The 122349-nt window shown below is 39.2% G+C and overlaps 11 protein-coding genes across 12 annotated transcripts; 4 read left to right on the forward strand and 7 right to left on the reverse strand.

The window, feature by feature from the left end:
* The first annotated feature begins 1399 nt into the window (after positions 1-1399).
* Positions 1400-2408, forward strand: LOC145500000 (uncharacterized). Its single transcript, XM_081479513.1, has one exon. It carries the CDS (start codon positions 1403-1405, stop codon positions 2183-2185), a length of 783 nt encoding a protein of 260 aa, XP_081335639.1. The 5' UTR covers positions 1400-1402; the 3' UTR covers positions 2186-2408.
* A 3297-nt stretch (positions 2409-5705) lies between these two features.
* On the reverse strand, positions 5706-8342 carry LOC145501200 (uncharacterized). Its single transcript, XM_081480718.1, has 4 exons — positions 7811-8342; positions 7323-7515; positions 6983-7110; positions 5706-6054 (listed from the first exon to the last, which is right to left on the reverse strand). Exons 1-4 carry the CDS (start codon positions 7832-7834, stop codon positions 5854-5856), a joined length of 546 nt encoding a protein of 181 aa, XP_081336844.1. The 5' UTR covers positions 7835-8342; the 3' UTR covers positions 5706-5853.
* A 5938-nt stretch (positions 8343-14280) lies between these two features.
* On the reverse strand, positions 14281-16286 carry LOC145499859 (uncharacterized). Its single transcript, XM_081479387.1, has 4 exons — positions 16263-16286; positions 15775-15967; positions 15422-15549; positions 14281-14487 (listed from the first exon to the last, which is right to left on the reverse strand). The coding sequence occupies exons 1-4, from the start codon at positions 16284-16286 to the stop codon at positions 14281-14283; spliced, it is 552 nt and encodes a 183-aa protein (XP_081335513.1).
* Positions 16287-23303: 7017 nt separating this feature from the next.
* On the reverse strand, positions 23304-30607 carry LOC145499906 (uncharacterized). The gene is made up of 6 exons (XM_081479424.1): positions 30521-30607; positions 29435-29557; positions 27791-27892; positions 26641-26713; positions 25904-26018; positions 23304-25025 (listed from the first exon to the last, which is right to left on the reverse strand). Exons 1-6 carry the CDS (start codon positions 30591-30593, stop codon positions 24192-24194), a joined length of 1320 nt encoding a protein of 439 aa, XP_081335550.1. The 5' UTR covers positions 30594-30607; the 3' UTR covers positions 23304-24191.
* Positions 30608-30696: 89 nt separating this feature from the next.
* On the forward strand, positions 30697-33484 carry LOC145500626 (U1 small nuclear ribonucleoprotein C-like). The gene is made up of 4 exons (XM_081480144.1): positions 30697-30728; positions 30868-30910; positions 31561-31669; positions 32751-33484. The coding sequence occupies exons 1-4, from the start codon at positions 30721-30723 to the stop codon at positions 33026-33028; spliced, it is 438 nt and encodes a 145-aa protein (XP_081336270.1). The 5' UTR covers positions 30697-30720; the 3' UTR covers positions 33029-33484.
* A 2583-nt stretch (positions 33485-36067) lies between these two features.
* LOC145499568 (serine/threonine-protein kinase PLK1-like) lies at positions 36068-47695 on the reverse strand. Its single transcript, XM_081479090.1, has 11 exons — positions 47377-47695; positions 47127-47234; positions 46882-47013; positions 43087-43304; positions 42563-42658; positions 41372-41850; positions 41127-41219; positions 40549-40702; positions 39755-39884; positions 39058-39174; positions 36068-38466 (listed from the first exon to the last, which is right to left on the reverse strand). The coding sequence occupies exons 1-11, from the start codon at positions 47494-47496 to the stop codon at positions 38257-38259; spliced, it is 1857 nt and encodes a 618-aa protein (XP_081335216.1). The 5' UTR covers positions 47497-47695; the 3' UTR covers positions 36068-38256.
* Positions 47696-53877: 6182 nt separating this feature from the next.
* On the reverse strand, positions 53878-55110 carry LOC145501765 (uncharacterized). The gene has a single exon (XM_081481160.1). The coding sequence runs from the start codon at positions 55108-55110 to the stop codon at positions 53878-53880; it is 1233 nt and encodes a 410-aa protein (XP_081337286.1).
* Positions 55111-62621: 7511 nt separating this feature from the next.
* LOC145499340 (serine/threonine-protein kinase PLK1-like) lies at positions 62622-73651 on the reverse strand. 2 transcript variants are annotated; one of them, XM_081478848.1, is made up of 11 exons: positions 73614-73651; positions 70858-70965; positions 70613-70744; positions 68411-68628; positions 67878-67973; positions 66557-67035; positions 66318-66410; positions 65761-65914; positions 64923-65052; positions 64243-64359; positions 62622-63669 (listed from the first exon to the last, which is right to left on the reverse strand). In XM_081478848.1, exons 2-11 carry the CDS (start codon positions 70930-70932, stop codon positions 63460-63462), a joined length of 1704 nt encoding a protein of 567 aa, XP_081334974.1. In that variant the 5' UTR covers positions 70933-70965; positions 73614-73651; the 3' UTR covers positions 62622-63459. The 2 variants fall into 2 exon arrangements, with proteins under 2 accessions (XP_081334974.1, XP_081334973.1); XM_081478847.1 differs by lacking the exon at positions 73614-73651 and adding an exon at positions 71108-71759.
* A 16-nt stretch (positions 73652-73667) lies between these two features.
* Positions 73668-87693, forward strand: LOC145499339 (DNA-binding protein SMUBP-2-like). Its single transcript, XM_081478846.1, has 11 exons — positions 73668-74017; positions 77346-77541; positions 77996-78284; positions 79107-79178; positions 80166-80294; positions 80736-81004; positions 81726-81872; positions 82492-82795; positions 83369-83492; positions 84323-85051; positions 85763-87693. The coding sequence occupies exons 1-11, from the start codon at positions 73765-73767 to the stop codon at positions 86308-86310; spliced, it is 3060 nt and encodes a 1019-aa protein (XP_081334972.1). The 5' UTR covers positions 73668-73764; the 3' UTR covers positions 86311-87693.
* Positions 87694-92226: 4533 nt separating this feature from the next.
* LOC145499552 (mucosa-associated lymphoid tissue lymphoma translocation protein 1-like) lies at positions 92227-109723 on the forward strand. Its single transcript, XM_081479074.1, has 15 exons — positions 92227-93081; positions 94079-94189; positions 95816-95911; positions 96897-96992; positions 97613-97642; positions 99824-99910; positions 100654-100781; positions 101487-101556; positions 102215-102407; positions 102844-102918; positions 103872-103993; positions 105132-105284; positions 106027-106184; positions 106998-107099; positions 107553-109723. The coding sequence occupies exons 1-15, from the start codon at positions 92763-92765 to the stop codon at positions 107718-107720; spliced, it is 1908 nt and encodes a 635-aa protein (XP_081335200.1). The 5' UTR covers positions 92227-92762; the 3' UTR covers positions 107721-109723.
* Positions 109724-109856: 133 nt separating this feature from the next.
* Positions 109857-118180, reverse strand: LOC145499558 (serine protease 23-like). The gene is made up of 5 exons (XM_081479079.1): positions 117776-118180; positions 114953-115156; positions 113501-113644; positions 112100-112512; positions 109857-110886 (listed from the first exon to the last, which is right to left on the reverse strand). The coding sequence occupies exons 1-5, from the start codon at positions 117871-117873 to the stop codon at positions 110603-110605; spliced, it is 1143 nt and encodes a 380-aa protein (XP_081335205.1). The 5' UTR covers positions 117874-118180; the 3' UTR covers positions 109857-110602.
* Positions 118181-122349: the final 4169 nt, after the last annotated feature.

The raw sequence follows: 122349 nt of genomic DNA on the forward strand, positions 1-122349 counted from the left end.
GCAAGGCCGATTAAACAGTAATCAGACTTGCTTATCTTCCTCTGTTATTCATTCAACTTATAGCTGATAAGATCTTCTACAGCTAGAGGATCCGGTACTTCTATTTCGCCACGGTGGTCCTTACAAAAATTTAAGTTCGTCTTATATAAACAATAGCTTCCATTTGGCGCGGCAATGTGCTAGGATATTTGTCAGCGGACATTATATGTTCCGAGAAGCGAACAGTTTTCCGAGAACGTAGCTCGAGGAAAACTGTGAGCTTCGAGGAACAGATAATGCAACCTTGTGCCCGGGCTCTCACTTCTCTGCCTCCCTTGGTCGTTGGAAGAAAGACCCTGGTTGCGGCTGGTCACTTGACCACCTGTGTGGGTAGACTCAAGAATAATTTTTTTCGATCTCAAATGAAGCGAAAGAAAGGCGATCACTGGTCATCGCTATGTTAAACGACACACGGGCAAATACACCTTTAAAATTCTCCAGTCTTATCCTAAGGTTCACACAGGTCAAACGAAATATATCTACATATATCCAGCGTATTGGCTCCAAGAGGTAACACTGTTTTGCTGTTTCATGTTTCCTGAATTAACCTCACGGCACGTTGGTCGCTATATAAAACGGTGTTTTATTTACCATTTTGCAAAATATAATTCTTGACTAAGGAACCGCGTTTAGGCATGTGTCTAAATATAAACTTACATAAACCTGATGCAAATGAAATATAAGTGCAGGCCTACTCAACAAAACTGTAAATCATTTTACATTGCTGTAAATCAAATGCAAGTCTGAACTACAAGCTGAGAAATTTCTAAAATGTGATTGGCTAAGACCAGTAGTATTTAAGCCAAATTTGAAATACTTACATGTAAAAAATTACAGCCAGTTTCCATGGTAACTGAAAAATTATTGTTTCTAATTTTAAAACAATGGCGGATAGATTTCCCGATTGTGACGCGAAAGAACTACAACAATTTAAGGAAAATGCAGAAAATTCGAACACAAAGAAAAGCACTAAGACCTGGCTTACTGTTTGGACCACATGGGCTGAAGAAAAAGGATACAGTCCAGATATTGTAAGCCACGAAGCCAAGGAACTTGACGAGATGCTTCAGAAGTTTTTCGCCGAGGTGAGAAAGAAGGATGGTTCAGACTACGAGCCAGACAGTTTGCGGGTAATGATAGCGTCCCCGGACCGTCATTTAAAGGATGCAGGCAGCAGCCCATTGCCAAGGACAGAGAGTTTGTCAACAGTCGCAAAGTACTCGAAGGGAAAGCTCGCTTCCTCCGTGAACAGGGCTACGGCAAACGTCCCTGTGCATCAAAAGCACTAACCACTGAAGATGAAGAGCTGTTGTGGTCCAAAGGGCTCCTTGGCAGCCAGTCTCCGAAGTCCCTAATAACCACAATGTGGTTTCTTTTGACGCAGCATTCCGGATTACGAGGCTGTCAGGAACACCATGACATGTATGTCGAAGATTTTTCATTCACCAAAGACGACAATGGCGTCGAGTACATCACGTACGAAGAAAATCCCGCAAAAACGCGTCAGGGCGGCCTTCGCAAAAAAAGAAGAGTGGTTCAGCCGAAAATGTTTGCAACTGGTGGGCCAAGATGTCCAGTCAAGCTTCTAAAGACGTTCCTGTCACACAGACCCGAGGAAATGAAAAACAGTGGGCCATTTTACCTCGCGGTGATTGAGCGCCCTAAGTCTCAAGTGTGGTATAAGCGACAGAGAATGGGGATCCACAGCATTAATTCCTTCATGAAATCTATGGCTCTTCAGGGCGAGATTGAAGGTAAACGGCTCACAAACCACAGTGCACGCAAAACGCTGGTGAAGAAACTCAAAGCTGCCAACCAACCTCGCTCCGCAATTATTGGCGTCACTGGCCATACAAACGAGCGCTCTTTAGCCGCCTACGAGGAAGGCGATGAGAATGAACAACGGCTGATTTCCTCAATCATAAGCTCTGACGGTCAGGCAAGCACGTCCAACCAACGCCGTCCTCTTCAGAATGTTGGCCTTTCCTCTGATGTGGAAAACACGCTAATGATGAATGAAGAGCGGTTGACTACAATCAACAATTTCCACGGCTGTCAAGTGACCATCAACTACCAGCTTAGCAAGAAGTTTCCCGAGCCGAGGTGCAGTGTTCCACAGGCAGAATCGATTGCAGATGATTGTTAAACTTTGATTGATGAGCCTATTAAAAACTTTCACTCTTTAGAACTGAGATTTACAGACATTCGAGTACAGTTTCATCACAGTTGTGTGATGTGTGACCATATGTGATGTTTAAGCGATCACATGTTTAACCACATGTCATTGTAAAGCCATTCAACTGCGCGTGACTAAACAAAAATATGTGTGTTATATGAAATGCAAAATTTCTTTGCCTTGTAGTATAAACAAAAACTAGCTGGGTTTCTTCGGGGTATTTGGGATAAATACCGGCTCGTGATATTTCAAAACTCCCCAAATATCACTCGCCCCGGCGGCTCGTGATATTTTGGTGAATTTTGAAATATCACTCGCGGTATTTATCCCAAATACCCCTAGAAACCGTGCTATTTCCTATACTAATTGGCCGTGTAACAGAAACACTTTTTAACATCCAAACAGTACCGCATAAAGAAGAAAATAAATTACCTCCAAATACAAAGATTCAAGAGACTGATCGACTGGTTTCACTTCGATTCGGTACGAGACGTTTTAAATGTGCGAACCGTCGAAAAGTTAGAGCTCCATTCGGCTGCTGAATTTCTTTGTGAACGAAAGTCAGTCAGCTCGAGGTTTTCAAACCCACAGAGTTTGCGGCAATCAAACACTCTGCCACCCTCCCGCCCAACAGATTTTTTTACCACCCAGATTCTGGGTGGTCACATGACCAGCCGCAACCAAGGGTCTTTCTTGCAACGACCAAGGGAGGAAGAAGAGCGAGAGAGCCTGGGAACGAGGTTGCATATAATGTCCAAGGACAAATATCCGAGCATATTTTCGCGCCAAATCTGATTGCACTCTTATTAGTAGAATTTTACTTGTAGGTAAATATTCTGTATATGGTGATAATTTTATAGTTTTGGCAGAAAACATGTTCGCATGTTCGTTCACATGGACGTTGAACTGTGTAACAAGTTCACGGAAATAAATCAACAGTGCTAAACAACCACGAGGGAAGTTTACCCCGCTTCCTCTTTTGATAGAGTAATTTTACTTCTTACCCACCCTCCTTAATAAGTAATTTTTCACTATGTATCCTCCCACCCGGCCAAATTATTGTAGTACTGGCAAGAATTATAAATTAAAAAATCATAAACACTACTAAATAATACGCATGTTGATTTTATTAAACAATTTTGTTCCAAACAAAAACTAAGGAGTTAACGGAGAAGTAAACTCGTCAAAATCTATGCTCATAAAGACCGGGTATCCAAACCTCCCCAAGGGCTGTGATTTTCTTTGTTTTAACTTGATGAATTATCAATAAGTTTGATGACCTATTTTCTCAAAACGATATTATGAATCTGATTACTATGAACTTTTGCTTCAAGCTTATATTAATTTATTTATCTTTAACAATTATTCGCCGAAGGTTTAATACAATTACTCAGGTGACTATAGAAATACCTAAGTAAAGGATCGATCGAAAAATGTTAAATTTTATTTCTTATTGTCATCCGTCAACTAACAACTACAGGTACAGATCCCATAGTTTAATACATCATATTGGTCAAAACGGTTTTTTTTTCGCCCATTTTAAAACGTCCGGCCTCTAAGAAAAAGCAAAAGGGAGGCTAAAATTGTCTCAAAGTCAGTGGTAAATTCGGTTTGTTGTTGAAACCATCCTGTCAGATAAATAGAGTAAATAACTAAAGAGTTGCGAAAATTTAATAGTTGCTTTGATTTACTCGTGTATATCGACATAAGCGACATTTTCAAGTAAATTTAAAAAGGTTTCTTTGTTATATTTAGCACTATTTTCACATCTTACCTTTGAAAAGTGTCAGTCCAAACTTTCAGCTGTATTTTTGGTGTTTCTCGGAATAGCATTTTCTTTCCTTATCTTACCGTAGTTTCTCGGTCATAAGGCGCACTCGGCTATAAGACGCACCCCAAACTTGGCAACTTAATCATGCAAAGTTCCCAAACTGAAAATTATGTGAAAATACTCGGTTATAAGACGCACCAAGAAATGAAGAGATCATAAAGATAAAATTTTATTCTCTTGGCACAATTAGCACGCGAACTCTCTATAAACGTGAACAAATTTCAACAAAAGTGAAAAAGTCACACATTTAATGATATACACGAAGACAAAAGCTAAAAGTTCGCACCTCTAATGATAAACTTGAGTGTAAACAAACAACGCATACACGTTAATTTCAGCTTTCCTGCTCAGGAAACATATTTCGTTTTTTATAAAGATTCTAATAAATATTCAACGATCCGAGTTGGTATTATAAAAACATCAACAAGCCGAACTTAAACACAGTTGCAAAACTTACTGATACGTTCTCATCGTAAACAGTCAAATCTCAATCGTAAATATGCCAAGCTCTCGCCGTCATTCGTATGACCTCAACTTCAAGTTGAAAATCGTTGCAGAGGCCGAGGCGGTAAACAACAACCGTGAAATCGCTCGTGAATACGGCATTTCAGAATCCATGGTTAGGAAATGGCGTAACCAACAACACGTTTTGTTTTCCGGCGAGCTGCGGATGACAGCAAAGCGTGCATCTATGGGACGCTTCCGACCGAAGTATGCTGAGATGGATCAGCAATTAGCCGACTGGTTCAGCGATCAGTGAAGTCAAGGTAAGCATTGTTGAGTTTATTTTTCCATTTCCAGTAATCTGGAGTAATGTGCTTGTCACTGATGATCCATAAATCTGTTTATGTTCATTGTATTTGATCAAGGAACAGACCAAAGAGCTCTCCTCGTGTGGGATTCATTCCGTGGGCATGGCAAACGCCGTGAAAGATCTTCTGGCGAGGCGAAACGTAGAAGTCGCAGTTATTCCTGGTGGACTTACGCCCGTGTTGCAGCCCCTGGACAAGTGTATCAACAAACCTTTTAAGACCAAGGTGCGATCCCAATACCAGACTTGGATGGGGAACGGTCCGTTCACTTACACTCCGTCGGGGAAGAAGCGTGCGCCGAGCAAAGAACTGGTTTTGCAGTGGATCCAAAAGGCATGGCAAGAGATACCCGCTGATTTGATCGCGAACTCATTCAAGTGCTGTGGAATATCAAATGCTCTGGACGGCACCGAGGACGAAGCTGTGTGGGACGAAGAAGAAGCTGGAGACGAGGAAGCAGATGATGAACTGGAGAACGAGTTTGACACGGATAGCGAGGAGGAAGATTAGACATCAATAAATTTCAAAACAACAACAACGGCTCTTTTCAGAGCCACCCGGTTCTTTTCAGAACCACCAAATCTTAAAAAAGTCAATGACCAATGTTTAGTGTCTTTTGTCTAGTTTTAACTGTAAGTTCCGGTAAAATTGCTGTCGTTAGATTTTTTTGCGCGAAAATATTCGGCTATAAGGCGCACCCCAATTTTGGCAAAAACTTCCCAAGAAAAAACAGATTTTCCTCGAAAAAACCGTGCGCCTTATAACCGAGAAACTACGGTAATTTCTTTTTCAGAGACATTGAGAAAGCGCGAGGCGACCATTTTGAAAATTAGAGGGGGGGGTGAAAGTATAGCAGAATATAACGCCATTCTCGACCAATGAGAGCGCGAGAATTTCTATAATCATCTGAGTAATTATACTTATTATATTTATTTATTCTCTGATTCATTGATTCAATGAGCGATCGGTCGCGACCGATCGTTTGATTAATTGATTCATGATCTCCATCTAAATTTACAGCGCCTATCACCGATGTTGGCGCAGATTAGAGACAATCCATCATCAGTGCACTTTTTACTTACTCCAAGGTACAAATTAGTGTTCTTAGCTAGCGTTTGTTTATAATATCTATAAGGTGGTTGCCTTTCTTCATCAAACAGGAACGCATCAGCAGTTGAAGAGTTACATCGTTCATTCTGTGAAAGAAAACAAAAACTCAATAAACATTTCCCTCAGAGAAAACTCTCATTTTACTTAGCTAAACATACGTTTACTTGTTGCCAACAAGAGCCTATGGTGGTCTTTTGTTGTTGCCAACGAATATTGTCATTTATTATATAGACACGGGTGTTTTACTGGAAAGAGCACCACTCATAAAATTCATACGCACTACACCCGGAACCCGAGTGACTTATTTTCCACGTTCTCACTATATTTTACCGCTCGAAAATAAAATTGTTATCTTCCCGCCGCTGTGGAATTATTCCAAAAGCGCGCGTTGGATATGAGATAATAGAAAGCCAACGAGGCTCGTCGCCGAGTTGACTATAATCCTCTTATATCCAACAAGCGCGAGTGCAATAATTGTTTCATTAAAAGCGCCCCTAAAATATAGAAAACTAAACTAAAATGAATATAAAAACGCCCCAAAATTAAAAATACTTATGCGTAGGCTTATCACACTGATATTTGTACCGTATGGTATAATTACTCATATTCCATGATGGCTAAGTCAATGAAAACGCTTCAGTTGCATTATCCAATGATCCAGTTTTAAATAATATCACATATAGACTTCTGATATTTCACAGCTGATATTTGTGCAATGTTTCAGCCAAATTGACTTTTCTTGAACACTGTTGTTTAGTTGCATAGATCGCTCGCACCAAAATAACGGCAAAATCGAAACGGTTTCGTTTGAGCGAAGAACGTTCACAAACTCAGGGATTTCAGATTAGTTGGAAAGAAAGACACTGTTCAAACTTCAACTTTGTAATGTATGTCCAATAAATTTAGCCGTGTTACCTGACGGTCCGCTACGGCACTCAGTAGAGCTATAATATCAGAAAAAAATGTTTATAAAATACACTTGCCAATAGACGCTAAGAAATAGTTTTAACTCACCATAAAAGTGACCGTCGGCGTGACCGTCGCCCGGTCAATGACCTTCAGCGCATAGTACCGTGTGTTACCGCCTTGTTTATCAGTGTATTGAATACATTTCTTTCCTCTGGTATCCTCAATCGTAAATTCTTTGAAATACAAAGTACACTATTAGGGAACACTTCTGAAAACAATTTCAGTTAAAATTATAACAAAACAAGACTCAATAGTATGCAATCAAAACAAGGCAGCTCAGCTGCATGAGAAAGCAACAATCTCCGTACGTAAATTTTGGACCTTAAGCAATAACACGACACACTGGGGGCGGGGGGGAGGTGATGTAGTTTTGACTGAGACTTACTAGTTGTTAAGCTCTTTGTAGATGTACCATCGCATTTTGCCTGGGTTCTACCTCCATCAAAGTGAATCTGTAAAAGATTACCGGCTTGACAGTCGTCTACTTTTCTTAAAAATGACTGAAGGCTGATGGCTGTTGCAGTTCTCCGTCTGTTTGGCCTGGCTTCCACAGGGACCAGTAAGCACATAACTGCAGCCTACATGCGGATGAGGAAGTGATATCTTCAATTTTAACCTGGTCATTGACTATTAATAAGTCGTGACACCGTGTTGTCGTTAAAATTTCAGAAGAATTAAAAATCTTTGATGTCACGTCTCCATGATATTTTTTCTAAAACAACGTAACATGCCCTAATGGATAATAAACAGGACTTTTAGCAAAAAAGAAAGAAACTTAACGAGGGTGAAATACAAAAGATTAGACATTTTAAAGTTAAACTTTTATGAGTTATAAAATCTAAGATTGGAAGAACCTTAGCCATTATTCCTTACTAGAAAAGTATATGTGAAATCCATTTAGCCTGCTCTCTGTCCAATTATTACTTTCAGATGAATAACTATGAAATGTTTCAGAGCTGGGGCTTTCTTTTATATCACGGTTCATTTAATTTTATTTGCACTGCATAATTCATAAAAACTGAAAGGAATTTGTTCCATCGAGCCCCTGATTCGAAAAAGCATTACATACTGATATCAAGTATTTTTGTACGAGAGGAACGGCACAGTGAGTGGGGGCTTTTTAAGAAAAGAAAAAAACGTAGCTAAAAAGTAAAGCAATATGGCACTTCAGTTGTCAGAAACCCCTCCCCCCTCCCACATACCCCTTGTTGTAAATTTTTAAACCCTCTTTCTGACTCAGTTAAGATATAAACCATTGTGACATAACCACTGCTCACTGATCTTTTGGTCTCTTAGTCAAAGAAATTGAACTTAACTAGTCCTGATACTGATAAATAAGTTATCAGTGGAACAATTAGATCAGCACGAATCAAGTGGAACAAACGCTATCAAATACTGACCTAAACGTGAAGGTGACGACTCCCGTCTAGACATGCGGAAGATTTTAGGCGTGGAAATTATGCGGAAAATTACTTAGTCTTAATTGAAAGTTTCCTACTAAATACTTGCTTTGTGAACAGTGCCATGTAAGTGTGGGTGCATGTCACTGCAAAGTGTGTCTGTTGCGTTGTCTGTAACAGTTAAAAATATCTTTTTCTACCTCCGAAATATAACAACTCCTTTAAACGGTATTTCAATAGGAGCAGGTGAACATCCAGTAACTTGTAGTTGGCTCGGCCACGATCGACTAAAAGCAAGACTCTGAACTGGTCTCGTAGTTTGAAAATTTAAGTTTAAGTTACGATGGAAGTTCTAAGAACAAACAAACTTCCGCTGAAGTAGATCGTATTAAGAAGCAATATAGGATTACTTTCCAATTAGCTAAACACCCAACAATTATCCGGGGGAGGAACTTTCGGAGGGTATATCCCACCCTTTAGGGCCAAAATTGAGGTCTAAAGGACCAGAAAAATGTTTAATTCGACTGATTCTCTTTCAGCCTCAGCTCCCGCCATCCGCTTCTACCACGGATGGTTTGATACTGTATCGCTCAACGAAGTCGGAACATCTGATTTACATTTCCTTGACACTGACTTGTTTACTATTTCATCATTCCGTTTTATTGCATATTCACCAGATTTGTTAGCAATAACTGGATCTCGACCATCAAAAGGAATTAATCGTTAACACCTTTGATACCAAGGGAACATATCAATTGCGATCAAGAGAATATCTCTTGTTGAGTTTTATTGATTAAGATTGAAGTATTCAATTAAAAGAATAATAACTTAAGTCGCTGTGAGTCTACATCATTTTAACACACGTGTGTAAACCCTCAGTTACTTTTTATACTACTATCATTTGTTTGCCAAATTAAATGGGGACGTTTGGCGGGAACCATGAGTAATTGTCCGTATAAATGGAGAGACTTTAGGACCCTTTAGGTTACATCGACGGCATAAGATGATACGCAGAGAATTTTTTTGCCGGCACCAAGTTTCAGTTGCATATATGTTACTATATATCTTTGTTCAAGAGGTCATTCGCTTGAATATCCATCATGAAAACATTGACATGTTGTCTTGAAATGTCACCCCAACAGCAATCTACGACTGAGGAACGCTATTGACTGTATTGATAACCAACGACTGAGATTCTTAGCACAAGAGGTGTGACTGCTTCGCAATTGTGACACATCGGACAGTTTATTTGCCGAAAACAGATACCTTGACTGTGTTTTGTTTCCCTTGGCCATGTTTTGTTTTTCTCAAACATTCAAATTCAATATTCTATTCCAGTGCATTTTAAAAGAACCGAGCACCTATTTAACCTTGAAATAGCGACTATTTGAAAAGGGTTAAAATGTGTTGAAATTGAAGAGGGTCTGAATGGGGGAGTCCACGTGTTGGTTGTCGGTTAAAATTTCCTTACTTTGCTGGTTGTCGGTTAACATTTTCGACCTTTCTCGGTTGTCGGAAAGAACTCAGTTAATTTTTTCTCGCTATTCGGTAATTTTTTTCCCTCGTTTGTCAGTAGGCAGTAATATTTTTCGCCCTTTGTCGCCAGTCGGTTAACTCCATTCAGACCCTCATTGATCGAGTACGGCCCGTTCCATGCAAAAGGTCGCATCGGACAGGACGATTAGTTCACTCCCTATGACGTATGTTGCTTTACAATAACCTGTTTACTCTTTAAGGTGGAAAGACTGACCACCACCCCCCCCCGCCCCCTCCTTCCCCGTTTGACGTTGAACCCTTCTTAGATAAGGACTACTCGTGCAGTATGCTTGAGAGCACATCGTTGCCGGAAATTGAGCGAAATCGATGTACGGAAGATATTTGGCAAGTGTGCCAACACTTTCGGCAACTTTTCCAGTAGAAATGTCCTTCGTTACGTGTCACGCCAGATACGTTTAAACGTGACCATACAAAAGGTCGCACCCCTTAAGCATATTGATCATACCAAATTATCTACGGGCTCATTAAAAAACGCGTTTTTTCCACTTCATGCGCTGCGTGAATATGATTCGGTAAATTAATTTATGTCAAATTGTGGTCAACGAAGTGTCAAGTTTGCAAGTTCCTATCATAGCTGTGCTCTTAATCATCCGTAAGCAGAAGTTGTTCCTAATTCTATTAATGCTGGAGGGGGGGGGGTATACAACGGCGTTAATTAATCGTTGGGTTTTAACAGGAAATTGTTATCAAGTACACTTGCAAAATGATGATCAGTATGATGTTTCTCAAGTTGCAATCAACAAGAACATTTATTACATTCTCAGCCGGTTTCTATACAAACAAATATAAATTCAATCATGTTTTTACCCCGGCAATTATGACAGGAAGGTAGGGTGTAATACCGTTCAATATACAAGGTTTTCCTGTATTTTTCAAAACAGCGTCTAAAAATTAAAACTGAGAGGAACGGTTAGTAGCGGCTGCTCACAACGCTTTCTGAACATTTTAGGCTCTACGTCCTGTCGAATCCTCTGCCGTTCGCCGGTAATCGATGAGTTTACAGTGGAGCTTTTCAAAACAATTTGTCAAGTATCCTTCATTATTTTGAAGAGTTATTCTTCCATAAGAGTTTGAATTTGATAGAACTGATACTGAGTACCATTTGAGTTACCCGGCCCTTGCTGCTTTTCAGGAAACAGTGGTGTAGTCGCCTGCGCACACATTTTATTTCTAATTTGACAATGATGTCAAAATGACACCGAAACGTGCTTTCTTTAGCGTTGATGTTCATTGAAAAACTTCATCACTAATCGCTGCAAATAGTTTTATTTAATTTATTTTTCATTCTGTTGTTTCAATAATAACCGTAAACCTTCTAAGTCAGGGCGGCTGCATTTGGTCGGGGTACTTTTTCTTGGGTTTGCGTGTCCGGCTTTGGCTGACGCCAGATTTCAAAGCTAAATAGAAAACGGTTCTCAAACAATAGAGAAAACGGGCTGAAAATATCCAGAAGGGCTTGTGTTCTATTACCCTGCAAGCAGAGTCTCCTTCGATCTTCCTAGACAAATCTATTCGTTTGCGGATTAACTATTTTTCAAAAGCTATACTCAGTTTACCATCAGAAAGAAGAGAGGTCAATTAAACAGTATTTTATCTTCTTGCCATTGATTTGTTGTTCATTGTTTTTATTATATGGATATTTTCGATATGACATCCTAAAAAGCATGAAATAAATTTTCAAGGTCTAAGGTCAAAGTCTACGGTCTCGTCCACATTACAAAGAACAAATTTAAAAACGGTGTTTTCACTCTCAAAACGCCGGAGAAAATGAAAAACGAAACAATCACTGGTCATTTTGGATTTGTGCTCGAGGAAAACTCATCATCGTTTTCGAAAAGCTCCCTGTTCAAAATGTTTTCTGTCCCCAGTAAAATGAAAAGCCGGCATTTTCACCGGGCCTTTAAAATTCCTCCGGTTCAAAGAATGTTTTCGAAAAGCTCCGTTTCCGTGCCGAATTAATGTGGACAGTAGACTTAACTGTAGAAATAAAGCTGCATTTCTTCGCGAAGGTGTGGACAAAAGTATCTTTTCAAAGTGTGGCCCGCCACACTACATTCTCGTCCCAAGATGCCGCGCCGCTTTTGGTCAGCACCAAGAAAGGCGACCTCTGGCTTAGTCCAACACCGGGAGTTCGCGATTCACGGACTTCCCGTCACTCTGTGCATGCTCAGAGTCAAGTCTGATAAATCTGATTGGCTGAGAATACGAAACAATTATTCTGCGCATGCTCAGAAAATTGGACCTTCTCCGACAGAGGTCGCAATTCTAGATACTCGCTAAAAAGGAGCGCGGCCTCTGGGTAAGAGAATGAGAGAACTATTGTTAACTTAATCACAACTTAGGAGTTACGTTCACCGCCAACCGTTTGATTGGCAGCAGCTCAAAACAGCGCACGCGTCGAAAAACCTGCTGTCGTGGAAGATAATAGCAACCTTGAATGGGTGATTGCGTAACATATCAAACACGACATACCATGTTTGATTAGATTATTCATTTATTCACTCTCGATTTCTATATTACTAAAACAATTAGATTATTCACTCTCGATAGTAGATTCGGCCTTCGGCCTCATCAACTATTAACTCTAGCTCATAATCTAATTGTTAAATAGAACCCCTGCGAGATCGTACCACTGGATCAGTTTTGGCCAATGACGATGCAGGAAGAACTATTGGCTGATAGTATACGATAGCTCAGCCAATCAGATTGCATTCTTATTAGTAGAATTTTACTTGTACGTAAATATCTCGTATATAATGGTAATTTTGTATTTTATAATTGTCCTTGCAATTTTGTTAAAGCGTGGGAAGTGGAAACCGTTGGAAACCGTTTTCTGCGTTTAATTCAGTTAGAATTCTACTAAAACAATTAGATTATTCACTCTTGATTTCTATAAGGTAATAGTTGATTCGGCCTTCGGCCTCATCGACTATCACCTCAGAGAAATCTCCAGCTCATAATCTAATTGTTAAATAGTGCCCGTGCGAGATCGTACCACTTGATCGGTTTTGGCTAATGACGATGCAGGAAAATTTAGCAGTGAACTATTGGCTGATAGTGTACGATAGCTCAGCCAATCAGATTACATTCTTATTAGTAGAAGTTTACTTGCACGTAAATATTTTGTATATAATGGTAATTTCATAGTTTTGGCAGGGCAGTTCAAACAGACCAACTCATTTTACGTTCTCTGATCAACGTTCACATGCACGTTGAATGGTGTAACAAGTTCACGGAAATGAATCAACCGTGGTAAACAATGTTTTACCAAGAGGGAGGATTACCGCTAACTCTTTTGACTGAGTAATTTTACTTCCTACCCACCCCTTCTAAGTAAGTAATTTTTCATCATGTATCCCCCTCCCTACCAGCTAATTATTGTAGCACTGGCAAGAATTATAAATTAAAAGAACATAAACACTACCAAATAATACGCATGTTGATTTTATTAAGCAATTTGGTCCCAAACAAAATCTAAGGAGTAAACGGAGAAGTAAACTCTTCAAAATCTATGCTTATTAAGACCGGATATGCAAACCTAATTCACGGTTGTGATTTTCTTTGTTTTAACTTGATGAATCATTAATGATCATGACTTTGATAACCTACTTTTTCAAAACGATATCATGAATCTGATTACAATATTATGAATCTGTTTGTTTCAAGCCTATGTTAATTTATTTATCTTTAACAATTATTCGCCGAAGTTTTAATATAATTACTCAGGTGATTATGGAAATGCCTAAACAAAAGATCGATCGAAAAATGTTAAATTTTATTTCTTATTGTCACGCGTCAGCGACCAATCACACGCACAGATCACATAGTTTAATACATCACATCGTCAAAACGGCAAGTGTTTTTCGCGCATTTTAAAACGTTCGGCCTCTACGAAAAAGCAAAAAGGAGGCTAAAATTGTCTCAAAGTCAGTAGTACATTCGGTTTGTTGTTGAAACCATTCTGTTAGATAAATAAAGTAAATAACTAAAGTGTTGCGAAAATTTAATAGTTGTTTTGATTTGCTCGCGCATATCGACATAAGCGACATTTTCAAGTGAATTTAAAAAGGTTTCTTTGTTATATTTAGCACAATTTTCACATCTTATCTTTAAAAAGTGTCAGTCCAAACTTTCAGCTGTATTTTTGGTGTTTCTCGGAATAGCATTTTCTTTCCTTATCTTAATTTCATTTTCAGAGACTGAGAAAGCGTGAGGCGGCCATTTTGAAAATTAGAGGGTGGTGATTATAGCGGAATATGCCGCCATTCTCGAGCAACGAGAGCACGAGAATTTCTATAATCATCTGAGTAAATATACTAATTTTATTTATTTATTCTCTGATTCATTGATTCAATGAGCGATCGACCGATCGATTGATCAATTGATTCATGATCTCCATCTAAATTTACAGCGCCTATCACCGATGTTGGTGCAGATTAGAGACAATCTATCATCAGTGCAGGTGTTACTTACTCCTAGGTACAAATTAGTGTTCTTAGCAAGCGTTTTTTTATAATATCTATATCTATAGGGTGGTTGCCTTTCTTCATCAAACAGGAAAGCATCAGCAGTTGAAGAGTTACATCGCTCATTCTGTGAAAGAAAACAAAAACTCAATAAACATTTCGCTCAGAGAAAACTCTCATTTTACTTAGCTAAACATACGTTTACTTATTGGCAACAAGAGCCTATGGTGGTCTCGCGTTGTTGCCAACGAATATTATCATTTATTATAAAGACACAGGTGTTTTACTGGAAAAAGCACCACTCATAAAATTCATACGCACTCAGTGACATCCGGAATCCGAGCCACGTATTTTCCATTTTCTCACTATATTTTACCGCTCGAAAAAAAAATTGTTATCTTCCCGCCGCTGTGGAATTATTCCACAAACCCGCGTTGGAAATGAGATGATAAAAAGCCAACGAGGTTCGTTGCCGAGTTGACTATAGTCATCTGATATCCAATAAGCGCCAGTGGAATAATTGTTTTATTAAAAGCGCCCCTAAAATATAGAAAACTAAACTAAAATGAAAATAAAAACGCCCCAAAATTAAAAAATTCTTATGCGTACGCTTATCACACTGATATTTGTACCGTATAGTATAATTACTCATATTCCATGATGGCTAAGCCAATGAAAACGCTTGAGTTGCATTATCCAATGATGCAGTTTTAAATAATATCACATATAGACTTCCGATAATTTACAGCTGATATTGTGCAATGTTTCAGCCAAATTGACTTTTCTTGAACACTGTTGTTTAGTTTCATAGATCGCTCGCAGCAAAATAACGGCAAAATCGAAACGGTTTCGTTTGAGCGAAGAACGTCCACAAACTCAGGGATTTCAGATTAGTTGGAAAGAAAGACACTGTTCAAACTTCAACTTTGTAGTGGATGTCCAATAAATTTAGCCGTGTTACCTGACGGTCCGCTACGGCACTCAGTAGAACTATAATATCGGAAAAAATATGTAAACAAAATACACTTGCCAATAGACGCTTAGAAATAGTTTTAACTCACCATAAAAGTGACCGTCGGCGTGACCGCCGCCCTGTCAATGACCTTCAGCGCATAGTACCGTGTGTTACCGCCTTGTTTATCAGTGTATTGAATACATTTCTTTCCTCTGGTATCCTCAATCGTAAATTCTTTGAAATACAAAGTACACTATTAGGGAACACTTCTGAAAACAATTTCAGCTAAAATTATAACTAAACAAGACTCAATAGTATGCAATCAAAACAAGGCAGCTCAGCTGCATCAGAAAGCAACAATCTCCGTACGTAAATTTTGGACCTTAAGCAATAACACGACACACTGGGCGCGTGGGGGGAGGGGGGGGGGGAGGTGATGTAGTTTTGACTGAGACTTACTAGTTGTTAAGCTTTTTGTAGATGTACCATCGCATTTTGCCTGGGTTATACCTCCATCAAAGTGAATCTGTAAAAGATTACCGGCTTGACAGTCGTCTACTTTTCTTAAAAATGACTGAAGGCTGATAGCTGTTGCAGTTCTCCGTCTGTTTGGCCTGGCTTCCACAGGGACCAGTAAGCACATAACTGCAGCCTACATGCGGATGAGGAAGTGATATCTTCAATTGTAACCTGGTCATTGACTATTAATAAATCGTGACACCGTGTTGTCGTTAAAATTTCAGAAGAATTAAAAATCTTTGATGTCACGTCTCCATGATATTTTTTCTGAAACAACGTAACATGCCCTAATGGATAATAAAGAGGACATTTAGCAAAAAAGAAAGAAACTTAACGAGGGTAAAATATAAAAGACTAGACATTTTAAAGTTAAACTGCTATGAGTCATAAAATCTAAGATTGGAAGAACCTTAGCCAATATTCCTTACTAGAAAAGTATGCGTGAAATCCATTTAGCCTGCTCTCTCTCCAATTATTACTTTCAGATGAATAACTATGAAATGTTTCAGAGCTGGGGCTTTCTTTTATATCATGGTTCATTTGATTTTATTTGCACTGCATAATTCATAAAAAATGAAAGGAATTTGTTCCACCGAGCCCCTGATTCGAAAAAGCATTACATACTGATATCAAGTATTTTTGCACGAGAGGAACGGCACAATGGGTGGGGGCTTTTTAAGAAAAGAAAAAAACGGAGTTAAAAAGTAAAGCAATATGGCACTTCAGTTGTCTGAAACCTCTCCCCCCTCCCCCATACCCCTTGTTGTAAATTTTTAAACCCTCTTTCTGACTCAGTTAAGATATAAATCATTGTGACATAACCACTGCTCACTGATCTTTTCGTCTCTGAGTCAAAGAAATTGAACTTAACTAGTCCTGATACTGATAAATAAGTTATCAGTGGAACAATTAGATCAGCACGAATCAAGTGGAACAAATGCTATCAAATACTGACCTGAACGTGAACGTGACGATCCCCCGTCTAGACATGTGACAGATTTTAGGCGTGGAAATAATGCGGAAAATTACTTAGTCGTAACTGAAGGTTTACTAAACCCTTGTTTTGTGAACAGCGCCATGTAAGCGTGGGTGCATGTCACTGCAAAGTGTGTCTGTTGCGTTGTCTGTAACAGTTAAAAATATCTTTCTCTACCTCCGAAATATAACAACTCCTTTAAACGGTATTTCATTAGGAGCAGGTGAACATCCAGTAACTTGTAGTTGGCTCGGCCACGATCGACTAAAAGCAAGACTCTGAACTGGTCTCGTAGTTTGAAAATTTAAGTTAAAGTTACGATGGAAGTTCTAAGAACAAACTTCCGCTGAAGTAGATCGTATTAAGAAGCAATATAGGATTACTTTCCAATTAGCTAAATACCCAACAATTATCCGGGGGAGGAACTTTCGGAGGGTATATCCCACCCTTTAGGGCCAAAATTGAGGTCTAAAGGACCAGAAAAATGTTTAATTCGACTGATTCTCTTTCAGCGTCAGCTCCCGCCATCCGCTTCTACCACGGATGGTTTGATACTGTATCGCTCAAGGAAGTCGGAACATCTGATTTATATTTGCTTGACACTGACTTGTTTACTATTTCATCATTCCGTTTTATTGCCTATTCACCAGATTTGTTAGCAATAACTGGATCTCGACCATAAAAAGGAACTAACCGTTTACACCTTTGATACCAAGGGAACATATCAATTGCGATCAAGAGAATATCTCTTGTTGAGTTTTATTGATTAAGATTGAAGTATTCAATTAAAAGAATAATAACTTAAGTCGCTGTGAGTCTACATCATTTTAACGCACGTGTGTAAACCCTCAGTTATTTTTTATACTACTATCATTTGTTTGCCAAATTAAATGGGGACGTTTGGCGGGGACCATGAGTAATTGTCCGTATAAATGGAGAGACTTTAGGACCCTTTAGGTTACATCGACGGCATAAGATGATACGCAGAGAATTGTATGCCAGCACTAAGTTTTTATTGCATATGTTACTTTATATCTCGGTTCAAGAGGTCATTGGCTCGAATATCGATCATGAAAACATTGACATGTTGTCTTGAAATGTCACCCCAACAGCAATCTACGACTGAAGAACGCTACCGACACCCAACGACTGAGATTCTTAGCACGACAATCACTGAAACTCTTCGAGTCTTCTGGGGCTCCCCGACTGACGTCAGTAGAGGTCTATAGACTCAATGGTGTAGACTACAGCCGCTTCGCTTGCTCAGGCAAATCAAGACGCAAACTACAATCTACTGTGAAATTTACAGACACTATGATACCGACTGACGACTACAAACTTGTGTCTTTTGATGTAAAATAACTACTCACTAGTGTCATGTTCCACTTCAACTTAGCCTGTGTAGCGGGCGTTTCCAAAAGCACGCGCAGAGAACGAAATTGCGAACGAATGCGAAAAATAAGGACAGGCGCGCTGGTTTGCTCGCTCGCTTGCTCCCGCGTTTGTTCGACGTCTCCGCCTGGACAAGGAGAGGACACGTCTGCTATGCAGACTACTTCAACTGAAATCACAGCGCAACGTACTGTGACTACCATCTGAAGTAGAGCCTACTGTGAAACTATCGTTTCAAAACTATATTATTCCGACAGAAGACATCACGGACTTAGTGACCTTCTTTCAGTATAATGGTAAAATCAGTTTACACGGTACAGCCTTGGGGTCGCCGGTTTCCGTTGATGTTATTGTTGCTGTTGTTGTTGTTGTTGTTGTTATTGTTGTTGCAGGAATTGTGATTACAAAAACATCAGGGAACGCGCTACTCAGTTCCCTTGTTCCACCCGAAGATTATGATAATCAGTACAATAACGTATACGATAATAGGTCTATCTAACTTAAATATCAGCTGACTGTTTATTGTAATAAAGTACTTGGGACAACTTATTTGCCGAAAACAGACGCTTTAATTATTGACCATAAAAACAAGTTGTTGCTGTGAGGCACTTTGAACTGAATTACTTTAGTTTAATTTAACAAAAAGTGCTAAATGGTATTTTTTTTTTGTTTTGTTTTTGTTTTTGTTTTTTTTGAGACGTTTCGGGAAAAACCCCTTCACAAATGATCACGCGGCTAATGCCTATAAAAGTCTGATGGAGGTGTTACAATGGTATAAAGCTTACGTACGTATCTTAAAGGACAAGGAGACAAGTGGTTTCTTAATGAAGGCCTTAAAAAACTTGACGTGCAGGCTGGCATGCAAGAGCCGTTTAGTGCAGATGATCGCTTCATTTGCGACTGATGGGTTTTTTTCCGAAACGTCTAAAAAAACACCATTTAGCACTCCTTGTTACCTTGATTCCACAGTCTATGATTGTGTTTTTATCTTGAACGTGTTTACCTTGAACATTTAAATTCGACATTTATTTCCTGCGCTTTTTAAAAGTATTGAGTATCTATTTAACATTGAAATAGCAACTTTTTGAAAAAGAATTGTTTCTATTTAAAAAAAAATAAGATCTGCTAATACTGTGTTGAAATTGAATACAAAAAAAAACCATGCAAAAGGTCTCATCGGACAGCGTTACTTCACCCCCTGTAAAGTATGTTGATTTAGCATGCAAAAGCATTCTTTACAATAATATAATGCACACTCTCTCCTTTTTATAAGAACTGTTTTATAATTACATTGAGACTGAAATTTGTGAAGTTTTAAGAATATTTTAAGAATAACCCAAGGGTGAGAGTTTGAAAAGAATATAATTTGCATGTTGAAAATATGTAAATATAATATAATTATGTGTTTTATAAAATTCTTCCTTTCTCTAAGAGGCAAAACTACTCAAAAAGCAACAAAAACAGATGCTTATATATAACATTTGTGCGTCACATCAGGCTTTAATGCTTGCAGGCAGGCTCCAAAATCACTTAAACACCATCCATGCCAACCACCAAAAAAAAATATACATTCGAAAACAGAAATGTCACACGCTGTAATCTAAGAACATTTACAAGAATATTTTCAGCCTAAAGTCGGCAGAAAAATAAGAATATTCAGCCTCGGGGGGCGGAAAAACAATATTCTTATATTATAAAGAGTGTGATGGTTACCATCAACAACAGCCTGTGCATGATTACAAATTTCGTCGGCAAGGTCCCAGCAGACTTTGACGAACACACTGATTTATTGGTCGAAGAAATGTTTTTAAGAAGTACTGAGTCGGTGATCGGGAGCCCTGGTCAGTAGCCATGATCAATTGACTAGGCCAAGGGTATACCCCGAACAGGAATTAAAAAGCACTAACCACTAAGCTTTTTAGAACTTCAGAAATGGCGAATATTCCGGCAATAATCACAACGCATTATGAAGCAATTTTACACTAACTTTCCCCATGAAGATAGTCAGGGGGAGCGTGTAAATATTCTCAAAACCACACAATTATGGACAAAAGTGGTTGGAACGGCTCGAATACAGTTTTTTACACATAAACTTTATCAATACGTGTATGCATGTGAGCGTTCTGTAAGACCCACCCCTCCCCCACGTTCAACGTTAAACCCTTTTAGTTAAGGACTACTCGTGCAGTATGTTTGAGAGCTCATTATTGCCTGGAATTGAGGGAAATCGAAATACGGCAGATATTTTGGCAAATGTGCCAATAATTTCGGCAAGAATTACATAGATTGTACTTATGTCCTTCATTGCGTGTCACGCATTTAAACGTGGTCACACTCCCTCACGCATATTGATCATACCAAATTATCTACGTGCGTGAATATGATTCGGTAAATTAATTAATGCGAAAATGTGGTCAACGAAGTGTCAAGTTTGCAAGTTCCTATCATAGTTTTGCTCTTAATCATCCGTGAGCAGAAGTTGTTTCTAATCCTATTAATGCCGGGGGGTTACACTGGCGTTAATTAACAGGAACTTGTTATCACGTAAACTGGGGAAAAGACGATCAGCATGATGTTTCTCAATTTATTTGTTTGCATTTTAGACTCATACATAGTCTGCAAAAGGTTTCAGACTCTACGTCCTGTCGACTCCTCTACCGTTCGCCGGCGATTGATCACTTTATAGCAGAACAGTGGAGCTTTTTAAAACAATTTATCAAGTATCCTTCATTACTTTGAAGAACTATTCTTTCATAAGAGTTTGAATTTGATAGAACTGATACTGAGTACCATTTGAGTTACCCTTGTTTCTTTTCAGGAAAAAGTGGTGTAGTCGCCTGCACACATTTTATTTCTAACTTGATGATGATGTCAAGATGACAGCGAAACGTGCTTTTTTAGCGTTGATGTTCATTGAAAAACTTTGTAAGTTAGTAGGCGGTAATCGGTGTAAATAGTTTTATTTAAATTTATCTTTCATTCTGTGTTGCTTGTATAATAAACTTAAACAGCGGCTGCATTTGGTCGGGGGTTCTTTTCCTAAATTACAGGTTTGGGGGTTTGCGTGTCCGGCTTTGGTGCACGTAGGATATCGATGCACTGTTTATGTATTTTGCTGTAATCTTATTAGCGTCAATTAAAACATATCTTGGGCCTGGCTGATCCATGGCCACGTGCTCATGCCTGATAACCTTTGTGTGCGTTCGGTTGTGTAGTGAAGGCAAAATAGTGTGTTAATATTATTTAACAAATAAAGAAGCCTAAGCCGTGTATTACACCGTGATAAATCACGACGGGTATTTGAGAACACGAGGGAAACGCAGAAAACACTCGCCTGCGGCTCGTGTTTTCTACATTTCTCGAGTGATCATGCATGAAAAAAAACAGACGAAAATCCACTTAAGGTTACAGTATACCTTTGGGTCGGCAATTTTCTTCAAATTTGGATTTTTGGGTCAAAGTAGTGGTCGAAGAATAATTTCTAATTTCTGAAAAATTTTTTGAAAAAGGCTAAATATTGGCGGAGAAATGGCGTTCTTACGTTTTCACCGGAAATAAAAGTTTACCTCTTGATTGACAGCCCTGTGCGCGTGTACAATCAACCGAGACGATTTTCGCGGGAATTACCGGTATGGATGTCACAAATTGACTACTCAGTTGATCAGCATTGTTGTTCTGACTACCCAGCATTTTTGGTATTAGGTGTGTCTCTAATAAGTTATAAGTAAACATAGACCACGTTTAAACCATGGACCAGTTCGAAAAAGCGAAAACAGCGAAGAACGAATGAAAATACATCAATGAGTGAAGGAGCGAAAGTTCGCCACGCGGATGAAGCTATAGTTATCGTATAAGGCGGGCAAATATTCGTAGTAAGAGAAAAGAAAGGTTCTGTAAAAATTTCGGAACTTGACAGCAATAACAGGGATGCTGACAGAGACTCTTCTGATGAGTCCGATATCGACGAATCGTCGGACTCATTGAGACCATTTGAAATATTATCCACGCACAGTTGCCCACACACAGTTGCTCCCCGCGCTTTCTTTTGTTTGTTTCCTTCGCTCAGCCACTCAAGCGTTCGTATCCTTTTTAGTCTTCCTCATTTTGCCAGACCAGCTTCAAGAAAAACGGAGCTACAGAAAAATTCTCTCTCCGCCTTCGGTTCCTTGAACGCATTGCGAAACACAAGAGTTTTTTAGAGATTCGCGCGTAAATTTCACCAGGACGTTAACGGTAGTAAACTTTCCCTGCACTGATTGGCTTAGTTATTTGTGAACCCAGTTGAAGTCGTTTGTGGGCGGAGTTTGTTTGCGAAGCAGAAAATTTTCCTTAGCGCTGTTTTCTCGAATAAATTTTTTCACTTGAAGCAGACACTTTAAAGAGTTATAACTCAAAGGGAATTTGTTCGATTTCTCTTAAACTTGGACAGTGGCTAGTTTAACATATAAACTACAAACGTGTGTCTAGGAATTGTTAATTTCGAAATACTTTTCCTTCGAGAGCGATTTTTGTACAATCACTCCACGTTTTTTTAATCCTATTTCGGAAATTTTCTGTAACTTTTTACTGCAATTGAATATGCCAAAACGCAGACAGGTTTTTTAAGCGCTTTGGGCCCTGAAATCGAAGAAAAAATTAAATTGGCGAAAAACGAAATTCGCTTTGACTTGTAGCTTTCGAAAGGTGATTCGGGCGCTCGCATTTAGTGGTCGTGAAAAATTCGACAATTCATTTTCTTTCAAAATTCTTGGTATAGTTTGATAGCCAGCTCCATAAGCTTTAATTAATTTGATATAGGGGTTTAGGTATCCACAGCTTAAACTGCACGTGCTACATCGCTTGCGCGCGAGACACCCCTGAAGGTATACTGTAACCTTAATACAATTTTAATTGTATATTTTCTATAAGCCCGCTTGTTCACAGAAACATTTTCACAAACGAGTACTAACCATCCGGGTGTTTTCCTCGGATAGCCTCCATTTAGCGTAGAAATATGCTCGGAATTTATCCGCGGACATTATCTGTTCCGAGAAGAAAATGACAGTTTCTGAACAGTTTTCCGCGAGCGTAGCTCAAGGAAAACTGTGAGCTTTGAGGAATAGATGTCCAAGGACAAATTTCACAGCATATTTTCGGGCGAAATGAGGGCTGTGTTTATTATCCTTCAAATATTTTTCGCAACAGTGCGGTTTTGAAAATTGGGGAATATCACTCGGATATTCTCCAGTTTTAGCTGGGCATATTCAGTCACGTGACGCGTTTACAACAATCGCCTGCGAGCGAAAATATTTGGATTATAAGGGCTGATAGTGTCTCTCCGTGGATGAACACTATCGCGTCTCACGTGATTAATTTAAACCAATAAGAGTCCGAGAAAATTTAGTGCTGAACTGCAACGCCTGACAGTGCCCGCGCGAGATTGTATCACGTGGTCAGTTTTGGCCAATGACGACGCAGGAAAATTTAGTAGTGAACTATTGGTCGATAGTGTAAGATAGCTCAGCCAATCAGATTGCAGCATCTGCATTATTATACCAGAATTCCACTAAATTCTTATTAGTAGAATTTTACTTGTACGTAAATATTTTGTATATACTGATAATTTTATAGTTCTGGCAGGGCAGCCCAAACAGACCAGCTCATTTTACGTTCTCTGCTCAACGTTCCCATGTACGTAAAATTGTGTACACGTACCAGTCCACGGAAATAAATCAACAGTGCTAAACAATGTTTTACCACGAGAGAAAATTACCGCTTCCCCTTTTGATTGAGTAATTTTACTTCTTACCCACCCCTTCTTAGTAAGTAATTTTTCACTATGTATCCCCCTCCCTGCTAGCTAATTATCGTAGCAATGGCAAGAATTATAAATTAAAATACCATAAACACTACCAAACAATACGCATATGGATTTTATTATTATTGTTATCAATTTTGTTCCATCATTCCCGTCCTTGGTTTATAGGCGTTTACTGTTTCCGACTTCTTTTTATTTCACCTTTTTCTTCTTTTTCTTTTTCTCCTTTTTAATTTCGATGATTTCAACAGCTTCCACATCAAGAGAGAGCGTATCTTTGTCCTTTCTGCTTGTCTTCTTTCTTTTGTCTCCTGTTTCCTCGGCTTCAGGGAGCGGTTCTTTACAAGTTTTTTCCATGTTGGAATTCCTAGCCTTTTTGAGTGTATCTTTGTGATCGTTTCGTTCTTCAATCTTGCACGACATTTCCAAATCTTCAGCAATACTAGCTTTGTCCTTTTTCCTCTTTTTCTTATCTTTTTTCTTCCCACCTTTCACCGACTCTTCAGTTTCCAAACTCTCTATCATCTCACCCTGCACTTCCTTAATTTCGCAAGCTTGTGAAGCAATAAACTCCTGTTCCTTTCCTTTGTTTTTCTTTCGTTTTTCTCGCTTTGTTTCCTTCAAGACTTTACATTCCTTGCCTTCGCCAGATTCCCATCCCTCCACTTCCGCGTTCTTTTTCTTTTCCTTTACTGCGTATTCATCCTCATCGAAATTCGAGCTAGTTTCGTCGTTTTTCAATTCACAAGCCTTCCTTTTTCTTCGCTTTTCCTTCTTCTTTTTCTTTGACTTTAATTCTTCGTCAGCGAACTCTGCATTTTCTGAGCCATCTTTTCTAGCTTCGCCTGTAACCATTTCTTCTTGAGCTGCCGTCTCTCCTCGCATTTCTTTTCCCTCTCTTGCGACCTTCATCTCCCTCATTTTCATCTCAAAGTATTCCTGAATGTTCTGCCCGGAGTTTACAGTCTGCACACCGTGAAACGATGGTGGCGGACAAGATGCTGTGCTGCCGTCTGATTCTTCACCCTGACAAGAATGAAAGACGATTGTTTAGACCATCAGTCCAAAATTCAAAACACCGCACACGCGAAAAAGAGTGCAACAGACTCTTTAAGTCTTTAAGTAACGTGGAGCGGCCTCGTGGCGTCATTCTTACCTGACATTTCTTCAATATCAGACCCATTCTTTTCTTTTTTCCAATAAAATATTTTTGTAAATGGCTAAACAATCCTTCCTAAATTTTCTACTCCTACCAGAAATAAACGAAGAAAAGCTGTTTGCTAACTCATTCGTCACAGTCCATTTAGGCTCCAGACCTGTGTTATTTAAAATTATGTTCAACTGCTTCTTACATCGCACTAAACGATTTTATTTGCTATATCATTTTAAGAATATTGTTGTTGTCACAACTAGGGATAGTCAGGAGTATGGTGTTCTTTTAGAGCTCCATAGGCTTTCTAAATCGTTCACTATCTATAGCTAGGTATGTGAGCAGACAAGATTAATCAAATCCTACACAGGCTGTCATTGGTTAACCATACAGGCAAGGTGGGGCTGTCTTCTCCACTTAGATTTCCCTTTTCCCGTGACCAAATGGCATCTTAATGTCATATGATATAATGAATCCTCTACTGCCAAAGCTTATTAGGTTAAGATGGAGGGATAATGGCCTTGATCTTTTTTCTCATGTCCATGGACCTTGACTGGGTCTCAGTCCATCAACGCACAGTAAAGATCTTTGTCAATATCCAGCCACCTTGACCTTACGCTTGGCCAATAACTCATTAAAATATAGCATCTGATTACCCCAGGAAAATTATCTTCATCAAAATTCAAATTCTTGTAAGGAGGATTACAGAAAACCCATGATAAATATTAAGGAGAGTTTTGAACATGATGCTAACCTCAGACTGTTCTCGAGGAGTTCCAGGAACTGACTTACTTCGCTGACCAAAGATGCAAGCCATGTCTTCAGCGGATTTGGAAGACAAGTCCTTGCTCTGGATGAAGCGATTGTAACTGGAAGTAGAGAATCAGACAGTCAGTTTGAAGTATACTGTACACTTGTGGGCTGCACAATAATCAAATAATGGAACCTATCATAATTATTTCATAAACTGAAGCTCTACCACTATAAGATAGTGTGAAATCTGTGTCAGGGTTAAGTGTCCCATCTTGCCAGATTTTCTGAACTCCAAATAGAGCAACTCAAGTTCATTAGTAGCTGAGTCCACGTTGTTGTGTTCTTCGGCAATACTTCTCTTGCAGTAATTCTCACTGGATGCATTTACAAATGGGTACCAGCAAATATGTTGCTGAGAGTTACCCTGTAGTGGACTAAAATCAAATTCAGGGGGAGGGGTAGAAATACACTTCTAGGCGCTTCTTGGTACATAAACCAGAGTAAGTTCTGGCATGGCGAGTCAAAAACACTTCCCCTTATCTTTATATCAACCTTCAACTTCATCATCAAACAAAATCAATGGTCATTGCTCAATCCCCAATATAATTACATTATCACACAGGCAGGTGATGAAAATAATAGAAGAAATTCATCAACTGCATGTTAATGATATTGCCTTGATGCAGTATTAAAAATATATATGTATTTCACAAAGCTATTCTAAAGGGAAATACTCACAACACTCTCTTTCGGGATTGTCGGGCTGTCTTCTCCATTTCATGCTTCTTTCTTTTCTTTGTTGGCTTCTCTCCTTTTGCAATCAACAAAATAAGCCAATTAATTTTTCCATTAAAAAGAGAAATGTGGTGCAGTTGGACCCTACTAAAACCTGGTTCTCATACCCGCCGTCCTACCTGTGACATAGTCACCGGTTGCAACTGACAACATTCGGCGATCTGTTCCAGTGGGTCCCTGGCACATCTGTTATGGATCGCCAACATACTCAAATTTGTGCGAAATGCAAATCAAATTGGTGCAATTTTCAACCATCCCACCTGTAAATATGGATCGAATTGTCTTACTGAAGTACTTTGCATCTGCAGATGATGTTCAAATAAAATACTCTCATCGCCGACAGTCGCCGACAACTGCCAGCTTGCCTGCAAAGTTGAACTCAGCTCAACTTCACAGGCAAGCTGGCAGTCAATGCCTGGGACAGATTATAATTTGGTGATAAATGTTCACATATGCTGTAACGGTCTCCCAGGTATTTCAGTGGCATATGAGAACCAGGCTTAATTCAAACTCAAAAATTTTGAACTCAAACCATTTCCCTTAGATTTGCCCTTCTTTCAGTCACTTGCTATGATTAACAAACTGATTTTTGTTGCTGCATTCATTTCAAAATCCTTTGGTAGAGTAAATTAACTAGTATTGAGAGTTATTTTCACAACTCCCATTAAGTTTTGAGCCACCTGCACCCTTGTTCTCCACACCCAGAGCAAACTTGTTACTTTGTGGGTGAATTCTTTCAGCAACAGGCAATTTCCCCTGTAGCATCTAGGGAAAATCAAGCATACTCAATTGTAACAGGTGTTACAGGTTACGGCCTTTAATAACAGCCCTGATTTTCATATTAAATGCTGATCAGACCTGGTTAATTTGAACCCCCACTATTTAGAACTATTTTGTTTCCCCCTCAGAGTTTGAAATAGCACAGTTTGACCACATTAACAGCTTGCCAGCAAAAGAATGTCAAAAGCTGTTGAATAGAAACGTGCATACATAACTGTGCTTTGCGGGACAAAAAAGTCTATTATCGCACAATTCCTTTTAGGGCCCAGTTGATAATTGAGAAGTCATCGGACTCCAGGACTGGGAAACTCACCATCACCATTTTCTGAATGATCATTAAGGCGTGACAGCAGATCATCAAATTCCAGTTGGTGTGATAACCAGTTATCTTCATTAGACTTATCAGCTCCCAAACCTGAATGGAGAGATTATGATAATAATATGATCAGCTTTTCATTGTTGTCCTCATTTGTCAGAGAAACTTTGTCTAACAGCTTTGGTGCACTCTAACTTTGTACATGCACATCCTAATTGTAAACAGTGTTGTTTCGATAGTACATTTAGTAGCCGTTTACCAACCTGAAGTTGAAAAAAGGTAGATATTAATTAACTTCAGTAGTGAGTTTGCGAAGCTGATGTTTCAAGTGTCAGGCAAAGTTACTTTGTCACCAAGCTCTGATAGTGCTAGCACTCAAAACGTTAGCCTCACAAACTCACTACAGCGGTTCATTTACCATGTTAAATAATGTTTAATGAGGGTCACTTGTGATCAATTACTGAACAGATGCATGGCATCATGGTTGTTAATCTAACTACAACTGCTATGGCCACAAGAATTCTCAAACCGAAGTGAAACATGTCAATTGTCTCTTAGACTGCCATTCACTTCTTTTGAAGCTAGCTGTTAGAATTTGATTCACAGATCAAGACATTATACTTCTGAGTTCAAAAAATCATTCAAGAATTAAAAATATAACTCAGGTTAACTTTGTCCTTATGGTTGTTTGTGCATTCTTTCAAGGAAATGAAGCATTCAGTAACTAGCTACATCTTCAGTGTGGTATCAGGACAAACATGGCTGTCTGCAGTAATAAGCATTTTATTCTTAAATCTGTTGGTGAGAATAAAGACAGTTGTTGTCACCTATGATAAATGTACTCTTCCAGGGCGCTTTCCATTTGACCAAAAATTCCAGCTAAGGGAGCGAATGAAAGAGACATTTTCTGGAAGTTCATTCCAAAATTTTGGGTGTACCTTATGAGGTTGGTCTAAAATTCTATAAAATCAAAATAACCACAAAATGTCATTCTATTTGACCATTCCTGCTTGGGCCCAGTTTCTCCAAGCCCAGAAATTGAACTCAACACAGCTGTTCCTCAAGCTTCTCAGTATCAGTACTTGTCATGTTTTCTATCTGATGGACAACTTAAATCTCTTACTTCAACACTATTGCAGTGGATTGGCCACAACATTGCTTTAGTGAGAGGTGCAAAAATACATGTAAGCTACGTGAAATGTAGGCATGACCATGCAAGTGAACAGCTTGCCTCATCATTCCAAAGTGACTCTTGAACTCATCAGGAAAATAAAGAGGTATTGCACCCTTAATGCAGTTGTGGGCTTCATTTTAAATTCCTAGGCACGTAAGAGCTTGCCACACTGATAAAAGTTACATCATCGTCCTCACCAAAATTATACATCATTTGTTTCAACTTCAGAGTCATTGAGCAACTCACAAGCAAGTAAAAAAGGTCAAAAGGGCAAACAGTCTGCTGTTTGTTTTCTTTTTGTTTATTTTGTATTTTCGCGTGAAGATTGGAAAGTGATGACCTGGGATGGGTTAGTCCAACGTACTGGAAAACATTGTTCCATTCGTCACATAGAATACAAAGAATTTCAAATCAGAATGTTTGGTCGAATGGAAAGCACCCCTTGCCGTCTATTGGTTTGCTTTTACCTAAGTTGTCACGTCTCTTTACAGACTTCACATGAGTTGTAGATCCATCTTCCTTGGCGCCCAGTCCTTTACCACTCTGCCATCCCATTTTAGTTAACATCTGGTAGCCAAATCTGCTAGTATCTGAAGACAAATTATTTACACAATTTTACTCAAACACCCCTTGGTTGTTTTTCAGGTAGTTGAAAATTCTCTGTCATATCATGTTGTATTGTTCCCTCTCGTCTCTCACCCAGCAGAAACAGAAGGGAATCTCTGTCTCGCAAGGCATTACCAGCACAATTCGGAATATTTTAATCCTGGTATAGTAAATCAGACCCAGTCGAACTGTATTTCAATTGAACTCAATGGAATTAAATCAAACTCAATCCATGGACTGAGTTCTGCGATCAAACCAAATCGAACTCACACAAAAATAATTGGACAATCAAACTAAATTGAACTTTTGATTTCTGAAGTCTTGATTTTTTGTACAACCGGTGTTGAAAATTAATAACATTTTTTTCAAGGCTCCAGTTACTTCAGTATAACTCGTGTTTTCATGTTTTGAAGACCACAAACAATAATCTTTGTTCAAGCGAATTTACCCACCGAACACTATCAAACGCAATCCACTGGATTGCGTTTGATTGAGTTCAGCTGCTGAACCCTATCGAACACAATCTAATGGATTGAGTTTGGCTCAGTTCGATTTGTTCGATTGAGCATGATTGGTTTGGAAATCGAACTCACACAAAATTCGGTGTTTCACTTGGTTTCATTGCCGAACTCAATCGACCTCAAATCACGGATTGAGTTCGATTTCCGAACGTTCGATTGACTATGCCGGGGATTTAACCCACTTCTAAACTTGGTATCACTTTTCCACTGGCTTTAATTAAAGGACTTCAAAGTCAATTTCTATCAATTGATTTCGGACTCCACAGCCCAACAAAACCGGAAATGCTGTGTTCAAAGATCTCAGTAAGATATTAAAAAGACATGAAAAACTCCAAAGCTAGAAAAATAAAAATTTATACTCGTGACGCAGTTTTTGATACGTTTACCAGCAAGAAATGGTCCTTGGGTATATAAATAGTTCCTTACCATTAGTCCAAGTTGTATTACGCGGATCACTGCTCCATTTTTGCTTCGATTTTGGCTCTGCAAGCATCGCCATGTTGAATTTCTTTACCCACGTGTGACGCAATGCTAAACGAGCCTTCAATTCAAATATCCAGCGTCAATTCCGCCAAGTTGATGCGCCTGCTTTTACCACGCAAACGTGGCGGAATCGCTTTGCTAAGATGCCCAAGTGAGTATTGTCTTATTTGTTCCCTTGAAAATAAGCGTTTTTGCTTCTTTTTTAGTTCTTTCCTTAAAGCGGATCTGTTAAATCAATCTACCGTTTATGTTTATGTGAAGTTTTTTTTGTAATTGTCTTTTTATTCTAGGTATTACTGCGATTACTGTGACACCTACCTAACACACGACTCGGTGAGTTTGATGCCATGTGTCTCGACAAGTTTTAATTTGGTTAAGAAAATGAGTCCATGCCCAGTTAGAAGATATTCTTCGCTTAGAAGGACAATGTACCTGCCTTCAGTAGCTACCCAAGCCCCCCATAAACCATGTTGTTGAAAGGAATGATCGACGAGTCATTAGTTTTTTTCTTCAGTTGTGATAATGTTGTAACTTGTATTACATAGAGTAGGTCCCCAGTAGTTCTCAGTGGTGATCAATAGCAGCCTATATTCGTTGTAGAATGCTTAAAGATGCTAATAGATTCTGAATACTCAACGATAAAGGTAGAAAAAAAATGGTGACTTTCACTCCTCATACACTGTATACCATATGACTTGAATAAGTTTACCAGTCAATCAATCAACCAATCAACAACCAACAGCTCTGATTCAAGTAATGATCAAGCTAGAGTATTCACTCAAAAAAGCGTATCCTACAATAAATTTTATTAAGCGTCTTGGTATGACTGTTTATAGTCATGCACTAAAATCCACCACCAGTGGTTTCTGTAGAGCCATGTTGTCAGTATGGATTGGTTACAGAAAAGATTTTAACTGCGCTATGGAAACCTTTAAATATACTGTGGAATGCTCACTTTGACTAATCATTTCTTGTCATCCCAGCCATCTGTCCGGAAAACACACAATGGTGGCCGAAAACACAAAGAAAATGTGCGGTTTTACTACACAAAGTGGATGGAGGAGCAGGCACAAAGTTTAATTGATCAAACAAGTATGTAGCTTTTTTTTTTCATTTTTGTTTTTTCTTTTCTGTGTAGATTGTTGAAATCTAGAACAGTTTTAAACTTAACACTTCTTTGCACCCAGTCATTCACAAGACAACAGTCAATATCAGATGAAGTCAAACCCCAGAAATACAGATGTAGTAGGCAGGGCTGTTATAAGTTTTGAGTCGCCTGTACCCTTGCTCTCCACACCCGTAGCAAACTTGTTACTTTGTCTGTGAATTCTTTCAACAACAGGCAATTTCACTGATATCATCAAAGGAAAATCAGGCATACTCAGCCGTAACAGGTGTTACAGGTTACAGCCCTTAATGACAGCCCTGGTAGGGGCGACAGAAAGAGAACTTCTTGAGAATTTCTTGAGAACGTCTTTTGAGCAAAAACGTCTGTAGTACTTTTCATAAGTTTTGAAAACTGTAGGAAACATTGTGAAAGAAGCTGTTAAAGTGCACGTAATTGACATGTGAATCACGTGGGTATCCAATTACAGTTATCCAATTACAAAAAGTTCGAATTGAATACCTGCAATGGGACACCCATGTGATCACACGCCAATTACCTGACAAATAAGCCATGGAGAACCAATAGATTGAGAATTTTCAACTACAAGGTTCAAACTAGGAGCCGGATGCTGGCAACAGCCAGCAATTTCCTGACCTGCCAGTGATTTTTTTACTGACTGTTTTTCTTCAAAGAAAAAAATTAAAATGCTATCCAGGAAAGAAGTAGGTCACATCCATGTATGGGCTAGTGGCCAAAAGTACCATCCATAACAAGTTGTCTGTATAGTGGGGCTTTGACCGACCAAATTACTCTTTTAAGGTAGACCAAACCTACCCTTGCATTTTGCACATTGTTTGAACTCTTTAGTTGTGCTTTTTGAAAAGAAATGTTGAAAATCGCTATGGAATATAAATAATGTGCTGCCCATAATTTTGAAATCCAGTGGCAAGTGTTTTTATTTTCCTTCATCAAACTTTTAAGCCTGAAACCCCTCACGTTTGGTATCTCGTCATCTGAAACAAGTTTTAATTAAAACCAATCAATGTGTTCTTTCTTTTACTTTAGCTGCCGCGTATCAAGCTGGCTCCACGCCAGCACCAGTTGCCCACATACCTCCCCCTGGAATGTTACCACCCCCACCCCCTGGAATGATGCCACCACCTCCAGGAGCTCTGCCTCCCCCTGGAGCTTTACCTTTTCACCTTCCACCTCCTGGAGCAATGCCACCACCAGGTGGGATACGACCACCTCCTGGAGCACCACCCCATGGGGGCCCACCAGGAAGGATGCCAGGTCCCCCAGGGGGAGGAAATCAACCACGACCAATCGCTGGAAAATCTTGATGAAGCAAGTTACCTAGAAGAGAAATTGTATAATTTTGCCCTAGTCTTGTTATGCCAAGAACTATTATTTTGTTGATTACAAGATGACTTGACAGAAAAGATGAAGAGCAGCAGTGAACTTTATGTTCACTGTAAACTTGTTTTTGAATAGGTAGAGACAGACATGTCTAAGGCAACGATGCTATTGTTGCAAAAAGAGCCCTGTTTCCATACTATTTTCCACACAACCACATAGCAAGACCATGTACGGATATTGGGTTTTAACTTCATTTTTTCCATACACTTTCCCGTATTATGTTGTAAATAACCTGTAGTCTGTCCGATATTAAACTGTGGCTTTCATTCGTAGACTCAAGTTTCCAGTTTTTTTTTTTTTCTCTTTCAAACAGCAGAATGTATTGGGTCGGCCAGAGGCCAACACCATGACTAAGTCATAATAAAGAGTTAACCAAAACCGGAAACTGCGCACAAAAAGTGTCTGGTACCCAGGATAACCTTTGGGTTATTCATAGCATGATTATGCAAATCATGCCTATTCATATATTTTGAAGTCCTCCAGTTTTGACAAGAGATATCAGTGACTCTTAGGCTGTGTTCACACTTGCTGCCCAAGCACCAGCACAAATTAGTGTCAGGTGCAGACATTAGGTACTCCAAGTACCCAAGTACCAGGGCACGGGCACTGTACTTGAATTCTGGTGTGAGCACTTGTAAAAAGGGCGTGTTCACGTTAGTGCCAAGTAAGAATCATGCTTAGGCACCACGCTCAGACACTAAGTGTAAACATATCCATATTTGTCATTAAGGTGATTCTCTAGTAAAAGGACCCGCCATAGATTTCCGATGAAACTTGGTATGGGAGTCACCGTGCTTGTTTTCACGCCACAATGCTGACAACTACGGTTATTTAGGTGACTTTTGCACGCGCATGCGCTCATGTGCCCGTGCTAATGACGCAAAAACCGTGCGCAGTAGGGATGCGCAATGCGATACTAAGGAATCACCTTATAAGAAGAAACCAATCTAGACTACGAGCGGTCGATCGGTTTTGTTCCTGTATCCTTTGCGCGATTGGAAACGAGAGGGGAAGAAACGTTTCCTTTTTCCTTCTTTCTGCACCTACTCTTCTCGCACTCGTCTTGTATTCTTGTATTCTTTTGTATTCTTGTATTCGCGTCGGACACTAGGAAAAGGAAGAGACTGCTCACAGTCTGTACTGAATACTCGGGAATACCTGCGATCATTAGGCGTTCTTTTTTTCAAAAAAAGAATGCCTGATCGCGAGTGAACTCAGGGAGACTCTGCCAAATTCGGCCTCGTATTGTACCTTTTCTAATCGGATGCAAGTCATCTCTTGGGCGGGGGAAGAACTGAGATGTCTTTTTTCCAAATTTTGTCCTAGTACAGATCAGTGATGGATGACACTGACTAGGCACAAGCGTGTAGCCCAAAAAGCTTCAAGAAGCTTTTTTTTTTTTTGTAAGAGCACCATGAACAGCATTACTTTGCACTGCATTAACTTGATGACATGCACCTGCACTAGCACTCCGTGGAGGGATAGGCAACCTTTGCCATGTAAAATGTAGATGTAGAATACGTCTCTCTTGAAAGCACTGATCGATGTGAACCCAGTGACTAAGAGATAATCATAGTAAGATTCTGCTCATGAAATTAATACCGCACTCTAACTAACAAGACTAACAAGGCAATGTATATTGTAGGGCAGCACGTTTCGTTAAAGGAGACTGTCACAACTAGAGAACTCGGTTTAACACAAGTGATGACCATAGATGGCAGAGTCTTCAAGTGAGGGAAGCTATGTTTAAACTCGTCCACGGTCTTGCGCATGGATGTTGATCAAAAAGGTCTTGATCGAACGTGGTCGCGCAACCAGACAATCGGACAATACTCAGTATAGAAACGCTCAGACAAACAAAAACGTCAAGAACTGTTATACATCATCTTTCTTCTCCCGTACCATTCCAGAGAGTAACCGACCGTAACCATCTACTCCAGCATAATTATTCAGAATGCTACCTCTACTGAATGCTTTAAAGCCTCTCCTAGCTCAGCTACTATACGGCACCTAGACATTAATGACCTAATATCTAAAACGGTCACTTTTACATGTGCGATTCACAAACCGCTGACCGTATCCCTGCGCACATACCAGCTCTCTCTGAGGGTTTCTCGCACAGCAAAGATTTAGATTTAGGCAACACTGATCAAATGACCGTTAACTTTTATCCGAACGTATGAAGACCCTTGGGACGTGTGACAATAAGAATTCTGTGTAAGTAGCAGGGAACCAACGAAAGCAACGGTTTCGAAAGTAGCTACACCAACCAAAACCTGCAGTTAGGCAACTGGATTTGAAATGTTTTACCTTGGGACGATTTAAGGCTCAATTACCAGTCCCTATTCGGAAAAGGAATTCGCAGAGCGTTGAAAATATATAACACCAAAGCGAACTAGAACTCAGTTTAAGATCAACCACTTGGTTAAATTCCAAGGGCATTTGTATTTTGAAGTAAATATAAGTTATTTTCAACAAAGTGTTGTTTCAGGTCAAGGATCTACTGAAAGTAGCGATAGGCAGTAAATGTTCATTGGTCCTCGCTACTACGGTCACCTCGTTATTACGGCCACTCTTTTTCGGGTCCCGGCGAAACGTCTATACATCTTCTTATAAGAAAAGCCCGTTGAGGTGGCCACCCGTTGATACGGCCAACGGCCACTGCACATTCCGAAATCCCAGCCTGTATCAGTAATCCTTTACAATTTTACCCCGTTTATAAATACGGCCACTCGAACCAGTTTTGTTCATCTTTCCATTGTTAATATTTTACACACTGATTCAAGTTTCAATTTTTTAAAAATAATTATTATATATCTTTAGAAGTGCAATTTTGACATGACTTGCTCCATCTTCAATCCATAGCGAGATTTATGTCACGATTTTTTGGTAATTACAGTATTTCCGTAAAAACACATTCCAATTATAGCAAACCACAAAATCTCTAAATCTTTACTCTGCGAGAGACTCCATCGATAGATATATGCACACAGGGACACGGTTCAGCTTTGTTGAAACTGCTTCTCTACCTAAGCCATGAAAAAGCACATTTGACCCAATGAAAATGGTAACATATTTTCACTGGGATCCCCGACAAACAATGCCCAGGCTTTGATAAGTTATTATCGTTTTTAAAGCATGGTACTGGCCATGCGTTGAATGTTTAAATGTTTAGGCTGGCAACGTGATGTGGCAACGTTTGTTTCGGGGCGCAAGTGAGTTTGATATGGTGAACTGGTCATTTTGCAATTTATGTGTGTTGGCTGTTGGGCTGGCGTTACATATCTTCGTTACACAGTGCTGACGAGCCCCAAGAAGGGCGAAACAGCTGTCCACTGTTGCGATCCTACTTTATCAGTTCTTGTCAGGTTGGTGTCTCGAAACGTTTTTCACGTGGTATCAGCCTTGCATTCTACCCTCATCCCGATGAAACACTCTTCTCCCTTGGAGCCACCTGCTGCCAGTCACCTCAGGCTGATTCTCTCATGAGAAACCAGAAACTGCAAAGGACCGCATACGATAAACGCCGCCAACGTAGGATCTACAAGAGATCTGATCAGCCAAAACAAAATGTATGAAGACAAACAATATGGGGCGAAGCAATACGACGATCATCGCTTTTAGACAAGACTGAGCGAGGAGTGGCGTGTAGTTGTTGTTGTTAATGTTTATAGTGGTCGATGTACTTAGCTACAACTAGCTAGTTTTCAGGCATGCCACTTAAACTGAAAGAAACAAATGTTGCAAATAAACCTAATAAGTTTAAAAATTCCAACTGGCGGGAGGCAGACTAGTTGGCTATTTACAAGCATAACAAAGGAATTGAACTAGGGTCTACCGAGAAACAACTCCAGCTTAGTGGTCAGAGCGAGACTTGAACCCGCGACCTCTGGATTTCAAGTCCGGCGCCCTAACCACTCGGCCAAGCTGCCTCCTACGAACTTTTATGCTAAACAAGAGGTGTTTGATTACGAAGGCATACTCGCTCACTCACTCACTCATCCTCTTCGCTTCTGTGACTGGACTGATATGATAAGGTACACTACATACTACACGCCGCATAGTTAAAATCAGGAATGAAGAGGACATAGCATGCGGGTGATTGTTCTCGTTTTTAACAGTTTACCCTTACATCTACATTTTTTTTCACGACTTGACAAGCTCAGAACTTCTTGTCGACCTCCTGTTACAAAAATAACCTGGTAAAGCTGGTTTACATAATAACGTGCTTGCATGAGAGTAACGCGATTTTATGGTAGAAATTCTTCATACGAGCCAAGTGGCTCATCAGGCCGGGCCGAGCTTATCCCGGTTTCAGTAGCATGAAGCGACTTGGAGTATTTCTACTCCCCCTGTCCATCACGGGGTTACCCCCAGCATTAAATTCGCTGTTACCCATTTATACACCTGGGTGGAGAGAGGCACTGAGAGTAAAGTGTCTCGCCCAAGAACACAACACAATGTCCCCGGTCAGGGCTCGAACCCGGACCGCTAGATCCGGAGTTGAGCGCACTAACCATGAGGCCACCGCGCCTCCCACAGCGGTACATGGTTTTAATTGCAGCCCCTTAAGCCAGATTAAGTAAAAAACATTACACTGAAGGATGTTGTCAAGGCAATTCTTTAATTAGAGATAAAATAGCTATTTACATTCAACAGATGATAAAGGATAAACTATTGAAATATTCGTTTCCACTATTGTGAACGAATAATTTCACATTTTCATAACTGAGATTTTGCAATCTCATCTCAAAATCTCTAACATATATAATAAAAAGACACGAAAATATCTAGAAAGACTGAGAAAACAGAATTATAGAATGGATTCTCCAGAATGAACAATCTTATCAACTTGAAACGTGAAAAACTTGAAATTCTGGCCAAAATTGATCGAAGTGCATCAGAAGCAATCTTAAGCAAGGAATTGAATTTTGAAACAGAAAGTTGAATAATTCCCAGTTGAAAATATTGTACGTATTGTAACTCCGCAAATAAATACTTTAACAATGGACAGAATCCGTCATTTCAAGGTAAAAACTTCACCCATAGGGCTAATTGACTAAAATAGGAGTAATCTTGATTTCCGTCAGGAATTGAAACGAGATGTGTTGAAGGAAATGTTTTTACAAGTCTCGTCTATAAGAAATGCTGCTCATTCTTTCTTGCCCTTTTTTTCCGTCTCCTGAATCTGATCGATCACCTTACGAGCATAATGAAGTCGACTGGCTAAACTCCTGCAGCATCCATGTTTCTCAATGTTCTTTAGAGGGAATGTACGGAATTTCTCGCTCTCATCAATATACGTCGCGGCACCCATGAGAGGGCAAACGATAATCTTGGTGTGGTCTTCGAAAAAGTTTATCTGCAACAAAAAAAAGAGAAAAATTTCGTTTAGAAAAACCGACTCACAGTTCAGTCACCCAGGATATAGAAGTAACATAGCGAGGGTAAATTAATTTCCACTTCAAAGCATCTTTTAGCTGTTCAATACAACTCTTTCACGTATTCCAAAATGCTTTAAACAGTTTGCCTTACTATATTTGGTACGTTTTTATTTATTTATTTATTTATTTATTTATTTATTTATTTATTTATTTATTTATTTCAATTTTCATCTCATATAGAATTTGTTCAATATAGGCATTTTACAAGAATTTTCAACTCCGTAAAGTTTCAAGCTGTTGTAAGTTAATTTCGTTTTTAAACATCTTTGTGAGAAAACGTTAAAAATTTCTTGCTAGCTCCTCAACCAATCAGATGACGAATCGAACGACTCGGCCACATGCGTTTTCCCGCACTTGGCGTCGCGGTTTTTCTGCAGATGCTTGGGTTTTACGCAGCCTCACAAAACGCAAAAATTCTCTAGAGAATTTGTGACGAGCCGAAGCAAGGTCTCCAAATCGTTTGAAAAGTCATTTACCAACAACAGAGGCTTAGCGATTTGTTTTCTTACCTGTAGAGTGCCATTTGTAAGATGAAGTACAATAGCGTCCTTTGTACGGAACCACTGCTTCAAGAAAGGTAACCTTCCTGATTCATCTTCTTTAGCACCCTTAGAACCCGCTCCAGCCTACAAATTGATTCACAAATAAGACATTAGTCACACATAATATATAAATAGTTTAATCAAGGCAATCAATCTAAAGGACAGGCCCAGCTGTCCAAATGTTCAGGGAATGTGGAGTGTGTGGAGATTTTGGGCTAGCACGGTTAGTCAAGTGGCTGAGCACACAAGATAAAGGTAGGTGAAGTCTGTATACGAGCCAAGTGGCCCATCAGGCCGGAGCTTATCCCGGTTTCTGTAGCATGAAGCGACTAGGAGTAATTATACTCCCCCCTGGATGGAATGCTAGTCCATCGCAGGGTTATCCCCAGCATTAAATTCGCCAGTACCCATTTATACACCTGGACAAACAGACACAAAAATCTTGCATGAGGATATGCAATGCACATGCAAGGATTGCTTTTGCGCTTGCAAACTTGCACGGTTGCCCACTCCGCAAAGTCTAAACTGACTAATGAAGTTAAGTTCTGAAGACATGATTGATCAACTTAAAGTTCTGTAAAATGTATAGTTGCAAGGCCTTTAGACAGTTGTATCATTCTGTTAGTATTGCTGAGTATAGTAAAATAATATTGGTCAGAAATACCTTTAGCAGGTGCTCATTCATGTAGCTAAGGAAGTACTTCAGGAGTGTAACTTTCTTTTCAAGGTATTCAGGATAGCCCTTTAAGGTGTGGTAATGTTCACTTCCTTCCTCGTCAATATACTGGAGATTACTGCAGGAAAAAAACATCAATGCCATATTGTTTTAGAGCAATAATGTATAACCACTGCAAGGCGTAATAAGGTGGCCTACAGGTCTAGCCAACTGGTTTTATTTCCCCTGTGTTACAGCACGTGGTACAGCCATGTCTTTCTTTTTACACCCACTCAGGTGTAATATAAATTATTGATTCAAGGCAATGTGGTTTGAAAAAATTGATATAAATTGCACTGTATTGCTTCGACAATAAGGTAAACCATAAAGGAAAAGTCTGCATGTGAGCAGAGTGGCCCATCGGGCCAGCGCTTATCATCAGTTTCTGTAGCATGAAGTGACTAAGAGTACGATGTATTTCTACTCCCCCCAGGATGGGATGCTAGTCCATTGCAGGGCTACTCCCAGCATTAAAGTGCCTGGTACCCATTTATACTATTGTGTGGAGAGAGGCACTGTGAGAGTAAAGTGTCTTGCCCAAGAACACAACACAATTCCCCCAGCCAGGGCTCGAACTCGGACCACTTGATCCAGAGTCCAGCGCACCAACCATGAGGCCACAATCGTACATGGTTTTAATTGCAGCCCCTTACCACCCAGACCACTTGAATCAAAGTCAAGGGTGCTGAACATGAGGCTCCTGCTTGTTTTCTTTTGGGCTAAATAAAGAATTTGCTACTCACTCTCCATCCTGGTAAAGGATGAGCCTTGTTAGGTCATTGAAAAGAACACCAACACTGTTGTCACTTAGCTGATAACCAAAGCCATACTTGTCTGAACAATCCAGCCATTTACCAACCCAGTACACTGGTGCATAAGCTGGGTCTTCTGCCTCATCTATTTAAAAATCACAATCACATTCAGTTCACTGTAAGTTGAAAATTCTCTGAGTTACTGATTACTGTTCAAAATGATCTACATATAACTGTCAGTATTATGTCACACCTGACATCTTAGAATTCCTAGGCCAACTGCTAAATTCAGTAGTTCAGGGCATATGAGACAAGGAAGGAGATCAAATGTTGCTTGTGGAAATACAATTGATCCCCCCTATTTTGAACTCTCAGGGGAAGCGAAACATGGTTCGAAATAAGCAGAAGTTTGAAATAGTCATTAAGTAAATGACTGAAGGGCAAATCCGAGGGAAACAGTTTTTAAGGTTCAAAATAATGGGGAATTCGGAATCACCGAGTTTGAATTAGCAGGATCCAGCTGCAATTAATGAACTTGTAAGTTTTGCTAATGATCAAATGGAAATTACCTTCATTGATACATGTTCTGTGACATGGTTTAGTGTCCAGACATGCTGTGATGTGACTGTGGAGCTGCCCAAGGTAGCAATCTTTAGGAATCACTGTGACAAAAAAAGGTACAAAATTAATCATAAACTGTATTGAAGAGTTCAAAGAATGCTGAAACGGACAGGAAAAAGGTAATTAAAGGAAAAACTGTTGTAACTGTTAAATAGGATTAGAGTTAGAACTGCTTGATTTAGTCTCAAAGTACCTTCTTGATTTTCATCTTTCAATTCCTCAGCAACAGCTTCACCAGGCATAATCAGTTTACTTTCTGCACCACAAACTCTGATACCAAGTGATCTTCTATTGCTAACTTTCTCTAAAAAGGCAGCCTTGTCTCTTCTTCCCACTGTGGTAACGGGACGGGTTTCTTGTGAGTTCAACTCATTGAGTGGCCTTCTAGACATACCAAGAAGATTTGAAGATGACCCTGTTGCAAACCTGGGCACCATAGTTAAGCTACTGACTGGCATGCGGCTTGGTGTAAATCCCTTAAAGAAGTCATCGTCAAGAACCTCTTGTAGACCTGGTCTTGTTGCGGGGTCTGGTCGCAATAGTTTTATGATTAAAAGTTGGGCTGTGTGTGAGACTTTTGAAGGAATGTAGTATTCATTTCTCTTGATTCGCTGGTATATGTCTTCCAAGCTTGAGGCTTCAAAAGGTGGCTTGCCAACAAGAAGAGTGTACCTGTGGATAGATAATAGCCATACTTATAAATTCCTGTAAACTGTTGGTCAGTTTTTGTTTTGTTTTGTTTTTTTTTTTCCCGTTCTGATTCTCACCAATAAAAATCACTATTTACTATATTTTACCAATTGTTTCCTACAAACACTTGACACAGAACTGAAAAAGTGTTACCCAATGGATGAAGTTTCAAATCCTAGTGTTTGATACATACTTCTTACTAGTAGTGTTTGGAAATGTGGTCAATCTCAGTCTTTAATTTTGTGTTTGATATATTAATTTTTACATGTGTGATATGCTGGTGTTGTGAACTTCACAAACATGTTTTTTATTATGTTAACATTTAACAACTAAATAATTAATTAACATATTGTTTTACAGTTATTGTAAAACAGGGATAGTAATAATTATAATAATAATAACTATAATTATAATATTTATTAACTTCTATTGCACCAATATTGAATGTAAAAATTTTCATCAGGGCAAGTATACAACCTCATTCCCAGGGTTTCTCATGTGCTTCTTTGGCAATTGAGAACACCAGGGAAGGGTCCTATGTAATGAGGCGATTTTTTGCATTGAGCTTTGTCAAATTCAAAGCAACGTATTGTGCTTGCAAACAGTTCTAATCAAATAGCTGGGCCCTGGCCAGTTTGATGTCATATTTTTAATCAGAAAGAAACAAATTAATAAACAATTATTATTAACTTACAGAATACATCCCAATGACCAGACATCCACCTCAAAGCTATGTCCCTTCTTGTTGAGTACTTCAGGTGCAATGTAGTTAGGAGTGCCACACAGAGTTCTGAAAAAATTAATAATATCAGACCCTACATTTAAAATGAAAGGGTAAAAGTTGTAGTCCATGTCCTAGGAGTTGTAATGAATCATTTGACAATACTTTTTAAAAAGATGGCTTCAAAAGAGCATGTTCACCCTTTTTTATTTTCCAACTTTGAGATACAAACTTCCAAAGACACCATGTTTGTGTTTGCATCTTTCCACCTAGATGTGTATATCAGCACATTGAAATGTTTATAAATGTCTGCTATTCTGGGAGACTTGACAAATCTTGGTCTGAACTTTCATTCACTTTTCGTTTGATATCAATCCCATTTTCCTTTGCTACACTGCTGTAATAAGTTGTTAATAGAACATGTACATACCTAGCTAAGATAACAAGCCTGAAACATTTACAATTTTTATACCCTTCACCATATTTAATTTTCTTACTTTTTTCTTTCCCCATCAATCATCACTCTAGTCGCAAGACCAAAGTCCCCAATCTTGACATCCATTTCATCGTTTAGGAATAAGTTTCCAAGTTTAAGATCACGATGAATGATCTTGTTGTCATGTAGATATTTACAGCCTTCAACTATCTGCTTCATGAAGTAACGCACTTCGGGTTCAGTTAAGGCTTTTCGACGTTTATGAAGTTCCATCATGGACTGAAATGTGAAAACAAGAAAAAGAGGATGCTTAATTGAAGAAGCTAGTCATAAAAGGGGATAAGTGACGATTTTGGTTGCTTTTCTTTTTTCTTGCTCCAAATTAGCTGAATTTTTACATGTGGTCTTCAATGTAATAGAAAAACGTGTTCCTGTATTTTTGCCGCTGGTTTTTGCTTCGCTTTATAACGACGCCGCTAAGAAAACCGAGTGGTTTTTTGCATACGCAATATCCTGATAACGAAGCAAAGTTTAGCGGAAAAACTACGGGACATTGCTAAACACACCTAAACAAAACTCTATGCGAAATTTGGAGCGTTTTCGACAAAGTTCACTTTTGATTAAAATACCTAACGCCCTTTTCCCGCCGAGGCTGCAAATAAACGAAGCCGGGCCTTTGTTATGATAAACAGAGCCGATCCTTTGTTATAATAACCAAGCCAAGCCTTTGTTATAAGTCGAAGTCTCGCCTTGGTTTATCATAACAAAGGATCGGCCCGCCGCGACCGCAGGGACTTTGATCTCACTTAGAAAGCAGCAAAATGTCAATTTCACGCAACGTATAAGCTCAAAAATGTTAATTTTAGGTCAAAAAAGGTTTAAATGTTGATTTCACGTTAACGCGCGACGGCAAGGAGGTTGATTTCACTTAGAAACCAGCAAAATGCCAATTTCACGCAACGCATAAGCTTAATGATGTTGATTTCAGGTCTAAATAGGTTAAAATGTTGATTTTACGTTAACGCGTGACGGCAAGGATGTTGGTTTCACTTAGAAACCAGCAAAATGTCAATTTCACGCAGCGCATAATCACCAGTTCGAGAAATGTCCGCAGAACGTAATCGCAATGCATGCCGGGAAGGATCTTTACACCTCGTGCGCGGGAAAACATGGCGGTCGATACAAGACAAATTTTATCACTCTAAAACCAGTTCTCGCTTTCCAAACTTTGACGCTAGCAACGCTTGGGAAATGGGCCACAACTCACCAGAGGGTATTTTTCTTGGGCAAGAACTGCTCTTGGACTTTGCTACCTGGCTCGATCTGACTTCGAACGTCGATAACATGATTACGGTATATCAGCTGCCTTCGAAGTTTCAGAACACGTTTTGATTCTTTAGAACGTGCTGATGACTTACGGGTTTATCGAGGCTTTATGATGCCTCTCAACCACCAGGCAGGCATACAAGGTACTTTAAAACAATGCTTAAGATATTAGTTGACAGAGCTCTAATGCGGCACATCTCTTTTTTGTTTGATGGCATTTCGTTTGACGCTCGATCGATTCACGTGTTGTGTTCACGTCACAATAACCGGTGTAAACAATCCGTTCCCAGATTTCGCTCTATATGCTGTGGGATTTGGTTTTGACTTCATACACTATAAACAGTCTGCCTGTTTGCTGTTCAACAAATAAACTCCTAAAGACATGGCTAGGAAAAGCCAAGTTTTTTGCCTACGTTTTAACTCGAAAACAAAGCAAAAACCAGCCACAAAAATACAGAACCACGTTTTTCTATTACATCGAAGACCACGTGCAAAACTTCAGCTAATTTGGAGCAAGAAAAAAGAAAAGCAACCAAAATCGTCACTTATCCCCTTTCATGACTAGCTTCTTCAATTACACATGTATTAGGTAAAGTCTGCATACAAGCCAAATGGCCCGTCAGGCTGGAGCTTTTGTCAGTAGCAATTGAAGCAACCACGAGGTATTTCTACTCCCTCCTGGATGGGATGCTAGTCCATCGCAGGGTTACCCCTCAGCATTAAATTTGCTGGTTCACTCATTTATACACCTAGGTGGAGTGGGACGATGTGAGAGGAAAGTGTCTCGCCCAAGAACACAACACAATGTATCCGGCCAGGGATCGAACCCGGACCGCTCGATCCGTAGTTGAGCACACTAACCATGAGGCCACCACATGCACCTACGTAGTTATGGTGATCAATGCAATGCAGAATTGGTACATCTCCCTTTTAAAACATTTTATAAACCTGCCAAGCGACTAGGCTTGATTTCCAGCCGCTGTTCGGGAAACGAGCCCACGCCGCTCCCACGAACTTCTCGGGGAGGAACAAAGACCAGATGCGATAGAGCGGCGGAAATCAAAGCCAACCAAGCAACGTGACTAGATACATACGTGGAGAATTTAAAGGTACCAAAGACAAATGACCAACCACAAAGAAAACTTAATGTGGGAGAGTTAAGTGTCTTGCCCATCAGAACATTCTTATTTAGGGCAGCCTACAACTGTTTTGGCCTGACAATACCAACATGGGCTCAAGACATGCAACAGGTTCAACAAATCCAACAACAGACTTCGTTGTTGTAAAGGTGGCTTGAAAAAAATAAAACAAATAATTCATCACCCCTTGTGCCAAAACATAAAATATTCATTTCAAAATGATAATATTAGATGGTCACAAATATAAATGTGACATCTAATTTGACAACTTTGCCTAATAAAAATGTACATTTACATTTACTAGCATAAAATAAATATTAAACTCTAATCAAATGTGTTAAATTTTCTTAGTGAAACATGGTAAATGATAAAAAAACAGGGTAGAGCAAAATAATTTTAAAAATTTATAGACTGACACCGCTTCTATGTAGGTTAACAGTGAACTAGTAAGGATTCTTTTTCCGACTCTTACGTGGTAAGAATTCTTTTATCAGAATGGGATTTAATTCTCATGCTTTAATTTGAATGTCATATAAACCCAAGTTAATGTTTTCTTTCTAAACTTGCTGTTTACACCAGGTGAACATGCAAATTTTTCCTTTAATATCAGCTGAGCCTCATTCTGCATAAATAACACCTTAAATAATCACAAGTCTTGCTTTTGAGGGTGGAAATTTTCTACATAGCCAGTTCATGTATATCAATTTGTTTCAATTCAGACATTCAAAAACGGTGTATTTTTCCAATATATCTTAACTACAAATGTAGAAAAGAAATCTCCAGCCTTAGATGAAAAAGAAGCCTTTTTTGTCTTAGGCCATTAGGATCCTATTTCCGCCATTCTGCATTGTTCATGCAATATTCATCTTCTAGCTCTATGTGGAGAAGCAACAGGTGTCCGTAAAAAAAAAGTGTTAGTTCCTGTAAAACTTCATCTAAAGCAACACGCCTATGACCGAGTAATTTAGCTTTCCTAGTGAGCAAGTGAAAAAAACTTAAAACAAACAAGGAATATTTTATAATAAGAGCTAAAACGTAAACTGGAGAACAAAAGCAAAACTTAATCGTCAGCTTACGTGGATGTTTCAAAGTTTATGAATATTAAAAAAAAAAAAAATAGTACATTAACACTAAATCTTCTACTTGTTGATCCTTTGTGGCATCTAAAATCAGTATTTGCGGCTAAAACACTCCCTTTTCGAACTCTTTTCGGGGTAACAAACGGCTTTTTCTTTTTTTTCCTTCAGCGTCCCACTTCGACAAAAGCAATGGAGATGGTTTAATTAAATATCCGATGAAAATACATGTACACGAAGCTTTTAAATTAAACGTAATAGAACAAGTAGTCGATGCAAAAATCGGAAGCAGTGTTAAAAATCATAAAAGCTTACCCTCCGTCTGCATAACTCCAACAGGATGTAAATATAGTCTGCATCCTCAAAGAACCCACGAAACCCAACGATGTGCTTGTGTGTTTCTGATTTGAAACCCACTGAACGATGGATGGCTATCTCCATAGACATCTACACAAATCGGATAATGATTCAACGATCAGAGAAATATCAAAACATTTAGGAGTCAAAAGCAAGCTCTACAACGCGTCTGATCGAGTTTTTAGGCGATTTTCCTTGCTTACCTTTTCTTTTTGATGTGGCTTCGTCAACATGGTCTTCGAGATGATCTTGCCGGCCAAGATTTCCTTGGTCTCCATATCTGTGAGTTCGTAGCATTTTGCAAACCCACCCTGTAAAATCGTGTAAAACAAGAACATTTACGACAAATTTAGATACCTCACTAGGAGTCTAAAATGAACTTGCGATCAAAGGTTCGTTTGCTCGTGTTGATTCAGGATTTTTAAATGACCGTTGGTGGCGATTGTAACACACCTTGCCGAGAAAACGGCCCCGTAGATAACGTTTTTTTGTCGTAGGATCCACAATATATTGGTCCAAATCCTTTGCAACTCTTGCAGAGCTGTATTTATCTCTTGTAGCCGCTTTATGCATCTTCAATCTAGTCGCTCAACGAGGCCGTCCAAAGTCTGCCAAAATCTCAACAATTCAGTGTATAGATAAACCAGAAGCAAAGTTCTACGATACAAAATTACGTGTTCAACTTTCCACCTTGATAAAAAAATTTTGAATATGGCGAAAATTCTGAGCAAACTTCTCAGTAAAGATTTCACGAACGAGCGCCGTGTTCTCGTGGAAGAAATGGTCGCTGCGAACGAAGAGATCGACAGTTTAGAAACCATTCAAACAAACTGCGTTTGAATCATAAGCCAATCAGATCCTTAGACGGCACTGAAGATGCGACTTTTTGACCAATGAAATTGTCGCGTCACGCAACAAAGAAATTTCCATGACTATTGTGCCAAATCATGCGTTACACGGCAACGGGAATTTAAATTAAATTTAAATAAATTGACCAGAACAAAAAATAAGACCGATATTTTTGGGCATTGAACGTTGCCTCCTCCAGTGATGAAAAAAAAAAGGATATGCATAATGTTGTGGACATTCTTTCTCCATCTGCATAGAATAATGTCTACTGTTCACAATGACAAAGTCCTCCTTTGTTTTAAGATTTTAAAACATCTACACCTGCAAAGTGTAAAGAAACTATTTTTAATTAATTAAAGAAACATTTGAGATTTGTGTATAAACGTAATCTATTCTCATTTCTCTCACTGCAAAATTCTATGAACTATTTATAAACACTGATTTTATTTTGATGTGAGAAGAGATTGATTTTATCTTTTATCAACCAAACTAATTAGATTACAGTAAAACCTGATCTCTGCATTTTTATTTTTCCAAACTCCAGCAATATTTTACAACATTTGCACATATTTGTTCAATCTACCCCGGGGCAATCTTTTTGTTTTGTAAAACAAAATAATATTAAGAAGTCACATGGAGAAAGACACTGACTACAATATCCTTTTTGATAAGTTAATAAAGATGGTGAATTTTAAGCTCGGTAATGAAATGTGAAGGTGAATTAATCAACATGACACGAGCGTGGGACAAAGAAAAATTCTGAGTCCCCGACAGGAATTGAACCCATGACCTCCCGAACACCGGGCGGGCGCTCTATCCACTGAGCTACGAGAACTCATGGAGAGCGAGGTCATTTAACTGAGTTCATATATGATAGGTGTCCTGCATACTGCTAGGATCAACGCTATCGAAGTCATCGTGAGTAGTGATAAGTTAATAAAGATGGTGAATTTTAAGCTCGGTAATGAAATGTGAAGGTGAATTAATCAACATGACACGAGCGTGGGACAAAGAAAAATTCTGAGTCCCCGACAGGAATCGAACCCATGACCTCCCGAACACCGGGCGGGCGCTCTATCCACTGAGCTACGAGAACTCATGGAGAGCGAGGTCATTTAACTGAGTTCATATATGATAGGTGTCCTGCATACTGCTAGGATCAACGCTATCGAAGTCATCGTGAGTAGTGATAAGTTAATAAAGATGGTGAATTTTAAGCTCGGTAATGAAATGTGAAGGTGAATTAATCAACATGACACGAGCGTGGGACAAAGAAAAATTCTGAGTCCCCGACAGGAATCGAACCCATGACCTCCCGAACACCGGACGGGCACTCTATCCACTGAGCTACGAGAACTCATGGAGAGCGAGGTCATTTAACTGAGTTCATATATGATAGGTGTCCTGCATACTGCTAGGATCAACGCTATCGAAGTCATCGTGAGTAGTGATAAGTTAATAAAGATGGTGAATTTTTTAAATGACCTCGCTCTCCATGAGTTCTCGTAGCTCAGTGGATAGAGCGCCCGCCCGGTGTTCGGGAGGTCATGGGTTCGATTCCTGTCGGGGACTCAGAATTTTTCTTTGTCCCACGCTCGTGTCATGTTGATTAATTCACCTTCATAATATCCTTTTTATCTATGTAAAAAATTCATATTATTTTAATCTGCAGGTTGAAGCACAAGTCTCCAGGTTTTCATTTTTCCTGCTCTTATCTTTGAGAACTATTTTCTTGGTATTTGAGTATGGAGCACCAGCTGTGACTTGAAAGCTACTACCATGAAAATATACTACAAGTATATCTTCTATGGTGTGGTGGGGGGGACAGAGGGGCAGGAGCCTGGGAGAATAGGAGAGAGGAGGCGGGAGAGAAAAGGGCAGGAAGTGGGAGTTTCAAGAGGGCAGGAAACCTGAAGAGAAATGAAAAAAAAAATGCTAATTTTTGTCATATTTCATTAAGTATTTAAATTCTTTCAGAAACAAGAACTCAAAATAGTATTTGACTCGCATTTAGCTTATTTTGGGACTTCTGGGGCGACAAGGAAACAAAAATTCACCCTTGGGCTAAAAAAATTGAGGCTTACTTCTGGTAAAATTGGAAACCCTTTGGTAGTGGTTACATCATAAGTAATAAAGTGTGAGTGAGAGAAGTAACGCTGAAAACGAAGGAAAAAAGGAAAAGGAAGTGCCTAAGAATAAATTTCTGCAGCTAAATGACTAGGATGTGTTTTGAGTCTCCGAATTTATGGGAGACCAGAGCAGGACAGACAAGGGCGGGAATTGGGAGATCAAGGTACGGGAAGCAGGAGAGCAGGATACAGAAAGTGGGAGGTTCTGATCCCCCTGTCCTCCCTATAATTATCTCAAAAAGTACTTACTTTATTAGACCAATTTCGATATATTAAAATTCAGCCTAACACAATAGACCTCAGCACAAGGCTCAGGGGAATAAACCCCACAGACTCTGTAGTTATTCCCCAGAGCCCCATACTGAGGTCTATTGTTTAAGGCTGAATTTTAATATATCAAAATTGGTCTATTGAAACTTGGAAAAGCTAAAAAACTGTGTTGACATAATTTTTACACAGTTAATAAGTTTCTTGTATACTTGCAACTGACAGGCTTTGTCATTGTTATTGTTGCCATTGTTTATTGCTTTTGTTGTTCTATGTCATTTTTTGGTTTATTTTGTTTGGTTGGTTTTGGTTTTCATAATTATTGTACCCCCCAGCCTCTTTCTGAAAGTTGAACTTTCCATTCAACCATCTTGGACTTCTTTTGAATACCACCCCATTAATGATAACCAAGTCACTAGGTTCTAAAGACCATTTTCAATGTCTATGGCAATCTGACAGCTGTCGTGTCCTCTTAGTACATAAATTAGAGGAGGTTTAACTAGTTGGAGAAGTGAAACTAGTTCGGAAAGAAGCACACAACAAGTCGACCATGTGCTCTCTTTATTCTTCTCTCCCATACTGCTCCTTGTCTACTTCATGACATAAACGCACGAAATATGACATACACGACATCTCTCCTTTTCTCTGAGGAAAGAAAGTCTAACAATCCTTTGAACATGAACGTAAACATAGCGAAAACAAATTCAACTCTAAAGGTAGACGCCTTCATGCGATAAACATGTCAACAAAGTTAAAAGTTTAAATTGTCTCCGAATGAGCGTCCTCAACAACACTTTTAAAAACAAAATCACAAAGTTCTTTGATTTGTCCATCAGTAAACATCTCACAGGAGATCAGTTCATAATTTCAAAACATAGTCTTTGTATCTCTCTGGTGGTCTCCTCTGCCTCTGAGGTCTCTGAGTCAACCTTTGTGTTGGTGACGTGGTAGGTACTGTTGCTTGGTCAATTGCCATATCACTATGGGCGGTAACTGACTCGTTTCCATTCTCTGCACTTGTTTGTGCTGACAGTGTACTCCTGGTTGGAGGTTCACTCTGTGGTGTGGTAGGTGCTGCCGGTGTCAATTCACTTAACACTTGGCTTGGAATTGTAGAAGGTATGACGAATTCGTCTGGGCTAGCAGATGGTGCCCCAGGTGTCGATACAGGATCGTCCGCTATAAACCTTTTCACATGTGAGGTGTTTCTCGAGTATTGGATCCAACCTGGAGCCTCCACAATGACACTGTTGCCAGTCTTGCTTACCACACGGTATGGCGTTGGATTGAATGGTGTCGAGAATTTGTCTTTTCTCTCTTGTCTTACAAGTACTTGATCACCCACTGTAATGTCTGATGGTTTCGCATTTGCTGCTTTGTCGGCAAATGCTTTGGTCTTTACCTTCACTTTTGTGTCTCTATCCCGAGTTTCTAGGTCTAGACGGCAATCAGCATGCAGCTCTGGCAGCTTCCCTCTCATCTTTCTATTGAACAACAATTCGGCAGGGCTTTTACCTGTGGTGGTGTGATCAATACTACGGTATTTCGTCACATATCTTCTTAACTCCTTCTTCCAGTCGACCCCTTCAGCTTGGGCAATGCGAATTCTCCTCATCAGGGAGGCGTTCTGCCGTTCAACTTCCCCATTGGCCTGGGGCCATTTCGGTGTTGTCTTGAGATGGACGATTCCATTCTGCACACAGTATTCCTGGAATTCTCCAGAGATGAATTGAGGTCCATTGTCTGACTTGATAGTTATGGGAAGACCATGGCGGCTAAAAATCTCTTCTAGATTGTCAATTACTTTCACAGTGGTGGTTGATGTCATGATGGCATACTCATAGTAGCGACTATAATAGTCAACAACAACTAGTATGGAGTGTCCGGATGGAAGTGGTCCTAGTAGGTCTACAGCCAGGTCTTGCCAAGGACCCTCCGGCAATGTCGTTGACGTCAACGGCTCAGGTGGATTTGGACGTGCAACCAGTTGACATCCATAACAAGATTTGCAGAACTTCTCTGTTGCCTTATCAATACCAGGCCACCATACCTTGCTTCTCAAATTCTGCTTTGTTCCAACAATTCCCAAGTGTCCCTCATGTGCTAAGGATATTGCCTGGGGCCTTAGCTGGCTTGGCAGTACGATACGAGTACCTCTTAGGACTAGCTGCCCGATCACACACAGTTCCCCTGCAGCTGGTGCATAAACCTTACATTTCTCAAATTGACCGGTTTTAATTGCCTCTCTCAGGGCTTTCAACTCTTCATCCACTGCTGATGCTTCTTCAACTTCTCTCGTGGTTAGGGCTGCGGGTGTGGCACTGATGGCTGCAAATCGAACATACTCTTCAGCACCATGTTGATGATTTGTTGGTTTGTTCTGACTGAGCAAGCGTGAGAGGGGATCAGCTACATTGCTCTGTCCTGGAGCATACACGACTCTGAAATCATAGGGCTGTAGGCGGATTACCCAGCGTTCGATGCGGGCACAAGGTTTGGAACGAGGTCCATAGATCACTTCCAACGGCTTGTGATCGGTCACTAGAGCAAATCGCATTCCATAAACGTATGCGTGGTACCTCTCGCAAGCCCAAACGAGGGCAAGGGCCTCTTTCTCCGTCTGGGAGTATTTCCGTTCACACTCTGTGAGGCTGCGGCTTGCATAGCAAATTGGTACCCATGCCCCATTCTGGTTTTGCATTAGTACAGCTCCAAGGCCAACAGGGCTTGCATCTGCAACGACTTTGGTTGATGCTCTCTTGTCAAAATATGCCAATGTGCCTGCTTCAGCCATGCTTTGCTTAAGTGACTCAAAGGAAGCTTTTTGCTCGGGACCAAAGTGGAACGGAACATCTTTCCTGGTTAGTTTCCTCAATGGCTCTGTGATGGTTGCAAAATGGGGAATAAATCTGCTGCTGTAATTAGCCAATCCTAAGAAGCTTCGAACTTCACTGACGGTTTCAGGCTCTCTTGTTTCTTGCAGGGCTCTAACTCTTTCCTCTGTCGGGCCGATTCCTTTTTCAGACAGAAGAATTCCCATGAAAACCAGTCTGTCCACATTGAACAAGCATTTGTCAGCATTGAGAGTCAAACCATGTTGTCTGAGGCGTTCCGTGGTTTTGAGAAGGCGTTGGTCATGAGTTTTCTGGTCTGGGCCGTGTACAATGATGTCATCAGAGATATTGTCAACGCCCTCTATTCCAGCCAGAGCGGTGGATATCTCATGTTGGTACAGTTCGCTTGCTGAGCTCACACCAAACAATAGGCGCTTATATCTGTATAAGCCCTTGTGTGTCACGAAGGTGGTGATTTGGCGTGACTCTTGACTAAGCTCCAGCTGGTGGTATCCCCACTTTAAATCTAGCTTGCTGAAAACCCTTGAGCCGTCATCGACAGTTGGTATGGGGTGTCGACCACGTAGAATGGCCTCGTTTGCTCGCCTCATATCGATGCAGAGACGAATGTCACCATCCGCTTTCGGGATAATTACTACTGGGTTCACCCATGGTGTAGGCCCATCGACTTCTTCTATGATGTCACAGTCCAATAGTTCTTGAATCTTCTTTTCTACTTTTTCTTGTAAATTGAAGGGGGTTCGCCTTAACGGCTGAGCAACTGGTTTCACTTTTGGGTCTACGTGTAATGTCACTTGCTTAGACTTCAACTTTCCAATCCCGCTAAATACTTCTGGGAATTGTTGCTGCAGTGTCTACCTGGTTCCAGCAACTGCTGCGATGTCGACACCTATTCTCAGCACCCCTAACTTCATTGCAGTATCTTTGCACAGGAGTGGCACTCCTTTGCCTTTGATGACTAGGAATTCGGCCTGAATTTTCCCTTTACCAATCAACACTTCACAAATAAAACGACCTTTTACTGGGAGGGGTTTGCTGGATGCATAGGCGTATAGCTTCCTGTCAATAGGAGCAGCTTCTGATTTACATTTGATCTTCTTAACTTTCAAATCTTCCCAGGTTTCTTCATCAACAATGTTATTGGTGGCTCCAGAATCCACCAATATTTCTAGTTTTACCCCACCAACAGACAACTTGAGCAGATTTGAGTGAGCTTCATTAGTAACTCCGAAGGCATAATCAACTTGGTCCCCATCAGCTTTTAGCTCTTCTTGCACTTGATTAACTCCTGGTTTCTTTGGTTTGGTTTTGCAAACGCTAGCAAAATGATCTTTCTTTTTACATTTCCTACAGGTCTGACCCCTAGCAGGACATTTTGGATCTCTACCCAGGTGCCCACTCGACCCACAACGATAGCACTGAATTCCATCTTTCTTTCGGTTTTGGTTACCATCGGGTCGCTTGGGTCTTTCGTAAACCCCGTTTGCATCTTCTTTACTTGGCTCACTCACACTGAGATGAGACATTTGGTGGGCTACACTTTCACACTGTTCTGCGATTTCTAATGTGCGAGCGAGCGTTAGTTCCACTCTTTCCTCAAGCAGTTTGCGCTTTACATAGTCTGACCTACATTTACAAAGGACAGCGTCTCTTATCTGGTTGTCAAAGTCTGCACCAAAATTGCAATCCTTTCCTTCTTTTCTTAATCGAGTAACAAACTGCAAAACAGTCTCACCTTCCTTTTGTTGGAGTCGGTGAAATTTCTGGCGGGCGAAAGCTGTATTGACTTTGGGAAGAAAATATCCATTCAATGCTGTTACAGCCGCGGCGTAATCGGTTGCTTCTCCGGTATCCGCGAGAGTGGAGAAGATTTCTTGTACATCTGGGCCTGCTAAATGGAGTAGCATCGCTCTTCTTCGCTGCCTCGTGTTTGCATTTGTAGTCTCAGTGATAATGAGACCTTTGCCATCCGCAAATAACTCAAAAGATGTCAACCAACGCGTCCAGCGCGGTCCCAACGTGGCGGGATCCGAGTGACAATCGAACTTAGGAATCGCATTTGAAGCGCCATTTTCGCTGAAAGACATCTTGTGCCGTGCTTGTCCTCGTCGCCAATGTCGTGTCCTCTTAGTACATAAATTAGAGGAGGTTTAACTAGTTGGAGAAGTGAAACTAGTTCGGAAAGAAGCACACAACAAGTCGACCATGTGCTCTCTTTATTCTTCTCTCCCATACTGCTCCTTGTCTACTTCATGACATAAATGCACGAAATATGACATACACGACAACAGCAATCTGAGCGTAATTGAAAACTGAATAAATGTTACATGTGACTTGTGCTGTGCTAGCCTATGTTATGTTGTTTCCATTGGAAACAAGCAAAGACACTTACCTACCTGCAAGAAATAAAAGAAATACATAGAATGGGAAACAGAATACTTACAGTACCTGTCTGTCTGCGATGTTACTGCAGAGTGGGAAATCCCTTCACGGTATGGAGCCTGGGAACTGATTGAGCCTGCATTTGAAACGATCTGCGTTTACGCCCATTCTGAATTTGTGGTTCATTTGCCTTGCACTGTAGTGAGTCATCATGGCGGCCGACGTTTCTCGGTTTGTGTTGAAAACAATTTCTCTTCTAAATTTAGAAAGAAAAGCAGAAATCGAGGAAACAAGAACTCTGCAAGAAAACATAAGTCCAAAGGAACTTCAAAAAAGGGGTGTTTGTCTACTGAAACTTTGTATTGGAGCGCGGAGAACCGGGGTGCTTACCATTTACAAAAACCATCCGGTTGGAAATTTCAGGCATAAACATGAAACAATGAAATTTGACGTTGCGGGAGAGGGAATTGTTATTAAGTATATCCACATCAGCCACATCACATCCCATATTTTCTGAAGCTTCCCAAATGGAATGGCGCGAACCATTTGATTTTCCAACTGGAATTTCCGGTTTTCCCATGTAAATGGTAAGTACCCCAGGTTTATATGGAAGGTCGCTTTTGACTTTTGAAATAAACAAACCGGGTACAGATGGAAAACTACCTTCGCATTCTCTTACTCCAGGTAAACAGTAGACCACAATGGTGTTCCCAAATAATAAAATTTCTCTTCTCAGGGAAAGGAGTTTTTTTCTTACGCAAAAGTTTCCCTTGGTTCCAGAGCCACGGAGTTTGTAAAACCTTATGTTACCATATATGATTTTACTGTAGATGAACTGTATTTATCATGTATTCTCTATTTTCCAATTGCCCATAATTCACTCTGTTTGTCCCCCAAATTTTGCATAAACTATTGTTGTGAAATGCTCTTGGGAATATGCAGACCTCCCAAGAGTATTTCACAACAACAGTTCATGCAAAATTTGGGGGGCAAACAGAGTTAATTATGGGCAATTGGAAAATAGAGAATATACTTTGTACGAAGTTTAATTTAAATTAAATATTCATTATGCATGACCCCATAAGCTACTGAACTTTAATAATTTTTATAGCCTGCATATCAAACATTCCCATACAAGCCCAACAACTTAGGCTGCACAAAGGGGTCTTTTTGCATTTGGCCGTGCAAAAAATGGGGCGTTATCGTGCTTTAATTAAGGTTGTTTGTCTGTCTCTCTGTCTGTCTACACACAAAAAATGCAGGATATTGTATATTTGAGAAGGCTAATATTACAAGTGAATATTAAGCTTATATGGAATATCAAATATTTGAACTATAGAGAAAGATATAAAGACATGATTGATCATTATACGCGCAACTAGTATTTTTTTTAAATAAATTTATTTATTTCATGCACAACAAATTACTTCACAATAAGGTACTAAAAATGAGTCAAAGAAAAATGAAACTACTTGCAATGCGATAACAGTAACAAAACAATACTTGTGCTACTAAGAACAATACTAATACTACAATACAATACAATTACTTAACAAATTGATAAATTTAATTAAGTTACTTACAAATGGATAGTAACAGTGTTTGCATTTGCACAGCTAGCCTCCAATAATTTCTTGTTCAAAAAGTTGGACCATTTTTTGTTAAAAGAAAGTAGTTTATTTGTCGTAATCGCGATGTATTTTTCTAATTCAATTTTTTCGTTAACAAAGGTTACAAAATCTGTGAACTGGGGTTTTTTTCATCATGTACTGCAGTAATGTAAAGAAAATGTTTTCCAATCATGATCAAGTGATTTAAGGTTAAACTGGATGATGTGTATCTTAAAACAACATGTATAATTTCGTTTTGCTCCAAAGCAATGTTTCCTCCACATGTAGCATTATACCACTTTGTAAATTTATTCCAAAAGGATTCAGCAATTGGACATTTCACAAATAAATGGAATGGTGTTTGATCAATGTCATGGCAATAAGGACAATCTGGTTGTTGTTTCGTTTTCATCTTGTACAGAATTTTATTTGTATACAGAATATTATGAACTATTTTATATTGAAACACAGATAATTTTACCTCACTTGTGACACGAAAAGGAAGTGAGTAGATTTTTTGTTTTTCTTGAAAGATAAAGCCACATTCAATGAGTCTTCTCTCTGCAGTTGGAGGAGGGAAGTGCTTGTGATTGAGTAAAGTATTGTAAATCGTTTTGCATGTGAGCTTTTCGATTGCAAGTGTTACGTATTCAGTTGACGGTAGAAGACATTCCTGTTTTAGCATAGTTTTCCATTCCTGTGGTATTGTAGATAGAAGACTGTAATACTGTAGAAAATTACTCTTAACCTATTTCTGCATGAAGGTTGTAAAAGTCATCAAGGTGTTGCTTTCGTTGTCAAAAAGGCATGAGAGATTTTCAATGCCCACTTTTTTCCAGCCAGGGAAAAAAACAGATGACTTGTTTACTCAAATAAACTGATTGTTCCATATTATTCAATTTAACACGTCTCCTTTTGTTCTCGGGTTCGTGCTATTAATTTTCTGCCAGTGGGAAATTATATCTCGATAGAATTTTGGTAAGTTTTCATTCAGGGGTAAATATTGAATGTTATAGTTACACCGGAAAAGAAGGTTGCTGCCTACATGGGAAAGTAAGGATAGTGGGATAAATTTGCATGGTCTTTTATCGTTAGCGCATAAGCGTTTTACCCAGACTATCTTTAACGATATATCAAATAATATTTTCCACACAACCACATAGCAAGACCACGTACGGATATTGGGTTTTAACTTCATTCTTTCCATACACTTTCCCGTATTATGTTGTAAATAACCTGTAGTCTGTCCGATATTAAACTGTGGCTTTCATTCGTAGACTCAAGTTTCCAGTTTTTTTTTTTTCTCTCTCAAACAGCGGAATGTATTGGGTCGGCCAGAGGCCAACACCATGACTAAGTCATAATAAAGAGTTAACCAAAACCGGAAACTGCGCACAAAAAGTGTCTGGTACCCAGGATAACCTTTGGGTTATTCATAGCATGATTATGCAAATCATGCCTATTCATATATTTTGAAGTCCTCCAGTTTTGACAAGAGATATCAGTGAATCTTAGGCTGTGTTCACACTTGCTGCCCAAGCACCAGCACAAATTAGTGTCAGGTGCAGACACCAGGTCCTCCAAGTACCCAAGTATCAGGGCACGGGCACTGTACTTGAATTCTGGTGCGAGCACTTGTAAAAAGGGCGTGTTCACGTCAGTGCCAAGTCAGAATCATGCTTAGGCACCATGCTCAGACACTAAGTGTAAACATATCCATATTTGTCATTAAGGTGATTCTCTAGTAAAAGGACCCGCCATAGATTTCCGATGAAACTTGATATGGGAGTCACCGTGCTTGTTTTCACGCCACAATGCTGACAAATACGGTTATTTAGGTGACTTTTGTACGCGCATGCGCTCATGTGCCCGTGCTAATGACGCAAAAACCGTGCGCAGTAGGGATGCGCAATGCGATACTAAGGAATCACCTTATAAGAAGAAACCAATCTAGACTACGAGCAGTCGATCGGTTTTGTTCCTGAATCCTTTGCGCGATTGGAAACGAGAGGGGAAGAATCGTTTCCTTTTTCCTTCTTTCTGCACCTACTCTTCTCGCACTCTTCTTGTATTCTTGTATTCTTTTGTATTCTTGTATTCGCGTCGGACACTAGGAAAAGAAAGAGACAGCTCACAGTCTGTACTGAATACTCGGGAATACCTGCGATCATTAGGCGTTCTTTTTTTCAAAAAAAGAACGCCTGATCGCGAGTGAACTCAGGGAGACTCTGCCAAATTCGGCCTCGTATTGTACCTTTTCTAATCGGATGCAAGTCATCTCTTGGGCGGGGGAAGAACTGAGATGTCTTTTTTCCAAATTTTGTCCTAGTACAGATCAGTGATGGATGACACTGACTAGGCACAAGCGTGTAGCCCAAAAAGCTTCAAGAAGCTTTTTTTTTTTTGTAAGAGCACCATGAACAGCATTACTTTGCACTGCATTAACTTGATGACATGCACCTGCACTAGCACTCCGTGGAGGGATAGGCAACCTTTGCCATGTAAAATGTAGATGTAGAATACGTCTCTCTTGAAAGCACTGATCGATTTGAACCCAGTGACTAAGAGATAATCATAGTAAGATTCTGCTCATGAAATTAATACCGCGCTCTAACTAACAAGACTAACAAGGCAATGTATATTGTAGGGCAGCACGTTTCGTTAAAGGAGACTGTCACAACTAGAGAACTCGGTTTAACACAAGTGATGACCATAGATGGCAGAGTCTTCAAGTGAGGGAAGCTATGTTTAAACTCGTCCACGGTCTTGCGCATGGATGTTGATAAAAAAGGTCTTGATCGAACGTGGTCGCGCAACCAGACAATCGGACAATACTCAGTATAGAAACGCTCAGACAAACAAAAACGTCAAGAACTGTTATACATCATCTTTCTTCTCCCGTACCATTCCAGAGAGTAACCGACCGTAACCATCTACTCCAGCATAATTATTCAGAATGCTACCTCTACTGAATGCTTTAAAGCCTCTCCTAGCTCAGCTACTATACGGCACCTAGACATTAATGACCTAATATCTAAAACGGTCACTTTTACATGTGCGATTCACAAACCGCTGACCGTATCCCTGCGCACATACCAGCCCTCTCTGAGGGTTTCTCGCACAGCAAAGATTTAGATTTAGGCAACACTGATCAAATGACCGTTAACGTTTATCCGAACTTATGAAGACCCTTGGGACGTGTGACAATAAGAATTCTGTGTAAGTAGCAGGGAACCAACGAAAGCAACGGTTTCGAAAGTAGCTACACCAACCAAAACCTGCAGTTAGGCAACTGGATTTGAAATGTTTTACCTTGGGACGATTTAAGGCTCAATTACCAGTCCCTATTCGGAAAAGGAATTCGCAGAGCGTTGAAAATATATAACACCAAAGCGAACTAGAACTCAGTTTAAGATCAACCACTTGGTTAAATTCCAAGGGCATTTGTATTTTGAAGTAAATATAAGTTATTTTCAACAAAGTGTTGTTTCAGGTCAAGGATCTACTGAAAGTAGCGATAGGCAGTAAATGTTCATTGGTCCTCGCTACTACGGTCACCTCGTTATTACGGCCACTCTTTTTCGGGTCCCGGCGAAACGTCTATACATCTTATAAGAAAAGCCCGTTGAGGTGGCCACCCGTTGATACGGCCAACGGCCACTGCACATTCCGAAATCCCAGCCTGTATCAGTAATCCTTTACAATTTTACCCCGTTTATAAATACGGCCACTCGAACCAGTTTTGTTCATCTTTCCATTGTTAATATTTTACACACTGATTCAAGTTTCAATTTTTTAAAAATAATTATTATATATCTTTAGAAGTGCAATTTTGACATGACTTGCTCCATCTTCAATCCATAGCGAGATTTATGTCACGATTTTTTGGTAATTACAGTATTTCCGTAAAAACACATTCCAATTATAGCAAACCACAAAATCTCTAAATCTTTACTCTGCGTGAGACTCCACCGATAGATATATGCACACAGGGACACGGTTCAGCCTTGTTGAAACTGCTTCTCTACCTAAGCCATGAAAAAGCACATTTGACCCAATGAAAATGGTAACATATTTTCACTGGGATCCCCGACAAACAATGCCCAGGCTTTGATAAGTTATTATCGTTTTTAAAGCATGGTACTGGCCATGCGTTGAATGTTTAAATGTTTAGGCTGGCAACGTGATGTGGCAACGTTTGTTTCGGGGCGCAAGTGAGTTTGATATGGTGAACTGGTCATTTTGCAATTTATGTGTGTTGGCTGTTGGGCTGGCGTTACATATCTTCGTTACACAGTGCTGACGAGCCCCAAGAAGGGCGAAACAGCTGTCCACTGTTGCGATCCTACTTTATCAGTTCTTGTCAGGTTGGTGTCTCGAAACGTTTTTCACGTGGTATCAGCCTTGCATTCTACCCTCATCCCGATGAAACACTCTTCTCCCTTGGAGCCAACTGTTGCCAGTCACCTCAGGCTGATTCTCTCATGAGAAACCAGAAACTGCAAAGGACCGCATACGATAAACGCCGCCAACGTAGGATTTACAAGAGATCTGATCAGCCAAAACAAAATGTATGAAGACAAACAACGTGGGGCGAAGCAATACGACGATCATCGCTTTTAGACAAGACTGAGCGAGGAGTGGCGTGTAGTTGTTGTTGTTAATGTTTATAGTGGTCGATGCACTTAGCTACAACTAGCTAGTTTTGAGGCATGCCACTTAAAGTGAAAGAAACAAATGTTGCAAATAAACCTAATAAGTTTAAAAATTCCAACTGGCGGGAGGCAGACTAGTTGGCTATTTACAAGCATAACAAAGGAATTGAACTAGGGTCTACCGAGAAACAACTCCAGCTTAGTGGTCAGAGCGGGACTTGAACCCGCGACCTCTGGATTTCAAGTCCGGCGCCCTAACCACTCGGCCAAGCTGCCTCCTACGAACTTTTATGCTAAACAAGAGGTGTTTGATTACGAAGGCATACTCGCACACTCTCTCACTCATCCTCTTCGCTCCTGTGACTGGACTGATATGGTAAGGCTACACTACATACTACACGCCGAATAGTTAAAATCAGGAATGAAGAGGACATAGCATGCGGGTGATTGTTCTCCTCGTTTTTAACAGTTTATCCTTATATCTAAATTTTTTTTTCACGACTTGACAAGCTCAGAACTCCTTCTCGACCTCCTGTTACAAAAATAACCTGGTAAAACTGGTTTACATAGTAACGTGCTTGCAGGAGAGTAAGGGATTTTACGGTAAAAGAATTCTTCATACGAGCCAAGTGGCTCATCAAGCCGCGCCGAGCTTATCCCGGTTTCAGTAGCATGAAGTGACTAGGAGTATCCCCCTCTCCATCACGGGGTTAGCCCCAGCATTAAATTCGCCGGTACCCATTTATACACCTGGGTGGAGAGAGGCACTGTGAGAGTAAAGTGTTTTGTCCAAGAACACAACACAATGTCCCCGGCCAGGGCTCGAAGCCGGACCACTCGATCCGGAGTCGAGCGCACCAATCATGAGGCCACCGCCCCTCCCACAACGGTACATGGTTTTAATTGCAGCTCCTTAAGCCACATTAAATGAAAACATATTACACTGAAGGATATTGTCGAGGCAGTTCTTTAATTAGAGATAAAATAGCTATTTACATACAACAGGTGATAAAGGATAAACTATTGAAATATTCGTTTCCACTATTGTGAACGTATAATTTCACATTTTCAAAGTTGTTAGAACAAATCTCTTCAAATTTGATTATTTTCATTTGGAATGATGTTCGAATTAAGAAAAACTATAATTGCAAATACATGTATCTACACACTAAACTTTGAGTGATTTAACGTCATTGTACAATGGTGCAAAACTCATAAACGTTAGGCAATAAGCCCTATTCGTATTCGCGATAGTGGCCTGGAACTAGCTTGCAATAGAGGCTCATACGGAGGATGTCATTTGGATTTGAAATTAGCCTAAACTGCAAGCTAGTCCAATACGAGTCTTTAAACAAAAAGATTTAATAACTGGGATTTTGCAATCTCATCTCAAAATCTCTAACATATATAATAAAAAGGCACGAAAATATCTAGAAAGACTGAGAAAACAGAATTATAGAATGGATTCTCCAGAATGAACAATCTTATCAACTTGAAACGTGAAAAACTTGAAATTCTGGCCAAAATTGATGGAAGTGCATCAGAAGCAATCTTAAGCAAGGAATTGAATTTTGAAACAGAAAGTTGAATTCCCAGTTGAAAATATTGTACCTATTATAACTCCGCAAATAAATACTTTAACAATGGACAGAATCCGTCATTTCAAGGTAAAAACTTCACCCATAGGGCTAATTGACTAAAATAGGAGAAATCTTAATTTCCGTCAGGAATTGAAACGAGATGTGTTAAAGGAAATGTTTTCACAAGTCTCGTCTATAAGAAATGCTGCTCATTCTTTCTTGCCCTTTTTTTCCGTCTCCTGAATCTGATCGATCATCTTACGAGCATAATGAAGTCGACTGGCTAAACTCCTGCAGCATCCATGTTTCTCAATGTTCTTTAGAGGGAATGTACGGAATTTCTTGCTCTCATCAATATACGTCGCGGCACCCATGAGAGGGCAAACGATAATCTTGGTGTGGTCTTTGAAAAAGTTTATCTGCAACAAAAAAAAAAAGAAAAATTTCCTTTAGAAAAACCGAGTCACAGTTCAATCAGCCAGGATATAGAAGTAACATAGCGAGGGTAAATTAAGTTTCACTTCAAAGCATTTTTTAGCTGCTCAATACAACTCTTTCACGTATTCCAAAATGCTTTAAACAGCTTGCCTTACTATATTTAGTACGCTTTTATTTTTATTTTTACTTTTTTTCAATTTTCATCTGATATAGAATTTGTTCAATAGAGGCATTTTACAAGAATTTTCAACTCCGTAAAGTTTCAAGCTGTTGTAAGTTAATTCCGTTTCAAAACATCTCTATGAGAAAACGTTAACAATTTCTTACCAGCTTTCTCAACCAATCAAATGACGAATCGAACGACTCGGCCACGTGCGTTTTCCCGCGCCTGGCGCCGCGATTTTTCTGCAGTTGTCTGTTGGGTGTTAGCTTTTACGTAGCCTCACAAAACGCAAAAATTCTCTAGAGAATTTGTGACGAGCCGAGGCAAGGTCTCCAAATCGTTTGACAAATCAATTACCAACAATAGACACTTAAGTGATTTGTTCTCTTACCTGTAGAGTGCCATTTGTAAGATGAAGTACAATGGCGTCCTTGGTACGAAACCACTGCTTCAAGAAAGGTAACCTTCCTGATTCATCTTCTTTAGCACCCTTAGAACCCGCTCCAGCCTACAAATATATAAATAATAGTTTAATCAAGGCAATCAATCTAAAGGACAGACCCAAATGTCCAAATGTTCAGGGAATATGGAGTGTGTGGAGATTTTGGGCTAGCACGGTTAGTCAAGTGGCTGAGCACACAATTTGACAAGGTAAAGGTACATGTAGGTTAAGTCTGCATACGAGCCAAGTGGCTCGTCAGGCCGAAGCTTATCTTGGTTTCAGTAGCATGAAGGGACTAGGAGTAATTCTACTCCCCCCCTGGATGGGATGCTAGTCAACCGCAGGGTTACCCCCAGCATTAAATTCGCTGGTACCCATTTAAACAACTGGACAAACGGACACAAAAATCTTGCAGGAGGATATACAATGCACACGCGCGGATTTTTTTTTTTCGCTTGAAAGCTTGCATGGTTGCCCACTAAATTACCTAATGAAGTTAAGTTCTGAAGATAAGATTGATGAACTTAAAGTTCTGTTAAGTGTATACATGCAGTTGCAACGCCTTTAGAAAGTTACATCTGTTAGTATTGCAGAGTATATGAAAACAATATTGATCAGAAAATATATACCTTTAGCAAGTGCTCATTCATGTAGCTAAGGAAGTACTTCAGGAGTCTAACTTTCTTTTCAAGGTATTCAGGATAGCCCTTTAAGGTGTGGTAATGTTCACTTCCTTCCTCGTCAATGTACTGGAGATTACTGCAGGAAAAAAACATCAATGCCATATTGCTTTAGAGCAGTAATGTATGACCACCGCAAGGCGTAACAAGGTGGCCTTCAGGTCTAGCCAACTGGTTTTATTTTCTCTGTGTGTTACAGCACTTGTGGTACTGCTTAAAGTTAAAAAAAATTCCTCTTTTATGAGTTATGCAATTGCCCTTATTTTTTAAATTAGTTGTGGGTGTATTACGTGGAATCCACATTTAGTAAAAACTTGATTCTTTGAACCTTCCAATTATATTTTGAAGCAGATCTTTGTTCTTGGCAAAACATTTTAGAAGACATTTACCCGTGACATATCAAACCTGTTGATTTTTCAAGGCAATTGTGGTTTGAAAAAATTGCAATTGCACTGTATTGCTTCGTAAACCATATAGGTAAAGTCTGCATATGAACCAAGTGGCCCATCAGGTCAGAGCTTATCCAGGTTTCTGTAGCATGAAGTGACTAAGAGTACACTGTATTTCTACTCCCCCCTGGATGGGATGCTAGTCCATCGCAGGGTTACCCCCAGCATTAAAGTCACTGGTACCCATTTATACACCTGGGTGGAGAGAGGCACTGTGAGAGTAAAGTGTCGTGCCCAAGAACACAAACCACCCGGACCACTTGATCCAAAGTCAAGGATGCTAAAAATGAGGCTACTGCTTGTTTGATTTTGGATAAAATGAAGAATTTGCTACTCACTCTCCATCCTGGTAAAGGATGAGCCTTGTCAGGTCATTGAAAAGAACACCAACACTGTTGTCACTTAGCTGATAACCAAAGCCATACTTGTCTGAATAATCCACCCATTTACCAACCCAGTACACCGGTGCATAAGCAGGGTCTTCTGCTTCATCTATTCAAAAATAACAATCACATTCAGTCAACTGTCGAAAATTCTCTGAGTTATTGATTACTGTTCAAAATGATCCATACATAACTGTCAGAGTATTATATCACAGCTGGCATCTTAGAATTCCTAGCCCAACTGCAAATTTCAGTAGTCCAGGGCAAATGAGACAAGCAAGGAGATCAAATGTTGCTTGTGGAAATACAGTTGAACCCTACCATTTCAAACCCTCAGGAGAAGTGAAACATAGTTCAAAATGGTGGGAGTTTGAAATAGCCATTAGTAAATAACTTAAACTGAAGGGCAAATCCAAGAAAAACAGTTTTAGGGTCGAATTAACCGAGTTTGAATTAGCAGGATCCAGCTGCAATGAACTTGTAAGTTTTGCTAATGATCAAATGGAAATTACCTTCGTTGATACATGTTCTGTGACATGGTTTAGTGTCCAGACATGCTGTGATGTGACTGTGGAGCTGCCCAAGGTAGCAATCTTTAGGAATCACTGTGACAAAAAAAGGTACAAAATTAATCATAAACTATATTTAAGAGTTCAAAGAATGCTGAAAAAAGGTAATTAAAGGGAAAATTGTTTGTAACTGTTAAATAGGATTAGAGTTAGAACTGCTTTCAGATTTAGTCTCAAAGTACCTTCTTGATTTTCATCTTTCAGCTCCTCAGCAACAGCTTCACCAGGCATAATCAGTTTACTTTCTGCACCACAAACTCTGATACCAAGTGATCTTCTATTACTAACTTTCTCTAAAAAGGCAGCCTTGTCTCTTCTTCCCGCAGTGGTAGCAGGACGAGTTTCTTGTGAGTTCAACTCATTGAGTGGCCTTCTAGACATACCAAGAAGATTTGAAGATGACCCTGTTGCAAACCTGGGCACCATAGTTAAGCTACTGACTGGCATGCGACTAGGTGTAAATCCCTTAAAGAAGTCGTCGTCAAGAACCTCTTGTAGACCTGGTCTTGTTGCGGGGTCTGGTCGCAATAGCTTTATGATTAAAAGTTGGGCTGTGTGCGAGACTTTTGAAGGAATGTAGTATTCATTTCTCTTGATTCGCTGGTATGTGTCTTTCAAGCTTGAGGTTTCAAAAGGTGGCTTGCCGACAAGAAGAGTGTACCTGTGGATAGATAATACTTATATGATAAGGCCTCTGTAATATACAGAACAGGTTGATTACATTTTCATGCATTAATGTTCATGCATTGTAGCCCTAGAATTTCTTGGTGTTGATCAGTGTTACCATGATTAAGAATGAACCAATTGACCAAAAAGCCGTTTCCCATTGACATATATATTCAGCCTTACTAAATTCCTGGCCGTCAATTTTTTCTCCATTCTGATTCTTACCAATAGTGCAAGGAATCTGTTGATTATAAATAACTCCTATGATGTAGCTATCAAAACTAAAACTCATTAAACTTTGTTTTGCATCATTCTTCTTTTATTTGTGCCCAAATCAAGTTTGAAGCAAATATTACTATTAACTATAATTTACTAATTGTTTCCCACAAACACTGGACACAGAACTGAAGAAGTGTTAACCATGAATTTTCAAATCTTAGTGCTTGATAATATACTTCTTAGTGCTTGGAAATGAGGTCAATTTCAGGCTTTAGTTTTGTGTTTGATATATTAATTTTTACATGTGTGATATGCAACAATATTGAATGTAAACATTTTCATCAGAGCAAGTATACAACCTCTTTCCCAGGATCTCTCATCTTACTACCCCATGGAGCGAGAGAGGAGAGACCCTGGTTAGGTCTGGTCACGTGCTTCTTTGACAATCCAGGGGTCCTCTCTAATGAGGCAATTTTTTGCATTGAGCTTTGTCAAATTCAAAGCAACGTATTGTGCTTGCAAACAGGTCTAATCAAATAGCTGGGCAATGGCCGGTTTGATACATCACATTTTGAAACAGAAAGAAACAAATTAATAAAAAAATTATTATTAACTTACAGAATACATCCCAATGACCAGACATCCACCTCAAAGCTATGTCCCTTCTTGTTGAGTACTTCAGGTGCAATGTAGTTAGGAGTGCCACACAGGGTTCTGAAAAAAAAAAATCAATAATATCAGACTCTATACATATAAAATCAAAAGGTAAAACTTGTAGTCCATGTCCTAGGAGTTGTAATGAAGCATTTGACAATACTTTTTAAAAAGATGGCTTCAAAAGAGTGTGTTCACCCTTTTTTATTTTCAAATTTTGAGATACAAACTTATAAAGACACCATATTCATGTTTGCATCTTTCCACCAAGGTGTATACATGTATATTAGCTCATTGAAATATTTATAAATGTCTACTATTCTGGCAGACTTGACAAATCTTGGTCTGAACTTTCATTCACTTTTTCTTTGATGCAAATCACATTTTCCTTTGTTACACAACTGTAATCTGTTACAGTACATGTACATAATTAACTAAGGTAACAAGCCTGAAACATTTATAAATTTTATAACCTTCACCATGTTGAATTTTCTTACTTTTTTCTTTCCCCATCAATCATCACTCTAGTCGCAAGACCAAAGTCCCCAATCTTGACATCCATTTCATCGTTTAGGAATAAGTTTCCAAGTTTAAGATCACGATGAATGATCTTGTTGTCATGTAGATATTTACAGCCTTCAACTATCTGCTTCATGAAGTAACGCACTTCGGGTTCAGTTAGGGCTTTTCGACGTTTATGAAGTTCCATCATGGACTGAAATGTGAAAACAAGAAAAAGAGGATGCTTAATTACACATGTATTAGGTAAAGTCTGCATACAAGCCAAATGGCCCGTCAGGCTGGAGCTTTTGTCAGTAGCAATTGAAGCAACTAGCAGGTATTTCTACTCCCTCCTGGATGGGATGCTAGTCCATTGCAGGGTTACCGCCCAGCATTAAATTCGCTGGTACTCATTTATACACCTGGGTGGAGTGGGACGATGCGAGAGTAAAGTGTCTCACCCAAGAACACAACACAATGCATCTGGCCAGGGATAGAACCCTGACCGCTTGATCCGGAGTTGAGCACACTAACCATGAAGCCACCACATGCACCTACGTAGTTATGGTGATCATTGCAATGCAGAATTGGTGCATCTCCCTTTTAAAACATTTTATAAACCTGCCAAGCAACTAGGCTTGATTTCCAGCCGCTGTTCGGGAAACGAGCCCACGCTCCTCCCACGAACTTCTCGGGGAGGAACAAAGACCAGATGCGAGAGAGCGGCGGAAATCAAAGCCTACCAAGCAACGTGACTAGATACATATGTGGAGAATTTAAAGGTACCAAAGACAAATGACCAACCACAAAGAAAACTTAATGTGGGAGAGTTAAGTGTCTTGCCCATCAGAACATTCTTATTTAGGGCAGCCTACAACTGTTTTGGCCTGACAATAACACCAACATGGGCACAAGACATGCAACAGGTTCAACAAATCCAACAACAGACTTTGTTGTTGTAAAGGTGGCTTGAAAAAAATAAAACAAATAATTCATCACCCCTTGTGCCAAAACATAAAATATTCATTTCAAAATGATAACATTAGATGGTCACAAATGTAAATGTGACATCTAATTTGACAACTTTGCCTAATAAAAATGTATATTTACATTTACTAGCATAAAATAAATTTTAAGCTCTAATCAAATGTGTTAAATTTTCTTAGTGAAACATGGTAAATGATAAAAAAACAGGGTAGAGCAAAATAATTTTAAAAATTTATGGACTGACACCGCTTCTATGTAGGTTAACTGAACTAGTAAGGATTCTTTTTCCTACTCTTACGTGGTAAGAATTCTTTTTATCAGAATGGGATTTAATTCTCATGCTTTAATTTGAATGTCAAATAAACCCAAGTTAATGTTTTGTTTCTTAGCTTCCTGTTTACACCAGGTGAACATGCAAATTTTTCCTTTAATATCAGCTGAGCCTCATTCTGCATAAATAACACCTTAAATAATCACAAGTCTTGCTTTTGAGGGTAGAAATTTTCTACATAGCCAGTTCATGTATATCAATTTGTTTCAATTCTGACATTCAAAAACGGTGTATTTTTCCAATATATCTTAACTACAAATGTAGAAAAGAAATTTCTAGCCTTAGATGAAAAAGAAGCCTTTTTTGTCTTAGGCCATTAGGATCCTATTTCCGCCATTCTGCATTGTTCATGCAATATTCATCTTCTAGCTCTATGTGGAGAAGCAACAGGTGTCCGTAAAAAAAAAGTGTTAGTTCCTGTAAAACTTCATCTAAAGCAACACGCTTATGACCGAGTAATTTAGCTTTCCTAGTGAGCAAGTGAAAAAAACTTAAAACAAACAAGGAATATTTTATAATAACAGCTGAAACGTAAACTGGAGAACAAAAGCAAAACTTAACTGTCAGCTTACGTGGATGTTTCAAAGTTTATGAATATTAAAAAAAAATAATACATTAACACTAAATCTTCTACTTGTTGATCCTTTGTGGCATCTAAAATCAGTATTTGCGGCTAAAACACTCCCTTTTCGAACTCTTTTCGCGGTAACAAACGGCTTTTTCTTTTTTTCCTTCAGCGTCCCACTTCGACAAAAGCAGAGGAGATGGTTTAATTAAATATCCGATGAAAATACATGTACATGAAGCTTTTAAATTAAACGTAATACAACAAGTAGTCGATGCAAAATCGGAAGCAGTGTTAAAAATCATAAAAGCTTACCCTTCGTCTGCATAACTCCAACAGGATGTAAATATAGTCTGCATCCTCAAAGAACCCACGAAACCCAACGATGTGCTTGTGTGTTTCTGATTTGAAACCCACTGAACGATGGATGGCTATCTCCATAGACATCTACACAAATCGGATAATAATTCAACGATCAGAGAAATATCAAAACATTTAGGAGTCAAAAGCAAGCTCTACAACGCGTCTGATCGAGTTTTTAGGCGATTTTCCTTGCTTACCTTTTCTTTTTGATGTGGCTTCGTCAACATGGTCTTCGAGATGATCTTGCCGGCCAAGATTTCCTTGGTCTCCATATCTGTGAGTTCGTAGCATTTTGCAAACCCACCCTGTAAAATCGTGTAAAACAAGAACATTTACGACAAATTTAGATACCTCACTAGGAGTCTAAAATGAACTTGCGATCAAAGGTTCGTTTGCTCGTGTTGATTCAGGATTTTTAAATGACCGTTGGTGGCGATTGTAACACACCTTGCCGAGAAAACGGCCCCGTAGATAACGTTTTTTTGTCGTAGGATCCACAATATATTGGTCCAAATCCTTTGCAACTCTTGCAGAGCTGTATTTATCTCTTGTAGCCGCTTTATGCATCTTCAATCTAGTCGCTCAACGAGGCCGTCCAAAGTCTGCCAAAATCTCAACAATTCAGTGTATAGATAAACCAGAAGCAAAGTTCTACGATACAAAATTACGTGTTTAGCTTCTACCTTGATAAAAAAATTTTGAATATGGCGAAAATTCTGAGCAAACTTCTCAGTAAAGATTTCACGAACGAGCGCCGTGTTCTCGTGGAAGAAATGGTCGCTTCGAACGAAGAGATCGACAGTTTAGAAACCATTCAAACAAACTGCGTTTGAATCATAAGCCAATCAGATCCTTCGACGGCACTGAAGATGCGACTTTTTGACCAATGAAATTGTCGCGTCACGCAACAAAGAAATTTCCATGACTATTGTGCCAAATCATGCGTTACACGGCAACGGGAATTTAAATTAAATTTAAATAAATTGACCAGAACAAAAAATAAAACCGATATTTTTGGGCATTGAACGTTGCCTCCTCCAGTGATGAAAAAAAAAAGGATATACATAATGTTGTGGACATTCTTTCTCCATCTGCATAGAATAATGTCTAATGTTCACAATGACAAAGTCCTCCTTTGTTTTAAGATTTTAAAACATCTACAGCTGCAAAGTGTAAAGAAACTATTTTTAATTAATTAAAGAAACATTTGAGATTTGTGCGTAAACTTAATCCATTCTCATTTCTCTCACTGCAAAATTCTATGAACTATTTATAAACACTTATTTTATTTTGATGTAAGAAGAGATTGATTTTATCTTTTATCAACCAAACTAATTAGATTACAGTAAAACCTGATCTCTGCATTTTTATTTTTCCAAACTCCAACAATATTTTACAACATTCGCACATATTTGTTCAATCTACCCCGGGGCAATCTTTTTGTTTTGTAAAACAAAATAATATTAAGAAGTCACATGGAGAAAGACACTGACTACAATATCCCTTTTATCTATGTAAAAAAATTCATATTATTTTAATCTGCAGGTTGAAGCACAAGTCTCCAGGTTTTAAGTTTTCCTGCTCTTATCTTTGAGAACTATTTTCTTGGTATTTGAGTATGCAGCACCAGCTGTGACTTGAAAGCTTAGATCACTACCATGAAAATATACTACAAGTATATCTTCTATAATGTGGTGGGGGGGGGGGGGGAACAGAGGGGCAGGAGCCTGGGAGAATAGGAGAGAGGAGGTGGGAGAGAAAAGGGCAGGAAGTGGGAGTTTCAAGAGGGCAGGAAGCCTGGAGAGAAATGAAAAACAAAATGCTAATTTTTGTCATATTTCATTAAGTATTCAAATTCTTTCAAAAACAAGAACTCAAAATAGTATTTGACTCGCATTTAGCTTATTTTGGGACTTCTGAGCCGACAAGGAAACAAAAATTCACCCTTGGGCTAAAAGAATTGAGGCTTACTTCTGGTAAAATTGGAAACCCTTTGGTAGTGGTTACATCATAAGTAATAAAGTGTGAGTGAGAGAAGTAACGCTGAAAACGAAGGAAAAAAGGAAAAGGAAGTGCCTAAGAATAAATTTCTGCAGCTAAATGACTAGGATGTGTTTTGAGTCTCCGAATTTATGGGAGACCAGAGCAGGACAGACAAGGGCGGGAATTGGGAGATCAAGGTACGGGAAGCAGGAGAGCAGGATACAGAAAGTGGGAGGTTCTGATCCCCCTGTCCTCCCTATAATTATCTCAAAAAGTACTTACTTTATTAGACCAATTTCGATATATTAAAATTCAGCCTAACACAATAGACCTCAGCACAAGGCTCAGGGGAATAAACCCCACAGACTCTGTAGTTATTCCCCAGAGCCCCATACTGAGGTCTATTGTTTAAGGCTGAATTTTAATATATCAAAATTGGTCTATTGAAACTTGGACAAGCTAAAAAAGTGTGTTGACATAATTTTTAAACAGTTAATAAGTTTCTTGTATACTTGCAACTGACAGGCTTTGTCATTGTTATTGTTGCCATTGTTTATTGCTTTTGCTGTTCTATGTCATTTTTTTGTTTATTTTGTTTGGTTGGTTTTGGTTTTCATAGCTTTTGTTTTTGCCACATATAATTATTGTACCCCCCAGCCTCTTCCTGAAAATGGAAAGTCATAAAGTTGAACTTTCCATTCAACCATCTTGGACTTCTTTTGAATACCACCCCATTAATCATAACCAAGTCACTAGGTTCTAAAGACCATTTTCAATGTCTATGGCAATCTGACAGCAATCTGACAGCAATCTGACAGCAATCTGAGCATAATTGAAAACTGAATAAATGTTACATGTGACTTGTGCTGTGCTAGCCTATGTTATGTTGTTTCCATTGGAAACAAGCAAAGAGACTTACCTACCTGCAAGAAATAAAAGAAATACATAGAATGGGAAACAGAATACTTACAGATACCTGTCTGTCTGCGATGTTACTGCAGAGTGGGAAATCCCTTCACGGTATGGAGCCTGGGCACTGATTGAGCCTGCATTTGAAACGATCTGCGTTTACGCCCATTCTGCATTTGTGGTTCATTTGCCTTGCACTGTAGTGAGTCATCATGGCGGCCGACGTTTCTCGGTTTGTGTTGAAAACAATTTCTCTTCTAAATTTAGAAAGAAAAGCAGAAATCGAGGAAACAAGAACTCTGCAAGAAAACATAAGTCCAAAGGAACTTCAAAAAAGGGGTGTCTGTCTACTGAAACTTCGTATTCGAGCGCGGAGAACAGGTTTATATGGAAGGTCGCTTTTGACTTTTGAAATCAACAAACCGGGTACAGATGGAAAACTACCTTCGCATTCTCTTACTCCAGGTAAATAGTAGACCACAATGGTGTTCCTAAATAATAAAATTTCTCTTCTCAGGGAAAGGAGTTTTTTTCTTACGCAAAAGTTTCCCTTGGTTCCAGAGCCACGGAGTTTGTAAAACCTTATGTTACCATATATGATTTTACTGTAGATGAACTGTATTTATCATGTATTCTCTATTTTCCAATTGCCCATAATTCACTCTGTTTGTCCCCCAAATTTTGCATAAACTATTGTTGTGAAATGCTCTTGGGAATATGCAGACCTCCCAAGAGTATTTCACAACAACAGTTTATGCAAAATTTGGGGGGCAAACAGAGTGAATTATGGGCAGTTGGAAAATAGAGAATATACTTTGTACGAAGTTTAATTTAAATTAAATATTCATTATGCATGACCCCATAAGCTACTGAACTTTAATTTTTATAGCCTGCATATCAAACACTCCCATACAAGCCCAACAACTTAGGCCGCACAAAGGAGTTTTTTTGCATTTGGCCGTGCAAAAAATGGGGCGTTATCATGCGTTAATTAAGGTTGTTTGTCTGTCTCTCTGTCTGTCTACACACAAAAAATGCAGGATATTGTATATTTGATAAGGCTAATATTACAAGTGAATAAGCTTATATGAAATATCAAATATTTGAACTATGGAGAAAGATATGAAGACATGATTGATCATTATACGCACAACTAGTATTTTTTTTTAAATAAATTTTTTTATTTCATGCACAACAAATTACTTTACAATAAGATACTAAAAATGAGTCAAAGAAAAATGAAACTACTTGCAATGCGATAACAGTAACAAAACAACACTTGTGCTACTAAGAACAATACTAATACTACGATACAATACAATTACTTAACAAATTGATAAATTTAATTAAGTTACTTACAAATGGATAGTAACAGTGTTTGCATTTGCACAGCTAGCCTCCAATAATTTATTTTTCAAAAAGTTGGACCATTTTTTGTTAAAAGAAGGTAGTTTATTTGTCGTAATCACGATGTATTTTTTTAATTCAATTTTTTCTTTAACAAAGGTTACAAAATCTGTGAACTGGGGTCTTATTTCATCATGTACTGCATTAATATAAAGAAAATGTTTTCCAATCATGATCAAGTGATTTAGGGTTAAACTGGACGAGGTGTATCTTAAAACAACATGTATAATTTCGTTTTGCTCCAAAGCAATGTTTCCTCCACATGTAGTGTGGTACCACTTTGTAAATTTATTCCAAAAGGATTCAGCAATTGGACATTCCACAAATAAATGGAGTGGTGTTTGATTAATGTCATGGCAATAAGGACAATCTGGTTGTTGTTTCGTTTTCATCTTGTACAGAATTTTATTTGTATACAGAATATTATGAACTATTTTATATTGAAACACAGATAATTTTACCTCACTTGTGACATGAAAAGGAAGTGAGTAGATTTTTTGTCTTTCTTGAAAGATAAAGCCACATTCAATGAGTCTTCTCTCTGCAGTTGGAGGAGGGAAGTGCTGGTGATTGAGTAAAGTATTGTAAATTGTTTTGCATGTGAGCTTTTCGATTGCAAGTGTTACGTATTCAGTTGATGGTAGAAGACATTCCTGCTTTAGCATAGTTTTCCATTCCTGTGGTATTGCAGATAGAAGACTGTAATACTGTAGAAAAGTACTCTTAACGTATTTCTGCGTGAAGGTTGTAAAAGTCATCAAGGTGTTGCTTTCGTTGTCAAAAAGGCATGAGAGATTTTCAATGCCCACTTTTTTCCAACCAGGGAAAAAAACAGATGACTTGTTTGCTCAAATAAACTGATTGTTCCATATTATTCGATTTAACACTTCTCCTTTTGTTTTCGGGTTAGTGCTATTAATTTTCTGCCAGTGGGAAATTATATCTCGATAGAATTTTGGTAAGTTTTCATTCAGGGGTAAATAATTAATGTGATAGTTACACCAGAAAAGAAAGTTGCTGCCTACATTGGAAAGTAAGGATAGTGGGATAAATTTGCATGGTCTTTTATCGTTAGCGCATAAGCGCTTTACCCAGACTATCTTTAATGATTTATCAAATAATGTAAAATCTGACATATCAAGTCCTCCCTCCTTCTTATTTTTGATTATAGTCATTTTTTGGGGGTTTTGGATTCTTGTACTTCTATATGTTATCGAATATTATGTTATTTACTTTATCGGTAAACCCTTTTGGAGTGTCTAACATGCTGCAGATAAAAGTTAGTTTGGATATTGCCAATGTTTTGTCTATATTTACTCTCCCATATATAGATATGTCTGGAGACGACCAAATGTTCAGTGTCTTTTTAAGTTTAGGCAACTTTTCAAAGAAGTTTCTTTCAGTGGCAAGTTCTTCATCATCAATTTTAGATTTAGAATGGCATCTTTTCTCTGATGTAATGATCCCAGCCAAAGAAGTATTTGAAGTATTTGAAGGGGGGATAAAGTTAAATCAGGGCTTTTTTTGTACTTGAAGGGAGGTGATTTTATTAATTCTGGTTCATTTTTGCACCAACCATATTTCCTTCCATTATTGTATATAAACAAGGACTGGCACTTAGTTTGAGTCAACTGGCCTACAAACTTGTTACTTTGAGAGTGAATTGTATCAACAAAAGACTATTTTCACTAGTGCTGGAAATACTTTTTCTTACTTAGAAGTGATTAACAATTTAAGTGATAAACTGAAAAATCAATCCAAAGTCATACACAAAGTAATACTTTTAAGAATACTTAGCAGTGATTATTGGACAATTGTCAATGATGAAAGTACACATATTTGTTTCATATCAACGCAAGTGTGGAAAGTCCATTTCAGCAGGAAAATATACCAAATCAAATGAATTAACAACAACAACAAGGTTTATTTGAACTGTAAAATTAACTTAATTACTAATTAATAAATAAATTAAAAAATTAATTCATACATATACAGTTGCTGGTCACCCAAAATAACTAAAGAGCTAAACTAGTTGGGTATATATTTCAAAACAAACATGGTCTGTAAACAAGATTTTCAGGACAAACTACTATTTCATTTAGTTACTCAGATATGATGTCCAAACATACTGTAAAATTAATTGAACAATATTAAAAAAAAAGTGGCCAAGGGTGGACTGTTGTTTCCAGCACTGCACCTGTGACATCAAGAACCCATTTAAAAGCATAGTCAGTCATAACAGGTGTCACTGTACATGTAGCCTTCTCTCCTCTCCCCACAAAGAACATACTTGCAGGGTACTCTCTGCACACATTATGGTTCTTAATGACAGCCCTGTAAACGTATAGATAGGGTAAACATTTTTTAATAATATATTTTATTTTAGGTGATATAGTTGGACTTGGTTGGTTAAATGCCAACCAAAAAGCCAGTGACATTGCCTCTGGAATCGTTAGCCGTGTAACCCAGACAGCTATAACAGTAGCATTTGATGAGACAGCTGACAGCCTTGCATTTGATGATGACGGGCCATTTAAACTTATCAAACTAGCAAATGACATTACTCACAAGAGGATCAAAAGGTTTGCGAGGAAAAATGTTCTAATAAAAGTTCCTTATCTAGTGCATTATCTTTCTGATTTCTAATACGATAAACATCCAATTTCGACATATGATACGAATGTTTTGTTTCTGAAAATATCTTTGCACCCCATTGAAGGTATTTTAATTTGCGGTTAGAATTTGCCCTCCCCCCCCCCCCCTCCCCTGCCCCGATCTGTCTGGAAATTCCATTTTATCTTCATACTTTCCTTCAAAAGTTTTGTATTTTAAGACCTTCCACTCCCTCCGCATTTCCATTGACCTTGGAGCTTACATTTTTACATATGCAAGCTGAACAAGTCTGAAGCAACCCCAGATGAACCAATTGCAATAAAATTTAGCTTTGAAATTTTTTGATTTTGGAAGCCAAAATGTTTTAATAACATTGTAAGTTGTTAACTGTCTAGGACTAATCTGCTGCTTTTTGACTTTTAGCGCCCTTGATACTTTAACTAAGTACAGAGAGGGACCTGCTGCTCACTTAATCGATGTGCTGTTTGGACATTTGTCTCCTGGGTCGCCATTACAAATAAGACCTTTTACTGAAGGAGGGGAGAAGCCTTGTGTGTTCTTCAATCCTGATCTTGATGATTCACAAAGGCAAGCTGTGAAGTTTGCTTTATGTCAGAGAGAGGTAGCCATTGTTCATGGCCCCCCTGGAACTGGAAAAACCACGACTGTGGTCGAGATCATTATCCAGGCAGTCAAAAATCTCAACATGAAGGTGAGGTTTAATATCACTCAGTTTGTTGGGATAGCTTATCTCTAGATCAGTGTAGCTGAATAGTGTTTTATCATGAACACCACAGTAATTTTGAATTTGAAATACTTGGACACCTCTCTGAAGTGTAAAACTCAATATAAAATGGACACCTATACAGTACACATACTGTGAGTGATCTCCTAGGGTGCATTTCATTGGAAACAGGGATGAACTGAAGAATCCACTCCAGGCATGGATTCTTTGGTTCCTTTTATGCATCATGATCAGAGTGATCTTCAGTTTATTAATCTTTTTATTTAAGAAACACAAAAGCCATTTTTGAATTTAAGAATCCAATCGTGGATTTTCCCAAAGAAATGCACCCTTAATTGAACAATTCAATCTCCAAAGCAAATGTCCTCATCTTTACAGCATATGCAGACCTTGATATGTACAGAAGACAGCTCAATCTGTAATTTGAAAAGAGAAGACACCTCAGACCTCATACGTTCTTATTGTACACTGAAAGGGAAGTTCCAAGCCTGTTCCAGTTAGTAGTTGGGGAGGAGCAAAAAAAAAAAGGCGAGCAAGAGAAAAAATTAGGAAGGGATCTTTTCCCTTCCTTGCCTTTGTCCTCCCTCATTTTTCTCTCGCTCACCTCTTTTCTTTGCTCATCCCCAATTCCTGAGAGCCTGGAAAAGGCTAGGAAGTTTCCTGCCCAGGAACTCAACACCACTGCAAAAGCCAGCCTACAGATTTGAGGCCACTGCATAATAATTATCTAGACTGGCTATTATTAAATAATACTCATTCGAGTAATGATTTGATGTGGTTTTATGACAGGTTCTAGCTTGTGCACCTTCAAATGTTGCAGTAGATAACATGGTTGAGAAGTTGGTAAAAGGCAAACTAAAGGTAAGAGAAAAAGAATTCCATTTTTCACTTGCATTCACTGAAAGGTTCATATGGTATTTTCTGGACATTTTCAGCAATTTAAAGTGCCCAGTAGAGCTTTATTATTTTAACAACAAATTGCTTAAACATCACGTGGACAATATTGCTCCAGTGATTTGGTTAAACGTCGGTTCACAAACTGCTGTTTATTAAAATTCTTTAAAAACTCTATAAACACCGTGAGAACTAAAATAAAATATACAAGTAAACAACAAATGAGCTTGCGAAAATAACAGGATATAAATACATTTCACATGCTTCGAAAGTTGCAAAAGTGAAAGGAGAAAACTTAAGATCGATTTACAGTAACGGTAAAACGATGCCGTATACAACTTGACTTTATCTAAAACCTTAAGACTTAAATTTACAATTCAGAAGCGGTGAAGCTGAACTTAAACGACTAAAGATACAAACCGCTTACATAAACGAAGTAAAATAGCGTAAAAAAATAATTACCTTGGTGCTGCCTTGATCACCAGAACAATGATAAACTTGGAGAAACTTGTTAACTTGCGGTGAATTAACAGATCTTGCGTCAACTGATCTTGCTAACGAAAAAGCTACTTTTTTATAATGCTAGTTGGGTGTGGCGGCGCTACGCGTGTGCTTTCGCGACACCACAGAACTTACTAGAAAGACCTAGAAACAAGGATAGCGTACACGCGAAACAAATACGCATGAAAAAGCCTTGAATAACTGAATACACGTACAAATAAACTTCCAATGACTTAAAAATAGTACTCTCAAGGCTACAAAGTATAGTAATTGAGCGTAAAACAGCTTAAATTAGAAACCCGTTGAAAACTTGCGCAATGTTGCACGTGCAAATTTGTTGCAGAGGCGTGCGCCGTTTCAAGTGTCGTACATCGTGCGCGCACAACTTAACTGCTGTAGCTACAGACAATCATTGACATTTGGTAACTGAGTTCATTTTTCTAAATTTGTCAGGTTGTGAGGGTTGGTCATCCTGCTCGTCTGCTCAGTGTTGTTCAAGAGCATTCCCTGGATGCCTTGCTGTCTAATTCTGAAGGCACAGCCATTGTACGAGATGTGAGAAAGGATATTGATGACACACTGGTATGAACATTGTCCAAGTTCATTGTCAATTTCACTGTATTCTTCTTCAGTCTTAGATTTCAATTGTTTGCGGTGGCATAGTGTTGAGGGTAATGGCTTTCTGATCCAGGGGTTCTGGGTTCAAATTGCCCCTCCCTTCCAATAGACGGACTTAAATTTCATGATCCTGAATTCAAGTCCTCCATGCTTTGTGAATAACCCCCTGGTCAGCCTTATACTAGGAGGATACAAGCAGCACTGGAATAGAAGATGAAAAGCAGAGAATTACCTTAACTTACTGCTAGCTGCAGCTGGCAGCTCAGGTCACTTTAGCCATCGCAAACCCAAAAGGGCAGTATGGCGCCCATGTTTCATGCCATTCCCTAAAAGTGTCTCACCTCATAGACAGTCTAACTCGCTGCTGTCTAACTGGCAACTCTGTATTTACTAATTTACACACAGGCAAAAGTAAGAAAGTCAAGAAATCTCTCAGAAAAGAAGCATCTTAAACAAGAAATAAAATCACTGAAAGGAGAGCTCAAACTAAGAGAAGACAAAGCCATAACAGAAATTCTAACCAAAGCTGATGTTGTCTTGGCAACCAATACTAGCGCATCCTCGGACGGCCCGCTTAAACTTGTGAAGCTAGAACATTTTGATTTGGTTGTTATTGACGAAGCTGCACAGTCTCTTGAAGCTGGCTGCTGGATACCGTTACTTCGGGCGCCAAGGTATGTAATGCCAGAGGTAAACTATGATATTAGTACAGAGAAATCGAGAGAAATATATTGCCATTCTGTTTCCATCTCTCTTGTCTTGAAAGTTTGTGTTGATGTGACTTGAAATTATAACCTACTCTCTCTTCCTCTTTCGTCACCCCCATTTCCCTGTTCCTTAACGGCTTGCTAAACTTTGGTTGTAAGGGGAACTGTAGGCTACTTGGAATTTCAGCCACGTTAATACCAGTCATCAAAGATTTAAAGGGAGAAGGTAGCGAAATTATTGACATGACTGTATAGCAGTTCTGAAGAGCGGATTTTTTTTTTTTTTTTTTTTCAGGTCCTCAATTACCCTTCCACCCCAATCCTGACCCCAGAGAACATTTTCAAGGAAATAAACCCTTGGGGCGAAGTCCTCCCCCCCCCCCCCCTGTAAACTTTCACCCAACCCTGGGATAAGGCCCAAAATTTTCTACCGATGACGCGGCTCGACAGGGATGCGTGTAGCATCCTGATTGGCTGTTTCTCAGTTTTGGAGTTTTTCCAGGGCAACGAACAACCAATGAGACTGTACGAATCTCTGTAGACTGCAGAACCGCGTCATCAGTGGGGAATTTTTTGGGTCCAGTCTCCCACGTTCCTTGCGCGGAGACTTATTGTACATGTGAAGAAAGTAAGGTGAGTTAAGCATTTACTCAGGCTCCGATTTAAGCGCTGTTTTCTGCCATCACAGGTGTGTTCTTGCTGGTGATCATCTCCAGTTGCCTCCAACAATCTTATCAACGGAGGCGGCTAAACAAGGTCTAGAAGTCACGTTAATGGAGAGACTTATAAAACTACTGGGAGATGGCGCCGTACGCATGTTAACTACTCAGTATAGGTTAGTAAAAAGATAACACATGGTGCGTTCAGAACACCACCCAGCGCACGGTGCCTAGATTGATGTAAAGACAACCCGGGCTATAGACACTTGCTAAGACCTGTCTTGAATAAAAAGAGTCTGCATATGAGCCAAGTGCCCCATCAAACCGGCGCTTATCTCCGGTTTCTGTAGCATGAGATGACTAGGAGTATTTCTACTCCCTCGTGCTAGTCCATCGCAGGGTTACCCCCAGCATTAAGTTCGCTGGTACCCCTTTATACACCTGGGTGGAGAGAGGAACTGTTGAGTAAAGTGTCTTGCCCAAGAACACAACACAGCGTCCTCGGCCAGGGCTCGAACCTCGACCACTGGATCTGGAGTCTGATTATGAGGCCGCCACACCTCCGACTTCGGCTTCATCTCTGTTTCTCTCTGATCGCTTCTCGTTTCTACCAAACCACTAAGGAATCAAGACTCCAAGTCTATAGCTTTGCATTTTACATAAAATGATATTTTTTATACACAGTTAGAGAGTTTTGTGCATCATGGTATTCTAACCCATTTTATCGCGAAATGATGACTTAAAATCATGTTCAGGTATTGATTTTTTTTACGATATTTGACTTTCTTCACACAGAATGAATGAGGCGATCATGAAATGGTCGTCAGAGAAACTTTACGAGGGTCGACTAAAGGCAGACAGCTCCGTCAAATCTCATTTGCTGAAGGATCTTCCAGGAGTACAGGAAACAGATGACACGTCACTTCCGCTTCTATTGATAGACACCGCCGGATGTGACGTCAGAGAAAAGGAGGTGGAAGATGAAGTATCGAAAGGGAATGAAGGCGAGGCTGACATCGTGGCTGCGCATGTTGTGGCACTTATTACCGCTGGACTTCAGCCAAGTGATATCGCCGTCATCGCTCCTTATAACTTGCAGGTGATTGAACGGAAAACACATCATTTGGGTAACCAACGGGAGTTATGATTGGTGGATGGTTGCCTTGGAAACTGGAAACCAATGATAATGAGCAATGTAAACAGTTTAAATGTCTTAGTGCCTAAAGCTAGCGCTTGATTTCCCAAACGGTTTCAGGACTGGTAAAGACTGAAGTTAAGTAGCTGTTACAGAGATACGTAACGTACCGTTACCACTTGATTCAGTTGTGGCATCTTTTTGACAAATTTTTTTTGACAAATTTTTTCTTGGCTTCTATTTGAACTGGCTTATCAAGACATGGGAACTGTCGAGGGCGGAGATTTTCAGTTGTCAAATTCACTCTACAGTCTTGTGGGAATTTCAAAAGTCTCGACCTACGAACGTTTGAAACCACTGAGCGGCAAGTTGTCGCAGTTTGATAGGTTATTTGAAACGGAAGCCATCAGAAGTTGTCAAAAAGATGTCAAAACGATGTCAAAATACCAAGAACTTTCCTAGGAGACAACGGCAAAGCACGGAGCATGGTAAGTTATCGAATACAGTTCTTATAAAGCAACGATCTTTCCCTTCTAGGTGGAGTTGCTAAGACTGCGTCTGTCGTCGACATACCCAGCGCTAGAAATAAAATCCGTTGATGGCTTTCAGGGAAGAGAGAAGGAAGCTGTTGTGATATCCTTAGTTCGCTCCAACAAAAAAGGTAATTTAGATTAATCTGGTGCTTTTTTTTCGGTTTTGCAGCCTGTTTTTCTTGTTGCTCTCTTCACAATAAACCGTGCGGGACTCAATCAGTCATGAAAAATGAAGTGAGGAGCATTCTAGGGAAACAGTTGGAAATGCTAGTGTCTCTAAATTTTGAAATATTATAATTTTGAAATATCGTTTCTCAGAAAAGAGAGATTTATGTGGAAGAACAGTCCTCAAGCCCAGCAACTTTTCGTTTTTCTGATGTTTTGTCGAGAATACATTCTGTACACTAAGAACCTTGGTTTAAACGCCATTGTTATATACAGGATATATAACTGGAATTGTATCCCCAACACCGAGTGTTCTCATGCATTGGCTTCTTCGAGGTCACATGACATCTAACAAAATAACTGTTTCCCGCCAAAAGTATCTGAGCGGTAACATTACAAAATCTTTGTCGTCAGAGGGTAACAGAATGTTCATTAAACACCGCCGTTGATTTGTTTTCACATTACACCTTGTAATGTCTTCGTTGCGCTATATAACAAATCACTTAGTGACTGGTCCCTCGCGAAACCAGTTAATATTGTTTCCCTCGAATCTCAATATTTCTCGGCTCCACCACCGGGAAATATTGAGATTCTCGGAAACAAAATCACTTGTTTCTCTCGGGACCTGTCATGAAATGTCTTCCCGGGCTTGCTGCAAATTATGTTTCCTGCACTTCTCGCCAGTTGCGTGTTCCGCGCGTTTTACCGCAAATTATGAATGTTTTTTTTTTTTTCCTCGCCTGTTAAAGGTACACGATGTTGTTAGAAAATGCTCTTGTATCTTTGCTTTTAGGAGAAGTTGGTTTCCTTGCCGAACACAGACGAATCAACGTTGCTATAACCCGAGCCCGACGCCATCTTGCCATTGTAGCCGATTCGGAGACTGTTAGCCATGATGACTTCCTTAAATCTCTTGTGAAATACTTGAGCAGTGAAGGCGAGGTCAGATCTGCTCACGAGTATCTTCAGGATTCGCTCACGACGGCGGTTGATTCTTGCTCTAACGAACATGGTGAAGTTCTGTTGACCCAAACGACAAGAGACTACAAGAAGAAAAAGGGTTTAAATGCAAAGAAAACCATCATTCTTAAAGAAAACGATGTCAAAGAGAGAGAGAAGTTAAAGGTAGTAGAGGCCGTAGAGAACAGAGCAATAAATAGTGAAGTTGAATCCAGTACAACAGAGAATGTCTCACAGCAAGAGCCAGTGAATGTAACTCCTGAACCACCGGCTGTTAGTGAAAGAATCCCTTCAAAGCCAGGCGAGAAAGACATAAACGAACCTCTACTACCTGGTAGTAATACCGCGACGGCAAAATACAGCCGTGAAACTCTTGAGAAAGAAATTGTGGATTTTATTCAAGATGGGTCCAAGTTTGAGCTCTCCTTTCCGAAGACCTTGAACTCCCAGCAAAGGTTTGATGTTCATAGCATTGCGGAGAAGTTGTCGCTCTGCCATGAAAGTAGAGGAGAGGGAAAAGAGAGATATATTGTGGTTAGAAAAGCCAAACCAGCGTCAAAAGGTTTGTTTATGGAGTCTATGAGTTCCTTGCTCCTAGAAAAGAGAAAATTTGGAACCAGGGTGAAAGAAATAACTTTATTTAAGTGTCATATGTATTTAGCAATGTTGTGCTAATTGGAGACACTTAGAAGTCAATTTGATTTAGAATTTTAATCTATAGGAGAAAAGACTATGGGAAAGAGGTTGCCAGTGTCTTGACTTGCTTATGGAAAACACTCTAATTTCTTCTCGCGATCAACTTTTCCCTGCTCAAGAAAGTCCAGAGAGTCAACCTCAAACATTCCATACTGATAACAAAACGCCCCAGAGATTTGTTTGTAATAATGGGTCGGAATTTCTTTTGTCTTACCTCATGAAAAATTCCAAATCTTGCTTGTGGTAATCTGAGACAAACTGTTTCTTGAGCAGGAGGGAAACTGACCGCAATGGGCGATGTTCTAAGGGAGGATAGGAGGAAGTATGATTGAAGCGATTTTGACAATTTCAATAGCCTAAGTATTCTCCCTATACTTCTTTCCCCCGACCGGGTTTGCCATCTGTGTGATACGATTGATAAACAATGGTAGTTCTAGTCAGTTCACATATGTGATGGAAAGAGCTGCATGGAAACTCAACATGCAACAGCTGCCAGCCAACTCTTAAGGTGTATGTTGATGCCGAATTTGAAAAAAAGAATTCTTTGTTTTTTATTTTTTTTCCTTTGTGACTACAGATAATGAAGAGGATTCTGAACTAGTCACTACTTGCTCTTTGTGCAAAAAGCGAGTACCGAGCTGTAATCTTCAGCTTCACTCGCTGCGCTGCGAGCAGATAATGAGATCAAACTTGGGGGAAAGCAGCAAAATGGAGCGGAGTGAGGAAACACGCGCTGGAACAATCTCCAAACTGCAGAAAAACAAGGCAAAAACAAATAAACCTTCTCCCAAACAACCAGAGGAAGACTTCGACAAGATGTTGGCTTCGTTCACCAAATTAGACACCCAATGTGCCTTTAATGGGTGTAACCAGAGCATAAGAACTTTGGGACAGTTGTGCAAATGTTGTGAAAGAACTTATTGTTTGTCGCATCATATCCCTGAGGTTCACGGCTGCGGAGAAGCGGCTAAAGTGAGAGCTAGGCAGCTTGCCAGCAAGCCAAAGAGTGCTAAACCCAAAGCTTTGGACGCTAATCGTAAAGTGCTGCTTCATCGGAAGCTGGATAAGAAACTGGTCGAAATGTCAGGACAAAGAAAATCTAAACGTAAAGACAGAGACCATTAGTAAATACTCGTAAGAGCTCTTATTATATCTCTCAGTTATTACACGCGCTGTGATTGGTCAATTTAGCGAGCCGTGGCCCCTCTAAAATTTAAAGCTGTTACCAAAATGTACCACCAAGTGACGTTTATGACAGGTAAAAAACTTAGTCCGGGTGCCCGTGACCGACTATGGCCGTCCCGTTTACTTGGAAAGCTAGCAAATTTTAACTTTACCAGAATTATTCCATGGACCTTGGTAGTTAATGCTAGGGTGGCAGTGGAAACTCTCGAGTGGGCAGTTTGTAGTTACATGTGTGAAAACATTTGCAACGCTAATGTGGGGACTGGAAGTAACTCTGTACCACTAGTTGTATAGAGACTATGCTAAGAATCAAACATATTTTGGGAATAGCTGTTTTCCTCATATGCTCACGTTGTCTATGGTTGTGAGAGCTGTCTAAGAGATGTGAGAGATGTAATATTGAAATTTATTATATGGAGAAGAGTGTTTTACTGGGAACTAAACCACTCGTAGATTCCATCCGCCACTTCATCCGGGACCCGAGTGGCGTATTTTCCGTATGTCACCTTTGTGAGTGTCGTATCGTTCAATGACGGCACGATTCCCGCCTTTTGCTTTTGTTGAATTGGTTTCTCCATGTAATAAAAAGAACATTACACGTTGGCTCGAAGATATGAATTTTATGTTCTCGTGGCAAGAACAATATCTCACTCGTTCGCTTCGCTCACTCGTGAGATATTGTTCTTGCCACTCGAACATAAAATTCATATCTTCTCGCCACCGTGTAATATCCTCTATATACACGTAGAAATTAATAATATTTCATTAGGGATGTTCCCCCAGAAATTGCACTTAATGAAGAAGCTCACTGTGTTTAATTTTTAGAGGGGCTGCTTCAATGTTTAACCGAATATTTGCCAAATTAAGGAAGTGTAAAGAAAAACTGGTAGCTTCCCTTCCACCTTCTGTATGTTAATTTCCAAATTACCGTGGAGACTGAGTACTTTTTTTGTCTTATTCTTGTTTTTGCATTTACTTTTGACTCGTATATTTTTTGGTTCTGTTCAATCATATATCGGAGTATTTGTTATCCACAGGCCGCGCAAACTCGGTGGTATGTGACTGTTGATGTGTTAGAGATTTTGCAAGAGAAACTCCCTTTAGTCCTAAATATGCTTAAGTAAAGCTATTTTAAAATAAAGAAATAAACTTTACTTGTAATGTAATGTCACACGTAACATATGCATTTTCCACTCTTGGTGTACAAAGTGTAATTTCAAATGGCTGTTGGATTGTGACTGTGCTCACGCCAAAAAAGCCTGGAAAAGCGCATGGAAACATCGATCACAGAAAACCGAATAGCATTTGAAATTCTCAGCGCAGTACGGTCAGGGGCACCCAACGACCGTTTCCTCTCTAATGCTGTTAGATGCTGTTTTAGGCTATCTGGAGTACTTTTAAAGCTCTGTAGGTTAATTTTAGGTTGCACTAAAAAACTTTTATCTGTTCGGATATTCTAGGGGAACTTGAGTATTCTCGAATTTATTAGGGCTTTTTTGTCCATTTCCCGAAAACCTTAGGTCTTATCGCCTTTCCGAAAATGATAGCTGATCTTTTTTTCGGTACTCAAAACGACATTTTTAACAGTCCGAAAACAACAGACATTAAATTTCTCATGTCACGAAAGTTCGAGGTGCCAATTCTCTCAAGAAAATCAGAGGGGATTAAAAGCCTTCCGAACAGATAATTTACCGAAACGATCCGTTGGGTGCCCCTGTACGGTTGCCGTGATGAGTTGATGCGATGGTTAATTCATCTGTCCTTATGGCAGTTGTGTTTTTATGGCGATTTAGCCTATGAGTGGTCCCTCTTTCGCTTAGTCCATCGTGCGTGACGCATAACCTCGAGGAAAACATTTCGTGCGAGCATTTTTTTTTTTCCCTCGAGGTTTACTTACAGTCATGTTCAACTAAGCGAAGGAGGGAATCAAATACTCCTAGTCTAATGGCGATTCTGTGCTTTGTGAAGCAAAAGCGATTTGTGGGACGAGGTCGCTTAGAGTCACCGTCCTTGCTTTGTTTTATGAGCCGGTTAAGAGGAGAACGAAGACTAAGAAAATCGAATGAAAAAAAAAAAACACAACAAATTGGACAAAATAAATAAAACCACAAACTCGTCGAAAATTGACGCAATTTGCACCCAGAATGCATGGAAGTTTATTTTTATGCTTGATTTTAGTATATTTAGGACCGGTAAAGGGAATTTCCCATAGAGAGTCTATTAAACGCGTGAATCAACAGTCAGATGTTGAGTTTGTGTCGCCTGTGGATAAATAACAAACATTAGGACATATTGAGCACTATTTTGTCACTAGAAGCGAAAAAAGTGTCACGCAACGTGTCCACAAATGGTGGACTTTGACACTATGATAAATCTGTCTGTATAAAAACCTCGGTTGTCGATGAAAAACGTTGATTTTAGCAACAGACAGAGGTTAAAAGTCAGCTAGTGAAATCATTTATATATATTTAATCAAGTGACGGCGTCGAACGCACTCTCATAATCTTTTAACGATCTACATTGCATGTCGCGGCCCCTGTTGCAAGTTGTGGCAATATACTACTCAACATTGGAATCCAGTCTAGTTACCTGTGTGAATATCTGCATTACAACGCTATTCATAAAGATTTTGATTTCAAAATAAAATAATCACCGAGTCACGACGTAACAGCACACTGTATGGTGACTGTTGTGACGTCATGTCAGTGTTGGTCATTATATTCTACAAGTGATGTGAAGCAGCAGTCTATTCGATCCGCTCGATGTGTTTATCCTTGTAGAATTGCAAAGAAGATATAACGGTCATTAAGATAATGTTCTCTTTCTTCATATGCCATATTGACATCCACACAAATCCCTTTTGAAATGTAACTGATCTTGTCATAATTATTAAAACTATTTCGAATCTGATCGAAAACTACGAAATTGATCTTTAAAAAAAACTGTTTTAAACTAAATTTTACGCAACTTTCTGTTGCCGTCGGCAAAGTTAATTTCTTTAACGTATAAATTGGTAAGCATACGGTGAGTAGAATACAGGCCCGGGGGAGGGGTATTTCCGTAAATTAGGAAGAGGTGTGTGCCGCGAAGGGTCTTAAACTCTGACCCTATTTAAGGATGAAGGACATGAAAAATGAAACTTATTTAAGGCCCAAACCGGAAAAATAACACCCTATTCAAGGGAAGAACAAAAACTAAGAATAGCGTGGACGGTTCAACTTTATTTTGTTTCTGTAACATTGGAAGTATACGAATAGTTTCTTTTAACCGATTTATTTGTTTTGCATTTAGCTGGGCATCTACGCACTGCAAATTTGGCTGATACAATTAAGGTACCCTATCTAAGGATCACATCGGGAAAACAATGGTAACAGGGGCAAAAATGATACCACGATCGAGAACCTCAAAAACCTTACCCTATACCGCGGCACATTCCTGTATAGCCCATATATGGGAGTACCCCCCTCCCCAGGGAATACGCTCGCTAGAGTGTAACTAGAGTGTCGCTAGAGTGCAACTAAAGGTTTCTAAACTGTCCATCACATTCGTTGTCATCTTCTCTGACTTTATATCTTTGGTTAGGAAGTCTTGAACAGGAAGTAAGCAACAACTATACCACCTAGAAACCCGAACATAAGTAGAAAACTTGGCGTCTTGTACCACTTCCTCCTTGTCAATTGCTTATCAACAAGGTAACGACTTGTTGCCGAGCCAATCCAAGTTTCCAAACCGTCTTCCGGTAGCTCTATGAATCGGTCGTTCAAGCCACGAAGCATCATCTTTGCAAACGTGAAACAATTATGGCCAGTGGGGTTGCTACTCGACCTTGCCGAACTCCCAGCCAACACACTGTTGTCGCCTAGTATATGATATTTAGGAGGCTTTTCTTGCTGGGCTTCGATCATCCGTATCAGATTTTCAGCAGCGGGTTTGGCAATCAGCCAAGTGGAAAACAACAAACGGTCGCTCGCTCGAACGTCCATCATTCTCTTCTGGCATTTAAACAACAGCCGGTCGCTAGTTCGGTCTGCTACTGCTACTGACTCATAGGACTCCATTCTGACTTTACCTTCTTCTGTTCCTGGTTTGACGGCATCAAACCAGTGTACGGCAACAAAATCAGCGAACCATATCTTCGACTTTCTGCCTGTCTTTCCTTCGAGCACAATAAAGGCATGTTCCGAATTAGACCGATCAGGCAGACGCACTAGGGAAACTGTCCAACACTCATCTGTGATCACTCGGGTCGGGTCGACTTCACTACGTTTGTGGACTGTGCTTGATGACTCTAGTCGAGGTAGCGAGTTGAATACCATCAGTTCACTTCTAAGGCCCCCACATACTTTCTTCTTCAGCCTTACTCTAATACTGTCTAAGTCTTGATCGAATTTGAAATTCATGTAGTTGTCACAAATGTCCTTCAGTTCTTCTTTCAGCTGATCACCAATATCTACTCCAAGGTCTTTTACACGTCCAATTAAATCTCGAAGAAACACTAGAGGAGCTGCTGTTTGGTTTTTGACCACGCTAACTATAACCAGACTACGGAAGAATTGTTCCGCAACGTAACCCAATTCATACAGTTGGGACATGGACTCCGTTTTATGGAGATTGATGTATTCCTTAACTTTGGTGATTTGCTCATCGAGAAATTCTCGACTCAATTTATCTTGTGTTAAGTCTGGTAACTCTACTCCAAGTTTTAATGCTCTTGTCTTCAAAAGGTCGTAATTTTCCTCAATAACATGGAATGGTTGCTCATTCAGATCTACCAACTCATGCCAAAATAACACCGCTGCACGATTCCCAAGCTCGTATATAAGTTCTTCCACTGTCTTTTCGTGGCTCATATTCGTACTTCGACTTGAATTTGGAGGCCAGATTACGAGAATTGAGCAAACAAAAATATCATACTACTCCATATGATGTTCACGTGACTTGAGAACAATGGAAATTTGATGACTCATTGCCCTTGTATGACATTATCCGCTTCTTGTTTTTCCTAGAATCATATACAGTAATGCCCATTTAACTTGTAGTGGACGTGTTGATAACTGAGTTAAGCGTCCAAAACACAGCCAATATAAACATCCTATGGCCTGTTTAGTGACACCCATATCAGAATGCACATAAATTTATTTATTTACTTGTGTTTTGGAATCATGTTATTATTTCGTTCTATTTCAGTGTACCTATTTTTATCGGCTCTGACCTCATTTTTTTTTTTTTTAATGGGGTCAGGTACAATTTTATTTTATTTTATTATATAGTTTTTTTTATAAATTAATTTCTGTAAACAATTTTCATGATCTTTCTATCGCACACAGTCTAAGTCCTGGCTTCCACTAACTAACCAGAGTTAGAGCAAGAGCGAAAGCAACCTCTTAAGTAAAATGAGAGACTCTGGGAACGAGGTTGGAGCAAAAGCAAGATCAAGAGCAAAAGTTTGAAGAAGCTCAGTCACGGTATTTTGCATTATTTTGGTCACGAACAAATTTCCTTTCATCGCTGTTGACTCTCGGCTGACGCAGTTGCCGAGGTGTTGGCCCACGCATCGGTGGGATAGGATTCTTTACCTTAAAACCGTAATTTTATCATATTTAGATGGGAAATTCGCTTCAGTTCTAGAGTTTAACTCATTGACGCCTGTGCCGACCATAGCCGGCAGTAACAAGCGTCGGCCTTTGTTCTACTTCTGACGTCATCACCTTTGATCAAAATTGATATCAGTTATACTCTAGTTTTGCAGCAGGAAGAGATCTTTCAAATGATACCCAGATCAGAGTATTTCCCGAAGCAAGCCCAGTAGAAGGAAAAAACAAAACTGCAGCAAAAAGACAAGAAAAGGAGAAAAAGGAAAAGAGAAAAACTAAAATGAAAAAAAACAAAAAACAAAAAAAACGAAAATCCTAAAGAGGTAGGTCACTTTCTCAAAGTTTTAATTTTTGCGCATGCCCGAGCAAAAATGTCATAAAGCGCGATGGGAGGGGCTAGGGGGCTAGGGGGGCCCGGGCCTCCACCCCCACCCCTTTTATTTTGGGGAAAAAGGAGAAAATTGCCGTAGGAAGAAAAGCCGGCATGCATTTAGAGCAAGCAAAACAAATCGCTTCCCCGCTCCCCCCTTAGCTCAAGGTCTGAATCCGCCACTGGCTAGTGGGAAGAAAGGCACATGCTGTCGTGTTGCAAATTAACAAATTGACGTCAGTTTGTTATGTGTCTGTCCTTTTATTAATGATAAATTGCGTCATAACATTGTCAAAGTGGCTGTGGAACCACGAGCCGCGATTTTTGACAAGATTGGAGCTTTCGCGGGAGATGACGCGATAAGCACCAAAAGAAACCCCTGTGCCCTCCCCCTAGAAACAACACATGACAGCGTGACAGACGAAAACATGGCGACGAATAAGACAAATGTTGTTCCTACTCTGATGAGCGGTTTAAGCATGGATGTACTCGAAAAGCTTGGTATGAAACTTAATCCGAGACATCCCCTGAAAGACTTCAGATATCTCGCTGGAAAAATGAACTACACCTACGAAAGTGTGAGAAATTTCGAGAGACAGAAAAATCCGACAGCTTTCTTGTTGTCGGAATGGTGGATGTCGAATGCTGAGAAAGGGGAGCAAAAGACAGTGACAGATTTAATTAAATATCTCCAGGAGATGAAAAGAGATGATGCTGTTGAACTTCTCAGACCAGTTGAATTTACAGGTAAATCCTATGGTACATCGTCAATAACTTTGTAAACCTAATTTGATAGTGTGCTCGATTTCTAGTCTGTGTTAGTCTGCATGTAAGGGCATGTTTCTTTGTTGAAACAATGTGTGATCGATTTGGCCATTCATCGAAGGACATTTTTGCTTTGTTGATACTAAATAATTTTCTCCGATTGTCTATATTCATAACCTGGGCTACTTTAAAAAGTGAAAACGTCAAAGAAAATATTTAATTTTCATGCCTTCGACCAAAATGTTCTGAATTTTGTTCACCAACAAGTTTTTTCCACTCTAGTGTGGAATATGTCGCTTTTGCGGACTGGACGGACAACTTGATTCGGATTCGTTGATTATAACTTTTCAGCTATTGGTGTCTATGATCTCTTGGCTTCATCTTGAGGATGTATTTTTCAAGAAGGCGGTTGCAGGAAAATGAAAGATTTGGTGGAGCTATTAAATTGTCATCAGTGACGTACATAACTGCTTGAAAATAAAAGTTGATTTGGCACCGGAATCAAAGCTGATCAAAGGCTGCAAGTGCAAGGAGATAGAGAAATTGTAACAAGAACAGGTCTAGAATAGACCACAGATCATTTGTAGAACTAAATGTCTGTGCTGAAAACCTATTAGGTTTTATAATTACAGTTAATTAACTGTCTGAATGACTAATTTCATACCTTGCCCAAGTTAACTTATCTATGCAACAGTGGTTTGGATGGATTTCAATATTGTGGAGTTGTCTTTCAGATGCATACCGCGCTAAGAACCAATCAGACTGCAGGATTTTTCAACTGTGCCCTCTTGGAAAAAAAAAAAATAACAAATAACTTGTTGAAGGGGGAGGGGAGGGAAGTTGTTCTTAGCAGGGAGTGCCTATTAGATGGAATGCACCAATTCAAATCATTATGGCAATAGGACTTGTGGAAACTGCGGTTAAAGCTTCATGATCTACCTAGTATTGAGCTGAAGGTTTTCTTTGTTGTCTTCAATAGAAATGCTGCTACATCCACCAAGAGAAGATGTCCATCAAACACACAGATCTCATGACAGGCCTTTACATGTACCTCCTGTGGGGAACTTATTTGGTGCATACTCCACAGGAGGTTTGTTGCTTAGTAATTTCTTTCGGTTGAATTCTTAACAATAGTGGTTTTCAACTGAGTGTTGTAAAACCCAAACCAAAGTAATCTCTCTACAAAATCTCCAAGGATGCTGACAGTACAATGAACCAATCAAACTCAAAGTAATTTAACATCTAACTGGGACAAAGTGCAGGAAAATGAGTGCAAGTGAATTACGATTGGTTTTGGTTTTTTCTTCTGATTGGATGAAAAAGTGGCACAAGTTTTTAAGCCAATCGTGTAGCCTAGTTGATGCAAAACTGATTACCTTTCGATATTCAAATGAAGACCACTCTATAATTTACATTAAATACTTAATTGATAATTATTTACATATATCTTATTAGACAATTTTAGTATGTTGTACCCCTGTATATTTTTACGACAACTGCAGTATTCTGACAAGCTTATAGGTGTAGTAACTTATAAAAAAACCCTAAAGGCAGTTATGGACAGTTACTTGTAATACAGTTGGACTTGGCTAATTCAGACTCAGTTATTTCGAATTCCCTGTCATTTCAAACTCAATTTAACCATTTCCCTTGGGTTTTCCCTCAGTCATTTACTAATGGCTATTTTGAACTCCCACTATTTCGAACAATTTATTGTTTCCCCTGTGAGCTCAAACTATTGGAGTTCACTTGTATGCAAGTATAAGTCTGTTAAGACAGAGTGGGAATTATTATCAAATGTGTGACAGCTGTGGATATGAATTGTTGCGACCTTGTACTGTAACATAATGCATGAGTGATTTCACTTCTGCCAGTCTGTTACAGGTATTCCTTTCTGCATTTTGTACCCTTCCACTGAAAAACTCTACTTCTTCATGGGCGCAATGACCTCATGGTTAGTGTGCTTGACTCCGGATTGAGCGGCCCTGGTTTGAGCCTTGGCAGGGGACATTGTGTTGTGTTCTTGGGCAAGACATTTGCTATCACAGTGCCTCTCCCCACCCAGGTGTACAAATGGGCACCAGCTAATTTAATTGCTGTGGGTAACGCTGTGATGGACTAGCATCCCATCCAGGGAAGACTAGAAATATTCCTAGTCAGGGCTGTCATTAAGGTTTGAGTCACCTGTAGCCTTGTTCTCCACACCCGTAGCAAACTTGTCACTTTGTGGTTGAATTCTTTCAACAACAGGCAATTTCACCCGTATCATCAAAGGAAAATCAAGCATACTCAGCGGTAACAGGTGTTAGGGGTTACAGCTACAGAAACCCAGGATAAGCTCCTGCCTGATGGGCCACTTGGCTCATATGCAGGCCTTTTCAAGTCTGGAGCTACCTGATTGTACATTTATTACTTAATAAGAATAATGTGAGGAATTATTTAAAAGTTTAGTTTAGTCTGGAGTAGTGTCACATTATACATGCCAACTTTGATTACTGGGTTGAACATTTCAGTCTCTAACAAAGTCTCCAATTTTAAAAGGGACGTTCAAGTACTTTTGATTCATGGTTAGGCCATCTTCAAAAATCTCAGTACTCCCAGGAAAAAAATCCCACACCGCTGACTGGGAAAAAGTTGGTAGATGTTCCATGATTTCTTTAGATTTCTTGAGAAATTTGTTTGCCACATGTATGTTTGTGTGACTTTGCTTTGTTAGATTTGAAAGAAACTCGTCCACCTCAAGAAAATGAGTACCTCTATAATAACAACTTGGTACCTGACAGGGAAATATATTTTGAAGGACCAGATGGAAGTAAGTAAAAGAAACGTTCTTTCAAAGTACAGCTGGGCTGCTACAGGTAGCTTGGTTAAAACCTCTAAAAATTACTGCCAATTGGTTACTAATCTTGCAGTGTTTTGAAATAGCTTCTGACTGGAAATAATCATTTATCAAGCTGACGTTTTAATTCAGACTCACAGGACTACTGACGCTAATTTCACTTGCCCACCGGGCCACTTATCTTCTATTTTTATTTGTCCAAGAGCAAAATTTACTTGCCCCAGGTAATTGGACCTGGGTTCTTTCCTACCCTGCAGGGGTTTCATTAGAAGCTGGCAGCCTGCGAAAATCGCCGACTACCTTGTCTGAATTTACCCCTTACCGCCCTACTTTGTCTGTATTTTCACTCAAATTATTTAAAAAATTCATCAGTTTGCCACCTACTTTAGTTAGCTCTGATGGCCATTTCGAAACTTATTGAAAACCCTGTACCCTGCATGACATAGTGTACGCGCAAAATAATTGTGCGAGATGTAAATATTTGACTTGCTAGGGAGGTGACAGGAAAAAATGTAATGGATTCCAAAAAGGATTTGAAAAAAGATGACAAGAACTCAAAACATTTAACTTTTAAAAACATATGTTTACCCCTTTTTATTTTGAAATGGAAGTGGCAAGCCTAGTGTTCAACATGTGATCATAAGTTTCTGGTTGTATGCAACAGCACCTGTAAACTAGCTGGTACGTCCTGTAGACTCTGTTTATGGTGTCTATGGGATGCACTGTTTACCATGATAGATAAGTGTGCGACCCAGTAAAATAGACCATAGCTATGTCTTTGCAAAAGTCGTGATGCTTTTATTATTTAATTTATTTAATAATTTATAAACACCAATGAGGACCAGCCCTGCTAAGATCTTTATCCACATACACTTGAGTCCTAACTTGGGCAAAAGAATTTGGATTTAGTAGGTATTGTTCTTTAGAGATAACAAGTCATGTGTACTGACCTTTTTAGGGCCTCGTCCTTACCAAGAAATTGTAGCATTTAATGCCCAGCACACCATGTTGTCTGATTATGGCTCACCATTGGCTTTAGAACCAAGGCCACAAGGTACTTAATATCATTCCAAACTATATACTTGCATAATTTTGAGAATAGATTTCTGGGTTATCTTTTACTGCAGCTACATTTAATCTTTATACTTAAATAAATGCTGTTCTGGGAGAAATGTAAGCTCTAGACCTCTTGATGTTAGTTAATCTATTTTAGCGGTGGCTAAAAACTCTTTTGACTTAAACTGGACAGTATGTCTTCATCATGTCACTTTCCCCACAAGGGAAAGAGGGCTTTGCATTCTTGCTCACCAAGCATCTTGGTTGTCAGCACATGTAAGCATCTAGCCAGCCTTTGTATCTAAACTCCCCCTTTTCCTCTCCACAGTTTGTCTCCAAGTTTCCCTAGGCCTTACATTTACATCTTACTGCTAGATTTCAATCTTCCTTCCTTTAATGTGAACTACTGATTCAGAAATCTTTATTGATCACATAGTCAATTATCTCTTGAAGCCAGAAGGAGACTCATTAAGGCTCATTAAGAACACTATTCCAGCTGCACTGTTCATTCAGTTTGGTTAAACTGCAAAGCATTTCTACTCAATGTTAATGTTCTTAACATGACTGTCAATGTATAAGTTTTAAAAGCTGACTCATTCTCTGTTTTGTTTGATGCAGTTCGGCATCCTGCAATGGATCAGCAAAATGGTAAGTAAAACGTTGCAGCTATTAATAACAGATACTGCATCAGATAAGAGAAGTTGAGAGAAAGAAGGAATAATTACTAAGACATCATTGTGCATAGTATATGTACAATAAGCAGAGTAGATATTGACTGCCAGAAAAAAATATATAATGTGACATTAATTTGTTAACTAAAGCTGGTTTTCACCAACTCATGAGCATAGGCATAAGGTGAAATACACACAGTTAGTACAATACTGATAATTAGCACCTTTCAGTGTTCTCACCAGGCCGCAGCCTTGTGGGATTTCTGCAAGGAAAACTGAGATGGTGCATTAAAAGCCAAGAAGATGCACCCGTATGTTAGGGCACAGGGGCAAGTTACAAGTTAAACAGACTTTAGAAAGTCTACAGTGGGTAACGCGAAAACACTGACCCCCGGGCCGCGGACCCCACTACCCACTACAGACCAGGTCCGCGGACTATCTATGGACCTGTCCACAGACTACCCCTACAGATCCCTTCTATGGACCACCCCCCAAAATAGAATAAAAATAAGGAATAAATATTCAGTTATGGATTGTCTAATAGATTGTGTCAGCGAAATTTCGAGTATTACACAGTGCAAATGTAATTAACACCCCCCTCTGCTAAAAAAAAAAGTCTAAAAGCTTTTTTCGGCGTAAAGAGATGCCAATGGCAAAAAGAAGGTAAAATTGTTACCTTCCATTCGTGGCTCAATGTGACCATGGAAGATGTATTTTTAGGTCGTTCAAGCTTGTTTGTATCTGTAATTATGAAGCCTGGAACAAGCTCATGAATCTGCAAGTGAATGGGCTGAACAAAATGGTGGACGGGAAAGAGCACAAATTTCGAGGCTTCCCGGAGGCTTGCTGGAGGCTTTCACGGTCTTTCATATCCAGTATGGCCACAGCAAAGGAAATGGCAATGTGTAATGATATAGCTTGTGCCCGCACCCGAGCCCAAACCCAAGAATGTTACATTTGCAAAATGTAACGTTCGAACTTTCGCAGACACGATCTATTAGACAATCCATAACTGAAATATTTATTTCTTATTTTTATTCTATTTTGGGGCTTGGTCCGTAGAGGGGGTCTTTAGGGGTAGCCCTTGGACCGGTCCATAGATAGTCTGCGGACTCAGTCCGTAGTGGGGGTCCGCGGACCGGGGGTCAGTGTTTTTGGGTTACCCGTCTACAGTTAAAGTCATTTTAATGGTCAACCTAACACCCCAGTATTTTGCTTGTTCAAATTATAAAAAAAGATGATATCAAAAGATTTAAAGTCTTTAATTTTATTGCCTTTACTTTCGTTGGTCTCACATACATGGCAAAGATTGGTGTATGTTACTGAATGGTAAACACCTCATCTGCTGTATTGCATTCGGAGGGTACCTCATGTAACAGACCATTTGGAGTGCGGGCTCAGGTTATTTGTACTGCATGGTTTTTGCTGACAAAAAAAACAGCTGATTCACCATGGTACAGCAAAAAATTAGATTCTTTCTTTCGCCCTAAAGTCCCTAGACTTGAAGCAAGAATAGAAGATAATGGTGGAGATGGCAATGAAGATGATAATGTAGTTAATGTTGCCCAACATACTGCAGACTGTGAAAGGGGTTTTAGCCTTCAAAACAACCTTAAAAACTGTCATAGAAATAATAGGCTACAAGCAGAGAAGTTGGACACCCTAATGGTGATTTCAGCTGAAGGACCACCATTGGAAGATTTCCCTTTTGAGGTTGCCTTGATGAAATGGAAGGCAGAGAAATCATGAAGAATTTTTTCCACACCAATAATGGACCAAAAGTAACTTTGTTCCCCTAATGTTCTTACAGGGCGCCCCTAGTTTTCAGCAGAGGGAGCCCTGGAGCTCCCTAAGGCAAAATCCTGGTGAGAACATTGACCTTTTGTTTGGGAAATTTCCAACAAAAGGTGCTAACTATCAGCATCTATTCTTACTGCATTCGCATATGTCGGCTCAAGCGTATATACTATGCTTATGCACTAGTGTAAACCAGCCCTTTAGTGTTAACTCTTTGTCTTCATGAGTACAGTAAATTGAAGCATCCTTATTTTACGTATATATTGATCTACAAAGTTAATTATTATAAGCAATATAGTAAAAACAATACAATGGTATATTTATACATTATGTTGTAATTGTACATCGATTCTGTTGACAGGCTCAGACCATGGTGAGGCAAATGTTGTGCTTCAGCCTACTGAACATAGACAACCCAGTGTTGTTCCAGATAGCCCAGCACGACCAGGTGAATATTAAAATAATGCATAAAGCTTGATAGAGCCGTTTTCAATGGAGTGTCGCAAGTAATCAGGCAATTACTTTGGTTTTGGTTTTGGTTTTATTATGGTTTAAGATTGGCTGAGTAGTCTAATTGGTAAGTAATTGGTTTAGTTTTGGTTTCACGACACTCAATTGAAAACCGCTCTATTAGTTTATTGGTTTATGAATTTGTAGAATTGACTTGTAGCTGTTATTGCATGAGCAGTGATAAACTTTATAAGCTTGTCTTGCAGTACTAAAACCAGTGACCTTCACAATCATGGTGTGAGTACTCTGTCAACAGCTCCATTTAAGGTGGCCAAACACAGTTTTTGGGTGCACTTATGTGATTCAGCGTACGCGTAAGGATTACAAAAAAATGAACGTGGCATTCATACAGCAATCATTTTACTTGGTCAATGCCTGCACTATCTGTGCTATTTTTCTTCCTAATTGAACAGAGTGTATTGATGGTTTTAGTCATTTATTAGAAAGGTATGCTAGAAAAGTTAACGATGCAAAGAACAGAGCCAATCCCAGATTTTTCTTTGTTACTGAATGAACCCAGTTAGTCACTTCATGCTACAGAAACCGGGATAAACTCCAGCCTGATGGACCACTTGGCTCGTATGCAGACTTTTCCTTTACCTTAAACTTACTTTTCCTTTTTGATGGGCAGAGTTCTCAGAAATTCATGTTTCAATTACGTATTGTGATTTTATTTTATAGTTGTGTCAGACAAGGTTGCTCTTGTCATTGGAAATCAGCAATATGAATGTGACAAATTAAAGGGGCTGTTTTATTCTGAAAAAGACGCATATGATGTGGCTCAAGCTCTTTATACACTTGGATTTAAGGTGAGGACTAAAAGCATTATATGTTGTTGGGAGTTCTTTTAAAACAAAGGAGAAATGTGGTTAGAAAAATGGCAACAGTATGGCACTGTACAAATACCATACTTGCCACCATCAATTTTGTTCTACCATCATGTTCATTTAAAAAAAGTTTAAAAATTGTGACTTTGGTTTGCATTTAAGACATGTATGTTATAGAATAGGGCCTTACCGCCTGCATTGATTGTAGTTGTGTCAAACAAGATTGAACTGATCCAGGATTAACATCAACTTCATATATACTGATTTCTTTTTTAACTAATAATTTGTCAATTAATTTTATGCCCAACTACATAGAGAAAATGCTTTTATTACAAGATCAATAGAACATTTTTAAACACTTATGACTTGATGATGTCTAAACTCATACTGTAGCTTTATGTTTTGCACATGACAAAGTTGCATTGTATCACTAAATAGTTCACCAGCTCAAAATATAGTAAAAACCCGTGTGTAAATTTCTGCCTAAAGGTTCTTAAATCCCTAGGTTCTTACACGCAGGTTTTTACTGTACTGTACCATAAATTTACAAAAACAAACACCCATTTGGTGCAATTTAAGGGTTACAGATGTCATTGTCTGAGAGTATGACCGTGCATCTATTTAGTCAATAACTGAAGAAAGTTTCAACATGGATTTAATGGTTTGCTGTTTGTTTTTTCTTCTAAGGTTGTGGCATTGGTAAACCTAACCCTGAGTGAGATGAGGATTGCAGTTCTTTCATTTTGTAGATTGTTAGGTGAGATGAATTAAATGCCTTTCCAGGCCAGAATTTACAAAGGGTGGATAAATCCCCTCCAACAGATAAATTGCTATCCTTTCCAGTTTCTTTGTTGCAATATACTGTACATTGTACATACACTGTATGAAATTTCCCAGTATGCCCTGACTTTTGAATATTGACTTTTAATTGGATTGTGTTGTGTAAAAGTACTTAATAGTCAACCGGCAATTTTTTAGTCTTGAACTAAAACATGCTGAAACATGCCATATTTGAATTTTTGGAGTCAAACAATCAATTTTCGACTTCCGCTCCATTACCAACTCATCCTTGCAACAGTTGCGACTTAGTGATCAGTAATATTGTCGTGGTTAAAACTAAGGGCAGATGACAGATCGATATACAACGAGTTATTTAGGACCTCAGTTTAAAGTGAATAACAAACAAGTACAGAAAATTGAGGTTGGTTTACATGTAACAGAGCTTTGACCACATGAATGAAAGAATCAGTGTACAATCAAAAAAATAGTTATTAAAGTAAATGGATCAAAGAACCTTTAATGTTTGGTACTTGATTTAAGTCTTTAATAAATGATTGGTAACACTTGTGGGTTGTTCTGAAGGGACTTGAGGCAGTTGCACTCAAATACTGAGTTGGAAGATTTTGTATATTTAGGTAAGGGTGTTTATGGAGTCCTCTACTATGCTGGCCATGGATACGAGGATGGCGGAGAAAACTTTCTTCTTCCTGTTGATGCAAATCTGAAGTATGAGAGACAAGACAGTCTACGTGCTCAAGAAATTCTTGAAACCATGCAAGCTTGTGACACCATGCTAAACTTGCTGATCATTGATTCCTGTCGTATTAGGTAAGAGTTGAATAATTAGTAACTTGTTACACACGAAGTGATTCTGTTGAAACATTTGATGTTGCCTTGATTGTTATTTGTGTTTGTGTCTTCTTCATTCTCACATAGAAAATACCAGTTCTTTCCCTAGGATTATGCTTATTATAGTCCTTCTTTGTCTTGTGCCTTGTTGTTTGCACTGGTGATTCAAAACACCAGCTAAAGATGTTTTTCTATAAGTTTCTGTGACCTTGTTATTATGTTGCTGATGTTATACACAGCATCAGTTGAATTAAAATTCTATTTCAGTTAGTAATTAAAATTCATCCATGTCATCCCTGTAAACAGATTGCCATTTCTGTGACCTTGTTATTATGTTACTGATGTTATAAACACAGCATCAGTTCAATTAAAATTCTAATTCCGTTATTAATTAAAATTCATCCATGTCAAATAGATTGCCGAACAAAAGTGGCACTGTACATTATTGTAAAAGAGGACCAAAAGGAAACAACATATTTGCATACTCTTGGTGAGTATACACTCACTGAGTCATATCCTTTTTACAAAGAGTTTGAAAGAGTGAAAATAAGCCACAAGAACTGACATTTCAGCATCCTCATGATGCCTGTTGTCAAGGTGATCAATTAAGAAAATATTCTGCGTGTCCTGTTCATGAAGAGAAGGACCTTTGCAAATATCCTGTTATAAGTTGTACATGGTTTCTGGAAACAATTAGCATAATGTTATGAATATCATGATGCCAAGAGAACGTTTTTCACCAATCATGATATTTTGAAACTTACTTTACAGTTTTTGTTCATGAGTCTTCCAATTGCCCCACCAACTTTAAGGGGTTTTCCTTAAAAAACCATGGGTATCGCAAAATTTTCATCTAATCCACAGTTCTTGCAGTAGTGTTTTGTTAGAGGTTATGTGCGTCTCTCACTCTTGATTTTTACTTCATTTTGTTTTATTATCGAAGCTTAAGAAGGTCTCAAGGTCCTGATTTGTTTTTGACATCTTAATTAGAGTCTGAACATCTCGCGGTCGCATTTGAAATGTTTTGAAGTCTTTGTCTCTCAAATGTCTCAGGCTTGCAAAGAAAAACACCAGAGCTAGGGCCAGACATGTGAATTACAGACAATGGGCATGCTCTTTTATCACAAAAAAAGAAATCATTAATCAAAAACAAGAGAAACATAACATGCAATATGGTGTAGCTTAATATACTCCTTAGCAAATAATCTCTCTTTTGATTTGAACGTTCTTTGAAATCTTAGTTAAAGCTCTCAGCATTTAATTTCACTAAAAAATAGCAAAACAGTCTTAAACCAGAAGGTAATAAGGATACAAAAACTGCAAACTAGTCAGGGATTGTTGGGTGTAATTTATCAAAAACCAAGCTCTCAGAACTGAAATTAGACCAACTATATGAGAGGTAGTTATGGAAATTGATCAGTTGAGCTTGAAACTTTGTTGCAGCTGCTCTCAGCAGGAGGCTTATGAAGAACCAGAACAACCCAATGGTCTTTACGCTCTTCATCTCTTGAAACACATTGGAAGAAATGAACGAATTGAGCTCATCCTCATGGATGTTGCTCGGGGTAAGTAATATTCTCACTGTGTTGTGTTCTTGGGGTATATAGGGACAAACCTAACATCTGACATGGAGCTGTTTACAATACAGGGCTTGAAAAAAGTGTGCCTGGTTGTCCGAGACAAGTAGATTTTCCTGCCGGACGAGTAACTTTTCATTCTCACTTGCCTAATGGGCAAATGCCCAGGCAAGTCTTCAACCACCTAAATACACAAAAAGTAAACTAAGACTTGCGCAGGGCATGCAAAACTTGAGAGCTGCTTGCCAGAACGGCAAGCTGGAATTCAAGTTTTGTTGAGTCCTGGGATATCAAAAATATTCTGACTGCCAGGCTTGAGACTAACTGAACACAAAGACATGTTGAAGTTAACATTCACGTAGCTAAACATCATCAACTTACAAACTGCAGGATTGACTAGAACCATCTTAACCAAACTGTACATAGTAATTTGTCAACAACTGATTCAGTAAAGGTAATGCATGTGTTGAATTAGAGGAAACACACCTCAACAGATCCCAGTACCTTGAAAACAATTTATTCATCACTGAAACAAAACCAATAAAGACTATAAACAGAACACCTTTAAAAGCGAAATCTAATAGGAAATCAAGCAATTTCAGTTTTAAGTGGACAAGAATACCAGAATAGTGACAGTCCTTTTTGCATTTTCTAAAAGTTAAAGATAAATTGTTTGCCTGAAATAACACCAAAAGCAATTTTCCCTTGGAAGTCAAAGAAATAAATTTCAAAGTTCAGAAAATTTGCAAACGTTGGTAAAATCTCACCATCAGTGTCCTTTAACCAGTACTTTCAGGTGTTCCATATGAACTTCAGCATTCGTTTTCGATAAAATGATGTCTTTGAGAAGATATTTAAAACAGTCATACAGAAGTTTTCAATACAATGCAAATAATCTCGGTAGCAATTTTTTGTCTACTTGTTATTCAAACTTCTGGTGGACTCCCTCTTAATTTGGCCAACAGTAGATGGGTGAAAACCTATGGGAACTGTCAAATCACTGTTGACAAACTTTACACAAATCTTACCAGCTAGAGACTTTTTAGAATGCTGTAGTACAAAAAAGTTACATCAATAAAGATGGAAAATACTGATTCATGAAGGTAGTTTTATTACTGTTCAACAGATGTCAGTAATGCCAATAGAAACAGAAATCTTATCCAAAGACCTTGCCATGAGAGCGACTCGGTTGTGGATTGTCGACTGACAGATCCCATTGAACCAACTGCTCTTACAGATGAGTTTGTGGAGCGAATGAAACTCTGGACTCAGGCTCATTGTAAGTAAAATCAATTGCAGAGACCATGCAAAAGTAGATGCAGCCTAGTAAGCCAAGTTTAGGCATTAAGGTGATCTAAAATTTCTCAGGCTTCATCTAGTTTTTATTATTATTATTATTATTATCATTATCATTATCGTTATCGTTATCGTTATCGTTATATCGTTATCGTTATCATTATTATTATTTGCAATAACACAAGGGAAACGATACTTACAATACAATTACGAACAGTGCACTATACACTATACAACACTATACTCACTTACATTATATTGCTCTAATTATTTACACTGTTTAGATTACAATAATTACACGACTTACAGTACACTACTTTAAAGCAACTTTGCGACCGACGAGGTTGTCATTAATTACCTTTAGTTGCCAGAAAGGGGCACTAGAAATTCTAAGGAAAGCACTTATTGGATTAATTGTTTAGAGAATTTAAACAAAATAGACCCTGAACTTATATTTTGAACCATGTTAGTTAAACAGGAGTTACGAGAGAACAAAAGAGAAAAAAAGCCAGAGGTTTGAGAGGATGGAGTGAAATAAAGCCTGTGATCTTTTACTGAACGAGAGCTCATCATTTTATTTGCTCAATCTCCCAAGCCCTCTGCCCATTTTTAGTCACCCTTCTCTAGGCCTCTCTCTTGGTAACAGAGCGGCTCAATGGTCCACAGCATGCTATTTCAGTTTGGGGTCTTAACATTGAATTCCTTTCTTTTACAATTATTTTTAGGTCTTCCAGATTCAATTCCTTCAATCAATAAAGATGGAGTGATCATTTCATTTGAGTGCAGGCCTGTGTTTTCTAACGTAATGGACCTGAAGATAGCCGCTCTAAATGCAAACCCCGTTCCACTACACCAAGTTGTCATGGAATTAGAAGTACCTCATGTAAGTTGTTATTTAACTGTGTTTTAAAGGAGCTCAGTCACGTTATTTTGAGTTATTTTGGCCGCATACAAAATTACCTTTAAATGGTAGGAAACCTGAAAATAACAGTTTAATAAGATAGAAAAACACCAAAGAGATAATGATAAACCATAAGGAACAAGGATGGCTAAGGATGGAGAAGATAAACACGGATTACAAACTACGAATTTGAAAAATTGAGGCTAAACTTTTCAATATGCGCAAAGCGTGACTGAGCTCCTTTAAGGCAAGGGTTTCATTAAGGGCCGGGCACCGGGCAAATTGACCGACTGTGCAGAAGTGCAGACAATGTTTCCCTCCTGGTTTGACCATGTAGAGGTTTTTTCTAGAAAGAAGTTCAATTCAAAAAGTTTTGCACGCCTTTGAAAACCAGTTACCCTCCTGCTGAGAATGTTAATGAACCCCCTGTTTTAAGGCGTTAATAATTTATTTTCCATTTATCAGTTGTTGCTCCAATCACGGTATCAAAAAACTGCCCAGTCATTGGTGAACACGTTATAATTTCATGACACAATAGGTTACCATAACAACAGTATGACCTATTAAAAACACCCTTAATTCTAGCTTAAACCGGCTAATAACTCAAAACCTAGCCTAGTGAACTCCATATGATTTTGATTTGCAGGGTAAGACGCAACCTATTGTAAAGTTTAAACAATTGCTTAGATGGGGTTGAGAACCATCTTAAATTTTTGACTGCAAGGTGGCTCCCTCTCCAGTTCACAGCAAGCACTGTCTTACCCACTGGGATAACATCTTTTTTTTTTTTTGCAGCCTGTTAAAGCCAAAGTTCGTCTTCTTTCCGGTGAAGAACTTCTCGAAAATGGAGGCATGTTACAACAAGTGGTGCAGCTATCCCATCTACAAAAGTTATTGGTATGTTTCATATTCAAGTTTTTTGTTTCTACAGTGAGTTCCTCTTAACAGGCATCTTTGTCATGCTGATGCATGGAATAGATTCCCTTTTAACCTACTCTTCTGTACGCACAGAAAACATGCCCTTTTAACGATGTTTCAACTCAGTGGTCCATTAGTCCATCTTGGCTTTTTTTCCCGAATTTCACATTATGAAGTAATTGGGGTTGTTTCTACACCTCCCTGGATGAGATGTTACTTCGTCGTAGGGTTATCCCCCCAGCACAAACTTCACTGGTACCCATCTATGCACGCGGGCGGAGAGAGACGCTGAGAGAGTAAAATGTCTTGCGTAAGAGCACAACTCAAGGCGCGGAACCCGACTTAGGACTCGAAACCAAACCCAAAATGAATAAACAAAGGAGACCTTTGTTCGTATTAAAAACATCTCGTCCCTTTTCTCTTAACCCACAGGATCCACTTGTGGTAACATTCAAAATCTATTACCTCATGGGCAATGACAGTATAGATTGGCAGGCCCCAGTCCGTCTCGGCTGCCCTCTGGTGTCGTCCGTGTTCGTTCAGTGGGACTGGTGGATAACGTGTGGCAAATTACCAGGAGTGAAATGTACTCAGGTGTAAAGACAGTCGCTTCAAGATCACGTGCTGAGCTGTTGTATGGTAGATCAGAGTACACAAGTGTCCTTCTCGTGGAAGGGTATAGACAGTTACATAGCAGTCCTGGTGGGCGCTCGGCGAAAAACTGATGTGGGGACCTTAAACACAAAAAGAATCCTCTTTTTGCAAAGCGTGACGCAAAAAAATACTAAATCAGTGGCGGATCTGGGCCGGCAGGGCAAGGAAAACAAAACCGCCCCGTTAGCTCAAAGTCTGGATCCGCCACTGCTAAAAGTGCAATTTTAATGCCTTTAATTAATTCTTGGCACCTCCCCGCACTTTATCTTTGAGGCCCACTAGGGTCATTCCCTGATGGGAACATTTTGCGAAGCCTATGGATCTCAACATAGCAGTTCTGCTAAGGCCTGTAGAGGGGCTTCACGGCGATTCACATAAGATAGAGTCAAAATAAGCCAATCCGCGTCCCGTCAGTAACATGCACCTGTAAGGAAAGCATGCAAGACTGACTTGTTAGCTCCGCCATGTTGACTATGAGCATTTCACCACATTTTCAGTAGTGACAACTTACCTTTGTGCAACGAAACTTGCGTTGCCCTCAGACGTCTTCTCTACTAAGGACAGATCACATTATGCTAGTTACTTTTGGGAGACAGACTGCAAGCGGTATTCTGTCATCCCACTGAAATAATAGCGAGTGAATGCGAAATTCGCGCGCGCTGAGCGTGGAAGCCGCGAGAACCCTGGATCTGCCTTCTCGTGGTGTATTTAATTTTTATTTGAAAGTGTGGTCAAGGGAGCTACAAACTTCGCTGTGCATGTTTCTTAGCTTTTTGATTTTGTAACATCGCTATTGTTTTGGTAGTTTTTTTTTCTTGGAGACTGCCAAGAGGACGAATCGTGTTTTACCTAAGAACCATAATAGCACAGACTCTGAAGAGAACTCCTCAAGATCCCTCTTGCTTCTAATTTAGAATCTTCCAAATCTCCTGAATCTCCAATCCAGTTTTAAACAGCAGATGAAATTTTCGTTAAATGATTGAAAGATTTTGGGGCAAAAATCCGTGATGTTTACGCTGCTCTAGGATTTTGGTACTCACCGTGCGTAAAGACCTCAGTCAAGTATTTTGTCCGTACCTTGGAGAAAGGCAGTGATTACAATTTCCTAATGGAAAACTTTCAGGCTATCTTACTCTGCCAGGAATTCAGGGAATCATAAGGTTTCTCATCAATTTATCGTAGCACAGGATAGAGCTGTTTTCACTTGAGGGTCAAAATGAAAGTAATTCGCGTTCGCTTTGATGTCGCATTACCACGCTACTCGATTGGCTTAAAAAAATCGCGCCACTTTCTTATCGAATTACAAGTAAAACCAAAACCAGTTGCGACTCGATCGCACGTCTTCCCGCGCTTTGTGCTGGTGACGTATTTGCTTGGAGTGTTGATTGGTTTACTGGATTGTCCACGTCCATTGTGATTGGCCGGAGTGACTACTTTGGTTTTTATTTTACTTCTGGTGTTGATTGTCGTATTTCGGCTACTCGTAGTCTTCGCGCTTAGAGCTATATTTATTCATTAAAATCTCACCGTCATTGAGTTTTAATTCAATTTCAGTCCGCGTTGTGTGTGACTGGATATTTCTGAAATGACATATTTATAATATGACTATTTTATTATCGCTTTCTTCTAAAAGCGCTATTAATATTAACGCTTTCTTCCCTTTATGTGAGGGTTTTTGCAATATTAATGAAGATTTATAACTATTTTTATTGCATTATAAAGACTGGATGATTTAAGCATTACCTTTCAAAAAATTTAAATCTAACAAAAGATAAGTGTAAATAAAGAAATAACATATTTGGCTTTATTACCAATAGAGCGGATCTTTTGTGGAGAGGGGGTGAGCTGGCAAGGAAGGAAATATCTACCTACCCTCCCCACCCACCCCACAAACAAGATGTATGACAATGTAATTGTTCGACCTACTTCGTATTTTCATCTTGGAATTAAAGGAATGTGTAATATGATGATTTTGTCGTAGTATTTCTTAGCATATCTTTGGTAGCAGTTGCGTTATTTCGACACTGTCGGTAGCAATTCGGAATAATTTCTGCCACCACCACTCTTTCTCTGGACGAGATGCTAGTCAATCGCGGGGATTTCCCTTAGAATTAAAGTCGCCGGTTCCCATTTATACACCTGGGGAGAGAGAGGCACTGTTGCCCGAAGAACACGACACATTGACCCTGGTCAGTGCGTCCGGAGTCCAGCGAGCGCACTAGACTACTGCGCCTCCCCTACACAGTAAGTTTTGTGCAGTAAGCATACAGCCGTTTCGAGAAAGGTTGTCCTGCAAGGCAACAATGCCGAAAGGTATTGTGGGCAGACATGGTTTACTGTTGTTTGATCGAAGTTTACGTGTCCCGGCGCGAAGGAAGGAGAAACATCAGATACAAGAATTCACTATTTTTCCTTCTATCATGCTGAAACACCGTGATCTTCTACCAACTGTTGTGTGTTTGCTTGCTTGCGTGGTTCTTTTTTAGCTTTGTTTTATTTGTTTGTTATTGTTGCTTGCTGTGAGATAGGGCGGAGGGCTTAAGCCTCGTGTGGAGAGAATCACGAGAGGGGGACTGGGTGCCAGGCTCAGGCAGACCGTTTGGGTGCAAAGTGTGATCCATGATTTATCGATTACTGCGATTGACAACCTTGCATCGGCCAGTCATAACCAGGCGATCCTAGCCGACAAATAAAATTAATCTGCTGCTAAAGTTTTGAACATAAGGAATTTACTACCAAAACTATCCTAGTAATATATAAATCACGCAGCTTGTGTATTTCCATGAGCTTTAATTTTGAATTGCTGTTAATTGTGACAGAGATCGAGTTCATTCGCTTGTCCATTCATTAACCTGGGACAACCGAGTCCCCGTTAAATGAACAGCCACGTTAAGTCGTAGTTTTTTGGAGCCTCTTCTTAGAGTTCCCTCGCGTGATAAGACGCCGACAACAACAGTTCGAGTGGATCCGCTGCTGGTGTCCTTCAGTAACACACCGGACCCTGAACTTCCTCGGGCCGCATCACAGTCATTCCAAATGAGACCGCTGGTCACTTTGAGCGCGCGACATTTTGACATCCAAAGACTGCTAGGAGCTTTGTCACTTGGAAATCCTGTGTAGTAAAGCAAAATCAAATAAAATATACTTTGACCAATTACAACTCGCCGCCTGGCCAAACACTGGAAAACGAGACAAGTCGAGCAGATAATGCTTTCCGTGTTTCTATCGAGTTTTAGTGTAAATCTATTAGCGTTCTATCGCGAATGCCGTTCTCTGATTGGTTACGCTACCCACTATCTATTCTGTCGTATCAAGAAATGGCCCATTGTAGTGAGTCAAATTCGTCCAAACAAAAGCCTTTTGTTGTTTGTTGCGCTTAGCCAATTGTGCCGAGATTCCTCGAAGATGGATTTCAAATCGTCGCAAAATTGTCGGCGTGTCAAATTAGCGGCATTCGGGGAAAGGGGTTTGGAAAGTTGCACATTAAGGTGCTGTTAACACAGGGGTACCCAGGGGAGAAAATGCGCTTCAGTATGCTTAATTGGTTTCTCAGTCAATATGTTTTATGCATCAGCGAACCGTCTGATATGAAAACGCGAACTCTGATTGGTTCCCTAGCGGCACGAATTTTGTAATACGAACCGTTTAGATGGCCGCTCACGAATTAATTTGGCCAATTGCTTTTTCTCAGCTCATTGCACAGAATAGACAGTTTTTTGTTAAGTAGAAATCTTTTTACTTTCGTGTTTGGATCGAGGACAATTTCAGTGCGGCGAAATGAGAAATGTACATGTAAATAAATACTTCTGTTTTGTGCGCGCGCTTACCTAGAATGGGTCGCAAAGACGCATCAATTTATCAGCAGAATAAAGAGAGCCATTATAGTAAATACTTTATTGAGTTAACTTGTTCGGTCTGTATTTAAGAATATTGGTTTCGTTCTTTTTTTCTTCAGGTTTATGAGGGTCTCCCAGGGGTTTTGGGGAACAAGGGATCATTGGCAAAATATCGAAGGGAACAAGGGAACATTAGCCATTTTTTGGGAACAGGGGAACAAAATTCGAAAAATTACAAAGGGGAACAAATAACGAAAATGTGTGGGAACATGGGAACATAGGGCAATTTTGGAAGAGAACGAGGGAACAAAGACCCCCCCCCCCCCTGAGAAACCCTCGTTTATGGAACTAGCCTGTGACTCGACCAATTCAATAAATAAATCAATAAATCAATAAATCAATAAATCAATAAATCAATAAATAAACTCTACCAATATTTCTCCACTACGGACCTCACTCTACTTTGATAGCATTCATATCATCGCTTACCCGTGATGGAAATCATAGAACCTGTAGGCAAAGACATTGATGATATATGAACAAACGATCGTCGGTTTGGAAGACCACGTAACTTCAACACTGCGTAATCGTCATCTTTGCTGATTTTCCATCGCAGTGGAACGTAAGCTTTGCTCACACCATACCACTGTAGTCGGCCATTTCGCTCCAGGAAGCCAGCTTGAAGCGTAGCAACGTTCACGTCGTCGATGCAATGCGCGCTTGTAAGCACGTGACGTTGACCAATCAAAATGCCGGAACACGACCAGGAACAGAATCCTTTGCAGGATACCTTACATGCGGCGGAGTGCGGTGACTTCTGGGCTTTGCTCGAGGACGGAAGGTTTTTTCGTTCATCTTCTCCCACGATCACTCGCTTGGCCCTTACACGTTGATTTGTGTCCCTGATAATTTCAACAGAGATTAAATCTCACGTTAACGACAAATGTTATTTCTCGTCGGTACAAGTTATAGTTATCGCTAAATTAATAATCGAACTGATAAACTCGATCGAATTGACAATCAACTTTACGAGTATAAGGCATTTATCGCCTTTAAAAAATTATGAAAGTGTCAGTTAATGTATTGTTTCAGAATTGGTACTTCTTAGGGGTGAAAACATTTCAAGCCACGCCTACAAGACAAGATTTTGGTACTTATTGGTCCAGGGGAAAAAATGATTCTCGGATGAATGACTGGATACGGAATCGTATAATCTTTATATTGTTTTATTCGATCTATAAGGAAGATACATAAGATACATAATTCTTAAGAAACCTAATAGCGAGCGATTCATGAAATTGCATGGAAAATATAATTCTCAAAATTCAACGGGTTACATAAACAAACGGTCACTTACTTCTGTGGCGATATCCAGTCAAACTTAATTCGGTAACAGGTCAGCGAAACGGGTCAGCAGATCGAGCAGTAAAATACTACAGGTTAGCGATGTTCAACGTAAGGTACAAAACGCTTTATGACCTTTGTCTCTGATTTCGTGGTTTTGAAAACGTGTCATTCTAACTCAAAGATCAACTTACTTAGCGATTACGCCATCGGCTGTCAATCACGCGACTAATCAAATAATCAAATGTCAATAAACGAAGTTAATATTAATCAACGAAACACTTATTATGGGTTTTTTTTTAAAATTTCCGAGGAGCACCCCTGTCCTTTTTATATGGGAGTCCCCCCGGAACAAAGTGGTGCAAATATATTTAGCTAATCACTCAACGTACACATGTAAATTCATAGCAAATGAAGATAACCGGTTTCGACACTCTACATTCTTCAGGTATATATAAGATCAGCAGAGATTTTTCTTCGTAAACTGCCTGGAAATATTTCTGAAAACCCTCAGTAACATAAAAAAGGTTTCCCTTGTAACTCTACCCGTGTTGTTTTGTGGCTTTTTTGTTCCTTGTCTGCTTGGATGTGTGATACTCATCTGCGTGCAAATCCTTCTTGTCCTCAGCTGGCCCTCTTGCACTTTTTAAAGTTACGGTTCTTTTTCCTTCATTCCAAATGGTCTCGTAGCTGAGACAAAAAAAATGGCACGATTAATAATGCTATTTCTAGGAGAGGTTTTTACAAACATCCTCTCTCCTTCGCAGATTTTCGAAACGTTCGTTATAGAAAGCCGCTTTGCGGGGTGAGTGCGGGCGCAAAGTAGGCTGGGTCCCCGCGCCTGCACTCCTACCATTCAGCGGATTCTTTCCACCCGAAAAACCCCTTTGAGCCTCTGCAGAGGAGAGAGACAAACATCCACCAAAGTTACAGAATGAGTCAGTGTCAGGTGATGTGAAGGAGAAGGCAACTCCGAAATGGGCTATTGCGTTCACCGTCCGCCACATAGACATACCTCAAGTCGACCTTTTGTTTAATCCTTCGCTCATTGCGAAATCAAAAGGCCAGGGACGTATTAGTGGAAAGGACTTATAAAATGTCTACCTGTCACATTGCAGGGGAGTTTACGCAGGTACGACGGCGACGCCGCGGACAACGCCGATTGTACTTACGAATTTCACGTTTATCTCGCTCTGTTCAGTGTGTCTGCGGGTGTCAGAACTATCAAGAACTTGACATGTGCAGACAGTACTCAGTTCTAAACAGAAACATTAGCATTTCACCGTCGTGGTTCAAGTTTTCCAGAGGACGCAGACTTTGGTTATTTTACGATCTCGTTTGCAGACGACGGCAACAAAATCAACCAAGATTTAAAGCGCACGTGCGTAGCCATTAATTTTTCTTCTTATTAACCTTTTGCAGCCGTCGGCGGTAACGGCGTGGTTTACGTAAGCTCCCTCGTGGACCCGCAAAGACCCCGGAAACTAAGCTAATAAATTTCTCATTAAAACCTGAAAGCTTTTAAAATTTGAATAAATTTTCGTCTCTAATCTTCTTTTATATCTCCTGAACATTCTGGAAGCTATTTAACTCTTTTACTTCAAGTTATCACCAGTACACAGACGTCCTGTTAAGACAATTTAATTCGTGGGTGTAATGCCTGGAAAGATGTGTTAAAACATTTGATGTCTTAAACATTTGACTAACGACTCTTTCCGTCATCATTTAGGCTCTGAGCTTTAGTTAACAACTTTCATTAATGAAGCGATGCCAGTTCGTAAAACCGCCTACTTGTCTCACGTAATGGACACGAAAATTGTCGTTAAAATTTTGGGGGCGAAAATCAGTGATGAAAACTCTCAACTTTTTAAGACAAGAGAGGATCAAGAATATTGCTCAAGACTCACTCACTCACTCACTCACTCTTACGAAAAGTAATAGAATTAGTAAGGGTAATCAATAATGAAAGAGTAGTTTTAACCAATTAATGCATGTTACCTCAATTCCAAGTCTTCTGTAGTCAAGTTGAAAGAAATGGCCAAAAATTCCCATGAGATATTGGAACGATGTCGCAGTTGTATTGTGATCGTGTCGTCATTCGCCGATCTTCGTGACACTTTACCTTCCAGAAAACGATTATCATTGTTGTTATTAGCGTCTGATTCTTCGTTGACTGATTCAAGTTCGGATTGTGATGTCAGCCTGCAACATACAGTAAAAGAAATGTATCTTTTAAGTATTTTAGAAAACTAGCGAAATTAATGACGAATTAACAACGTTTTGCTGTCCTCGTGACAGCATTGTCAAGTTCGAAATGTTAAGGAGCTCAGTCGCGCCGGTATTTTGCGTTATTTGGGCCACGTACAAAATTACCTTTAAATGTTAGGAAAGCTGAAAATAACAGTTTAATAGGATAGAAAAACATCAAAGACATAATGATAAACCATAAAGGAGCAAGGATGGCTAAGGATGGAGAAGATTAACACGGATTACAAACGACGAATTTGAAAAATTGAGGCTAAACTTTTCAATATGCGCAAACCGTGACTGAGCTCTTTTAAGTGCGATGATATAATCTTATTCACGAATATTATTGTACTTTACATTTTGAGCTGTCACGAGTGCAGAGAAACGTTGTTCGTTATTTATTTCACAAGTTTTCATCCTAAAATTTTTATCTATAACTTCTCTTATTAGAATTTTAAGTATCTATTTTTGAAACTCTCTGCGTTCTTAAAGGAACTCAGTCACGGTTTGCACATTTTCAAAAGTTTAGCCTAAATTTTTCAAATTCGTCGTTTGCAATCCGTGTCAATCTTCGCCATCCTTTACCATCCTTGTTCCTTTATGGTTTATTATTATCTCTTTGATGTTTTCCTATCTTAGTAAACTATTATTTTCAAGTTTCCTTCCATTTAAAGGAGATTTTGTACGTGGCCAAAAAAAAAAGACAAAACACAGTGACTGAGCTCCTTAAAGTAGGTCGCAAGCTTTTTTACGGTTTTCCGGCGTTGGCACTTCAACCCGGTGTCCGTCCATACTTCATGGAGTTACTTGTTAGGGTTAACAGAGATGTGCACATATCAAGAATAATGCTTCAAAGACAAGGTTGCCTTTTTCACAGATTAAATGCTCTGTTTAAAGCTCGACGCTTCACCAGCATCCTGCTGATTTACTAAAAATTTTGGCTTAGTTAAAAAGTCGAATGTTTCAAAACGGGTAAATGCGGACTTGTGTACGCACGTGCGGACGTGCATACGTGCGGAGCGTTTAGAACGCGAAAAAACCCGTTTATAGGAGAAATATGAAAATATGTTTACACTGCGAAAATGTTCCATATATCCTTGCTCATGCTTCTACTTAATCGTGAATCAAATCCCTTAAAATAAGGAGAACTGAGAAACAGATTGACTGCGAGTCACTGTAAAGGGAAAGAACATGTGTCTTGCTCAAGAACACAGCACCAGGACCTAGGTCCCTGTCGTCGCGGTGTTCAACTTGTTCTACAACTTTCTTTTTACGCCAGATGATGTTAGGGTTTATGTATTTTTAAAAGTTACAATCGCGCATATTCCGCCAACTAAAAATGAATCTGCGTAAATTTATCTTTGATTCAAGGCTTCAACTATAACAAACGAAAGAGGCACTTCGCCTTTTCACCGATATCTAAATCCCATATGGCTTGACAATGCGATAAGGCATTTTATAGACCTTTCAAATTAGTGATTCGCGTCACTTCTGAAGAGAATCTTAGCTCGACGTCAATTGAATTTTAATGTTAATAAACAAAAACAAAAAGATTGAATTCACTCACGTACGAGGAAAAAGTTAAGTCTGGCAACATGGAAGATAAATCACTCTTTTTTAATTCAATTTAGAAAAGATAAAATACGAAAATAGCATTCTTGTTAATGTGGTAGCCTTTACTTAAGTAAATGTTTATTTTGAAACGGGATGTTAAACAGACATTTATACTTGACGTTATAATACTCTACTAACACATGTTCCTGTAAGAATTTTCTAGTTTGTTCTGTGTAAAAACAGCAACCCACGACTGATCATTTGAAAGGTTAGTTAGGTCGCAAAGTTATATTGGTCTATTGCGATAAAAAAAAAAGTAGTTTTTAGTGTGCTTGAGATGTTTTTTAAAAACTAATCCTAGTTTTAACGAGAGCTGTATTATTCAATACCGTTTATTGTTACTATAGCAACGTGTTACGAACATCGATCTTGGTCAAATTTATCATTCCGAGTAGTTTTCATGCTAAGTAAGTGCGTTTTTTTAAGTAAAGTCATATTCCAACTGAAAAATATCGCTTGACACAGAAAGAGGACATTTAAATGTTTCAAGCTAGTTAAATTTCCCGTGTTCCATATCTATTGACCCTAATGCTTAACTTTGTCGTTACAAAGAAAAACTGATTTTTCATAGACACGGTTGATTTTCGAGGTCACATAATAAAATTATCCATGATGTTGAAATCGCTCTTAACTTTCTTCAAAAAAATAAATATATATACTTATATTATGCTATCGTGTAACTTCATATTAAAACCTTCACTCTACTCGCAGACTATCGTAAAGAATAAAAATGTAATATATATCAGTCTTTAAGCCACTGGGTTCCAGTGTTAATCGGGTTTCCTACTGCTGAAACAAACGATTTCTCAATTTATTAAGGACGATAGAAAGTCTGTACTATTGAAGGTTGGCTTGTACATCAACGTATGTAATTACTCTCAACACAGTCTCAAATGCTCAGCTTAAAACTCAGTCAGACATGTGAAACAACCTCTACTCGTAAAGGTGGATGATAGTTACCTCACAGCTTGAAACATCAAGAGCATTAAGAGAATTGCTTTCATCTTCAGGGGTACAAGAAGTGAACAGGTTTTTACCGCTCCAGTCCGGCCGAACATTCTGTACTTTGCCTCGTCCGGTAGTCAAATTTAATACGACGAGGTGTGTAGCAAGAACAAAAGAGATCACTGTTTCCTTCCCTATCCGGCTGCAATTTTAGATATCGATTTATGGAGAGCTTTTTTAGGGACCATGAAGAAGGGAAACCAGTCAGTACATATTTATCGGTTTAGTGCGAAAAATGTTAAATTTCTTTTCTGTTTTATAATTTCTGAAGCGCGTATCACCTGCGTAGGTTATTTAGGGAAGTCGCCGGAAAGATTATTGATAAAGAGTTCATTTGCCTCCATTCAAAAGCAATTTGGTTTTTGTTAAGAAATTGTTAATGAGTTTTAAATGAAAGAATAAAATGAATAATAGCATTTACCCTCCAATTCTTGCTCGTTGGAGCAAAAACACGGATAGTAGAACATTTGTTTTTACGTAAACGGACAAATCAAAAGTTTGTCTCCGATGTTAGAGCTTCCTTGTTTATCGAAGAATGAGAAAAACAATTACTAGGCAAGAAGTTTTGAAACAGTTGTTTTAATTTGCGAATAAATATACGACATAGTTTTATTGCACAGAGAACAAACTTTAACAAGAAAGCTTGCCTTATCTTGACAGTTCAAGAAAACACCACCCAAAATTATGGAGAACATCACTTAAAAGTAGAACTTAATGAAATATTCATATTTGAGCGCTAAAATCGTGCAAAAAACATTATTGTTTTATTTATGGAAAGATGAAAGCAAATTTTAGAGAGAGAACTAACCAAAACAGACAAGTCGAAAATCGCGTTGTAGGTTACAAATTTTTGTTGTACATTCTCATTTCATGATAAATAATTCGTTGATCTTTGTATATACTATATATATGGCATCTTAGCTACAAGTTTTGGTCTTTCGCAGTTTAATATTTCCGGCACCTTCGTAAAGCGTTGTTTTTGTCCAAAGCAAAATTATTTGAGTGAACAAAAACCGGCTTATCCTATGTTCTACTATCTCCGTTTCGCATTTCTTTTCTTCGTTTGTGTGACAATCGGCGAAGGTGACTGTACACAGTGACTACGTAGCTAAATGTCTAGACAAAACCTATATTACTAAAGTTTCGAACGATCTCGAACTAACAATGAATAATTCAGTAAACGGACGTTGCAAAACTACCGATCTTCCTGGCAACATTTTCAACAAGACAAAACATTTTTATAAAAACTCCCAGAATAGTTTCTCCGTATGAATAAAGTGGATTCTGCAAACGTGTTAATTTACTTAGAAACATTTTCACCTCTTGGAAACCATTTTTATTAATTACGGTTTGTGAAGTAACTTTTAGGAACACGTGTCGAAAAATAAGGAAGGATTTAATTTATGTTCTGTTATTTAACCTGGCAAAATTTACAAGATTGCAAATGAGCATATTTACTGGACACTTTCTTACCTTTTTGGGAAAGCTAACTGGATGAAAAATATTTGGCTAGTTGCATGATAAACAAGAACATATTTTGCTGTACAGATGGATTTAGCTTAAAGCACAGTAATTCAGTCAATAATAACAATGTAATTTATAATGATTTTATCGAGTCGACAAGTTTTTAGTGAATGTGTCTTAATTGATGAATACTGCAAAATCAACGTTGAGTCAGTTGTGTGCATGCTAAATTAATATTAGCTAGCACAAACGTGCTGTACGGCATTTTGCTGACCAGCTCACGTCAGAAAGTGGTCCAGCGATACATACCGCCAACGCAAACTAACCCTTTTCTTCAAAACTCCAAGGAAGTATGATAATGCTGAAAATTACTTCTTCAGATCGGTCTTAGCAAAATACCAGTTCCCAGCAACTATCAGTATTTTTTAACTGATCTGATGATTAAAATTTTGAAACAAAAGCCCATACAACAGTTAATGCTCTTGGTGTCAATGAACATGATTTCTGATAAATTCGAAAAAAGGACATTCGTGGCAAATCAGTTAAATCTCTAGCGCACAATCCCTCAGCCCTGCCGACTTATTTCCGTTAATCAATGTCTGTTGTTCGTGTTTCGGAAGCTAATTTTGGACTGTAATATTCTAGAAAAGGAGTCAGTAGCTGAATAATCTTTTAACGCGTTGACGTAAAATAATCAAGATTAGCGGGGTACCGAGTTGCTAAAGTGCAGTTTGGCAAGACATCCCAGCTGTTCGGACAATGTTCAGCCGGCACTAATGCATAATAATAACAACTGGTCGGCTACTGTTCCGAAAGAGAAGAGGGATTAAATTTCGTGCAGAACCGAAAAAGACACTTCCAGAACCATGGCGAAACATATAAACACCCCTGACTTTACTTAAAATAATCCATTTACTTAGCTTTTGCTTGAGATGTTGAGATGTTCAAGAGGGAAGCGATCTTATTGTTTTATCATAACCTGTCTACTGATCTACCAGATATACAAAGTCGATTTAATTATTGACGTTAAAAATATACGAAAAACGAGTTCTCCGAGTAGGTGCCTGCGTAGCTAACTGAGATTGTGAGCTCTGTCAATAGCCAGTCGCTCACATTAAAAGCTTTCTTGCATGGACAACACACCACGTATGAAATGAAACTATTTGTCAGTGGACTGAAGAGATAGAACGACTCTCCTCGAAAGACGTTCAACGACGTCGGCTTGAATCATTTATCTTCAGAGGTTTCTTTTACAAAAGGTTGGGTTACCCCACTGAAAGGATTTAAAGTGTCGATTTAATTTGCGTTTAAGGCGACGTTCCACAATACGTCGGGGGAATTTGAAAACCGACGTTTCATTTTGAAAACGCATCAAATGTTTCCGTCCACACTACGCTGGAGGGATATAAAAACGCAATAATCACCGGTCATTTTGGATTTGTATTTGAGGAAAACTCGGTCAGGGAAATCACGTAGTTATCGTCATGCTATCGTTTTCGAAAAGGTTCGTTTTCGTGGCGGATAAGTGTGGACGGTGGGCCTAACCGTAGAAATAAAGCTGCGTTTTCAAATTTCTCCGGCGTAGGGTGGACGCTGCCTAAGGCCTGGGTCAAACGTCGAACTTCGCAAGAGTCGAACCTAATGCAATGGCGCAATAGCTTTTGTTTTGGGTCTTTTGCGTCATGGATTCGATTCATGCGCAGTTCGTCAATTGCTCATGAACTCGTAATAATTAACCCATTTGTTCGTAAATGGTCAGAGTTTACATGATTCTCTCAAGGCGTTTCCCGACGGTGTTTTAGTTAAACTAATCCATTTAGAAGATAGCGTATTGCTATATTACAATGTAAAGTTAAAGCTGATCGTAGTTGGTGGAAGGGAAAGGTGTCTGTAAAGTTCTATGAACATAAAATTGGAAATATAAAATTATCTTTAGGCAAAATAATTGATAACAACTGCGAAAATAGATTTTCCGAGCTAAAAATATGTTGCCATTGCAATGTTTTTCTTAATTGTTTCAAATGTATCCGCTCAAAAGATTGAACCCACAAATCCCTCGAGTAATTTTGTATTATGATTTTCTTCAAACCATGCCCATTACCAGAAGTTCGTTCTAAACAGGCGCACTAGAAATGAAAATTTTAATAAAAGTAATCTTAAACTATAAAATGAGAGCTTTTTGCAAAGCTGCCAGGGAGACCTGCTTGCAATACGATTGCAAAAAAGGAAAAAATGGATTATATATATCTCAATTTTCAATGCAAACAATTTTGCTCCGGCAGTATCTCCCTTCTTTTCCTCCTAGCACTAAAGCCGTAAAGGAAATATTTCCGCTAAAAATAAGCACGGGTCTATATTTGAACAGACCCTCACACGTGAGAAAATCTATACATTGAACAGACAATTTATGTCACTCAGTTTCCTTAAACTGTAATGAACCATTTAGAGATCAGCCTGACCAATATGAAGGGGTCGTTTTAGACTTGAATTCATGAAGGGTTAGGGAGTTAGTCACCTTATAGGCCTTATTCCCAAGGTTATGGCCTCTCAAGTCATTAAGGAGTTTGAGAAGCCACGACGGCGGCGCCAAGGACAAAGTCCATTAAAAAATGAACTTTTATCATACCTACGAATCTCGCGATACCCTAAAGTGATTTAGTTTGTTTCTCACTGTCAAAACTATCTCGAAATTGAATATAGAACGCAGCGTTAAATTCGGAATATAAATTTAAAACATTATCCGTTGTGGCTCACGTTCTCCAGACAAGGCAGAATACGGTCATTTCACGTTGTCCTTTTGCAAAGGACGGCAAAGAAATGTATCAAGAATTACAACACACGTGCACAACCATTGTTCCGCTCATTAAGCCTCGGCCAAACGATCGCAACATATCAACACAACATATCGCAACATTGTTGGCCCAGCATTTGCAAGCCCCGGCCAAACGATCGCAACATTTCAGCAAAACATATCGCAGCATTGTTGGGTGCAACATGTTGCGCGCGTTTGGCCATCATGTTGCGATGTGTTGCGTGATGGTGGGTATTGAAAATCGAACTAGTGC

This window comes from Orbicella franksi, chromosome 10, assembly GCF_964199315.1.
Source record: "Orbicella franksi chromosome 10, jaOrbFran1.1, whole genome shotgun sequence".
Classification (NCBI taxonomy): domain Eukaryota; kingdom Metazoa; phylum Cnidaria; class Anthozoa; order Scleractinia; family Merulinidae; genus Orbicella; species Orbicella franksi.

Bases quoted from the DNA above. Each gene is read 5' to 3' on its own strand.
- LOC145500000 (XM_081479513.1), top strand. From the start codon at position 1,403: ATGTGGTTTCTTTTGACGCAGCATTCCGGATTACGAGGCTGTCAGGAA.
- LOC145501200 (XM_081480718.1), bottom strand. From the start codon at position 7,834: ATGGATTTCACATATACTTTTCTA. The intron at 7,516-7,810 runs GTAAGGAATAAT...ATCCGCATGTAG, and splicing joins ATTTCACATATACTTTTCTA to GCTGCAGTTATGTGCTTACT. The intron at 6,055-6,982 runs GTGAGTTAAAAC...TTTCTTTCACAG, and splicing joins CGCCGACGGTCACTTTTATG to AATGAACGATGTAACTCTTC.
- LOC145499859 (XM_081479387.1), bottom strand. From the start codon at position 16,286: ATGGATTTCACGCATACTTTTCTA. The intron at 15,550-15,774 runs GTAAGTCTCAGT...TGTATTTCAAAG, and splicing joins TACAAAAAGCTTAACAACTA to AATTTACGATTGAGGATACC. The intron at 14,488-15,421 runs GTGAGTTAAAAC...TTTCTTTCACAG, and splicing joins CGCCGACGGTCACTTTTATG to AATGAGCGATGTAACTCTTC.
- LOC145499906 (XM_081479424.1), bottom strand. From the start codon at position 30,593: ATGGCGATGCTTGCAGAGCCAAAATCGAAGCAAAAATGGAGCAGTGAT. The intron at 29,558-30,520 runs GTAAGGAACTAT...ATTTGTCTTCAG, and splicing joins TAATACAACTTGGACTAATG to ATACTAGCAGATTTGGCTAC. The intron at 25,026-25,903 runs GTTAGCATCATG...CATTCTTGTCAG, and splicing joins CTCCTCGAGAACAGTCTGAG to GGTGAAGAATCAGACGGCAG.
- LOC145500626 (XM_081480144.1), top strand. The intron at 30,911-31,560 runs GTGAGTTTGATG...TTGTCATCCCAG, and splicing joins CCTACCTAACACACGACTCG to CCATCTGTCCGGAAAACACA. The intron at 31,670-32,750 runs GTATGTAGCTTT...CTTTTACTTTAG, and splicing joins AAGTTTAATTGATCAAACAA to CTGCCGCGTATCAAGCTGGC.
- LOC145499568 (XM_081479090.1), bottom strand. From the start codon at position 47,496: ATGCATAAAGCGGCTACAAGAGATAAATACAGCTCTGCAAGAGTTGCA. The intron at 41,851-42,562 runs GTAAGTTAATAA...ATCTATCCACAG, and splicing joins TGGTCATTGGGATGTATTCT to GTACACTCTTCTTGTTGGCA. The intron at 39,885-40,548 runs GTGAGTAGCAAA...TTTTTCCTGCAG, and splicing joins ATCCTTTACCAGGATGGAGA to TAATCTCCAGTATATTGACG.
- LOC145501765 (XM_081481160.1), bottom strand. From the start codon at position 55,110: ATGTCTTTCAGCGAAAATGGCGCTTCAAATGCGATTCCTAAGTTCGAT.
- LOC145499340 (XM_081478847.1), bottom strand. From the start codon at position 71,227: ATGCATAAAGCGGCTACAAGAGATAAATACAGCTCTGCAAGAGTTGCA. The intron at 67,974-68,410 runs GTAAGAAAATTC...TTTTTTTTTCAG, and splicing joins ATTGATGGGGAAAGAAAAAA to AACCCTGTGTGGCACTCCTA. The intron at 65,053-65,760 runs GTGAGTAGCAAA...TTTTTCCTGCAG, and splicing joins ATCCTTTACCAGGATGGAGA to TAATCTCCAGTACATTGACG.
- LOC145499339 (XM_081478846.1), top strand. From the start codon at position 73,765: ATGGCGGCCGACGTTTCTCGGTTTGTGTTGAAAACAATTTCTCTTCTA. The intron at 78,285-79,106 runs GTGAGGTTTAAT...GTTTTATGACAG, and splicing joins TCAAAAATCTCAACATGAAG to GTTCTAGCTTGTGCACCTTC. The intron at 79,179-80,165 runs GTAAGAGAAAAA...TAAATTTGTCAG, and splicing joins TGGTAAAAGGCAAACTAAAG to GTTGTGAGGGTTGGTCATCC.
- LOC145499552 (XM_081479074.1), top strand. From the start codon at position 92,763: ATGGCGACGAATAAGACAAATGTTGTTCCTACTCTGATGAGCGGTTTA. The intron at 99,911-100,653 runs GTGAATATTAAA...TTTATTTTATAG, and splicing joins AGATAGCCCAGCACGACCAG to TTGTGTCAGACAAGGTTGCT. The intron at 105,285-106,026 runs GTAAGTAAAATC...AATTATTTTTAG, and splicing joins ACTCTGGACTCAGGCTCATT to GTCTTCCAGATTCAATTCCT.
- LOC145499558 (XM_081479079.1), bottom strand. From the start codon at position 117,873: ATGTTCGGCCGGACTGGAGCGGTAAAAACCTGTTCACTTCTTGTACCC. The intron at 112,513-113,500 runs GTAGAGTTACAA...TGAAATTATCAG, and splicing joins AAAGCCACAAAACAACACGG to GGACACAAATCAACGTGTAA. The intron at 110,887-112,099 runs GTAAGCGATGAT...TTTACTACACAG, and splicing joins TTCTATGATTTCCATCACGG to GATTTCCAAGTGACAAAGCT.